Source organism: Somniosus microcephalus, chromosome 32 (genome assembly GCF_052327205.1).
Source record: "Somniosus microcephalus isolate GS21.2 chromosome 32, FLI_Smic_1.0, whole genome shotgun sequence".
Classification (NCBI taxonomy): Eukaryota; Metazoa; Chordata; class Chondrichthyes; order Squaliformes; family Somniosidae; genus Somniosus; species Somniosus microcephalus.
The window spans coordinates 36,004,721-36,137,220 of record NC_141018.1 but is presented as its reverse complement, the minus strand read 5'-3'; the positions used below and the strand labels follow the sequence as shown (position 1 = coordinate 36,137,220).

At 49.4% G+C, this 132,500-nt stretch overlaps 3 protein-coding genes across 7 annotated transcripts in view; all 3 read left to right on the top strand.

The window, feature by feature from the left end:
* fes (FES proto-oncogene, tyrosine kinase) overlaps nt 1-48,207 on the top strand; it is a 54,133-nt gene extending 5,926 nt beyond the window's left edge. Inside the window, exons 2-21 of one of the 4 annotated variants that reach the window (XR_015074383.1) lie at nt 6,896-7,076; nt 9,184-9,426; nt 10,389-10,562; nt 22,848-22,944; nt 24,934-25,117; nt 28,788-28,925; nt 29,485-29,604; nt 30,326-30,448; nt 32,046-32,232; nt 33,654-33,731; nt 34,662-34,871; nt 36,559-36,681; nt 37,447-37,500; nt 38,426-38,544; nt 40,422-40,516; nt 41,277-41,400; nt 43,220-43,377; nt 45,098-45,220; nt 45,830-46,039; nt 47,249-48,207. Coding sequence is in view for 2 of the 4 variants with exons in the window: in XM_085972424.1 (XP_085828550.1) it covers nt 9,202-9,426; nt 10,389-10,562; nt 22,848-22,944; nt 24,934-25,117; nt 28,788-28,925; nt 29,485-29,604; nt 30,326-30,448; nt 32,046-32,232; nt 33,654-33,731; nt 34,662-34,871; nt 36,559-36,681; nt 37,447-37,500; nt 38,426-38,544; nt 40,422-40,516; nt 41,277-41,400; nt 43,220-43,377; nt 45,098-45,220; nt 45,830-45,972 (2,475 nt within the window). In the remaining 2 variants the exon portion in view is untranslated. Of the gene's footprint in view, nt 1-6,895; nt 7,077-9,183; nt 9,427-10,388; nt 10,563-22,847; nt 22,945-24,933; nt 25,118-28,787; nt 28,926-29,484; nt 29,605-30,325; nt 30,449-32,045; nt 32,233-33,653; nt 33,732-34,661; nt 34,872-36,558; nt 36,682-37,446; nt 37,501-38,425; nt 38,545-40,421; nt 40,517-41,276; nt 41,401-43,219; nt 43,378-45,097; nt 45,221-45,829 lie in introns of all 4 variants that reach the window. The other 3 variants (XR_015074382.1, XM_085972424.1, XM_085972425.1) reach the window with 3 other exon arrangements.
* A 1,850-nt stretch (nt 48,208-50,057) lies between these two features.
* Nucleotides 50,058-110,630, top strand: man2a2 (mannosidase, alpha, class 2A, member 2). Of its 2 annotated transcripts, XM_085972421.1 has the most exons (23): nt 50,058-50,308; nt 60,658-60,912; nt 64,586-64,730; nt 65,755-65,926; nt 66,450-66,577; nt 68,067-68,240; nt 68,969-69,155; nt 72,488-72,665; nt 73,159-73,361; nt 74,151-74,333; nt 74,795-74,909; nt 83,827-83,894; nt 85,554-85,719; nt 86,681-86,917; nt 88,409-88,531; nt 91,502-91,616; nt 97,052-97,185; nt 98,884-99,025; nt 100,022-100,155; nt 102,655-102,735; nt 104,711-104,905; nt 105,827-105,937; nt 107,570-110,630. In XM_085972421.1, the coding sequence occupies exons 1-23, from the start codon at nt 50,180-50,182 to the stop codon at nt 107,717-107,719; spliced, it is 3,525 nt and encodes a 1,174-aa protein (XP_085828547.1). In that variant the 5' UTR covers nt 50,058-50,179; the 3' UTR covers nt 107,720-110,630. The 2 variants fall into 2 exon arrangements, with proteins under 2 accessions (XP_085828547.1, XP_085828549.1); XM_085972423.1 differs by lacking the exon at nt 102,655-102,735.
* A 3,999-nt stretch (nt 110,631-114,629) lies between these two features.
* LOC147097433 (protein shisa-like-1a) lies at nt 114,630-128,125 on the top strand. Its single transcript, XM_085972420.1, has 3 exons — nt 114,630-115,263; nt 123,321-123,528; nt 125,104-128,125. Exons 1-3 carry the CDS (start codon nt 115,158-115,160, stop codon nt 125,360-125,362), a joined length of 573 nt encoding a protein of 190 aa, XP_085828546.1. The 5' UTR covers nt 114,630-115,157; the 3' UTR covers nt 125,363-128,125.
* Nucleotides 128,126-132,500: the final 4,375 nt, after the last annotated feature.

The following is a 132,500-nucleotide window of genomic DNA, read 5'->3' as shown; positions in this document are numbered from 1 at the left end:
CTAAGCTCCATATAAGAACATAAGAAATAGGAGCAGGAATAGGCCACTTGGCCCCTCGAGCCTGCTCCGCCATTCAATAAGATCATGGCTGATCTTGGGCTCAAAGCCACTTCCCTGCCCGCTCCCCATAACCCTTCACTCCCTTATCTTGCAAAAATCTGTCTATCTCCACTTTAAATGTATTTAATGACCCAGCCTCCACAGCTCTCTGGGGCAGAGAATTCCACAGATTTACGACCCTCTAAGAGAAGAAGTTCCTCCTCATCTCAGTTCTAAAAGGACGACCCTTTATTCTGAAACTGTGCCCCCGAGTTCTAGATTTTCCCACGAGGGGAAACATCCTCTCTGCATCTACCTTGTCCAGCCCCCTCAGTATCTTATATGTTTCAATAAGATCACCTCTCATTCTTCTAAACTCCAATGAGTATAGGCCCAGCCTGCTCAACCTTTCCTCATAAGTCAACCCCCTCATCTCAGGAATCAACCTAGTGAATCGTCTCTGAACTGCCTCCAATGCAAATATATCCTTCCTTAAATAAGGAGACCAAAACTGTAGCAGGATTTCCCTGCTTTTATACTCCAACCCCTTTGAAATAAAGGCCAACATTTAATTTGCCTTTTTGATTATTTGCTGTATCTGCATGCTAACTTTTTGTGTTTCATGCAAAAGGACCCCCAGGTCCCCCTGAACTGTAGCATTTTGTAATCTCTCTCCATTTAAATAATAATTTGCTTTTTTATTTTTCCTGCCAAAGTGTATAACCTCACACTTTCCCACATTATACTCCATCTGCCAAATGTTTGCCCACTCACTTAGCCTGTCTATATCCCTTTGCAGGATATTTTGAGTCCTCTGCACAACTTGCTTTCCCACCCATCTTTGTATCATGTGCAAACTTGGCTACATTACACTCGGTCCCTTCATCCAAGTCATTAATGTAGATTGTAAATAGTTGAGGCCCCAGCACTGATCCCTGTGGCACCCCACTAGTTACCGTTTGGCAACCGGAAAATGATCCATTTATCCCAACTCTTTGCTTTCTGTTAGTTAGCCAATTCTCTACCCATGCTAATATATTACCCCAATTCTGTGAGCTCTTATCTTATGCAGTATGTGGCACCTTATCGAATACACCACATCCACTGGTTCACCATTGTCCACCTTGCTCATTACCTCCTCGAAGAACTCCAGCAAGTTTGTTAAACATGATTTCCCTTTCATAAAACCATGCTGACTCTGCTTGATTGCATTAGGATTTTCCAAATGCTCTGTTACTGCTTCCTTAATGAAGGACTCCAGCATTTTCCCAACAACAGATGTTAGGCTAATTGCTTTCTGTCTCCCTCCTTTCTTTAATAGGGGTGTTAGATTTGCGGTTTTCCAATCCGCTGGGACCTCTCCAGAGTCCAGGGAATTTTGGTATATTACAACCAATGCATCCACTATCTCTGCAGCCACTTCTTTTAAGACCCTGGGATGCAGGCCATCAGGTCCAGGGGACTTGTCATTCTTTTAGCCCCATTATTTTACCAAGTACTATTTCCTTAGTGATAGTGATTGTCTTTAGTTCCCCCCTCCCTGTGGCATCTTGATTATTCATTATTGGGGTGTTGTTAGTGTCTTCTACCGTGAAGACAGATACAAAATATTTGTTCAGAGTCTCTGCCATTTCCCTGTTCCCCATTATTAATTCCCCAGTCTCATCCTCTAAATGACCAACGTTTACTTTAACTACCCTCTTCCTTTTTATGTACCTGTAGAAGCTCTTACTATCTGTTTTAATGTTTCTTGCCAGTTTACTCTCATAATTCATTTTTTTTTAGTCATCCTTTGCTGGTTTTTTTTAATTTCCCAGTCCTCTGGTCTCCCACCAATCTTGGCAACATTGTATGCCTCCGTTTTCAATTTGATACCATCCTTTACTTCCTTCGTTAGCCACGGATGGTGCTCCCTTCTCTTAAAATCTTTCTTTCTCACTGGAATATATTTTTGTTGAGAGTTATGAAATATCTCCTTAAATGTCTGCCACTGCATTTCAACCGTCTTACCCTTTAGTTTATTTCTCCAGTCCACTTTAGCCAGTTCTGCCCTCATGCCACTGTAATTGCCTTTGTTTTAAGATCAGGACACTGGTTTGAGATACAAATTTCTCACCCTCCAACTAAATTTGAAATTCAACCATGCTATGATCACTCTTTCCTAGAGGATCCTTTACTATGAGATCATTTATTAATTCTGTCTCATTACATAGTACCAGATCCAAGATAGCCTGCTCCCTGGTTGGTTCCATTACATACTGTTCTAGGAAACCATCCCAGATGCACTCTATGAACTCCTCCTGAAGGCTACCACGGCCAATTTGATTTGTCCAATCAATATGGAGATTAAAATCACCCATGATTATTACCGTACCTTTTTTACAGGCCTCCATTATTTGTTCATTTATACTCTGTCCAATAGTATTGCTGCTGTTCAGGAGCCTGTAGACTACGCCCACCAGAGACTTTTTCCCTTTATTATTTTTTATCTCCACCCAAACCGATTCTACATCTTGACCTTCTGAGCCAATATCTCTTCTCACCACTGCACTGATCCCATCCTTTACCAACAAAGCCTCCCTTTCCTTTCTGTCTGTCCTTCCAAATTGTCAAATTGTCATATACCTCTTCCTACACACCCACTCTTCTCCCAACATCCTCACTGTTGAAATCAAGACTCATTCTTTCCCATTGTCTCAAAATTGTGTTCATTCCTCGCCTCCTCCAGGCACAGAGGTTTGTGGGTTCATGTTCCACACCCAGATGTAATGTAGGCTGGCACTTCAGTGCAGTATTGAGGGAGGTGCTATCCTGCAGATTGACAGTGAACCAGGTTTGAAGCTCGTGTCTTTAGTCTTGTGCCTCCCTCTGCTCTGGTGAGTCAGGTGGAGATTAAAAATCCTAGGGCACTATTTGGATAAGAACAGGAACTATTCCTCATTTCTTGCCTCCGCTGCCATTACCAGAAAACACCAGATTAACTGGTTACTCATCTCAAGGCTGTGACATTTGCTGAAATAGCGTGGCTGCCGACATAACAGTCGGTGCACATCACAGCTCATCTCTCTACTACCCTGTTCTCGCTTTGAAGCCCATCGCTCTAGAATCCTGTTATTTGTTGCATGGTTCAGCATTTTGGACTCTGCAGGGCATCTGCATTTTGCAATTTCTTAATCTTTAAAAGGAAGTGAAATTTGCTGAATTGTGCTGAAAACTTCTCTATTTGCCAGTTAGGAATGAATTATGTTACTTTAGATTTTAAAACTTCTCTCATTTGCAACAGAGATTCTATTACAAATAGGGGGTTCAAACTCCGTCCTCCTGACCTCCAGTTAGGGTTCCGGGCAGCAGCTGTGCCCATATTCCCCTCCCTCTCCCCTCTGCACCAATTTCCAGGAGGTTTGGGATGTTCCTTTGGAAACTATTTCAATATTACATTGAAAATTATGTATTTTAGTTAGATTGAGCACTTTTAAACTTTACAATTGATAGAATTTTAATCTAAGAATAAAGAAAAATAACTCGCATTCACTAGACTAACTAAACACCGTCACTTCCCCAAAAGCTACCTCAACCATCACTCCCTCTGCTCCAACTTCCCCCACCGTTCACACAGACACAAGAACTAGGAGCAGGAGTCGGCCATTCGGCCCCTCGAGCCTGCTCCGCCATTCAATAAGATCATAGCTGATCTTCTACCTCATCTCCACTTTCCTGCACTATCCCCATATCCCTTGATTCCCTTAATATTCAACAATCTATCGATCTCTGTCTAGAATATACTCAACGACTGAGCCTCCACAGCCCTCTGGGGTAGAGAATTCCAAAGATTCACCACCCGCTGAGTGAAGAAATTTCTCCTCATCTCAGTCCTAAATGGCCGACCCCTTATTCTGAGACTGTGACCCCTGGTTCTAGACACCCCAGCCAGGGGAAACATCCTCCCTGCATCGACCCTGTCAAGCCCTGTAAGAATTTTGTATGTTTCAATGAGATCACCTCTCATTCTTCTAAACTCTAGAGAGACACTTGACTCTCTCCAAACCCAGTTCACAGAGACACTATACATCCTGCCTCTCTCCCAGTACATGCTGGAATTGTGCCCCCCCGAAAGGACTGGGAGTGGGACACAATGCCGGATGGATTGAGTGGGACACAATGCCGGATGGATTGAGTGGGGCACAATGCCGGATGGATTGAGTGGGGCACAATGCCGGATGGATTGAGTGGGGCACAATGCCGGATGGATTGAGTGGGGCACAATGCCGGATGGATTGAGTGGGGCACAATGCCGGATGGATTGAGTGGGACACAATGCCGGATGGATTGAGAAGGGTACAATGCCAGCTACCCTGCTCCCAATATGTGGTTGGTTTTAAATATTTCCACTTTTTAAAACAACACGCTGAACGGTTGCATCGCACAAACCCTTTCCAAGTGCCTGCATCAATCGTTTAAGTGTGGCCAGTGATCTGGCTACTTCCACACTCAGGAAGTTGAATAAGAGGGATCCATCACAGTGCAACTGCTGTGCGATGTGATAACAGGGCTACTGTATGTATTTTAATCAGTACAAAAATAGAGGTGGGGGGAGGGGACTCATGCTTGCGTTTTGAGTCCGGAAGCTTATTTTGCTGGTCATTCATTGCAAACTTCAATAAGTATTAAACAAAAGAAAGACTTGCATTTCTATAGCGCCTTTCATGTCCTCGGGACGCCCCAACGCGCTTTACAGATAATGAAGTACTTTGTGAAGTGTAGTCACTGCTGTAATGTAGGAAACGCTGCAGCCAATTTGTGCACAGCAAGCTCCCACAAACAGCAATGAGATAAATGACCAGATAACTTTTTTTAAATGATGTCCCACTCATCGTTGGTAAGCACTGGATACAAATCAGAGATTGTTTTATACCAGTGCAGAGTTTAAGGATTTCTTGTGTCTCTTCTCCCTCTGCTCCCCCCCCCCCCCCCCCCCCCACCCACCCGCCGCTGCACCGAGCCATCTCTCCCTGGAGGAAGCTAGCGATGTCATTCTTAAAATTAACTTTTCTCATTTATACTTTGAGGTGTTGAAGCTACGCTGTGAGATTAAAAACCAACACATTGATGAGTAGTACCGAAGTACTCTGACTTGAGAGTTGTATTTATGCAGCACCTTGTCACCTTTTACGTGTGCGCATTTGCATGCTTGCATGCTCCTGTCTGTTTGCATGCTTCTATGTGCACGTGTGCATTTGTATGCTTGCATGTGCATAAGTTTGTGTGCTTGCAGTTGCGTGTGGATGTTTGCGTGTGCATGTATGTCGGCGTGTTTTTCCCTCCCCTCCTTTTGTTCTGTTTCTTTCTAAATACTGGTCTGTAATCTTGTCTAGTTCTGAAAGAAAGCCCACCCCAGCTTGTTTGTTCTCTCCACGGATGCTGCCTAGCCTGCTGCGAGTGTCCAGCATTTTCTGTTTTTGCTACTCATTTCATTTTCTGTTCCCTGGCGCTTGAACCCTTCACTCTAGTGAACAAATTACTTGTAATCAATTCACTTTACGATCCGTTCTAGCAACATGATCACTTGACTATACCCGAATGGAATTCCCTCTGTGTTTATCTTCCCAGAACATGAGCAGTTGGTTTCTTGCATAACTAATCGGCAGCATTTTTTACGCATGGGAGTATTAAGGTTGGCATTCCTGACTACAGGGGCTGCTTACGAGCTTGCATCTTCCAGCTAGCACTTGTCAAATGAGGAATATCACAATTAGAGATGGGAGGCAGCTGTTAAACAGGGACGGGCTGGGGAGGTTTGTGGTGAAGAGGACGAGGAGAGGTTTGACCAGGTGCAGACAGCTGAGTGCGTCATGCCTGGGCTGCGGTCTGTGTTTCTAGACACTAGGTGGTCGGTGGAGTCTCCAGGAACTGAAGATTAATCTCCAGGACACGGCTGCGAGCAACGCCTGGGAGAAAAATCAATAGGGGCCTTAAAACAAAATTGTATTTTTTTTTCTAATTCTTTTGAACACTTTCATTTATTAGTTGTAAAAATATTGGAAATGGGGCAAGAAAGGCTGTTTTGACTGACAAGTCAAGATTAATCCAATCAGGTGACAAAGAATCGCTTCCCTTTCCGATTGGCCATGGGAAGACGGTGCGCCTGGAGGATGGACCAATGGCGGGAGTGTGGAGGCGGGGTTGGCTCGAGGCGGGAGGTCATGTGATGAAGCCTCCAGGAATGGTCACTCCTGCCAGTTGGCCAAACTGTTAAATTTCCACTCAATGGCGATAGATGGATAGCCCATCGATCCGTCCTGATTTCACCCTTGGACCTAACTTTTCTGAGTAGCAGCTGATAAACCAGGGCTCCGCCTGCGTATCGGAGAGTCTTGAGCGCGATTGTCTGCCATTTTCCAATTTACACTGATGCTCCGTGAGGTTCCTCCCCACCAGCGGATACTCAGAACATTACCCTCTTGATGTTGACCTTGTGATAAATTATTGAATGGGTAAAGGGCCTTCAGCCCTTCGAGCAGATTCCCTCCCATATACCACGCACAGCCTCACTACCACGGGCCCCACCGAACCCCAGGAGTCACTGCATTGAGCTCGAGAGGGAGATCCCCTGTCCATCTTTCTCCAGCTCCAGCGACTGTGGGGCCAGTTACAGTTACCCCCCCCCCCCCCACAGTGCTGCACTCCTGGCTGAGAACAGCCCAAAGGGAGGGGCGGGAGAGAGCCACGACCACCAGGCAGCACCATGTCCCGCACCCCCCCCAGACGCTGCTCCAGCCCAGTGGTCTACCTTCGGTTCAGTAAAAGACAGATGCATTTACCCATCGAGTCATCATAGGAACTGTTTCTTTTTCTTAAGCTGATGTAAGATAAGGCAGTGAAGCTCGTACAGCAACAAAGCCGAGACGATATCTCACATCCTGTGGCCAACAGCCTCTTTGTGCCTGTGAGAGTTGCGACGTGCACTGAATCACACACGGAGACACTGGGACAACGTTTGGACAGAAAGCAAAAGCGGATCCGACTCACTACATCTTCAGGTGTGTCTTTATGTTAAAATCATGTGTTGACCCTCGCCAGGTGCCAGCTGCTCTTTGAGCTAACGGCCAGCGGCCACTCTTTGACTCTGAGCCCAGACGATGAGGCTGTTTCATCGACAAGGCTTCCCAGCCCAGCCTGATCCCATCCTCAGCTGACACCTGTGCACACAGCTAGGATCACTGGGTAATGGCAGTGAAAGAGATTAAGATTGAGAAATAAGTGTGATGAAATATTTCCATTCATCACTGCCTGTGACTGAGATCAGTTTCAGTGTCATTTCCCTTCCCCCAGACCTCATTGTATTGTGTACTGGAATGTGCTGTATTGTATACTGGAATGTGCTGTGTGTAGGGCTCCGCCCATATCTGGCCCCGTTTGTAAGCTAGCTTCAGTCTCGCCCCAATCTCCAGAAGGACGACATCTCTCTCGCTTACGTGTTTCGTTCTAAGTTAATAAAAGCCTTGTTTTGTTCTGCTACCTTCGAGTCTCGGAATTATTGAGGCACATCAATAAGAACATAAGAATTGGGAGCAGGAGTGGGCCACACGACCCCTCGAGCCTGCTCTGCCATTCAATAAGATCATGGCTGATCTTCGACCTCAACTCCGCTTTCCCGCCCGATCCCCATATCCCTCGATTCCCCCCAGTGCCCAAAAAGCTATCGGTTTGGAATCTTGTGGAACCTGTGCCCCAGCACTGCCTTCAGGACAGCTGAGTAGAAACTGGAAAGAAAACCCGCTGGCTGCAGGAAGTTTGTAATCAGATATGTAGTGCTGAAGGCCAGTTACAGCAGTTAAATTTGCAGAACCAACAAAAATAATGAATTTGAGGAACCTCAAGAGGAAATGGTGAGAATATAATTTTAATTATCGTACGCAAACCTACACCATAGAAAAAGAAAAGATCTGCATTTACACAACCGCAAGGCATCCCAAAGTACTTAACAAGCAATAAATACTTTTTAAAGTGCAGTCACTGTTGTAATGTAGGAAACGCAGCAGCCAGTTTTTCAAAGAGAGGGGGAGTTCCCCCCAATGTGATGATGACCAGATAATCTTTTTTAGTGATGTTGATTGAGGGATAAATATTGGTCCAGGACACCGGGGCGAACTCACCTGCTGCTTTTTGAAATAGTGGCATGAGATCTTTTACGTCCACCTGAGCGGGCAGAAGGGGCCTCGGTTTAACTTCTCATCCAAAAGTCAGCAGCTCCGACAGTGCGGCGCTCCCTCAGTACCGCCCCTCCGACAGTGCGGCGCTCCCTCAGTACCGCCCCTCCGACAGTGCGGCGCTCCCTCAGTACTGCCCCTCCGACAGTGCGGCGCTCCCTCAGTACCGCCCCTCCGACAGTGCGGCGCTCCCTCAGTACCGCCCCTCCGACAGTGCGGCGCTCCCTCAGTACCGCCCCTCCGACAGTGCGGCGCTCCCTCAGTACCGCCCCTCCGACAGTGCGGCGCTCCCTCAACACTGCCCCTCCGACAGTGCGGTGCTCCCTCAGCACGCCCCCTCCGACAGTGCGGCGCTCCCTCAGTACCGCCCCTCCGACAGTGCGGCGCTCCCTCAGTACTGCCCCTCCGACAGTGCGGTGCTCCCTCAGCACTGCCCCCTCCGACAGTGCGGCGCTCCCTCAGTACCGCCCCTCCGACAGTGCGGCGCTCCCTCAGCACTGCCCCTCCGACAGTGCGGCGCTCCCTCAGCACTGCCCCTCCGACAGTGCGGCGCTCCCTCAGTACTGCCCCCTCCGACAGTGCGGCGCTCCCTCAGCACTGCCCCTCCGACAGTGCGGCGCTCCCTCTGTACTGCCCCTCCGACAGTGCGGCGCTCCCTCAGCACTGCACTGGGAGTGTCAGTCTAGATTTTGTACTCCAGTCTCTGGAGTGGGGACTTGAACCCACGACCTTCTGACTCTGAGGCGAGGGTGCTGCCCACTGAGCCACAGCTGGCACATTGAAGGTATCAGCTGGATGTCGCAACTTGATTGGTAGATAGGTTCTGGACTCGTGGTCAGCTGAGCTCCTGAGGGTCTAGAGCTCATGCTGTGGTGCCTGACCCTCCTAGATCATTCCTGTCTTCCTAAGCTGTGTTTTGCTTCCTCCTCCGCGTCAGGTCCAGGTTCCTGGAGCGATGGGTTTCAGCACTGATCTCTGGTGTCCCCAGGGGCATTCCATGCTGCTGCGCTTGCAAGACTCGGAGCTCCGGCTGATGGAGATGATGAAGAAGTGGATGACCAATCGAGTCAGGAGCGACAAGGAATACTCAGGGTTACTTCACCAAATGTTCTCCCAGGCAGAGAGGCAGGAAAGCAGTCTGCAGGCTGGAGGAGTCGATTACATCAGTCAGATCAACAAGGTAGGGACGATCCAGTGCTTCATTGATTTCTCTCATTTACAGTCGTGACTGGATGCTGGCACTGTGGTAGAACTGAATCAAACCGCCCACAAACATTAGCCGTGGCTCAGTGGGCAGCACTCTCGCCTCCGAGTCAGAAGGTTGTGGGTTCAAGTCCCACTCCAGAGACTCGAGCACAAAAATCCAGGCTGACACTCCCAGTGCAGTACTGAAGGAGGTGCCGTCTTTCGGATGAGACGTTAAACCGAGGCCCCGTCTGCCCCCTCGGGTGGATGTAAAAGATCCCATGGGTACTATTTCGAAGAAGAGGTGGGAAGTTATCCCCAGTGTCCAGGCCAATATTTATCCCTCAACCAACATCACTAAAAAGCAGATAATCTGGTCATTTAAGATGGTGAAAATAGCAGGTTTCCTGCACGGTGGACCTCGGCCTTTCACAATAACCCAGTACAGGTGAGATACAGAGTAAAGCTCTCCCTACACTGTCCCATCAAACACTCCCAGGGCAGGTACAGCACGGGTTAGATACAGAGTAAAGCTCCCTCTACACTGTCCCATCAAACACTCCCAGGGCAGGTACAGCATGGGTTAGATACAGAGTAAAGCTCCCTCTACACTGTCCCATCAAACACTCCCAGGGCAGGTACAGCACGGGTTAGATACAGAGTAAAGCTCCCTCTACACTGTCCCATCAAACACTCCCAGGGCAGGTACAGCACGGGTTAGATACAGAGTAAAGCTCCCTCTGCACTGGCCCATCAAACTATCAATAAGCTCTTCTCTGCTTTGTGTTATTTCCTACTTGCGGTGTTTTTCCATGACGTGGTCTCTGCTGGACATTTTCGCCGCTCGTTGGGTTGCGGTTTTCAGAAGAGGCTTTTGAACACCTCTCATCTCACCGAGGTACAGGGAGAAGTGTGAAAGTCAATATTGTTGTAATAATGGCCTGTTCGCTCTTTCAGTCCTGGTCAACGATTGTGAATCAGACGGAAGTTTTGAGCCGGGTGATGCGGAAACATTCGGAAGATCTGAACTCGGGGCCCATTAACAAACTAACGCTGCTAATCCGTGACAAACAACTGCTGAAGAAGAGCTACAGCGATCAGTGGCAGCAGATAACCCAAGAGGTGATCAAGGTAAGGAGACAGGTGATTCGCCGCCGCCTCTATGGTTGAAAAATGCACCAAAAACCCTTTCTTTACTTTCATGTCTTTAAACATTGAGAAGGTTTTCCTTTTTTTTTTCTTTATCCTCAAATTTTCTCTTCAACATTCCTTTTCCCGAAGGCATTGACCCTTTGGTTGGGTTTGTCTAGTTATGGTTGTACCTCTGTCCACATTCCCCACACACTCCCACTGCACTGGCCTCTGTCCACATTCCCCACACACACTCCCGCTACACTGACCTCTGTCCACAGTCCCCACACACACTCCCGCTGCACTGACCTCTGTCCACATTCCCCATACACACTCCCGCTGCACTGACCTCTGTCCACATTCCCCATACACACTCCCGCTGCACTGACCTCTGTCCACAGTCCCCATACACACTCCCGCTACACTGACCTCTGTCCACAGTCCCCATACACACTCCCGCTGCACTGACCTCTGTCCACAGTCCCCATACACACTCCCGCTGCACTGACCTCTGTCCACAGTCCCCATACACACTCCCGCTGCACTGACCTCTGTCCACACTCCCCACACACAATACAATACAATACAAATCGCTTTATTGGCATGATAAGGTACATCTTATGTTGCCAAAGCATCAAAATACATTTATGGTTGAACACATAAACGCGGTTCCATTCATACAGTGTATAAACAGGTATATCCCTGAGTTTATAAATATACATTCGCCTTGTTTATATATACTCTTGTCTTAGTTTACTGGTTGTCCCTCTGTTCATGGCAAGCTGTAACATAGTGTGCCGCCAGTGTTACACAGCTTCTCTCCTCCCCCAGTAGGAATGGGAGTTTTTGGTTGTCAGTCAGATTTCTGAATTCAGGGCATATTTGTGAGAATTTTTGGTAGAAATTCTCTCTGATGCCATGATATTTTCCACAGGCTGTGAGGAAGTGCATCTCTGTCTCAACTACTCCCTGACTGCAGTGAGAGCATATCCTGTCTTCTCTTGGCAGCCTGTGTCTGCCTTTTTTGATTGCTAGGCTATGTTCGCTAAGTCTGTACCTTGTCAAGGTTCTTCTCAGTTTGTTATCCTTTACCATGGTCAGGTAATCAGCTATGTTGTATTGTCTGTTTAGGGCCAAGTAGCAATTGAGTTTGCTTTGGGTTTTTGTTGTTTCTGCCCAATATGACACATTTTTCCTTTTGCTTAGCGACGATTGTGTTGGGTCGAATTCTTTGTATTACCCTGTCACTGTCCTGGGACTGGTTATTGTTAGTATTGTTATTAGTTACTTTATTGAGTCCCAGGACTAGTTGACTGAGGGTATTCTTCTTTATGGTCAGCTCTTGGCATTTCAGGGCGTCGTAGTGATAGCATTGGGGGTTGCTCATTTGTAGGTGATTCCAAAATTTGGTGGCTCTTTTTTGGATCGTGATTATTAATGGGTATTGGCCTAGTTCCGCCCTGCATGCGTTGTTTACTGTTTTCCTTTGAGTCCGGAGGATACTTTTACAGAATTCCGCATGTAGGATCTCAATTGGGTGTTTGTCCCATTTTGCAAAATCTTGTTGTGTTAGTGGTCCCCAGACCTCACTGCCATAGAGTGCAATTGGTTCAATTACTGATTTGAAAATTTTGAGCCAAATGCTAATTGGGATTTCTATTTGGATTGATTTTTTGATGGCATAGAAAGCCCTTCTTGCTTTCTCTTTCAGTTCATTCACAGCCAGTTTGAAGTTTCCCGTAGAACTGATTTTTAAGCCCAAGTATGTGTAGTGAGTGGTTTGTTCAATTTTGGTTGTTCCTACTGTGAAATTTATTGTGGGTCCATGTTGTTTGGATCTTTGCTGGAACACAAGGACTTTGGTTTTTTGGGGATTTATTGTCAGGGCCCAAGTCTGGCAGTACGACTCCAGCAGGTCCAGGTTCTGCTGTAGACCCTCCTTAGTTGGTGACAGCAGAACCAGGTCGTCGGCATAGAGGAGGAATTTAACCTTGGATTCATATAGGGTGAGGCCGGGTGCTGTAGATTGTTCAAGTAGTTTTGCCAATCCATTAATGTAAATATTAAAGAGTGTCGGTGAGATTGGCGAGCCCTGCGTCACCCCCCGCCCCTGTGGGAAGTATTTTGTTTGTTTGTCTCCAATTTTAACTGCACATTTATTGTTTGTATACATTGATTTAATTACATCATATGTTTTCCCTCCTACCCCGCTTTCGATAAGTTTCAGGAATAAACCGTCATGCCAGATGGAGTCGAAAGCCTTCTGGAAATCTACAAAGCATGCGTAGATTTTGCTTTTGTTATGGTGAACGTGTTTGTCAATTAGGGTCTGTAGGGTGAAGATATGATCGGATGTTCTATAGTTTGGCAGGAATCCAATTTGGCTTTTACTCAAGACATTGTGCTCTTCAAGGAAGTTTATAAGTCTTTTGTTTATGATGCTACAGAATACCTTCCCCAGGTTACTGTTTACACAGATGCCTCGATAGTTGTTTGGGTCGATTTTGTCCCCACTTTTGTATATGGGTGTTATGAGTCCTTTGTTCCAGATGTCAGGGAAATAACCGACACTCAGAACCAAGTTGAAGAGTTTTAGGATAGCCAGTTTCAGTTTGTCGTCTGCGTGTTTAATCATCTCGTTTAGTATGCCGTCTGTCCCGCAAGCTTTTCCTGGTCGCAGGTCCTTGAGTTTTTCAAGAAGTTCTTTTTCTGTTATTATGGCGTCCAGCAGGTTTTGGTTATCTTTTATGGCCATTTCAAGCTTTTCTAGTTTTTTGCGTATTTGGTGTTGCTCTGGTCTTAGTGTGTTTTTCTGGTATAATTTTTCAAAGTGGTTTACCCATGTGTCCCCATTTTGAATGGACAAATCGTCGTGTTGTTTTTTGTGTAGTGTTTTCAAGTTGTCCCAGAAACAATTCGACTCAATGGATTCCTCCATGGAGCTGAGTGTATTCTTAATAAATTGCTCTTTTTTGGTCCTGAGTGTGTTTCTGTATTGTGTTAGCGTCTGACAATAAGTAAGGCGTAATTCCTCGTTTTCTGGATGTCTGTGTTTTTGGTTTGATAGTTTTCTAAGTTTTTTCCTCATGTTATGGCAATCATGGTCAAACCATTTTTCATAGTTTTTTGTTTTGGGTTTGTTCTTGCGAGCTTTCAAGTTTGCATTTGTTGCCTAATTATCAAAAATATTGTTTAGTTTACTAACTGCCCGGTTTACGCCTTCTTTATTGTGAGTGTATATGTTATCCAGAAAGGTGTCTAAGAGAGCTTGAGTTGATGCATTGCTAATTGTTTTCTGGTATTTTTCCGTGTCATTTTTGGCCCATCTGTACGATTTTTTGGTGTTGTACAGTTTACTGGGTTGTGTTTCTATGTTGTTTGTTTCTGTCTTTTTGAGAAACATAGTAATTTGGCTGTGATCTGACAGTGTTGTTTGTGGTTTGACTGTGAATGCTCTGAAAGAGGATGGGTCCAAGTCTGTAATCATATCGTCTACTGTGCTGCAGCCAAGAGGTGAGCAGTAGGTCGATCTTCCTAGGAGGTCTCCTATGAACCTACCATTGACAATGTACAGACCCAGGTTTCGACAGAGCTGTAGTAGCTGTTTACCGTTGGTATTTGACTGCTTGTCGCAGTTATGTCTGTATGGAAGGGAAGGGATGTCAGTGGTTATTCCCGAATACGTAATTGTTTCCCTGATTATTGGTGAAGTCTGGTTCTTCGCCCGTTCTTGAATTGAGGTCCCCACAGATCAACACGTTCCCCTGGGCCTGGTATTGGATAATTTCCCCCTCCATGTTGGAGAAGGTGTCCTCTTTGTAGTACGGGGAATCGATTGGAGGGATATAAAGACCTCTGTCCACAGTCCCCCATACACACTCCCGCTGCACTGACCTCTGTCCACACTCCCCACACACACTCCCACTACACTGACCCCTGTCCACAGTCCCCCAAACACACTCCCACTGCATTGACCTCTGTCCACAGTCCCCATACACACTCCCACTGCACTGACCTCTGTCCACAGTCCCCCACACACACTCCCACTACACTGACCTCTGTCCACAGTCCCCCATACACTCCCGCTACACTGACCTCTGTCCACAGTCCCCCATACACTCCCACTACACTGACCTCTGTCCACAGTCCCCCAAACACACTCCCGCTACACTGACCTCTGTCCACATTCCCCACACACTCCCGCTACACTGACCTCTGTCCACAATCCCCCATACACACTCCCGCTGCACTGACCTTTGTCCACATTCCCCACACACACTCCCGCTACACTGACCTCTGTCCACAGTCCCCCATACACACTCCCGCTACAATGACCTCTGTCCACAGTCCCCCATACACACTCCCGCTACACTGACCTCTGTCCACAGTCCCCCATACACACTCCCGCTACACTGACCTCTGTCCACAATCCCCCATACACACTCCCGCTACACTGACCTCTGTCCACAATCCCCCATACACACTCCCGTTACACTGACCTCTGTCCACATTCCCCATACACACTCCCGCTACACTGACCTCTGTCCACAATCCCCAGACACACTCCCGCTACACTGACCTCTGTCCACAGTCCCCCATACACACTCCCGCTACACTGACCTCTGTCCACAATCCCCAGACACACTCCCGCTACACTGACTCCCGCTATTCCAAGAGTTTTATCACATGACCTCCTACTGCCCCGCCCCCACACTCACGCTATTGGTCGTCCGACACGTTCATCCACGGCTAATCGGAAAGCTAACAGACTCTTCATTACCCGATTGGATGACTCTTAATTGTCAGTCAAACGGCCTTTTTCCCCCATCTCCGATAGTTTTATAACTAGTAAATGAAAGGGATCAAAGAAAAGTAAATTAAGAACAATTTTTTATTGTCCCGATGATTTTTCTCCCGCGTGTTGCTTGCAGCCATGTCCAGGAGATTAATCTTCAATTTCTGGAAGACTCCGGGGCAATCCTGGAGCGTTGGCAACCCCACTCGCCAGCCCTACTTTAAATCTGATTTCCAAACCCAGTGGCCTCTTTCCTGATGACTGTGCAGGATACGGTAGCACAGTGATTATGTTACTGGGCTAGTAATCCAGAGGCCTGGACTAATGATCCGTGTGACATGAGTTCAAATCCCACCACGGCAGCTGGGGAATTTAAATTCAGTTAATTAAATAAATCCGGAATTAAAAAGCTAGTATCAGTAATGGTGAGCATTGTCGTCAAAACCCATCTGGTTCACTAATGTCCTTTCTAGGGAAGGAAATCTGCCGTCCTTACCCGGTCTGGCCGATATGTGACTCCGGACCCCACAGCAGTGTGGTTGACTCGTAACTGGCGTTGCAAGCCACTCTGGCGTATCAAAGGGAAATTAGGGATGGGCAATAAATGCTGACATTGCCAGCGACGGCCCACATCCTTTGAATGACTTTAAAAAAAAAAAGGATCTCCGAGCAATTTTGCGGCTCACCTCCGCTTCCCCTGTGGATGTTGCTCGATGCCGGTGATTCTGACCGACTCGGATGCAGCACGCCCCCCCCCCCCCCCCCCCGTTCCCCCCTCTTTTCCTTTCCCAAGTCTGTCAGCTGCTACTTTTTACATTTTTGACGCTCTTCCAAGTGTTAAAGCTTTAGTAAATGTGTGCCGGGACACTTTGAATGTGGGCAGGTGATTTAAACAGACACGCCCTGCGCTACCTGCTGTAGCAAGTGGCAAAGTGCGGCTGCTATAGTTACGGTGTTCAACAAAAGCACTTTGTAAACTGGTTTATCGAGGGTGAAACCTTCTCAAGTGTTTACCAACAGATTGATTGTGATTCAAAAGCAAGATATTGCGGATGCTGGAAATCTGAAATTAAAAACAGAAAATGCTGGAAACACTCAGCCGGTCAGGCAGCATCTGTGGAGAGAGAAACAGAGTTAACGTTTCAGGTCGATGACCTTTTCAGAATTGTGATAATCTGATCAGTCCCTTTTATATATAGTGTGAGCTGAGGCTTGCGGCATTAGTGAGTGAATAGATTTGAACTCATCACATTGAATATAGACAAACAATATTTTAGAATCATCGAATGATACAGCACAGAAGGAGGCCATTCGGCCCATCGTGCCTGTGCCGGCTCTTTGAACGAGCTCTCCAATTAGTCCCACTCCTCTGCCCTTTCCCCAAAGCCCTGCAAATCTATCCCCTTCAAGTGTTTCTTCCCCATTCCCCAAATTATTCCCTTTTGCCATCCTCCCTCTCCCCCCCCCCCCCCCCCCAACCACCCCGCCTCCCAGAAGCCAGCTGGCTGAAGGTACACTTGCTGTCGGAGGTGCCGTTTGTTTTGTCGTTGGTGTTTGAGCTCTGTAATCAACGGCAAGCAGAGGATTTTATAACGAACAGTGCCGCCGAATTCTGGCCAGCATCCCTCGTAGCCAATAGCACCTTCAGGAGCCGTGTGTATTGCTCAGGCTGGATCATTTTCTTACCCATTTAATCTTCTCCCACAGCCCATGTACACTCTCCCCTATCATGGACTCTACCCACCCATTTAATCTTCTCCACAGCCCATGTACACTCTCCCCTATCATGAACTCTACCCACCCATTTAATCTCCTCTCACAGCCCGTGTACACTCTCCCCTTGTGATGAAATATGCCATTCATCAGGCACTCTGTATTCTCTGTGTTTGATTGTGCCTGTGACTGTGACAAGCAGGGGAGTTTAGTTTCAGTTTCATTTCCTTACCTGTATTGTGTGTAGGGCTCCGCCCATACCTGGCCCCTACTTAAGCAGGCCCCAGCGTGTCTCACAGGCAGTACAGCAGATCTCTGGATGAGAGACACTTCTCCACTGTGTATTACTTTCTGAGTTAATAAAAGCCTTGCTTTGCTCCGTTAACGTTGAGTCTCGGATTCATTGAGGCACATCAATTTTATTAACTCAATTTTCAACGCAATGGATCAACTCTTGAAACCCGAACGTTTGGATTTGGACCCGTATGTTTCGGACGCATCGGCACGATTCGGACACTGGTTTAAGTGTATGGAATTCTTCCTGGACAATTCCGCAGCCATCACAGACGCTACGGACGCTGAAAGTATGAAACTCGGAATCCTGCGGAATTGGGTAAGCCACCGGGTTTGCCCCCTTATCCAAGACGCCGACACGTACCCGACCGCCTGCGACATCCTAAAGGCGCATTACCAGCAGCCTGCGAATGAGGTGTACGCTAGGCATCTGCTCGCTACTCGCACACAGCGACCTGGGGAATCGCTGGATGAGTTCCTAGTCACCCTGAAAACGCTTGGCAAAGACTGCAAGTGCCAAGATGTAAAAGCCGCAGTGTACACTGACGAGCTTGTTCGTGATGCCTTTATCACAGGCCTCAGATCCACTTACATCCGGCAGAGACTACTGGAAAAAACGGGATTGGACCTGAAACAGGCTGTGGACACAGCGCGATCCCTGGATGTGGCCCAGAGAAACTCGGACGCCTACTCTTCAGCCCGCGCCGCCCACGCCGCCACGTGTGCACCAAGGGCGCCGCCATCTTGGAAGGCATCTTCCCCGCCTGGCAGCCCGACACCGTCGGGGCCCCGCTCTCCCCCCAGAAGCCCTACAACAGCCGCGACGCGTCGGGGCCCCAACTGCTACTTCTGCGGGCAGCCGAAGCACACCAGAAACCTGTGCCCGGCGAAAGGCACCACCTGCTTTAAGTGCGGTAAGAAGGGGCACTTCGGGAAGGTGTGCAGAGGGAACCCCGCTGGAAAACCCGCCACCGCCGCGTGTGCGCCGTGGGAGCGGCCATCTTGGACGCCATCTTGCCCGACCTCGTGGGGTCCGCCATCTTGTGAGCAGACAGCGTGGACGCCATCTTGTCTCGATCAGGGCCCTACAGTGGCATCGGTCACAGTGGACCAGACCAGACCGCACCCGCTATCCAAATCAATGGTGGACATCGAGGTAAACGGGTGCGGGGTTAAATGTTTAATTGACAGTGGAAGCACGGAGAGTTTTATCCACCCTGAACTAGCACAACAACTCTCTCTAACGGTGGTCCCTGCTCGGGGCACCATCTCTATGGCTGATAAAACCCAGACATCGACCATTATGGGTTACTGCGCGGTACAATTGTCCGTTAACGGAACTGTATACGATCATTTTAAATTACTAATCATGAAGAGTCTATGTGCGAGCGTGATCTTGGGCCTGGATTTCCAGTGCCACCACCAAAGCATCACGCTCAATTACGGTGGGTCCCAGCCGCCCCCCTCAGTGTGCGGTCTGGCTACCCTGAAGGTAAAGCCGCCTTCGCTATTCGCGAACCTTACTCCCAACTGCCGGCCAATAGCGACCAAAAGCAGGAGGTACAGCTGGGAGGACAGGCGGTTTATCGCGACCGAGGTGGACAGGCTGCTGAGGGAGCGCGTTATTGAACGCAGCAACAGCCCGTGGCGCGCCCAAGTGGTGGTGGTGAGGGGTAGCGAGAAGAAACGGATGGTGATCGACTATAGCCAAACGATCAACATGTACACCCAACTAGACGCCTACCCGCTACCCTGCATATCAGAAATGGTGAACCAAATTGCCCAATACCGGGTGTTCTCCACCATCGACCTCAAGTCAGCGTACCACCAGCTCCCTATCAGACCAGAGGACCGCCCGTACACCGCCTTCGAGGTGAACGGACGCCTCTACCAATTCCTCAGAGTCCCCTTTGGGGTGACGAATGGGGTCTCGGTCTTCCAGAGGGAGATGGACCGCATGGTCGATGACCACCACTTGCAGGCAACCTTCCCCTACCTCGACAACGTCACCATCTGCGGTCACAACCAGCAGGATCACGACTCGAACCTCGAGAGGTTCCTGAAAACCGCACAAAAACTCACCTCACTTACAACGAGGACAAGTGCATTTTCAACACCACGCGCCTCTGCATACTAGGCAGCGTGGTGGAGAATGGGGAAATCGGACCAGACCCCGACCGATTGCGCCCCCTATGGGAGCTGCCCCTGCCCAACACTCCCAAAGCCCTGAAAAGGTGCCTGGGGTTATTTTCTTATTATGCCCAATGGGTCCCCAACTACTCCGATAAAGCCCGCCCCCTCTTGAAAGCATCCTCTTTCCCGCTCTCTGCTGAGGCCCACGCCGCCTTCAAAAGCATTAAGCGGGATATTGAACGGGCCACGCTACAGGCAGTGGACGAGAACACTCCCTTTCAAGTGGAAAGTGATGCGTCTGACTTTGCCTTGGCGGCCACCCTCAACCAGGCGGGGCGGCCTGTAGCTTTCTTCTCGAGGACCCTCCAAGGGCCCGAGATCAGACACTCCTCCGTGGAAAAGGAGGCCCAAGCCATCGTGGAGGCAGTGCGCCACTGGCGCCACTACCTAGCCGGCAAACGCTTCACCCTACTTACCGACCAGCGGTCGGTAGCGTTTATGTTTAATAATAAACAGAAGGGGAAGATTAAAAATGATAAGATTCTCAGGTGGCGGATCGAGCTCGCCACCTTCGAGTATGACATCATTTACCGGCCAGGGGCCCTTAACGAATCCCCCGACGCCCTCTCACGAGGGATGTGTGCCAGCGCCACCGGGGATCGGCTACAGACCCTCCACAACGACCTCTGCCACCCAGGGGTCACACGGCTGTTCCACTTCATAAAGTCCCGCAACTTACCCTACTCGATTGAGGAAGTTCGGTCTCTGACCAGGAACTGCCGCACTTGCGCCGAGTGCAAGCCTCGGTTCTACCGCCCAGATAGAGCCCACTTAATCAAAGCTACACGGCCCTTTGAGCGGCTCAGCTTAGATTTCAAGGGCCCCCTCCCGTCAGTCGACCGTAATGTTTACTTCCTGAACATTGTGGACGAATACTCCCGTTTCCCATTCGCCTTCCCCTGCCCAGACATGACCAGCGCCACGGTCATTAAATGCCTCAACAGCCTGTTCTGCCTGTTCGGTATGCCGAGCTACATCCATACGGATAGGGGGGCGTCCTTCATGAGTGAAGAGCTACGCCAGTACATGCTGTCCAGGGGGATCGCCACGAGCCATACCACCAGCTACAACCCCCAGGGTAACGGCCAGGTGGAGCGAGAGAACAGGACAGTATGGAAAGCAGTCACTCTAGCTCTAAGGACCAAGGGCCTCCCTATCTCCCGCTGGCAGGAAGTCCTCCCAGATGTGCTCCATTCGATACGGTCGCTATTGTGTACTGCCACTAATGCCACGCCTCATGAACGAATGTTTGTCTTTCCCCGGAAATCTACCTCAGGCGTATCCATGCCGTCATGGCTCTCCACCCCAGGTCCGGTATTTGTACGAAGGCATGTGAGGGGCCACAAGACGGACCCTCTCGAGGAGTCAGTGCACCTACTCCACGCCAACCCCCAATACGCGTATGTCCGGCACGCCGACGGAAGGGAGGACACCGTGTCCATAAAAGACGTCGCCCCAGCCGGTAACGACAACAACCACGACAACAACAGCCACAACGATCACAGCAACTCTTACCCACCCACTATCCTTTCATCACCCCCGGAAGAACATCGACCAACGGTGCCCCCACCAACTACCCCTTCAACAACCCTGGCGGTGCCCCCGGCAGAGACCCAGGAGGCCACCGGGGACACCCAGCCGACACCCGCGGCACCACAACAGCTACGTCGGTCACAGAGGACTATCAAACCCCCGAACAGACTAAATCTGTAGAAGGGGTGAATGTGATGAAATATGCCATTCATCAGGCACTCTGTATTCGCTGTGTTTGATTGTGCCTGTGACTGTGACAAGCAGGGGAGTTTAGTTTCAGTTTCATTTCCTTACCTGTATTGTATTGTGTAGGGCTCTGCCCATACCTGGCCCCTACTTAAGCAGGCCCCAGCGTGTCTCACAGGCAGTACAGCAGATCTCTGGATGAGAGACACTTCTCCACTGTGTATTACTTTCTGAGTTAATAAAAGCCTTGCTTTGCTCCGTTAACGTTGAGTCTCGGATTCATTGAGGCACATCACCCCTATCACGGACTCTACCCACTCATTTAATCTCCTCCCACAGCCCGTGTACACTCTCCCCTATCACAGACTCTACCCGCCCATTTACTCTCCTCCCACAGCCCATGGACACTCTCCCCTATAGTGGACTCTACCCACCCATTTAATCTCCTCCCACAGCCTGTGTACACTCTCCCCTATCATGGACTCTACCCACCCATTTAATCTTCTCCACAGCCCATGCACACTCTCCCCTATCATGAACTCTACCCACCCATTTAATCTCCTCTCACAGCCCATGTACACTCTTCCCCTATCACGGACTCTACCCGCCCATTTAATCTCCTCCCACAGCCCATGGACACACTCCCCTATAGTGGACTCTACCCACCCATTTAATCTCCTCCCACAGCCCATGGACACTCTCCCCTATAGTGGACTCTACCCACCCATTTAATCTCCTCCCACAGCCCGTGTACACTCTCCCCTATCATGGACTCTACCCACCCATTTAATCTCCTCCCACAGCCACTGTACACTCTCCCCTATCATGGACTCTACCCACCCATTTAATCTCCTCCCACAGCCCATGTACACTCTCCCCTACAATGGACTCTACCCACCCATTTAATCTCCTCCCACAGCCCGTGTAGACTCTCCCCTATCATGGACTCTACCCACCCATTTAATGTCCTCCCACAGCCCATGTACACTCTCCCCTATCATGGACTCTACCCACCCATTTAATCTCCTCCCACAGCCCATGTACACTCTCCCCTATCACTGACTCTACCCACCCATTTAATCTCCTCCCACAGCCCGTGTACACTCTCCCCATCACAGACTCTACCCACCCATTTAATCTCCTCCCACAGCCCGTGGACACCCTACCCCTCCAATCCCAATCCCAAACAAGAATTTACCCTTCTCCCTTTGAGCGAATCAATGCAGCCTCAATTACTGCTCTCTTCTCCCCACATCCTCACTGTGTTGAAATCAAGGCATATTACTCTATCTCCTACTCGATCTTTTTCTTTCATGGGAACTCCTCAGCTCCCTCAGTCCTCCATCCCCCCTACAATCCACATCCTTATAAATCTCGCGCTGTAACCACTGCTTCGATGCAGCACGTCTTTCTGGTCTTTTCAGCCTTAGTGGTGTTCTCACTGGGGGCCTTAGATTTTCACCTGAGTCTCTCAGTAAAGATATTGCTTTAGTTTCTCTTGAATGGCTGATTTTGAGACTTGGCTTCCTGTTGTGTAATCCTGTGTTTGAATGTGCTGCTGTGATTTACAGAACACTCAGAGCGAAATTGAAAAAGTGAAGTCACATTATCGGCAGCAAGCCAAGGAAGTGAGCTCAGCAAAGCGAAAGTTTCAGGAGGCCAGTAAAGGTGAGTGCGACAGATAACAGGCAGGGATAGAGGAAAGAGCACAGTAAGCCAGACAGGTAAACACCTTGGGACATTGCACTGGGAACTCACAATTAAACACCTTGGGACATTGCACTGGGAACTCACAATTAAACACCTTGGGACATTGCACTGGGAACTCACAATTAAACACCTTGGGACATTGCACTGGGAACTTACACAATTAAACACCTTGGGACATTGCACAATTAAACACCTTGGGACATTGCACTGGGAACTTGCACAATTAAACACCTTGGGACATTGCACTGGGAACTTGCACAATTAAACACCTTGGGACATTGCACTGGGAACTCTCACAATTAAACACCTTGGGACATTGCACTGGGAACTCTCACAATTAAACACCTTGGGACATTGCACTGGGAACTCTCACAATTAAACACCTTGGGACATTGCACTGGGAACTCGCACAATTAAACACCTTGAGACATTGCACTGGGAACTCACAATTAAACACCTTGGGACACTGCACTGGGAACTCTCACAATTAAACACCTTGGGACACTGCACTGGGAACTCTCACAATTAAACACCTTGGGACATTGCACTGGGAACTTACACAATTAAACACCTTGGGACATTGCACTGGGAACTTACACAATTAAACACCTTGGGACATTGCACTGGGAACTTACACAATTAAACACCTTGGGACATTGCACTGGGAACTTGCACAATTAAACACCTTGGGACATTGCACTGGGAACTCGCAGGTAAATCATTCGCACCTTGGGACACTGCTCCTTAAAGCTTACCTCTTTAAGCAAGCTTTTGGTCACCTGGCCTAATATCTCCTTATGTGCTTCGGTGTCAAATATTATCTGATTTACGCTCCTGTGAAGCACCTTGCGACGTTTTACTTCAATAAAGGCACTATATAACTGCATGTTGTTATCCTTCAAGGGAGCTTTGTGAAAAATATTTATAAAAAATGGCACGCTGGTCCTGCTGAATGAGACACCTGGGTTCAAGATGCAGATCTCCTCCGTGAGGAGATTCAATGGATTGGTAGAGTCCATGATAGGGGAGAGTGTACACGGGCTGTGGGAGGAGATTAAATGGGTGGGTAGAGTCTGTGATAGGGGAGAGTGTACACGGGCTGTGGGAGGAGATTAAATGGGTGGGTAGAGTCCATGATAGGGGACAGTGTACATGGGCTGCGGGAGGAGATTAAATGGGTGGGTAGAGTCTGTGATAGGGGAGAGTGTACACGGGCTGTGGGAGGAGATTAAATGGGTGGGTAGAGTCTGTGATAGGGGAGAGTGTACACGGGCTGTGGGAGGAGATTAAATGGGTGGGTAGAGTCCATGATAGGGGAGAGTGTACACTGGCTGTGGGAGGAGATTAAATGGGTGGGTAGAGTCTGTGATAGGGGAGAGTGTACACGGGCTGTGGGAGGAGATTAAATGGGTGGGTAGAGTCTGTGATAGGGGAGAGTGTACACGGGCTGTGGGAGGAGATTAAATGGGTGGGTAGAGTCCATGATAGGGGAGAGTGTACACGGGCTGTGGGAGGAGATTAAATGGGTGGGTAGAGTCTGTGATAGGGGAGAGTGTACATGGGCTGTGGGAGGAGATTAAATGGGTGGGTAGAGTCTACACGGTCCAATGATTGCAAGGGTCCTTCGTGAAATGAGTTCGGGCAGTCTCAACCCCATTTAAAATTGCCTCTAAGTTGATGATGACGCATGGAGAGGCCACAGACGGGCTGGTGTGATAAATGGTAAATTGCCACGTTGGTGCAGTAGTGGGTGCTCCTTCTGGGCTGGGCTTGATGCTAATATTGAGGAGAAGGGATGAGATGGAGTGGATTTTACTTCCGCACTCACCAGCCTGTGACCTATCGCCGATGGGAAACATTGATTGAGCAGCACTACACCCGCACTAATGAGTTCAATAATTTAATTTAACAATCTCTCTGATTGCGTGAGTTTCTTTTCAAATTCAGATAGAGAACGGGACAGAATGCGGGACAAATACATCAAAGCCACTATGAAGATGCACCTGCTCCACAATCAGTACGTACTGGCCGTCCAATCTGCAGAGGTCCATCACCAGCACTATTATCAGCAGGGTTTGCCGGGACTGCTCGACAGTCTGCAGGAGCTGCACGAGGAGATGGTTTATATCCTGTAAGTACATTGCACCCCTCCTGCACACGAGTCATCCGTTCGAGTTCATCGGGAGAAGGGGGCCTCAGCTTCAGGTTCCAAACTAAAGAATCCAACACCTTACTGCTCATGTGGGAGAATATTTGTGTTCAGTCCCATCAAACACTCCCAGGGCAGGTACAGCATGGGTTAGATACAGAGTAAAGCTCCCTCTACACTGTCCCCATCAAACACTCCCAGGGCAGGTACAGCATGGGTTAGATACAGAGTAAAGCTCCCTCTACACTGTCCCATCAAACACTCCCAGGGCAGGTACAGCATGGGTTAGATACAGAGTAAAGCTCCCTCTACACTGTCCCCATCAAACACTCCCAGGGCAGGTACAGCACGGGTTAGATACAGAGCAAAGCTCCCTCTACACTGTCCCATCAAACACTCCCAGGGCAGGTACAGCACAGGTTAGATACAGAGTAAAGCTCCCTCTACACTGTCCCATCAAACACTCCCAGGGTAGGTACAGCACGGGTTAGATACAGAGTAAAGCTCCCTCTACACTGTCCCATCAAACACTCCCAGGGCAGGTACAGCACAGGTTAGATACAGAGTAAAGCTCCCTCTACACTGTCCCATCAAACACTCCCAGGACAGGCACAGCACGGGTTAGATACAGAGTAAAGCTCCCTCTACACTGTCCCATCAAACACTCCCAGGACAGGCACAGCACGGGTTAGATACAGAGTAAAGCTCCCTCTACACTGTCCCATCAAACATTCCCAGGACAGGTACAGCACGGGTTAGATTCAGAGTAAGGCTCGTTGGAAAAGAATGAGATAATGTAAGGGAGTGTGTGGTGAACCTTGCTGCCGGTGCGTGGAGGAGGACGGATGTGTAGGACGGTGGGTTTGGAACATTAGAGGAACTGGAGGGGAACATTCCGAGAAGCAGTGACCCGCATAGACTCTGTTTTCACCAAGCGCTCCGTGTTATTTCCTGTGTGTCTGGGGGTTTTAAGTTTGACCCTCTCCGTATTGTTTTCACTGTTCGTTTGATGGTGGCTTTTGTGAGATGAATTTGAAGTTGAGTAAAAGGATTTATTTGTGTTTGATTTTAACAGTCTGTCGCGTGTCGTCATTGTGGGTGTTTCTCTATCTCTCCATCCGCCCCGTTTCCTTTACAGCACAGAACTGTTGTTGCCATTTGCAAAGTTGTTAAGTTCCTATAATGGGACGTTGGGGTAGTCATTTCTAATAATGTCCTTTTGCAGTACAAAGTTGCAGCTCTGAGCTAAACTATCTGTCAGTGCCTCCTCTATTAGTCAAACACTGGGGGGAAAGGCTGAACACAAACTCATACTTTATCAAAAACCAATGAAGAAGAAATGTTAAAAGGATCACACCCGGTGTGATACTGAGGCGCACAGAGCAGGAAGGGTCCAGGTCCCATTCCCAGCCTGTGTTGGGCTAACTGATCTCCCCCAGTCTGGTTAAACTCCTACGATAGCAAAATACTGCGGATGCTGGAAATCCAAAATAACAACAGAAAATGCTGGAAAAACTCAGCAGGCCAGGCAACATCCGTGGAGAGAGAAATAGAGTCAACGTTTCAGGTTGAAACCCTTTGTCAAGACAGTCTTATCAGCAGCTGTGCAGAAGTTAAAAGATAAACTCCTGCTAGATGAGAGAGAGAGATTAACACTTTAATACAAGTCTCTGAAATACGTAGTTAATACAGGAGCACGGGGTCAATTTTCTAATTCCGTGTTCTTAGTACAGCGCCTCGCCAACGTGGAGTGCGTTTGTGGAAATTGTGCGTGCTCGATCCATATGCGCTTCTGACTTGCCGATGGGCATTCCCGACGGGTGGGGGGGCCTGTGCTGGGGGGGTGCAATCTGAAAACTTTCCGTTGAGTCTTTAAAAGGTGCGAGGTTTATGCAACTTACTGTGACTGTGTTGCTGTTTGCTCACTGCACCTTTAAACGTCTCTGAGCAAACTGCTAATTATAATGAACCCAACACAGCCCCAATCATAGAGCTCCCTCTGCTGCACCGCTGTGACATTTTTCCATTTCCCACACCAGCCATCCCATCATTAGGATCCATTTTGTGCCATTGGCCCACGCTCCCTAGGAATTGGATTGAGACTGATTCTCCTCAGCGTTCCTGGGCTAAGGAGAATGTGTTGCGTGTGCATGTGTTGGGTAGTGTGTGTATGTGTTTGAGTGTGTGTGTGTGTTGGAATGTGAGATTCTGTGTCTGCATTTGAGAGTGTGTGTGTATCTGTTGGGTTTGTGTGATGTGTGTACGTCTGTGTGTATGTGTTGGGTGTGAGTGTCTGGGAGTGGGAGATTCTGTGTGTGTGATGTGTGTGTGTGTGTGCATCTGTTGGGTGTGTGTATATCTCTGTGTATGTGTTGGGTGCGGGGGTGTGTGTTGGGTGCGGGGGTGTGTGTTGGGTGCGGGGGTGTGTGTTGGGTGCGGGGGGGTGTGTTGGGTGCGGGGGTGTGTGTTGGGTGCGGGGGTGTGTGTTGGGTGCGGGGGTGTGTGTTGGGCGCGCGGGGGGTGTGTTGGGCGCGCGGGGGTGTGTGTTGGGCGCGCGGGGGTGTGTGTTGGGCGCGCGGGGGTGTGTTGGGCGCGCGGGGGTGTGTGTTGGGCGCGCGGGGGTGTGTGTTGGGCGCGCGGGGGTGTGTGTTGGGCGCGCGGGGGTGTGTGTTGGGCGCGCGGGGGTGTGTGTTGGGCGCGCGGGGGTGTGTGTTGGGCGCGCGGGGGTGTGTGTTGGGCGCGCGGGGGTGTGTGTTGGGCGCGCGGGGGTGTGTGTTGGGCGCGCGGGGGTGTGTGTTGGGCGCGCGGGGGTGTGTGTTGGGCACGGGGGGGGTGTCGGTTGCGGGTGTTGGGGGCGTGTGTGTTAAGTGCGAGTATGTCTGAACCTGTGATTCCTCTCGTAATGAGCACGAATACTGTTGCAACAGCACATTGTCAGTAGGGTAAAACTAACCTGTCTCACGACAGTCTAAACCCAGCTCACGTTCCCTATTAGTGGGAGAACAATCCAATTCTTGGTCAACTCTGCTTCACAATGATGGGAAGAGCCGACGTCAAAGGATCAAAAAGCGACGTTGCTATGAACTCTTGGCCGCCACAAGCCAGTTATCCTGGTAGTAACTTTTCTGGCCCCTCCTGTTTAAAACCCAAGGATTGTGAGGCCACTTGATTGAGGTGTTAGAGATTAGACAGTACCCATAGAACTCACAGCCCACTGAGCAGCAGCACCTTAGATGGGGACGGGAGGGAGAGGAAAAAAATATGTTTGCGTGCTGATCATAGTCTGATCCAGTCGACTGGCGAAATACCACTCGAGCAAACACATGGGGGTAGAAATCCACGTTGTGTGGTAACGGGCAAATATCACATCAGCCGCCTGTTCTAAACCCCTTCGGTATTCAGTTCTGTTGAAGTCAGTGGAACGGAATATCGGGCGGGGAGTGTAACAGGCTGCACAAGATGAATTTCCACCCCACCATTTTGGCAAGGACCCCAACTTAAACAGCTCATTTGTCGGGATGTGCGGGGGGTGGGTAGAAAGGGGTAGCGGCAGGGGGAGTTACGGGTTTGAACCCTCGCGGAATATCTTTGAATGGGGAGCAGCGCACTTGCACCTGTTTTCGATGTTTTCTTTTCTTTTTGATTTCCACAGCAAAGAAATCTTGCAGGAATATCAGGAGATCACCAGCCTGGTACAGGAGGAAGTGGTGACGGTTCACCGGGAAATCAGCGACGCCATCGAGGCCATCGACCCGCGCAAAGAGTACGAGAGCTTCATTGAGCAAAACAGGTCCGAGCCTCTGGCACACACAGCTTTTCGTACTCCGATCTCTGTCCCGTACTTTACTCTGCTGATTTGATAGGGGTGCAGTATTTTCTTCCCAATGTTTACAACACTATGTGCTGTAAAACTAGTGCTTTTCAACAAGTAGTTTGCTCTCTCCTCTCCTGATGCTGAGCGCACTTCTCAGCTGCTCTCCAGTACTTCGCTCAGTGGCCATGCTTCTGGGGTGAGCCCAGACAGCAAGTGTCGGCAGGCTATTCGACCACAGAGCTCATCGCAGCTGAGCCCAGCATCCACCACGCATGTGGTTACTAGTCATCGTGAGCGGGAGCCCTGACTGATTTTCGCCCCCGCCACTCCCAATCCAGGGCTGCTGAGGCCGCTGCTAACTCGGCAACGAGCGGGGTTCGATCCCAGCACCTCCCTGGCCTGAGTGGCGCTCAGCACCGCACCTGGGGAGAGCTCTGAAAGTGCGTTCCACGTGAAACTCCCGAACCAGGCCTGCTTGTTTGCGGTGTTACCCTGCCCCACTGTGAATCTCTCTGTTCTTTACCCGAATGCACAGGTCAGTGGCCGAGGTCCCTCCACTTGTGACCTTTGACACTAGCCTCCTGGAAGACTTGGACGACCTGCAGGTGGGGGAGTTACAGCTCAACGACCTCACCATCGAGTCAGTGCAACACAGGTGAGCTGCACATCTCTTGCACTACTGTGCATTTGTTAGTGTAAGTGTGGGTGTATGTGGAGCATGTGTGCAAATATGTGTGTGCACATTTGCGTGTGCCTGTGAGCCTATAGAATCATAGAATAGTACAGCACAGAAGGAGGCCATTCGGCCCATCGAGTCTGCGCCGGCTCTTTCGAAGAGCAAACCAGTCAGTCCCACTCCCCCGCTCTTTCCCCATATCCCTGCAATTTTTTTCTCCTTCAAGTATTTATCCAATTCCCTTTTGAAGGCTACTATTGAATCTGTATCCATCAGCCTATCAGGCAGCGCATTCCAAATCCTAACCACTCGATGTGTTTCAAGTTTTTCCTCATGTCGCCTCTGGTTCTTTTGCCAATCACCTTAAATCTGTGCCCTCTGGTTATCGAGCCTTCAGCCATTGGAAACAGTTTCTCTTTATTTACTCTATCTAAACCCTTTATGATTTGAAACACCTCTATCAAATCTCCTCTTAGCCTTCTCTGCTCTAAGGAGAACAACCCCAGCTTCTCCAGTCTATCCACGTAACTGTAATCCCTCATCCATATGTATGCACGTTTGTGTGTAACATGCACACGTGCGCATTTGTGTGTGTGTGTGTGTGCGCATACTTGTGCATTTGCAGTAAAGTGTGGCGTCTAGACTATGACGTATATTCTGGGTAGGTTTTGTACAGATTGATGTTCCTTTCTTTCCCCAGCCTAACCTCCATCGAGGAAGAGTTACAATCTCTGACAGAGATTATTGACAACCGACAGGCAACCATCAGGCAGATCTCTACAGAAGTAACAGCAGAGGAGCAGTCGGGTGGTGGCAGATCACGGTGAGGAAATCCAACATATACTGGGCACAGCTCACCAGCTGGTATTGGAATCGGAGCATGGCCTGTCTGAGATGCAGAGTTTCTTTTTACTATTTTTTATGGGGTTTTTGTGAGTTTCATGATAACAGAACTTTGAGAAACAGGAAAAGGCTGACATGAATCAGTCATTCATGAAAGAAAGACTTATGAAATAATACTGAGCGGCCTACGGGTGGCGCTGTCCAGGGAGAGTATAAATACTCGGGCACGGGCCCAGTTTGCGCAGGACATTCTTAACGGGAACTAGTGAAGGACACAACTAGACCTCCGTGTTGTAAAACAGTTGATTAAAGCTTTGTTTAACGCTTAGACCCAGTGCCTAGTAGTTTTCTTACGTCAAAGGCCATTAGGTGCAACAAGCCTATCCTTTTTATAGATTAACACCACCTACCCACCTTCTTCCCATGTCCCCAACCCCACCTGTGGGGGGAGTGTAAAACTAGGGGCCATAAATACAAGATAGTCACTAATAAATGCCTGCCCACCCCAGCCCACAAACCACCATTGGACGGGTCACTGATTGAGATTGCCAGCTTTGTGCTATGGATCTGTGCTTATGATGAACTAGGCCGAGACTGGCCAGGCTCATTTCACATGGGGCCAGTATATAGTCACGCTGCCAGAGTCTCTCACTGCATCAGCCCGTCCTGCTTTCAGAACACTGGCATGAGAGGCGGAAAGTCAGTGCACTCACCTGCTGCGCTGCCAATTTCCGCCCCACATCTTGCTGTGTCTCTTGTGAGAGGGCTGTCCTATGAGGAGAGATTGAGTAGATTGGGGCTATATTCTCTGGAGGTTAGAAGAATGAAAGGTGATCTCATTGAAACTTATAAAAAATTTTAGAGGACTTGACAGGGTTTTCTCCTGGCTGGAGAGTCTCGAACTAAGGGGCCGGCCATTTAAGACTGAGATGAGGAGAAATTTCTTCTCGGAGGGTTGTGAATCTTTGGAATTCTCTTCCCCAGAGGGCTGTGGAGGCTCAGTCGTTGAGTATATTCCAGGCTGAGATCGATAGATTTTTGGACACTAAGGGAATCAAGAGATATGGAGATCGGGCGGGAAACTGTTGAGGTCAAAGATCAGCCGTCATCTCATTGAATGGCGGAGCAGGCTCGGGGGGCCGTATGGCCTACTCCTGCTCCTAATACAGGAAACTTTAGATTTACCGGCACCTAAATAACCGGAAATCTCGGTTAACCAGCAAAATTCAGGAGTAGGTTCAGGTAAGTTTTACTTCATATTCTACTTGCCTTCCTCCATCTGTTGCTGTGCAAGGGTGTGGCTGCAGCTGTTGCTAAGCTACAGAGATGCTTGAAACTTGTGGCCATTGTTCTGCACTTGTTGCTAAGCAACAGGGTTTGTTGCTTTATACGGAGCTGTCAGCTCTCCGTATCTTTTACTATAGCTTTCGGTTATCCGGAATTTTTGATGAACCGGCACCACGTCGGTCCCGTCTATGCCGGATAAAAAAAAAGTTTCCTGTAGGTTCTTATGTTCTTACGTGCTTGTTCTGGCTGCATCCCTTTCTACTAAATGCTTTCCATCCGTTCCATTGCAGTGTCTACATCTTCAGCAAGAAATGTGCTATGGAGGAGAGTCGGCAGCAGGTCCAGATACTTGTGTGCAATAAGGGGAGGCTGGAGGCACAGCGGCTGCTGCTTGTACAGAAAATGAAGGAGCTGGGAGACAAGGAGCCTCCGCCTGCCCTGGAGTTAGAGGAGGACAAATATTCCATCTCCTCAGTTGTGAGTCTCGACAGCGTCAACACAGAAAGAGCGAGCTTGCCTTTCCACGCGGCAACTTAGCGTGTCCTCGGAACGTCTCAAAGCGCTTCACAGCCAATCAGTTACTTTTGAAGTGCAAAGCTTGTTCTTTCTTAAGTTTGTTCAGCTAAAAAGAACAGCAAATGCTGGAAATCCGAGAGAGAAACAGAAAATGTTGGGCAGGTCCATCAGCATCTGAAAAGAGAAAAGTATTGAGTGTCGTAGAGAAAATGTTTCCACTTGTGGAGATTTTAAGACGCTCCTTAAAACCTACCTCTTTGACCAAGCTTTTGGCCACCTGTCCTAGTATCTCCTTATGTGGCTCGGTGTCAAATTTTGTTTGATAATCGCTCCTGTGAAACGCCTTGGGACGTTTTACTGCATTAAAGGCGCTATATAAATGCAGAACTGAGAGGTTATAACTATCGGGAAAGATTGAACAGGCTGGGGCTCTTTTCTCTAGAAAAGAGAAGGTTGAGGGGGGGACCTGCTAGAGGTCTTTAAGATTATGAAGGGGTTCGATAAGGTAGACGTAGAGAAGATGTTCCCACTTGTGGGGGAGACCAGAACTAGGGGCCATAAATATATAAATAAATCCAATAGGGAATTCAGGAGAAACTTCTTTACCCAGAGAGTGGTGAGAATGTGGAACTCGCTGCCACAGGGAGTGATTGAAGTGAATAGTATCGATGCATTTAAGGGGAAGCGAGATACGTACATGAGGGAAAAAGGAACAGAAAGATATACCAAAATAACAACAGAAAACGCTGCAGAAACTCGGCAGGCCAGGCAACATCCGTGGAGAGAGAAACAGAGTTAACGTTTCAGGTCGATGACCCTTCGTCTTCAACTTGAAACGTTGGCTCTGTTTCTCTCTCCATGGATGTTGCCGGGCCTGCCGAGTTTCTTCAGCGTTTTCTGTTGTTATTTCGGATTTCCAGCATCCACAGTATTTTGCTATCGTAGAAGGATATACCAATCGGGTTAGGCGAAGTAGGTGTGGGAGGAGGCTGGTGTGGAGCATAAACACCGGCATAGACCAGTTTGTTCGAATGGCCTGTTTCTGTGCTGTAAATTCTATGTAATCCAGGTGGACCCTTCTTCGGGACTGGTGAAGGGGTTAGACACCAAAGGGGTTATTTTGCGGGTCTGTGCTGGGGAGCCTCAGTATGGGCGCGAATCAGAAATTCATCTCCGTGCCCCGCCGCCGCCGATTATCTGACTGCCTAGCTCAAAGAATGCGTGCGGCACTGGCCAAATTTCCGACTTCCCCAACCCGTCCGAGGGCCTGGAACTGTTTAACCCACTGTTCCTCTTTTTACATGTGCTGACGGAACCTGCTGCGCATTTCCAGCATTTGGCAGCTTTGATTTTGTTCTAAACTGTTTGTCTTTCGTTGAAAGGGGAAGGATGGTGTCCGAGTCTTGTCCTTGGAAACGCTGAAGAACCACTTCTCCGGACTTTTCAAACCCAAGTTCAGTGTAAGTGGTGCCTGCTTCTGAATTCTGAGCATTAGATTTTTGTGAGGTAAACGTAGTAAGGGCGATGGAACCAAGGCGGGTAGATGGTGTTAAAATACAGATCAGCCGTGATCTAACTGAAGGGCGGAACAGGCTCGAGCAGCTGAATGGCCTCCTCTCTATAAGCCGAAATGGGTTAATCATTAACAGAATCCAGTAGCTCAGCTTCCCAAAATAACCCATCAAACAGTCTGTTGTGTTTGGAACTACTCAAACATGTTTAGTTAAGATATAATCAGGCCAAAAACATTCTCTATGAGCAGGACAAAGCCAGCCCGCTGGCCCCACATGTATCTCATAGCACTCCAGGGGAGCCCTAGCTGATTTTGTACCTTCTCCCCCACCCTTCCCCTCCAGCGCGGGAGAGCTGGGGCCAGTTGTAACACCTCGACCTGCTTCATAGTTCCACAAGTTGTCTAGGCTCTGGGGATGGGAGGGAGTTTATTCTAATCTGTAACTTTGCACGAGGCCTGTGAATGTTGTAAGCTGTAATCCTGCGCTGGATGCCTGACGTAAGAAAACTACTAGGCACTTGGTCTAAACAAAGTTTTAATCAACTGTTTTACAACATGGAGGTCTAGTTGTGTCCTTCACTAGTTCCTGTTAAGAATGTCCTGCGCAAGCTGGGCCCGTGCCCGAGTATTTATACTCTCCTTGGACAGCGCCACCCGTAGGCTGCTCAGTATTATTTCATAAGTCTTTCTTTCATGAATGACTGACTGATTCATGTCAATGCCTACTTCCAAACTCGCCTCGATCTTCCATTACTCTGAAGGCATCTTCTTGAGAAGTAAGTTTGTAAGAAACTCTTCAGGGTGGAAGCCAAGGTTGCGGCCGTTTCTCTCCAGCTGAGTTAAGTGATTCTGACGGGATGTACTCTCCTCATTCCAGCTGCCTCCTCTCTTGCCGATTGTGCCAGCCGTCCAGAAACCTCTATGCCAGCAGGCCTGGTACCACGGTGCCATTCCCCGGATGGAAACGCAGCAGCTCCTGGTCAACGAGGGGGACTTCCTGGTGCGCGAGAGCCAGAACAAGGGGGAATATGTTCTGTCCGTGATGTCTGCCGGACAGTGCCGCCACTTTATCATTCAACATGCAGACGTAAGTACGAGAGCAGTGTGGCACAGCAAGGGCAGTATTCTAGCAACCACTCCCTGGGGTTTTTATTCCCAGCAGCTGATGTCACGTGAAGCCTGTTTGATTCCCGCTCTGTGGTGAGTTAGCCTATCTCTGTGGTAGAGGAGTTATAATTGGCCTCTGTTTTCCCTCCAACCCAGGAACGCCATCAGTGGGGAGTAGGGGGGAGGTTCCTTCTCCAATGATCCCTCCCCTTGCCACTGTAATGTGCATCCACGTGTGGGTAGTCATCTGGGGAGGACAGTGTCAGGCTTGACTGTGATGCCTTTAAGGTGGAATAGCCTGTTGAGGTACACCACGTCGGATCACACACAAAGAATGACCACCTTGGCTTTTGGTGCCTGTGGAACTGTGACCCAGCAAGACTCGGAAGGGAAGACTGGGAAAAGAAAGGGTGATGTTTTGGATGGGGCACTGACACCTGTGGAACTGAACCCCAACCTTGTGTTGGGGTTCAGGAGTGGGGAGAAAGCAATGACGAAAGAGGAAGATCTGTTTCCACAGTTACATCGTCAGTAAGTGGGGTGATTACTCTGTATCTTTCCTGTTCAACATTGCCATGTGCAGTGCCCCACGTAAAAAGAAAGACTTGCATTTCTATAGCGCCTTTCACATCCTCAGGACATCCCAAAGCACTTTACAGCCAATGAAGTACTTTTTGAAGTGGAGTCACTGTTGCAATGTGGGAAACGCAGCAGCCAATTTGTGCACAGCAAGCTCCCACAAACAGCAATGTGATAATGACCAGATCATCTGTTTTTTAGTGATGTTGATTGAGGGATAAATATCGGCCAGGACACCGGGGAGAACTCCCCTGCTGCTCTTCGAAATAGTGCCATGGGATCTTTTACATCCACCTGAGAGAGCAGACGGGGTCTTGGTTTAACGTCTCATCTGAAAGACGGCACCTCAGACAGTGCAGCACTCCCTCAGTACGGCACTGGGAGTGTCAGCCTAGAATTTTGTGCTCAAGTCTCTGGAGTGGGGACTCGAACCCACAACCTTCTGACTCAGGCGAGAGAGTGCTGCCCACTGAGCCACGGCTGACACTTTGCCATGTGCATTGTGCCGTGCATACTACGCCATCTGCGCTGTACACTATGACTGTAACTTGTTAGTATCCAATTATAGAAATTACAACATTCAGACCAGTCTTTGTTGGTGTTTATTTTTCATACTGTAATGAAAAGACGATTACAATTTTTTTTAATATGAATTAAGACAAACTATGGAAAATTTGACAGTTTCAAGTAACTGTGTACAGGAAACTTTGTGTTATCCAGAGGCTAACTGTCCGGAATGCTCGAGCCACCGGCAAAAATCAGGAGCCGTTTTCGTTAGGTTTTTTTTCTTCTCGTTGCTTTTTTCCTCAACAGTCAAGCTCTGCAAGGCCTGCTGAAGCTGTTGCTAAGCTACAGAGATGCTTGGACTGTTTAGAAGCTGTTGCTAAGCAACAGTGTTTGTTGCCAGATATGGAGCTGAAAAGCTCCGTATGCTTCAACATCAGCGCTGGAGTGTCCGGCAGTTTTGAGGGAACAGCAACAGCTCGGTCCCGTCGGTGCCGGATAGCACAAAGTTTCCTGTATGTTGGAAAAAGTTGAGCTTCGAATGTGTGAATCCAATTTTGTTCTCCACTGCTGTTTCTCAACAGTCCCAGTTCCGATTTGACGGCGAGAGTTTTCCCACAATCCCCCTCCTCATCGACAACCTCTTGAAAACGCGACAACCCATCACCAAGAAAACTGGAGCTATCCTGATCAAACCAATTCTTAAGGTACACGGTAACACCTCATTCCAGTTATAACCCTCACCAGATCTCTCTCGCACACACTCTCACACACTCTGGACCTTTTTCTCTCTAGGATATCTCTCTCTCTCTGGATCTCGCTTTTTCTCACTTAACCTATTTCTCGCTCTGCATATGTCTCTCTATCTCTCTCTTTATTTCTCTCCCTGAATCTATTTCTCACTCTCTCTCTCTCCCTGAATCTATGTCTCTCTCTCTCTCTCTCTCCCTGAATCTGTCTCTCTCTCTGAATCTGTGTCTCTCTCTCTCTCTCTCTCTCTCTCTCCCTCTCCCTGAATCTATGTCTCGTTCTCTCTGTCTCTCTTCTTCACTCTCTCGCCTCAGAAAACGAAAGCACGCAGTAATGTACCATACCAATTATAACCCGATAGGGAATTTCCACATTGAACTGGGAGGTAAGGGAACTGTCTGGTGTGATAGTGAGCCAAACATACAAAAAGGTTTGCGTCACTCTGTGCTGAGTTAAGTGATCGCAGCTTGGACTAATGGCGGTGGGTGGAGGCTACGATTGGCTTCAGTGCTCCTGCCATTAGGAATCAGAAAAATGAGACAGCGGTCCTGCCACTAACCACTGCCTAGTGAGTCCTGCTGGAAATTGTGGATATCGGGCAAACTGTGATGGTCTCCACCGTTGAATAGTTTGCAGCCCCTCACTGTTTAAGCTCCGACACAACCACTTGGGTGAAGTGCTGGGGTCTTTAATCTCTACTGACGCTGTGCATTGCTTTGTAGGATAAGTGGGTACTGGACCATGAAGATGTTCTAATAGGAGATCGAATTGGCCGGGTAAGTGCCTGTATGACTGATAACGTTTACATAGAATATCACTCTCCTCCCTGCCCCCCCCCGTATAAAATTGATACTTGGGGCTCCCTCCCCCGAAAGCTCAGCTGTTTAAGCCAGTGAATGGCTCAGCTGTATAGACCAGGAAAGACCCTCTGCAGTCGAAATGCCTGCTGATGCTCACTGTCCAGGCTCATCTATGACTACTTGGGTGAGGAGAGCTGTTGGTGCCTGTGGAGCTGTACTCTGACCCCCACCCCCAGCAATCCCCCAGAGTCTGCACCTTCAGTAGATTGTTTGGAGACCCTCTGTAAACTTGAGCTCATCCGAAACTCTGCTGCCCGTGTCCTAACTCGCATCAAGTCCCGTTCACCCATCGCCATCTTTACTCGCTAATCTACATTGGCTCCCGGGCCGGGCAATGCCTAGATTTTAAAATTCTCATCCTTGTTTTCAAATCCCTCCGTGGCCCTCGCCCCTTCTTATCTCTGTAACCTCCTCCAGCCCCCGCAACCCTCTGGGATCTCTGTGTTCCTCCAATTCTGGCCTTTTGCGCATCCCTGATTTTAATCGCTCCACCATTGGCGGCCGTGCCTTCAGCTGCCTGGGCCCCAAGCTCTGGAATTCCCTCCCTAAACCTCTCCACCTCGCTACCTTGCTCCCCTCCATTAAGACCAACCTCTTTGACCAAGCATTTGGTCACCCATCCTAATATCTCCTTATGTGGCTCGGTGTCACATTGTGTTTGATAATCGCTCCTGTGAAGCGCCTTGGGACATTTTACTACTTTAAAGGTGCTATATAAATGCAAGTTGCTGTTGTTGGTGGAGTAGGTTCTGCTGTTTCTGGGTGTATCATTCAGGGGGTGGGGCGGGATCGGTGAGTGTCATTGGCTTTTACCCATCTTTCCTCTTCCTTCTGCCCACAGGGTAACTTTGGCGAGGTGTTCAGTGGGAGGATGAGGAATGACAACACTCTAGTGGCTGTGAAGATGTGCCGTGAAAACCTGCCAGCTGATCAGAAGAATAAGTTCCTCATGGAAGCCAGGTGAGTGCTGGTGGCATGTAGCACGGGATCCCAGCTTCATCAACTCAGTGATAGCTCTACAAACAGCAAAACACACACAGCAGAGGCTTGGCGAGCCAGCTCCTTGACTGACCCTTAGCATGGTGTAGTTGTCAAGGCCGATCCAGGAGTGTTCCATGCCCTACCAAAGGTGTTCTGGTGATCTCTAAGTAACATATCTAATATAAGTAACATTTTGGAACCAGAATTGCCATTGCTGTGTGTCTACCACCAACAGAAGAGTGGGCTCAACACTCCATAGGACAGCATTGCTGTCCGCCACTGGGAGTGACCGTTCATTGGTGTCCAGTGATGGAGTGACCGTCCAGTGATGGAGTGACCGTTCATTGGTGTCCAGTGATGGAGTGACCGTCCAGTGATGGAGTGACCGTTCATTGGTGCCCAGTGATGGAGTGACCGTTCATTGGTGTCCAGTGATGGAGTGACCCTTCATTGGTGTCCAGTGATGGAGTGACCATTCATTGGTGTCCAGTGATGGAGTGACCGTTCATTGGTGTCCAGTGATGGAGTGACCATTCATTGGTGTCCAGTGATGGAGTGACCGTTCATTGGTGCCCAGTGATGGAGTGACCCTTCATTGGTGCCCAGTGATGGAGTGACCGTTCATTGGTGTCCAGTGATGGAGTGACCATTCCTTGGTGTCCAGTGATGGAGTGACCGTTCATTGGTGTCCAGTGATGGAGTGACCATTCATTGGTGTCCAGTGATGGAGTGACCGTTCATTGGTGTCCAGTGATGGAGTGACCCTTCATTGGTGCCCAGTGATGGAGTGACCGTTCATTGGTGTCCAGTGATGGAGTGACCATTCATTGGTGTCCAGTGATGGAGTGACCATTCATTGGTGTCCAGTGATGGAGTGACCGTTCATTGGTGCCCAGTGATGGAGTGACCCTTCATTGGTGCCCAGTGATGGAGTGACCGTTCATTGGTGTCCAGTGATGGAGTGACCGTTCATTGGTGTCCAGTGATGGAGTGACCGTTCATTGGTGTCCAGTGATGGAGTGACCGTTCATTGGTGTCCAGTGATGGAGTGACCGTTCATTGGTGTCCAGTGATGGAGTGACCGTTCATTGGTGCCCAGTGATGGAGTGACCGTTCATTGGTGTCCAGTGATGGAGTGACCGTTCATTGGTGCCCAGTGATGGAGTGACCGTTCATTGGTGCCCAGTGATGGAGTGACCGTTCATTGGTGCCCAGTGATGGAGTGACCGTTCATTGGTGCCCAGTGATGGAGTGACCGTTCCTTGGTGTCCAGTGATGGAGTGACCATTCATTGGTGTCCAGTGATGGAGTGACCATTCATTGGTGCCCAGTGATGGAGTGACCGTTCATTGGTGCCCAGTGATGGAGTGACCATCCATAAATCACGTGTGCAATTGGGGCTGTTTTCATTAGAATAGAAGCGATTATGGAGTGATTTGATAGAGGTGTTTAAAATTATAATGGGATGGAACAGAGTCGATGGAAGCAGTCTGTTTTCAGTGATTGAGGGGGCTAGAACAAGGGGATATAGATACAAGACCAGAGATTTAGGACCGAAAGCAGGAGAAACTTTTTTACACCAGGGTTTGAGAGGCTGTGGAGTTGGTGATTGAAGCAGAGACCATGTCAATATTTAAGAATGGGTTAGATAGATGATTGAAGGAAAGGGGGATAAAGGGCTATAGGAACAGAGCAGGCAGATAGGATTAGGATCCTGCTCATGTGGAACATAAACACCAACAAGAGTGGTTGGGCAGGCCGGCTTTCTGTATTGTAATTCTGTGTGTGTGACAGATCGGTGACGCTTTTAAAGAAAAGGGCAATATCTTAACATTCTTTCTGGTTTTTCTTTTCAGAATCCTGAAACAATACGATCATCCGAACATTGTCAGGCTGATTGGGGTCTGCACTCAGAAACAGCCCATTTACATAGTCATGGAGCTGGTACAAGGTGAGGGGGGGTCAGGCACTAAGGTAGGATGACTAACAACAACAGGAAAAGTGGAACGGAAAGAAAACCGTTCAACCCTTCAAGCCCGCTCCTCCCACAGATCATCCACAACTCCTGAGTGGAGCATAAACGCCGGCATAGACCAGTTGGGCCGAATGGCCTGTTTCTGTGCTGCCAACTCGATGTGGTTCTGTGTAATCTCTTTAGGATTGTCAGTTTGGCTCAGTTGGTAGCACTCTCTCCTCTAGATCAGAAGGATGTGGGGTCAAACCCCACTCCAGGACTTGAGCCCCTTATTTTGCCAGAGAACTCCGTGCTGAGAGACTGCTGTGTTGTCTTTTGGGTGACATGTTAAAACCGATGCCCTGTCTACTTCTCCCAGTAAATGTTTGAGGCCTCATGGCACCATTCAGAGAAGATCAGGGAAATCTCCTGGTGGCCTGACTATTAAATCCCTGATAAACATTAACAAATTACTGCTACGCATCAAATCACTGATTAACATAATCAAATCACTAAAACAAAAGCAAAGTATTGCAGATGCTGGAAATCTGAACTAAAAACAGAAAATGCTGGAAACACTCAGCAGGTCAGGCAGCATCTGTGGAGAGAGAAACAGAGTCAATGTTTCAGATCGATGACCTTTCCTCAGAACTGGAAGATGTTCGAGAGGAACAGTTTCAAATCACTGATGTACACTATCAAATCATTCATGCACTTCAAGAAACAAGCTTTTTCACTTGTTACTTTCTCAATTCAGGAGGGGATTTCTTGACATTTTTACGCAATGAAGCAAATCAACTTACTACCAAAGACCTAATAAAGATGGCGGAGAATGCTGCTGCTGGGATGGCATATTTGGAGAGCAAGCACTGTATCCACAGGTTAGTGCAGGACAACTGATCTCATGGGCTCATGGAGCCGATTGATTGTTGATTCAATTGTCTTTATACCTGGTTTCCTGTTTTTTTTTTCTCTGCCAAATTCCTCCTCCTCCCACTCCTGAAGATGATGGGAGGGTGGATTCATGGCAGCTAGGCACCCTGTAGTACCTTCTCCATAATGGCATTAGCCATCTGGGAGCCTTGAAGGTTGAGTGTCAGCTAGCTGTCTGACTGCAGTGAACTTCACAGCTATCCCCAACCCTTCTGTCACCCAACTGCAGCCACCGGCTCGCAAACATAAGTGGAAACTTAGGCGGATTGTTTCCCCTCTTCCTTCGCCCAGGACAGTGAAGTCAATTGTAGGATGTCTGCAGCCACGCCAGCAGTGGCCAGCTAACTTTGGAGCACTGGGCGCAGTTCTGGTCTCTATTATAAAACGGATACAGAGGCACTGGAGAATGTGCAAAAAAGATTTACAGGGAATGATACCATTACTGAGAGGTTGTAAATATCAGAAAGATTGAACAGGCTGGGGCTCTCTTTTCTCTAGAAAAGAGGAGACTGAGGGGGGGGCCTGATAGAGGTCCTTAAGATAATGAAAGGGTTTGATAGGGTGATGGATGGGGAGATGTTTCCACTTGTGGGGAGTCCAAAACTCAAAGCTATAAATATAAGATAGTCACTAATAAATCCAATAGGGAATTCAGGAGAAACTTCTTTACCCAGAGTGGTGAGAATGTGGAACTCGCTCCCACAGGGAGTGGTTGAGGCGAATAGTATAGATGGATTTAAGGGGAAGCTGGATAAACACATGAGGGAGCAAGGAATAGAAGGATATGCTAGAAGGGTGCTTGTGTGGAGCATAAACACCGGCATGGACCTGTTGGGCCGAATGGCCTGTTTCTGTGGTGTACATTCTACGTAACTCAGCCCAGATTGGGAATCAAACCTACGATCGACCATGCGGCCCAGCCACTCGCTGCGGAAGCGCATTTTGCTCTAAATTCTCATCGAATCTGTGTCAACTGGGAATGGGGCCACTATATGCAAAAGGTGGTGGGAATCAGAAGGGACAGCCAAACCTAGACATTATCAAGGGACTGACTTCAGGTCAATGACCTGAGGTCTGCCTACAGGCTCTATTCTCACCTTAGCAGGGACATCAAGAGTAGAGGGAGGAACTGAGGATTATACGATGAAACAATAGTCAGAGGATTTTTAAAATTATATTTGGGTTCACATTTATTGTCATGCTCACTTAGCTGAGGGATGTTGGGGCTGTGCAATGGAACACTGTGCTGCTAAAGATTCCTTCACCCCGCTGGTTTATTTTTGGCCATTTCCAGGTTGTGAGCCAACAGCACAAAACTGCCCCCAATTCGGCTCTTAACCCTCAGTCTCAGGGAGGCAGCAGGATGGCTGGGGTGGGAAATGGAAGAATATCACACTGGCGGAATAGAGGGATTTTTAATCTGCATTACCTCAGACTGTGGAATTCCTTGGATTTTCCTTCCTCCCCCTCCAGAGACTTGAGCACAGAATCCAGGCCTACACTCCCAGTGCAGTACTGAGGGAGTGCTGCACCGTCGGAAGTGCCGTCTTTCGGATGAGACGTTAAACCGAGGCCCCGTCTGCACTCTCAGGTGGACGTAAATGATCCCACGGCACTATTCTGAAGAAGAGCAGGGGAGTTCTCCCCGGTGTCCTGGCCCATATTTATCCCTCAATCAAGCTCACTAAAAACAGATGTGGTCATTTATTTAAGTGGGAGCTTGCTGTGCTCAAATTGGAAAGAAAGTTGATTGGAATTATCTTGCAGAGACCTGGCAGCCCGGAACTGCCTTGTTTCTGAGAAAAATATGCTGAAGATCAGTGATTTTGGAATGTCTCGGGAGGAAGAGGATGGGGTGTACTCCTCGACTGGAGGAATGAAGCAAATTCCTATCAAATGGACGGCGCCCGAGGCACTCAATTACGGTACGTCTTGCATTTCACAGCTCAGCAAAACTAGGATTAATTTATTTTTACACATATTTAATAAGTGTCAGCATTAGTGTGTCAACCTGCCACTGCAGTGAGTGTTCGCAAGTTAGAGTCATAGAGCCATAAGTTAATCGACCACAGCGTGTTAGAATCGAGCTCAATCTAGTCCACTCTCACGCACTGTTCAGCAGTGGGCTCTGGGTATTGATCAGGAGCTCTGGCTGATTTTTTTACCTCCACCCCCTCTCTCCGTAGGGGTGCTGAGGATAATTGGCTAATTCAGCAACAGACCAGGGATCATACCTGGGACCTTCCTGTGTGCGTGACTCAGTGCCACACCATCGGAGGGACCGTTACCCTCCGGCCGTGATATTTATTCAGATCCTTGTGCTGCTTGAATTGGAAAATCAGGGGAGGCCATCAGCATTTTTGTTTCCTGTTACTTATTTATATTTTGGAATAAGGAACGTTTACACTCTGGGGGGGTATAGGTCTTGACTTTGTGCGATAGTTTAAAACGGGGGCAACAAATCGGCAGCCCATTTTACATCTCTTCCCCATTTTTATTGCCATTAAAGTCAACAGGGCGGTGGGGGGGGCGGGGGAGAGATGTAAGACGGACTGCCGACTCGCGATCGCCTGATTTACACCATCGACAAGGCCAAGATCTACGTGTGTTTTCTTCCATTTGTCAAATTCCCCGATGAAAGTCTGTGTTTGTTAAACAAAACCAAAAACTACTGGGAACACGAGGCCGGTGAAGGAGTTGATGGGGTGGATAGAGAGAAACTATTTCCTCTGGTGTGGGGGGGGTGGGCCGGGGGGGGGGGGGTGGTGAGGGGTGGTATGTCCAGAACAAGGGGGCATAACCTTAAAATTACAGCTAGGCTGTTCAGGGGTGATGTCAGGAAGCACTTCCTTATTGAAACATATAAGATTCTGAAGGGGCTCGACAGGGTAGATGCAGAGAGGATGTTTCCCCTCGTGGGGGAATCTAGAACCAGGGGGCATAATTTCAGAATAAGGGGAAACCCTTTTAAATCGGAAATGAGGAGGAATTTCTTCTCAGAGGGTCGTGAATCTTTGGAATTCTCTTCCCCAGAGAGCTGTGGAGGCTGGGTAATTGAATATACTTAAGTTGGCAATAGACAGATTTTTGAACGATTAGGGAGTCGAGGGTTATGGGGAGCGGGCAGGGAAGTGGAGTTGAGGCCAAGATCAGATCAGCCATGATCTCATTGAATGGCGGAGCAGGCTCGAGGGGCCGAATGGCCGACTGCTGCTCCTACGTCTTATGTTCTTATGTAACTCACACAAAAGGTAGCGGAAATCTGAAACTCTCTTTCCCCCCCCCCCCCCCCCCAAAAAGCTGTTGAGGCAAGGGGTCAAGAGAAAATTTCAAAACTGAGATTGCTAGATTTTTGAAGGATAAGGGTATTAAGGGTTACAGATCCAAGGCAGGTAGATGGAGTTAAGATACAGATCGGCCATGATCTAATTGAATGGCGGAACAGGCTCAAGGCCTACCCCTGTTTCTACGTTCCTAGGTCTGTCAGCAACTGAAAGAGAAAAGGTCGGTTCATGGTTCTGTTGTAAAACTTTGACCAGAGCTGATGAAAGATCTTGGCCCAAAAACACGACTGTTGTGCCGATGCTGACTGACCCTCTTTTTAATCTCTGTCTCTGTTCATTTACTGAGCTGATTATTTCATAGGGCGGTTCACAACTGAGAGTGACATCTGGAGTTACGGTGTGCTGCTGTGGGAGACCTTCACTCTGGGTTCAACACCATACCCAACCATGACAAATCAGCAAACTCGAGAGGAGGTTGAGCAAGGTGAGAGTTCACACAAAGGAATCTTAAAGCAATAAGAATGGGAAAAAAACCACTGGGCACATCAGACACGTCCCTTTTTCACAGTCAGCCCCAGCTATCCATCTTCTCACCCTGTCCTTTCTGGTGTTTGATGGGTCAGTGTAGAGGGAGCTTTACTCTGTATCTAACCCGTGCTGTATCTGCCCTGGGAGTGTTTGATGGGACAGTGTAGAGGGAGCTTTACTCTGTATCTAACCCGTGCTGTACCTGCCCTGGGAGTGTTTGATGGTGACACAGGGAAGCCCGAAATGGAAAGTGTTCCATTTTCCTTCATTATCAATGAGCAATGTTCCCACTCCGATACTCTAACCAGTGACCAGTGCTGGAAAGTGCATATGTGGATATCAGGTGTGGACAGGATTGGGCTCCGTTTTGGTGTCCCACTACATCCAATAGCCTGCCGACACTTAGTATTGGGCTCACACATGAAGGATGTCCATGTGGGCAAGGTACTGCCGAGCCTGCGGAACCGAACCCCAGGAACAGCACCTTTAGGAGAGGAGGAAAAATGTTGTCAGGAGGAGAGGGAATCCACAACTGATTTGCTAATTGATTTGTTCTTTGTCCTAGGCTATCGTCTGAGTGCCCCTGCTTCGTGCCCGGAGGAGATTTACAGTATAATGTGCCGCTGTTGGCAGTACGACCCGAAGAAACGGCCAAGTTTCAGCATCGTTCACCAGGAGCTTATGAATGTCAGGAAAAGATGGAGATGAAACTGGAATTGATTACATTTGTGAACAGACTCCCTATTCCCCTTGGCGTGAATATTCTGCTGCAGAGGTTACAGAACTGCGCGGTAACACAAAATGTTTAACTTAGCACATTAGGGATGGGCAATAAATGTCGGCCTTGCTGGTGATGCCCACCCATATCCCAAGAATGAATAAATAATTCTGAAGATTCTTTTTTTTTAATGTAGGTCATCAAGGTGAGGAACACTTTCTATTTCAGACAGCCAGTGCCGGCATCGAGCACGGGTTAGATACAGAGTAAAGCTCCCTTTACGCTGCCCCAGCAGTCTGCTTCTGCCCCTACCTCAGAAGAGAGCCCCTCCTGCACCAGCATTACTTTTTCCACACCCAGGAGGAACTGGAGTGAGGCCGCACGCACTTATATCACAAAGGGACCCTTACAGACGGGAGAATTACCCAGTGTGCGCCCAGTTGACCTTGGAGGGGGGGGGAGACCAATGTTCCCTTTAATTTTTTGGGGGGGGCGTGACCGCTTTAACGGGCTGCGCGGCCCATTCAAATTTCCGCCCGTGCGTGTTTTTTTTTCCCCATTGTAAAGCCATTGAGCGGCCTGCGCGGGACCTGCAAACCGCGGTGCGGCCGCACAACTTAACGGGATCATTGGGTGAGACCACACAGTGCCCATTGGTTCACTCGAGGCTTTCCCTGACCGATGGACACTGCACAACATTGTCTGTCTCGTAAACCATGGGACTGAAATTACCAATGCCACCAAGACAAATATCTCCACCAGGGCTCCGCACCCCCCCCTCCCCCTTACAGGAAGGCACCACTAAAACAATCAACTCAAAATAAACGCAAGAGTATTGTATGATAATTTCTGAGCACTATATGGTATTTTTGTGTTATATGGTAATTTTGAGTACCCCATGATAAATTTTGAGTACTATATGGTAATCTATGCGCATATATGGTAATTTTGAGTACCGATCGTAATTTTTGAGTACTATATGGTAATGTATGCATATTGTATGGTAATTTTGAGTACTATATGGTAATGTATGCATGTTGTATGGTAATTTATGCATGTTGTATGGTAATTTTGAGTACTATATGGTAATGTATGCGTATTGTATGGTAATTTTTGAGTCCTATATGGTAATTTTGTTCCCATTGTGTATGAGGAAAAATTAGGTCATTCCATTGGCCCAAGCAAAATAGAAAAGACTGTATTACCATCATGTGGTCTTTTTTCTCTTGCTCCTTTGTCCAACCAGTTTTCTCCCCTCCTTGCTAGGAAGATACAGGCAACGAATCCCCATCTGTTCGCTCACCCAAGTGGCCACAGGCCGACACAGTGAAAGACTATTCAACTATGGAGGCTATCACTGCTGCACCCAACCCTGTCCTCGCCCAAGAACATTCACTTCCAGGAGGAATCACTGGATGGTGATCAAGCAGCTGAGCCCTGGACAATTTTTTTTTAACCTTTTCTTAACCTGGAGGTGCTGACGACCATGCCGCACCCCAATTGCTGCATTAACTGCTAACACAACACAGACTGCGATCGAAGCTGGGATCTTCCTGTTTTGTACGGCTCATCTGCTCACCGTCTTCGCCAGCTGAACCATTGACGGAGCCCTCAGAGAAGCCTACATTATTAATATGGGAACTATTTGCCACTCCCTAACCCAGCTGCACAATCCTCCTGTACATGCTAACTGATGTTGAATTACTATCTTGGAATTAATTGCCCTCTGTTTTAGAACTGTGTACTTCAGGGATGTCCAAACAATAGCCTTTGACACTGGAACCCGAGCAATCCAGCCCAGGCAACTTTTTTGTATTTGCGCTTATATTTCTTTCTTGTTCTGTTCTATTGGAATTTTATGGGCCTGGAGGTTTGAAAAGATCTGTTTTTGGTGCTGTTTCTCATTGGCGATAAATCTTAAAAGCAGAACACCAAGATCTGTTAGTATCAGCAACAGATTAATGGGAACATCGATTGAAACTTTACTTGTGGCCTCCTGATGCCCCATGGTGTTCACCTGAATGGGCCATGGTGACAAAAACCTCAAACACTCCTGGCATACTGTCTTCTCCTGTGAAAATGTACCACAGAAATGTTAATCTATGAAGTACAACAGTCTGCTATGTAATAAAGCTTAAACTGGAGTGCTATAAGTTATTAGCTTATATGTTGAAATGGTTTACTGTAGTTTACAGTGAAATAAATAACTATAGTGACAGAATTAATTACCTGTGCTCATGGTGTACTGTGCAGTTGCGAATTGAGTTGTAGACATATAGATTATTAGCCTCTGCTTTGGACCAGTTATGCTGATAATATGGACTGGGCTGGGAGTCTCCACTTCACAAGATAGGCACAGCTGGAGGAGGCCATTCAGCCGTTCCATTAGAAAGATGTTACAGTTCCTCCATCATGCCATCCAACTGTTCAGGTGGATGTTAAAGAAGATCTAGGACATCTCCCACTGTCCTGACTAACAGTCCCCCCCCCCCCCTCTCAACCAATACCACCAAAAACAAATCATCTCGTTGCTGTTCGTGAGAACATGCTGGGTGCAAAAATGGCTGCTTTGTTTGCCTACAGTGAGGGCACTTCAAAAAGTAATTGACTGTAGGTGAAGTGTTTTCACACGACAAGCTAGTGTGGCAACAAAGCGGTTTTGCTTTTACACTAATGCTAAACTTCTGGAGTGTAACTTGAGTCGCCAAGCCCGAATTAACTCTAAAGTAAAGCCGAGCAAGACTGCTTCCCACAGGGACTCTCACTCCACTTGCCAGATTGGCCGTGACGCCAGATTCAGGCTACTTTTACACTACAAGTGCAGGATCGATGGGAAGCAAAACACTGAGTGCATCTTGAGGGGTTCTATCCGTCAATAATATATTAAAAATCTTATGTCTACAACCTCCTGTTGTCATTTTTCATTATAAATTCTTATGTTTATATTGTTAATGGAAGTCACGTAATCATCTCACACTGTAACTTTACTCTTCCACCAGTGGAGGGCATTGCAGCATCACCACCCGTGGGAGAATGTAATCTTAGCGTGACAAATTACAGCACCAGTCTCCATTATAAATGTGGTCATAAGATTTTGTAATCAAAATATAAAAATAAGGGCTTAATGTATGACTTGAAAATGGTGATTGAATTAGGTGGGCTCATCTTGGTCCAATTATCCTTAACTGAAAGACAACACTTGGTCCTGACTCCCTGTGTGCAGCGACTAGTATACGTGTATTCACCCAATCCCACCCAGTGGGTGCTAGCCCTGGCTCAGTGGCTAGCACTCAAACCCACGACCTTCCAACTTAGAAGTTAAAGTCCCATTCCAGAGACTGGAGCACAAAAATCCAGGCTGACATTCCCAGTGCAGTGCTGAGGGAGTGCCGCACTGTCGGAGGTGCCATCTTTCGGATGAGACGTTAAACCGAGACCCCATCTGCTCTCTTGGGTGAATGTAAAAGATCCCATGGAACTATTTCAAAGAAGAGCAGGGGATTTCTCCCCGGTGTCCCGGCCAATATTAAATCCTCAACCAAAATCATTAAAAAAAATATATTATTTGGTCATGGCTGTTGTGGGATCTTGCTCTACGCACAAATTGGCTGCTGCGTTTCCTACAGTGAGTACACTTCAACAACAAAAACTTGTATTTATATAGCACCTTTAACATAGCAAAATGTCCCAAAGCGTTTCACAAGAATGTTTTAGGACAAAAATGTTGACACCGAGCTGCATAAGCAGAAATTAGAACAAGTGACCAATAGCTTGGTCAAAGAGGTAGGTTTTAATGAACGTCTTAAAGGAGAGAGAGGCGGAGAGGAAAGTGCTTCATTGGCTGTAAAGCGCGCTTTGGAACGGCCTGAGGTGGTGAAAGGCGCTATAGAAATGCAACGCCTGGATGCTGGGTGGGAGGGCTCTGTGGGCTCTGTTCCTCCTGGCCGGTGGGGGCGCTGTGGGCCCTGCTCCTCCCGGCCGGTGGGGCCGGTGGGGGCTCTGCGCCTCCCGGCCGGTGGGGGCGCTGTGGGCTCTGCTCCTCCCGGCCGGTGGGGGCGCTGTGGGCTCTGCTCTTCCCGGCCGGTGGGGGCGCTGTGAGCAAGGACGCGGCGATGGCGCCGGGAGGCCGGGGAGCTGCCAGTCGCCGCCGCTGCTGAGGCCGCCCCTCAGGAGCTGGAGCCCCGGGGCGCTCCCAGGATGAAGCTGAAGAAACAGGTGACGGTTTGTGGCGGCGCCATTTTCTGCGTGGCCGTCTTCTCGCTTTACCTGATGTTGGACCGCGTGCAGCGGGAGCCGGGCCGCCGGCCGGGAGTCAGCTTCCCGCGGGTAAGAGCAGCGCGGGCCCGGGACAGGGACAGGGCACAGGACAGACACAGCGCCCGGGATAGACAGGACCCGGGACAGGGCACCGCACCCGGGACAGACACAGGACAGACACAGCACCCAGGACAGGGAACAGTGCCTGGGACAGACACAGGACAGACACAGCACCCGGGACAGGGAACAGTGCCTGGGACAGACACAACACGTGGGACAGACACAGCACCCCGGGACAGGGAACAGTGCCCGGGACAGACACAACACCTGGGACAGGCACAGGACAGACACAGCACCTGGGACAGGGAACAGTGCCCGGGACAGACACAACACCTGGGACAGACACAGGACAGACACAGCACCCAGGACAGGGAACAGTGCCTGGGACAGACACAGGACAGACACAGCACCCGGGACAGGGAACAGTGCCCGGGACAGACACAACACCTGGGACAGACACAGCACCCCGGGACAGGGAACAGTGTCCGGGACAGACACAACACCTGGGACAGGCACAGCACCCCGGGACAGGGAACAGTGCCCGGGACAGACACAACACCTGGGACAGACACAGCACCCCGGGACAGGGAACAGTGTCCGGGACAGACACAACACCTGGGACAGGCACAGGACAGACACAGCACCTGGCACAGGACAGACACAGCACCTGGGATAGGGAACAGTGCCCGGGACAGGCACAGGACAGGGCACAGCACCCGGGACATGGCTCAGTGCCCGGGACAGACACAACACCTGGGACAGGCACAGGACAGGGCACAGCACCCGGCACAGACACAACACCTGGGACAGGCACAGGACAGGGCACAGCGCCCGGGACAGGGCACAGCAGCCAGGACATGCACAGCATCACAGTGTGCAGGCACTTTCTTTCAGTGCAGCTAAACTCTGATTGGCAGCATGCATTGACTTAAACATATAATAAAAATACCTTTTTAATGCAATATTAAACAGCTGCTAAAATGTTGTTAACAGCCTTTTTACACAGTGAGTTGTTGTGATCTGGAATACACTGCCTGAAGTGCGGTGGAAGCAGATTCTAAAGTAAGCTTCAGAAGGGAATCGGATAAATACTTATCGGGGGGTAATTTGCAGGGCTCTGGGGAAAGGGTAGGGTGGGGGTGGGACTAATTGAATCGCTCTTTCAAAGAGCCAGCACAGGCACGATAGGCCGAATGGCCTCCTGTGCTTTCTCATTCTATGATGCAATATATGTGTGTGTAAGTTCATAAATGCAAAATATTTGACTTAATGCAATATTCGACAGCTAAAGTTTGTTAATATTCTGTATGCGTCACCTGCTTACTGCATGAATGATGAGGGTCAGTCGTAGCAATTTCTTATTATCTAATGACCCAAAATTGCAAATTCTACAACATCCAGAGATAAAAACAATCCTATTATCGCTGAGTTTTAATTAGATTACACTACGGCAGCACTAATAATGCAGCATTCCTTGGTAAAAGGAAAGGATTTTTCCTCCCAGTTTATTTTTCTCTTGTCCCTTTTTTCCCCTGAAGGCACCGATGTGTAATGGGGTACACACCTTCCTGTACCTCTCCCAAGTGGTGGTTCTTCTGTGAGACTAGTCGGTGAGCTGGAGGTGGGCCCTATTTGAGCATGGCGGGTATCATGTCTGATTCCCCGTCCTGCCTCTGAGGCATATTTCCAGCAGAGATGCTGAATGCAAGCAGGAACATTGGCTCCCCTCAACCTAGGGGTGCTGTAAGCAATTATATTTATCTCATTGAAACTTATAAAATTCTAACAGGACTAAACAGACTAGATGCAGGAAGGATGTTCCCGATGGCGGGGGAATCCAGAACCAGGGGTCACAGTCTAAGGATAAGGGGTAAGCCATTTAGGACAGAGATGAGGAGGAATTTCTTCACCCAGAGAGTGGTGAACCTGTGGAATTCTCTACCACGCAAGGCAGTGGAGGCCAATTCATTAAATATATTCAAGAAGGAGTTGGATATATTTCTTAAGGCTAAAGGGATATGGGGAGAAGGCAGGGAAAGGTACTGAGTTTGGATGATCAGCCATGACCTCGTTAAATGGCGGAGCAGGCTCGAGGGGCTGAATGGCCGACTCCTGCGCCTGTCTTCTATGTTTCTATATATCTCTGCCTGTGATACCTAACAGCACAGCCCAAGGCTTGAACCTGTCTGTGTGACTCAGTACCACATTATGTGAGGCATTTATCCTTGAACCCCTACTCTAAATTTGTAAAGAAATTGCAGTAATACAAAAGCAAAGATGCACTGTATTGACAAAACGGTTTGTGATTGCTGGTGCAGTGACACAATCATTAGCAGCTGAATAAATCTTCTGCTACAGAATATCTTTAAGTAAATGCAAGATGTAATTCTTTGACAGTTCAGAAAAGCATTCTTGTCAAATATACTGTCTATGTGCCTCCTGAAATGTGACTAATACTGATCTGTACTCCCGCTGCAATTGATTGCATTGTAATGGTGGATAATGAGTCTCGGCTCTCGATCTATCACCTTTTATTGGGCCGTTTTCACCCCTTTTCCTCCCCTGAAGACCCTGAATCTTGCTGAGGTGCGATTTCAGGACCACTGGCAGTCCCCCTGTACCTCGTCTAAATGACCGCTCAACTTGTGAGCCAACAGTAAGAGTCGGCAGATTATTTGACTGGGGGAATATTACAACTCGCAGGAGTTGCTGGATAACCCAGGCTAGTTTGTTCGTCACCCCCCACACGCCTCGGGTGCTGAGGCTAGTTGTAGTGCCCCAGTTGATCGATTTGAGCCTAGAGGCTGTATGGCTAAGTACTGCAACAGGCAGTCAGGTGTTTACGCTGATACCCAGGATTTGAGTACAGGAGCAAGGATGTCTTACTACAGTTATACAGGGCCTTGGTCAGACCACACCTGGAGTACTGTGTGCAGTTTAGGTCTCCTTACCTAAGAAAGGATATACTTGCCATAGAGGGAGTGCAGCGAAGGTTCACCAGACTGGTTCCTGGGATGGCAGGATTGTCGTATGTGGAGAGATTGGGTTGACTCGGCTTGTATTCACTGGAGTTTAGAAGAATGAGAGGAGATCTCATTGAAACGAATAAAATTCTGACAGGGCTAGACAGACTGGATGCAGGGAGGATGTTTCCCCTGGCTGGGGGGTGTGTCTAGAACGAGGGGTCACAGTCTCAGGATACGGGGTAGGACATTTAGGACTGAGATGAGAAGAAATGTCTTCACTCAGAGGGCGGTGAACCTGTGAAATTCTCTACCACAGAAGGCTGCGGAGGCCAAGTCACTGAATATATTTAAGAAGGAGATAGATAGATTTCTAGACACAAAAGGCATCAAGGGGTATGGGGAGAGAGCGGGAATATGGTACAGGAAACTTTGCGATATCCGGCACCGACGGGACCGAGCTGCTGCCGATCTATCAAAACTTCCGGATAGACCAGCGCTAATGTTGAAGGATACGGAGGTTTTCATCTCCGTATCTGACAACAAACACTGTTGCTTAGCAACAGCTTGTAAACACTCGGCCCGTACCTTGGAAGCGTCTCTGAAGCTGTTGCTAAGCTACAGAGACGCTTTCCAGAGCCTGACTGTTATTAAAAAAAAAAAAAAAAAAAAAATGCTAGGAGAAGAAAAAAAAACCTAACCAAAACGGCTGCTGATTTCTGCCATCAGATCGAGGTTTCCGGACAGACAACCTCCGGATAAACCAAAGTTTCCTGTATTGAGATAGAGGATCAGCCATGATCGTGTTGAATGGCGGAGCAGGCTCGAAGGGCCGAATGGCCGACTCCTGCTCCTATTTCTTTTTCTATATTCCAGGCTCAGCATTTGATTGTTCTGGTGCTTGACTTTAACGAGTTTCACCTCTTGTGCATGTGTAACATTCCTCCTCCACCATCAGTCCCTTTTCATACTTGCTTTCTATAATTAAAAAATCCATGTGGGAGTTTGATGTAATCATACATAAGTGCAGATATTTTTTAAATAGCGAGTTGGTGGGGGAAATAATGGGCCAGGTGGTGAATGTTGCTGCCCTCACACTGCCTGATATAGACACCGGAACCGGCTGTGGAGTGAAACTAGTCAGTCAGCTGATATACAGTGTGTTACTCTATTTAAAGCACTCACAGGACACTGCGACCTATATTGACCTCCCTCCTGTCACAACACCTATTTGGGTTTGCCTCCCCAGGGAAGCTTGTCTGACCTTTGTTATTTTTGTTAGCTAACTGAGTCAGTGTCCTCCAAAGTGCTGCTCTCTTATTGAACTGTAGAATGATACAGCACAGAAGGAGGCCATTCGGCCCATCGTGCCTGCGCCGGCTCTTTGAAAGAGCTCTCCAATTAGCGGAGCAACTGAGCTGAAGGGCCAAAGTCCATCGTGCAAGATACCATCAAAAATGAATGTAGGAAGTCACACAACACCAGGTTATAGTCCAACAGCTTTATTTGAAATCACAAGCTTTCGGAGCGCTGCTCCTTCGTCAGGTGAAGTGAAGAGAAGCAGACAGGCACAGCATATATAGTCAGAGAAAACTGCCAGATGATTACAGGTAATCTTTCTAACTGCCCTTTATCACACCTCGGCAGAGAGATAATCACAGCAGTCAAAGGTGTGAATGGTGTCCAAACAGGTCAGTCAGGAAAACATTACATCAAAGAACAATGAGGTGGGGTCACAAGGGGCCAAATGTTGCAGATGCTGGGATCTTGGGTTCATGTCACGCTACATGTAACCCCACCTGACGTAGAGTCATCCAGACTCGAGTCGTCGTTGGCTTGTTCTCTCTGCGCAGATGCGGCCGGACCTGCTGTGATTTCCAGCAGTTTTTTGGTTTTTTTCTGTTTTTCATACAGACCCCAGCATCTGCAACATTTGACCCCTTGTAACCCCACCTCATTGTTCTTTGATGTAATGTTTTCCTGACTGACCTGTTTGGACACCATTCACACCTTTGATTGCTGTGATTATCTCTCTGCCGAGGTGTGATAAAGGGCAGTTAGAAAGATTACCTGTAATCATCTGGCAGTTTTCTCTGACTATATATGCTGTGCCTATATGCTTCTCTTCACTTCACCTGACGAAGGAGCAGCGCTCCGAAAGCTTGTGATTTCAAATAAAGCTGTTGGGCTATAACCTGGTGTTGTGACACTTCCTAAATTTGTCCACCCCAGTCCAACACCGGCAGCTCCACATCATCAAAAATGAAAGTTCAGAGTGGGTGGGGAGACGAAGGGAGGGTTTGAACCACTGGGAAAGAGTGAGCCAAGACATGCATGCAGGGGCATTTGGAGCACAGAGGGTCGGAGGGAAGAGATACTGATCATGGTATGGATTGCCGCGTGCTAGGGTCATTGCCGGTTAGTTGCCATCCCACTGATCCGAGCTGTTGAGTTTTTCTCTTACCACTAGTGCAGAAACCTGTGTATAATACAGGGCTGGTGGTGGGGCCCTCTGATGAAAGCCATACCTTTCATTTTACAGGAAACTCTTTTTTATCCGGGACCAGCGTGGTGCCGGTTGATCAAGAAGTCCGGATTACAGAGAGGTATACTTACGAGAGCCCCATACAAGGCCACAGGTGCAGGAGCCCTGGTTACCCGGCACTTGTGCAGGAGTCCCGGTTACACGACCACAGATCCAGGAACCCCGGTTACACGACCACAGATCCAGGAACCCCGGTTACACGGCCACAGACCCAGGAACCCCGGTTACACGGCCACAGATCCAGGAACCCCGGTTACACGGCCAGAGACCCAGGAGCCCCGGTTACACGGCCACAGACCCAGGAGCCCCGGTTACACGGCCACAGACCCAGGAGCCCCGGTTACACGGCCACAGACCCAGGAGCCCCGGTTACACGGCCACAGACCCAGGAGCCCCGGTTACACGGCCACAGACCCAGGAGCCCCGGTTACACGGCCACAGACCCAGCAGCCCCGGTTACACGGCCACAGACCCAGCAGCCCCGGTTACACGGCCACAGACCCGGCAGCCCCGGTTACACGGCCACAGACCCGGCAGCCCCGGTTACACGGCCACAGACCCGGCAGCCCCGGTTACACGGCCACAGACCCGGCAGCGCCGGTTACACGGCCACAGACCCGCAGCCCCGGTTACACGGCCACAGACCCGGCAGCCCCGGTTACACGGCCACAGACCCGGCAGCCCCGGTTACACGGCCACAGACCCGGCAGCCCCGGTTACACGGCCACAGACCCGGCAGCCCCGGTTACACGGCCACAGACCCGGCAGCCCCGGTTACACGGCCACAGATCCGGCAGCCCCGGTTACACGGCCACAGACCCGGCAGCCCCGGTTACACGGCCACAGACCCGGCAGCCCCGGTTACACGGCCACAGACCCGGCAGCCCCGGTTACACGGCCACAGACCCGGCAGCCCCGGTTACACGGCCACAGACCCGGCAGCCCCGGTTACACGGCCACAGACCCGGCAGCCCCGGTTACACGGCCACAGACCCGGCAGCCCCGGTTACACGGCCACAGACCCGGCAGCCCCGGTTACACGGCCACAGACCCGGCAGCCCCGGTTACACGGCCACAGACCCAGGAACCCCGGTTACACGGCCACAGACCCAGGAACCCCGGTTACACGGCCACAGACCCAGGAACCCCGGTTACACGGCCACAGACCCAGGAACCCCGGTTACACGGCCACAGACCCAGGAACCCCGGTTACACGGCCACAGACCCAGGAACCCCGGTTACACGGCCACAGACCCAGGAACCCCGGTTACACGGCCACAGACCCAGGAACCCCGGTTACACGGCCACAGACCCAGGAACCCCGGTTACACGGCCACAGACCCAGGAACCCCGGTTACACGGCCACAGTCCCAGGAACCCCGGTTACACGGCCACAGACCCAGGAGCCCCGGTTACACGGCCACAGACCCAGGAATCCGGTTACACGGCCACAGACCCAGGAGCCCCGGTTACACGGCCACAGACCCAGCAGCCCCGGTTACACGGCCACAGACCCAGCAGCCCCGGTTACACGGCCACAGACCCAGGAACCCCGGTTACACGGCCACAGACCCAGGAACCCCGGTTACACGGCCACAGACCCAGGAACCCCGGTTACACGGCCACAGACCCAGGAACCCCGGTTACACGGCCACAGACCCAGGAACCCCCGGTTACACGGCCACAGACCCAGGAACCCCCGGTTACACGGCCACAGACCCAGGAACCCCGGTTACACGGCCACAGACCCAGGAACCCCGGTTACACGGCCACAGACCCAGGAACCCCGGTTACACGGCCACAGACCCAGGAACCCCGGTTACACGGCCACAGACCCGGGAGCCCCGGTTACACGGCCACAGACCCGGGAGCCCCGGTTACACGGCCACAGACCCAGGAGCCCCGGTTACACGGCCACAGACCCGGCAGCCCCGGTTACACGGCCACAGACCCGGCAGCCCCGGTTACACGGCCACAGACCCAGGAGCCCCGGTTACACGGCCACAGACCCAGGAGCCCCGGTTACACGGCCACAGACCCAGGAGCCCCGGTTACACGGCCACAGACCCAGGAGCCCCGGTTACACGGCCACAGACCCAGGAGCCCCGGTTACACGGCCACAGACCCAGGAGCCCCGGTTACACGGCCACAGACCCGGCAGCCCCGGTTACACGGCCACAGACCCGGCAGCCCCGGTTACACGGCCACAGACCCGGCAGCCCCGGTTACACGGCCACAGACCCAGGAGCCACGGTTACACGGCCACAGACCCGGCAGCCCCGGTTACACGGCCACAGACACGGCAGCCCCGGTTACACGGCCACAGACCCGGCAGCCCCGGTTACACGGCCACAGACCCGGCAGCCCCGGTTACACGGCCACAGACCCGGCAGCCCCGGTTACACGGCCACAGACCCGGCAGCCCCGGTTACACGGCCGCAGCCCCGGTTACACGGCCACAGACCCGGCAGCCCCGGTTACACGGCCACAGACCCGGCAGCCCCGGTTACACGGCCACAGACCCGGCAGCCCCGGTTACACGGCCACAGACCCGGCAGCCCCGGTTACACGGCCACAGACCCGGCAGCCCCGGTTACACGGCCACAGACCCGGCAGCCCCGGTTACACGGCCACAGACCCGGCAGCCCCGGTTACACGGCCACAGACCCGGCAGCCCCGGTTACACGGCCACAGACCCGGCAGCCCCGGTTACACGGCCACAGACCCGGCAGCCCCGGTTACACGGCCACAGACCCGGCAGCCCCGGTTACACGGCCACAGACCCGGCAGCCCCGGTTACACGGCCACAGACCCGGCAGCCCCGGTTACACGGCCACAGACCCGGCAGCCCCGGTTACACGGCCACAGACCCGGCAGCCCCGGTTACACGGCCACAGACCCGGCAGCGCCGGTTACACGGCCACAGACCCAGGAACCCCGGTTACACGGCCACAGACCCAGGAACCCCGGTTACACGGCCACAGACCCAGGAACCCCGGTTACACGGCCACAGACCCAGGAACCCCGGTTACACGGCCACAGACCCAGGAACCCCGGTTACACGGCCACAGACACAGGAACCCCGGTTACACGGCCACAGACCCAGCAGCCCCGGTTACACGGCCACAGACCCAGCAGCCCCGGTTACACGGCCACAGACCCAGCAGCCCCGGTTACACGGCCACAGACCCAGCAGCCCCGGTTACACGGCCACAGACCCAGCAGCCCCGGTTACACGGCCACAGACCCAGCAGCCCCGGTTACACGGCCACAGACCCAGCAGCCCCGGTTACACGGCCACAGACCCAGCAGCCCCGGTTACACGGCCACAGACCCAGCAGCCCCGGTTACACGGCCACAGACCCAGCAGCCCCGGTTACACGGCCACAGACCCAGGAACCCCGGTTACACGGCCACAGACCCAGGAACCCCGGTTACACGGCCACAGACCCAGGAACCCCGGTTACACGGCCGCTAATATTTAGTAAAACTTACCTGAACCTACTCCTGTGTTTTGCCGGTTAAGAGAGAGTTTCCTGTACTTTGTTTTGCGAGCTGCAGTTCCTTGTTCTGAAAGCAGCTGCTGACGTTTTTCTGCAGCGATTGTGATCTGTTGCCAAGAGTCTGCCAAAGACACTGTTTATTTTTTAAGACCTTGGAATAAATAGTTGACCAATGTCCGGACCCTGTAATGGTTTACACTGACACGATTGATTAAACTGCGTTGAGCTGTCAGGCTGACTCTCGCTAAGACTTGTTAATAGCAAATCATTTAAGTGTCAGATCTTTCTAAATAAATTGCGTGCAGTCACATTGGGAAAATTTTCGTTATTGCAAAATCTGCCCCGGCCGTAGACTTTTCTGCGAGCCAAAAAAAAGTGTGTGTTTCTTCAGGAGAATTTTCTAGCATTAGTGTGACAATAGCTTCCCGAGAGGAAAATGGGTTTGCAGCTGGGAGAGAGGAGAAGAGGAGAACCTGTGTGGGGAAAATAAATCAATCCGGACCGGGGAGCCTTGGTGAGTTTGTGAAGTCCGAGGATGATGCGACAGAAGAAACAAACAACCCCAACAAAACAGATTCAAACCGTTGACTCTGTTTCTCTCTCCACTGATGCTGTCCTGGCCTGCTGAGTTTTTCCAGCGTTTTCTGTTGTTAAAACAGAGTCTGTGTCGGAACAGTTTTTGTTGCGCCGTGTGGGGGGTCGGATGATCCAGAGGACGGCAGTGTTGTACAATGTAATGCACGGTCTATTCTGCTGAGGTGGACCTGCGTCCTTTTAAGGCCACAAAGTCTAATTGGCGTTAAGTAAGCAGAGCCTCGGGTCAGTCGGAGCTTAATTGTTGCGTCCGTGAGGTAAACTGCAGATTGGGAAATGCTTGTAAATTTCAGGTGCCGGGTCAGAAGCACCCAGCATTAAGTGACTGGCTCCTTTATATAAAAAAAAAGATTATGCAGCTGTAACAAAGTGCAATGGTGTGTGAGGGTAAATGGCCGACTGTCTTGTCTGCTTTTTAAATTAAGTCATTAGATCTGTGCTTGTGCGTTGAGGCTTGCATAGAGCTCTGTATTCCTGGCCAGCGAATGGTGTGCAGCTAGCAGTATATCTTGGGTCTGTGGGGCTCACGTTGCTTAGACCAGATACCGCTATCAAACTAGTACCTGAGCCCTTGAAGAATTTCTAAATGACCATTGAAGGCTGTTGGAGTCATTTTGGGCAATTGTGCACTAGATTTTCTTTTTCAGCCATTCTGAATTAGGAGGGTAAAGCTGATGTGAAACCACCTGAACTCTGGATCCACAATGTAACACCCCCCCCCCTCAAACCTTCTCTCTTGTTTTCCCAACGCAGAGTCAAATCTCGGTGCTGCAGAATCGCATTGAGCAGTTGGAGCAGCTTTTGGAAGAAAATCACCAGATAATCAGCCACATCAAGGACTCGGTGCTGGAGCTCACGGAGAATGCAGACGGTCTCCCGGGCCTGCTTGTTTACCAGACAAACGGCTCTTGGGTTTTACCCACAGACAATCACCCGACCTTCCTGTCTGTGTCTCCGCAGGATTGCCAGTTTGCCCTTGGCAGTAAAGGGCAAAAAACAGACCTACAGGTAGGAAAACCTGATCAGACGCTGACCCAACATATTTCCGCTGGGTTGTGCCTGCTTCTAATCTGCATGGATCAGTGACACCATCCTTTATGTAAAGCCTTTTTGACATGATTATAAGATTCTGATTGCAAGGGCGGGGGGGGGAGGGAAGAGAATCGCCTTAATTTCAAACCGGCAGCCTGCAACGTGACTGCAATTTCCATCATCTTTTCTGATTCCTTCCACTCCCCCGCCCCGCCTCCCCCCACAAACCTCCGGACCCCTCCTGAAGGGGCTGACTAACGCTGCGGGGTACAGTTGTGTGCTCGTCAGTTGGCCTTGGCAACCAGCCATTCTTCCAGTGTGAGGCAGATGAAATGGAGAATGTGAATTTTGGAATTATGGCAAAGAAGCAAATTGCTGGACTTATTTTGGGTGGGACCCTTAAATGCCAGCTTGGTAGCACTGTAATGCAGGTCATGGGTTCAATCCCTGCTACAGGTTTTGGACACATAATCTAGGCTGACACTCCCAGTGCGGTGCTCGAGGGAGCGCCGCACTGTCGGAGGTGCCGTCTTTCAGATGAGACGTTAAACCGAGGCCCCGTCTACCTTTTCAAGCACGTAAAAGATCCCGCGGCACTATTCGAAGAGTAGGGGTGTGTTCGGGCCAACGTTTATCCCCCGACCAACATCACCAAAACAGATTATTAGTGCTGTTTATAGGTCCTTGCTGTGTGCAATTCCAGGTCTCTCTCTCTCTCTCTCTCTCACACACACACACACACACACACACACACACACACACACACACACACACACACCATCCTGACTTGGAAATATATCGGCCGTTCCTTCATTGTCGCTGGGTCAAAATCCTGGAACTCCCTCCCTAACAGCACCACACGGACTGCAGCGGTTCAAGAAGGCAGCTCACCACCACCTTCTCGAGGGCAACTAGGGATGGGCAATAAATGCCGGCCTTGCCAGCGACGCCCACATCCCAGGAACGAATAAATGAAGTAAAAAAATATGGCTGCCATGTTTGCCTACATAAGTGACTAATTCGAAAGTAGTCCATTGTTTGCAAAGCGCTTTGAGGATGTGAATGCTGATGTATAAGTGCATGTTCTTTCTTATCAGGAAGGCTGTGAAAGTGCTCCCATTGCCTTCCAAAACTGGTACGGATAAAAATCGCCCACGCCAAACCCGATTTTCTGCCTTCCAACTGTGATAGGTTGGGCTGTTCTTCCGGTGCCTGCTGCCCCAAGTAAAATGTTCTCGGAGCGCAGCACCGTGCTGTGGTTGTCCAGAAATACAGAGTCCACGTTCAGTAGCAGGCCTGGTTCTGGTCTCCAAGATGATGGTGATGTTCCAGCGTTGGAAGCGGTGCAGCGGGGAGCCAGACTGATTCCTAATATCAAAGGACTGGGGGCGGGGGGGTGGTGGAGGGGGAGAAACGTGGGACTTTCTGCCTTGGAAAGAAAGACAGGCTTGCATTTATATAGCGCCTTTCCCGACCACTGGACGTCTCAAAGCGCTTTACAGCCAATGAAGTATTTTTGAAGTGTAGTCATGTGAGAAACGCGGCAGCCAATTTGCACACAGCAAGCTCCCACAAACAGCAACGTGATATTAGCCAGGATAGCTCCCCTGCTCCTCTTCGAAATAGTGCCATGGGATCTTTTACGTCCACATGAGAGAGCAGACGGGGCGTCTCATCCGAAAGACGGCACCTCCCAACAGTGCGGCACTCCCTCAGCACTGCACTGGGAGTGCCAGCCTAGATTTTTGTGCTCAAGTCGCTGGAGTGGGACTTGAACATAACCTTCTAACTCAGAGGCGAGTGTGCTACCCTCTGAGCCACAGCAGACACTTGGGAAGGAGACAAATGAGAGGTGACCATACAGCAAACGGTATAGAAAAGGTAAATTCTAAATGCAAGTTCAAATTAAGCACGCACAGGTTCAAATCAGCAAAAGACAAATTTAAGACTGATGTTCCCCTCACAAAAGTGATCAATACGTAGAGTGGCCCTGCAGCTAGGGTAATGGAGACAAAAACCGTGGGATCAATAAAGCAGCTCTCTCCCCTGTGACTTCTGTCACTGAGAAGGACAAGAGCAGCAATGTCATGGGAACACAGTCGCCTCCAAGCTCCCCTCCGAGTCACGCACCGTGCTGACTTGTACGTCACTGTTCATTCGTGGTCGCTGCATCAGTATCCTGAAATTCACTCCTTAACACCTCTGTGGCAGCGCCATGACCACAAGGACTGCAGAAGTTCAAGGAGCAGGCCCCCCACCACCACCACCTCAGATCCACAATAAATACGGCCATGGCAGCATCCCAAGAACAAATTTTTTTTTTTCGAAACGCAATAGCTGGATGTTTGCAGGAGGGACTGTTATTCTCTCTGGGTGGATGAGCTAAGTTTTCCTGGTCCCATATCTGTTCTGTAATGGTGGGAACACATTGTACCTGAATCAGCAGTTACAGCAAGACTCATACAAACTACTTGCTAAAGTACTTGGGTGAATAGGCACTAATGTAGAGGGAGGGGAGGGAGAGGAGGGGAGAGGAGGGAGAGGAGGGAGAGAGGGGAGGGGAGGGAGAGGAGGGGAGGGGAGGGAGGGATAGGACAGGGAGAGGACATGACAGGGAGAGGGGGGACACAGAGGGGCAGGGAGACCAAGTGCCCCAAAATTGCCCTCGCAATGCGGGGCTCCCCAGCTAGTGTAGAATAAAGTGACCTTGATAGCCCGGCGCCCGGAAGGGATACACAATACTTTGTTGCTTGTTCGGAACTGGGCCATCTGATCCAAGTGATGCGACTCTTATACCATTGGATCTTGGGATATATTCTGCGTTTCCTCTGGACACTGGTTGCGTAAAGGCTGAGCTTCTGTGTTTGAAACTCCATCATGCAGCACATCTATATTTACTTAACGACGTTACTTGCATCATGTTTGTGGCAATCATGTAGAGATTTTTTTTTAAATACAGAAAAACCATGAACACACAACATCTGAAATAAAAACAGACAATGCTGCAAATTCACAATGTCCATCAACCCTGGTGAGGTTCTGCACATTTTAACCTGTCTCTTCTGATTCTGATGCTGACTGATCAGCGGTTTCAATTTCCAGCATTTTCTCGAGGCGTTGAGAATGTGTGAATTATACATTAAGGGCAAACTCGAGATAAAACTGATACCTAGAATACCGTGGATGTGTCCTTTGGGAAGCAGAACCTTCAAAAACTACTCAACGTTTTCATTTTAAATTGTAATCAGAGCTGCCTTCCGGGTGCTGTTTTTGTTCTGAATCAAATTATCTCGCAGCGAAACCTTAAAATGTTCATTCAAAATAAACAGAAGTAATCAAAGGAAACCTTGCTGTGTTCAGAGGATGTATAATCAGTGCTGGTATTTGGGATTAATGTATTCACTCAGTAACCAGATCCTGGAATGTGTGGCTTGAGGCTAGAATGAATGAAGGGATGCTGAATTCTACTGGGCTGTGTGCGAGACGTGGGGGGGGGGGGGGGCAGCCCACCCATGTTTCTCTGAACTTCTGGCAAGCACCTTGGGTCACCGACTAATCGTTTATAATAATTTAATAATTTCGGGCTACAGTGTGGAAATGTGGCTAAAGACGGCAGTCTTGGTAAATTCCTGCTATTTTGCTCTGACAGATGCTGGATGTCTATTCGCTCTTGAAGTTTGATAACTTGGATGGTGGTGCTTGGAAGCAGGGCTTTGAGGTCACGTACGATGAGCACGAGTGGGACAAGGAACCGTTGCAGGTGTACGTGGTGCCCCACTCCCACAATGATCCGGGTGAGAGGAGCACTGGGAGCTGATGTTATTTGGGAGCTTATACTATCGGGGGGGAAAATTAGTTTGAGGAGTCGTCTGGAGTTAATTTTATGAAGAACTAACTGTGGCTTTGCTTTTTTTTTTACATTTCTGTACATTAGCAATGTATCTGGTGGCTTTATAAAAACATAGACTGCAGCTCTGGCCAGAGTAAGCAGTTAATTCTTTTTATTTAGAGTCATGATCCCTGAAAGTTTGGCTTGTGACTAAGTCTAATGAGGGGATTGTAAATTCAGCCGTCAGCTAGCCTGTGTACCTGTAGCTGCTTCTATATTGGTTTTAGTTCTGTTGGTATGTCAGGCTCGTTGAGCTGCTAGCAGCACCAGCCTAGACTGGTCGGGGAAATCTCTTTCTTTTTAACTGCCTCTTGAGTCCAAAGTCGCGGGTTCGAGCCCCACTCCAGGACTTGAGCACAACCTTGGCTGACACATAGAAACATAGGAGCAGGAGTCGGCCATTCAGCCCTTCGAGCCTGCTCCGCTATTCAGTATGATCATGGCTGATCCTCTAACTCAATACCACGTTCCCACTCTTTCCCCATACCCCTTGATGCCTTTTGTGTCTAGAAATCTATCTCTCTCCTTAAATATATTCAGTGGCTTGGCCTCCACAGCCTTCTGTGGTAGAGAATTCCACAGGTTCACCTCTGAGTGCAGAAATTTCTCCTCATCTCAGTCCTAAATGTCCTACCCCGTATCTTGAGACTGTGACCCTCGTTCTAGACCCCCCAGCCAGGGGAAACATCCTCCCTTCATCCAGTCTGTCTAGCCCTGTCAGAATTTTATATCATGATCACATTGAATGGCGGAGCAGGCTCGAGGGGCCGTATGGCTTACTTCTGCTCCTAATTCTTATGTTCTTAAAATTGGCTGAATTTCTGGGTAACTCCTTGTATGTAAAGTAGTTAGGCTTGTTTCTGTGAGATGTGAAAAGGTGCTACATATTGAGACCCTGACGGTTATAACTCTCCGTTTCTGTCGTACAGGCTGGATAAAGACCTTTGACAAATATTACCAGGACCAGACGCAGCATATCCTGAATAACATGGTGCTGAAGCTGCAGGAGGATACGAAGCGTCGCTTTATCTGGGCAGAGATCTCCTTCTTCTCCAAATGGTGGGACAACATTGACACTCAGAAAAGGGCAGCCGTCCGCAGGTACGCTGGGACAGGAGGCTGCTCTTAAAATGAATTCTGCTCCCGTTAAAGTCACTGACTTGTGCTCGGAAGGTTTCCACAGGTCCCAGTCACCCTCCCACACTGTACCCAAGTAGCCGATCATCAGGCCAAGACGGTGAGTGTTGGCAGGCTATGGAGGCATCACAGACCATCTTGATTCTGTTTTCTCCTGGTCCGTGTGTCCGTCTCAGCACAGGTTACTGGAGACTGATCAGATTTGTTTTTCAATTTCCCCCCCTACCCCCTTCCCTTTCCAAAGGACACTGGGACCAATTGTAGCCAGAATTGATTCAGCAGAAGCATTTATCATCTTGTCGCCTTGCTAAAGCTAAATGGGGTGCTGATGCTGTTTAATCTCGGCGACTAGCTTTGCTGTAGGCTGGCATTAATTCACTTTTCTTGTATTGTGCAGCTCTTCTTCAGTTATAGCTTGAGTTTAATGGGTGCACTGCCTGATTTGTTGGCATTTACCTGAATGTGTGTTGTTTGGTTTGATCACCAGGCTGGCAGCTAATGGTCAGTTGGAGTTTGTGACAGGCGGCTGGGTAATGACAGATGAAGCCAACTCCCACTATTTTGCAATGATTGACCAGCTAATTGAAGGACATCAATGGTTGGAGAAAAATATTGGTAAGTGTCTACACTGACGAGGCATGGAGTTGACCTTGAGATGCTTATGGATTTGAGGGATTTTTTTTTTTGTGTGAATTTTGCACTCGTGAAGGTCCAGGGTATTAACCATTGTCAACATCAAACTTTATATGGTAAGGTATTGCCCATTCAGACAGAGTTAAGCTCCCTCTACACTCCCATCAAACACTCCCAGGGCAGGTACAGAACGGGTTAGATACAGAGTAAAGCTCCCTCTACACTGTCCCATCAAACACTCCCAGGGCAGGTACAGCACGGGTTAGATACAGAGTAAAGCTCCCTCTACACTGTCCCATCAAACACTCCCAGGGCAGGTACAGCACGGGTTAGATACAGAGTAAAGCTCCCTCTACACTGTCCCATCAAACACTCCCAGGGCAGGTACAGCACGGGTTAGATACAGAGTAAAGCTCCCTCTACACTGTCCCATCAAACACTCCCAGGGCAGGTACAGCACAGGTTAGATACAGAGTAAAGCTCCCTCTACACTGTCCCATCAAACACTCCCAGGCCAGGTACAGCTCGGGTTAGATACAGAGTAAAGCTCCCTCTACACTGTCCCATCAAACACTCCCAGGGCAGGTACAGCACGGGTTAGATACAGAGTAAAGCTCCCTCTACACTGTCCCATCAAACACTCCCAGGCCAGGTACAGCACGGGTTAGATACAGAGTAAAGCTCCCTCTACACTGTCCCATCAAACACTCCCAGGCCAGGTACAGCTCGGGTTAGATACAGAGTAAAGCTCCCTCTACACTGTCCCATCAAACACTCCCAGGACAGGTACAGCACGGTTTAGATACAGAGTAAAGCTCTTCATTGCCACAACATTTGATCGCCATGTGTAATATTTGCCATTTCTTATACCAGTTGCCTTTTGGCATTTTATGAGGTTGCCAGTTCAGGAGTACTTTGTGCAATGAGCCTGTGGTTACAGCCCTTTCACGTGGGAGCTTTGCAGATCGGGCTGGATTGGAACCCGGGTCCCAGAGATTAAAGACCCGACTGACCCAGTGGATCACTTGTTCCCCTTGAATTGAGGAGCTACTAAAAGTGCACAGTCAAGTTGCCTACCAGCAATAAAGGCACACGTGGAGATTGGCAGGATACTGGATGGCAACTGGCAACTGTGCAACCACATTCAGCAGCTAGAGCAGAGGAGGAGATCATGTTTGGTGCGGGGGGGGGGCGGGGGGGGGGGGGAGAAGGAAATGACTAATTTTAAAATACATTTTGAAATCCCAAACTTCCATTCCCGTAGACTGAAGTCAAACTCTTATTTTAAAATCTGAATGTATTTAGGAGCATTAAAGATTTTTTAGCTCTTGTATCCTTGTCCACTCCTGGGCTATGCAATGCAGTGCCCTTGTTGCTTACTGCGTAGTTTCCAGTTCTGTCGGTGTGATTTTTTCCCAGTTGAAGATTTGGTGTGTACCCTATCGTGACTTCCTACTTCTTGTATTTGCAGGAGTGATCCCAAAGTCGGGCTGGGCAATCGACCCTTTCGGACACAGCTCCACCATGTCCTATCTGCTCAAACGCTCCAACCTGACCAATATGCTGATCCAGCGAGTGCACTACTCCATCAAAAAATACTTTGCAGCCACCAAAAATCTGGAATTCATGTGGAGGCAGACCTGGGGTAGGTGAGAGCAGCCCTGCAAGGCAGTCCTGTGAATGTTGAAAAGCTGAATTAAACACTGAAAATGCTGGAAACGCATAGTGGCTCCATCAGCTTCTGAAAGAGCAGCTGTTTCTCTTCCAGGTGCTGACTTGACCTATGTGTTTCCAGCATTCTCCTCTCTTGGTTTTGTCTCTAAACTTGCAGTTTGTGGGAGTGGGAAGAATCCAGTTAATTGTTAATGGGATTCCTTAACAAATTGAGTAGATTGGGCCTGTGCTCTCTGGAGTTTAGAAGAATGAGAGGTGATCTCATTGAAACATACAAGATTCTGAGGGGGTTGACAGGGTAGATGCTGAGAGGCTGTTTACCCCCGGCTGGAGAGTCTAGAACCAGGGGTCACAGTCTCAGGATAAGGGGTCGGCCATTTAGGACTGAGATGAGGAGGAATTTCTTCACTCAGAGGGTTGTGAATCTTTGGAATTCTCTACCCCAGAGGGCTGTGGATGCTGAATCATTGAGTATATTCCAGGCTGAGGTCGATAGATTTTTGGACTCTAGGGGAATCGAGGGATATGGAGATCGGGCGGGAAAGTGGAGTTGAGGTCGAAGATCAGCCATGATCTTATTGAATGGCGGAGCAGGCTCGAGGGGCCGAATGGCCGACTCCTGCTCCTAACTCTTATGTTCCATATTGATTTCTGACTAAAATGAGCATTTTGTTTTGCCCTCCCCGCACCTTGTTTCAGATACCGACGCGAGCACAGATATCTTCTGTCAGCTAATGCCGTTCTACAGTTACGACGTCCCTCACACCTGCGGGCCTGACCCCAAAATCTGCTGCCAGTTTGACTTCCGGCGCCTCCCCGGGGGCCGCATCAGCTGTCCGTGGAAAGTCCCGCCGAAAGCCATAACGGATGTCAACATCGCAGAGAGGTAGGAGCTGACCACGTCTGCCCCCTGTGGCTTGCGTTGTCCTCTACTGATTTCTCTCTCGCTGCTCATAGGGCAAAGCTTTAGTTTTGTTTTGTCTGTGTGACGGTTACGCTTGACTCTGTTCCTCACTAGTCAGCCTTTTCTAGTATTTGTGTTTCTCGCCATCACTCAAGCTGGACCTGCTCTCCATTCATGCCTGAGCGCACAAGTCTGTCGACTCTAACTTGGGTTGCGGTTGATTCTTGGTCGATGAGCTTCGATGGGTGGAATAGTCTCATTTGTTGTATCTGTCTTGTGCAATCTTCATCATGGGAGGGCTGGGCTCCTTTTGAATTTGATTGTGTTTGAAACTGTCCGTGTGTTCTCTGGCTGAGTCTCGAAGATGTTGGTTGATACCCCACTGTGTTAGGGAGCTCTTCATGTGATCAACTTGTGGAACAGACCTCTTGGGGGCAGCAAGGGTGGTATTGGAGCTAAAAGTCCCTGCAATGATTCCAGAGCCGCTTGGATGCTGTGATAAGAATGAAAGAAAGACTTGCATTTATATAGCGCCTTTCACAACTCAGGACGTCCCAAAAATGGCTTTACAGCCAGTGAAGTACTTTTTGAAGTGTAGTCACTGTTGTAATGTAGGAAACACGGCAGCCAATTTGTGCACAGCAAGCTCCCACAAACAGCAATGTGATAATGACCAGATAATCTGTTTTAGTGATGTTAATTGAGGGATAAATATTGGCCCCAGGACACCGGGGAGAATTCCCACTGCTCCTCTTCAGAATAGTGCCATGGGATCTTTTACGTCTACCTGAGAGAGCAGACAGGGGCCTTGGTTTAACGTCTCATCCGAAATACGGCGCCACTGACAGTGCAGCGGGCTCCCTCAGTACTGACCCTCCGACAGTGCAGCACTCCCTCAGTACTGACCCTCCGACAGTGCAGCACTCCCTCAGCACTGCCCCTCCGACAGTGCAGCGGGCTCCCTCAGTACTGACCCTCCGACAGTGCAGCACTCCCTCAAGCACTGCCCCTCCGACAGTGCAGTACTCCCTCAGTACTGCCCCTCCGACAGTGCAGCACTCCCTCAGTACTGCCCCTCCGACAGTGCAGCACTCCTTCAGTACTACCCTCCTACAGTGCAGCACTCCTTCAGTACTACCCTCCTACAGTGCAGCGCTGCCTCAGTACTGCCCCTCCGACACTGCGGCACTCCTTCAGTACTACCCTCCGACAGTGCGGCGCTCCCTCAGTACTGCCCCACCGACAGTGCGGCGCTCCCCCAGTACTGCCCCACCGACAGTGCGGCGCTCCCCCAGTACTGCCCCACCGACAGTGCGGCGCTCCCTCAGTACTGCCCCACCGACAGTGCGGCGCTCCCTCAGTACTGCCCCACCGACAGTGCGGCGCTCCCTCAGTACTGCCCCACCGACAGTGCGGCGCTCCCTCAGTACTGCCCCACCGACAGTGCGGCGCTCCCTCAGTACTGCCCCACCGACAGTGCGGCGCTCCCTCAGTACTGCCCCACCGACAGTGCGGCGCTCCCTCAGTACTGCCCCACCGACAGTGCGGCGCTCCCTCAGTACTGCCCCTCCGACAGTGCGGCGCTCCCTCAGTACTGCCCCTCCGACAGTGCGGCGCTCCCTCAGTACTGCCCCTCCGACAGTGCGGCGCTCCTTCAGTACTGCCTCTCCGACAGTGCGGCGCTCCCTCAGTACTGCCCCTCCGACAGTGCGGCGCTCCCTCAGTACTGCACAGGCATGTTAACCTAGACTTTTGCACTCAAGTCTGTGGAGTGGGACTTGAACCTACAACCTTCTGACTCGGGCGAGAGTGCTGTTCACTGAGCCACAGCTAATGGGAGTAGGTTCTTGGTGGATGAGCCTAGGTGGGTGGAATAGTCTTCCTTGTTGTATCTGTCTTGCCCAGCTTTCACTCTAGCCATACAGGGATCCTTGGATAACAACCTGAAGTGGAAACCATGCTTGATTTTTATTCCCTTTAACTCCACTCAGTCATTGAGGCCAATTGTAGAATTCTGCTATCCCAGTTGAGATTGGCTAACTCCACACAGATCAGTCGTCTCAGCTGCCTTTTGTCTCCACGGGCCCATTACCATCTCATCTGGCTTCTAATATCTTTTGTTGTCTCCTTTTCTTCTTTTGTTCGATCGCAGCTTTGCCTTCGATCTTTTTATTTTCTTTCCAGTTTTGAAGAAGGGTTTCAACCCGAAACGTCAACTCAAATTTCTCTCCACGGATGTTGCCTGACCTGCTGAGTTTTTCCAGCATTCTCTGTTGTGAATCTGGGACCTTCCTGTCCTAAGCTCCATTAACTCATCGGGAGGTGGTTCTTTTTGTGTTCCGAGTTTTGTTTTGCTGGTAATGATCTAGGCGTACAAGTCGAGTTCCCATGACTGCACACGGGGAGTCAAGAACGTATGTGCAGTATTGGGCTCCACAATATAGGAAGTTGAGCCTTTAGACAGGGTATAGCTCGGATTCACTAGGATGCTGCCTGGTTATGAGAAAATACAAATATGAAAGTTTTGAAAAAGTTGTGGCTCGAGAACAATGCAGATCATGGGACGATATGATAGAAGTGTTTCAACATTTGAAAAAGAGTGGGACAGGGTAGATAGAAGCAGACTGTTTCTAGTAGTTGAGGGGTTCAGGACAAGGGGACATAGATGCAAGATTAGATGCGAGACGTGAGCAAGAGAAACTTCCTTAGAGAGAGTTGTGAAGCTGTGGAATTCAGGTAGAATTAGTGATTGAGGCAGAAACCGTGTCAACGTTAAAGATTATATTGGTTAGGTGGATGAAGCAAAAGAGGTTGATAATTGGACCAGGCCATGCAGAATTAATTCAGTCCTCATTTTACTGTCTTGCGTTCTGTCCATAATTTTATATATGTTTCCATTATAAATTTCAGTGTTCACATTCACAATGGCCGCTGCTTATCTAAATTTGTCCAGCTGTAATTAGCTGCTCCTGACACTGGTGGCACTGCAGCGTCTCCACTGGTGGGTGGGTGTAATTACAGCGTGACATGTTTACATAGGAAGTTTCCATTATTCATGTTGACAGGAAGCCTGTGCAGATATATATTCTGTCTCGATTTATTTAGCAAGATTCCACATTCATTGTTTTGAGATCCCAACTTCTATTAGCATGTTGCTGTTATCCTGATGGCGTTTCCTTTTTCTATAAGGAAAACTCAGTCGATTGATATAGTCCAATTTGTTTGTTGCTGATGACATGCTAGGCTTGCTCTTGCCTTCCTTCCACATCTGTTTGGTTCTCTCTCACTACAGATTCTTCTCTCTCTTCGCTCAGGGCAAATTTACTCTTGGATCAATATCGGAAAAAGTCTAAGCTGTACCGCAGCAAAGTGGTTCTGATCCCTCTTGGAGATGATTTTCGTTACGACAAAGCTCTGGAGTGGGACCAGCAGTTCCAGAATTATGAGCGACTTTTCAACTACATGAATTCTCACCCAGAGCTTCACGTGCAAGTAAGTGCTCTGTGTCGAGGATGAAAACTGGCTGTCCAGATTCCAGTGGTTCAGTCGTAAAGTCTCCATCTCTGCTTTGATGCACAGTCGGTGCTGAGCTCACTGGCCAGGGCAGCGGTTGAGGAAACACTTAACATAACATAAGAAATAGGAGCAGGAGTCGGCCCCTCGAGCCTGCTCTGCCATTCAATAAGATCATGGCTGATCATCTTACGGAGAAACTTGGAAGTGGGTGGGCACTGGGTGAGATCAAATTGAGCTCCGCTGTGAGGCCCGCCACAGTTGGATAGCCTGCCAAGACTCACGCATGAATAACCGTCGCTGGGGAAGGTGCTGGAGGGCACCCATAGAAATATACACGAGTAGGAAGTCAGTGTCTTGGGAGATGGGAGAAAAATGTTGAGGAAAATTTAAAGAGAGAAGGAAGCTGTACATTCAGTCTCTGGGTGTCCTCTCCTAGCACTGCTCTGAATGTCCATTTGTTTGTTTTCAGGTGCAGTTTGGAACACTATCTGAGTACTTTGATGCTGTTTATAAGAAGAACAGCGTCAGCCCTGGTAGCAAGCCTCCGTCCTACCCAGTCCTCAGTGGGGACTTCTTCACCTATGCTGACCGTGAGGACCATTATTGGAGTGGATATTTTACGTCCCGGCCTTTCTATAAGAATCTGGACAGAGTGCTGGAATCGCACCTCAGGTAAGGAACCTCCAGCTCGTCTTGAAAAGGGGCCGTGTTTGTGCTTGGAGTCTTCACATTCTATCTCACTGGAGAGGGATAAGTCTTGGGAAAAACATCACAATGAAAGTATATGCGAGCCTGGGAGCGGGGGGCGGAGAGAGAGCAACAAAGAGGCAGAATAGAAAACAAGAGGACAGGGATGGACTTAAAATAAGAGAGAAAGTTACAGGAAGAGGGAGAATCAAACTTGGTTTTTGTTAAATGAAAAACAGCACAGGAGTTTGGGCACCCTCGTTTAGGAGCGTTGTCAAGGCCGTCGAAAGGGTGCAGGAGAGATGTGCCAGGGTGATAGCGGGGAAAAGGGATTTTATTTATGAGGAGAGACCAGAGAAACTGGGCTCCCTTCAGTAGGGCAGAGAAGGTTAAGCTAGGATCTGGTAGAGATTCACCGTTGTGAGGAGTTCCAATTAAATAAATCGGGAAAAACCATTTCCACTGTTTGGTTAGTCAGTAATTGGGGGACATAAATTTCACCAAAGAAGGAAAGGAGAGGTTAGCAGAGTTCTTTAGGCAGAGGATTGTTACAATGGTGGAAGCAGAGTAACTTTTATACAGGGAGTGGGTAAATGTCGGAGGGTAATACAGGGACAGGACATTGGATTGGGATTCAGCTCTCAGAGCTGGTACAAGTAGAATGAGCTGAATGACTTGCTCTGTAAAATTCTATGAGATCAACTAGCGTGTGTTGGTATTTTTTTTTAAATGACCCTTGTTGGCCTCCTGTAAAAACCTGTCATTTTATTGCAGAGCAGCTGAGATCCTCTACAGCTTGGCCCTGAATCACGCTCGGCGCTCTGGTGCAGACAGTAAATACCCGGTTTCTGATTATAGCTCGCTAACAGAAGCTCGGCGGAACATAGGACTGTTCCAGCACCACGACGCCATCACTGGCACCTCAAAAGAAGTAGTGGTCGTTGACTACGGGATCAGGTACACGTCGCGTCGTATGGAAGCCCGTCACTGTGCTTCAAACCTAACTAGCGAGAAATCCACACAACCATTTGCCTGTCTTGAAGTGCACACGGGGGCATGTTGGCAAGGGCTGAGGCTTGGGGGCCCCTAAGTATAAAATGAATGAAGGGCACAGTTTGAGATTAATGCTCCCAGCTCACGTTTATTTTCATAGGATCCTATTCCCATTCCCCAGCTGAGGAACAACCTCTGCTGCTTTACTTCGGTGTTTGTTTTCATATAAATGTTGCTGCTGCCGAACTGTGCAATAGTTGTCCTGGCTTATGAAGATCACTGAAGTCTTATTTCAGCAGTTTAAAACCTGCCAAGTAAACCCCAGAAGGGTTTTATATAAAGTTCCTGCTTCTAATGCTAAATGCGAGGCTTTTGAGGGATGTGATAGGACACTGTATAAACATGAGGCTGTTTTTCCTTTTCAGGCTCTTTCACTCCCTTATGAATTTGAAACGAGTGATCATTAATGCAGCTCACTTCCTGATACTCCAGGACAAGAACACCTACAGATATGACCAGTCTTCACTTTTCCTGCAGCTGGTAAATTAACATGATATTTAAAATATATATAAAATCAAAGTGAAGATGATTTCTAAGGCCAGAACTGAGGTGGGAGGAGTGGGTGGGGGTCGAGAGAAAATCTATCCTTGGACCAATTTCTTATCAACTCCCAGGCTGAGTGTGGTGCCCCAGAAATCAGTGTTGGATTCAGGAATTTAATGCAAATTGGTCCAAATAAGTTCAACACTCAATTGCAGATGATGCCAAAGTAGAAGGAAGGTGTAATCGGAGGAATCAGCTTCGGAACTAAAAACAAGAGCTGGACAAAGTGTACAAGTGGACAGAACAATATCAAATTAAATGTAACAAGTGTGAAGTAATACACATGGGAAGTAAAAAAAAAAAGTGAATGATAGTTACTCCAGGAATCATGGCAAAATAGCAAAGGATGAAGTTGAAAGTGATCAAGGGGTTTTAGTGGATTCAATACTCGACATGTCCAGCCCATGCGGGTTAGCGATCATTAAACCAAATAGAATCCTAAACTAGATAGCTCAAGCAGTAGAATACAAATCGGAGGAAGTTGTACTCAAACTGTATAAAGCTCTGGCAGAAATAAAAACAGCAAATGCTGGAAATACTCAGCAAGTCAGGCAGCATCTGTGGATACATAGAAGATAGGAGCCAGGAGTAGGCCATTTGGCCCCTCGAGCCTGCTCCGCCATTCAATGAGATCATGGCTGATCATCCAAATTCAGTACCCTGTCCCTGCTTTCTCCTCATATCCCTTGATCCCTTTAGCCTTAAGAAATATATCCAACTCCTTCTTGAATATATTTAATGAATTGGCCTCTGTAGTGTATGTATTTAATGAATTGGCCTCTGTAGTGTATGTACCTTTAAGAGCCCCTGTGTACTGTAATACCGGTAGTGACCACTCGGGTATATAAGCCTGTATAGCGTCTTGTATCTTTTAGTTCAGCCCTGACCTTCGACTAGTAAAGACCTGTTAAAGTTATTCTTGTGGTCTGTGTGCAGTGATTCATATTAACCATAACTGGAACACACAGACTTAACAGTGGCGACGAGTACGATCTTACCCTGCGGCAGAAATACATCCAAGGCAGTTTAACGGGCGTCGAGAAGAGGCATCCGCCCTCATCATCCTGCTGAGAAAAGACTCGGGTCTGAAGAGCAAGGAAGAATCCTGACACGAAGCCTTCCATCAGCAACAGGCAGTGATCATCCCTTCTATCACGGTGGTGGGTAAGCCGATCAGCGACGAGCAGCAAGTCGGCCACGTTGGCTGTGAAGTAGGGGAGGGAAAAACGGAGGATATAAGGGCGGAGAACTCGACCACGGCCGGGGAAAAGAGCCGGACAGAAGTCGGGGCCAGAGGCGCTGAGACTGGGGCAGCGTAAGGCACGGGAGCCGCGGTGAATGCAAACGCAGCCGGTGTAAAAGACCGGGCTGCAAGCGGGCTGGGAGACGCAACAGCGTCGAGAGAGAGCTCGACCGCGACCGGTGAAAAAGGCCGGGCAGCTACCGAGGCCGCGAGGCGCAGCGACCGGGACAGCGTAAGGCGCGGGAGAAAATAAAAAAAAATTTAAAAAACCGCGGAGAACTCAGCCGCAGCCGGGGGAAAGGACCGGACTGCAAGAGGGGCTGGGAGGCACGATTTGAGAACCGCTGGGGAGGACGAACGCAGCAATACGGCAATCGCCATTACAGCCAGCGGGGGAGAAAGACAAACGCGGGAAGCCGCCATTTTCGTAGGCGGGGGAAGAAGACAAGCGCGGGAAACCGCCATTTAAAAAAAAAAAAAAAAATTAAAGAAAAATTTCTTTTTGTTTCTCAAGAAGATTGCGAGGATGCCTAAGCGTGGTAACATCAACGATTTCGATCCCGATGTTGAAGATTGGGCCACATATGTAGAACGCATAGAGATTTATTGTAAGGCAAATAAAATATCCGATGAAGATAAAGCACTAACCTTACTAAACTCAATGGGTGCGAAGACATACAGGCTATTGAAGCATCTTCTATCACCAGCTAAACCGGCGGATCAGGCTTTCGCTAATATTGTTGCTGTCCTGAGAAATCATTTGAACCCCACACCGCTGATGTTAGCGGAACGATTTAAATTTTATGCGAGAACGTAACTGAAAGAGGAAAGCAACGCGGAGTATTTAATTGAACTGCGTAAGCTAGCGAAATACTGTCAGTTTGGGGAAAGACTGACAGAGGCACTGAGAGACAAATTCGTGTGTGGATTGTCGAAAGAAGGAACACAAAAGCGGCTGCTTGAAGAGAATGATGTTACACTTGATAAGGCTGTCACTATTGCAGCATCGCACGAAGCCGCAGCGAGAGGCACTGCGGAAATGCAGCGGTACTCAGCGTAGATCAAATGGCTTTGGGTACAGCGAAATGTTATCGTTGTGGAAAGACAACACACGATCAGAACCAATGCTGGTTTAAAAACCAGGAATGTAGAAAATGTGGCAAGCTTGGTCACCTAGCTAAAGTATGCCGGTCAGGAAAGAAGACCAGCAACAAAAAGTCACCGCAGGAAAAGTGCAGAAAGGTACATAAGGTGGCTGAGAAGAGTTCGGATGAACAGAATTCGGATTCAGACGCCAACAGCAAGGAACTGGGTAGTCTGAGAATTCACAATGTGAGTAAGGAAGCTGACCTACAAACTATCTGGGTCACACTGCAGATAGCAGGAGTCCAAGTGAAGATGGAATTGGACACCGGATCGGTGTTGACGGTCATGAATAAGCAAGATTACAAAAGGTTATTCACACATATTCCCCTACGGGATACGGAGATAGTATTGCAGACATACACGGGGCAAAGAGTATACCCCATCGGAAAGATAAAAGTCAAGGTGATACACAAGGGCAAAGAACACCAAGGAATGGACTTATATGTACTACCTGAGGGAGGTCCACCACTTCTGGGACGGGAGTGGATCAGGAAAATAAATATGGACTGGCACTCCCTAAAAGCAATAACGGTAGATTCCGGAAAAAAAGATGTCAAACCTGAACGATTGTCCAGAATATTGGATGAGGCTAAAGAGGTGTTCCAACAGGGACTGGGAACACTGAGAGGAATTAAGGCAAAAATCAAGATTGCAGAACATGCAAACCCAAAATATTTCAAAGCCAGACCGGTACCTTATGCGATACGACCTGCTGTGGAAGCTGAGCTGGAAGGGCTAGAACGTTCAGGAGTACTGTCTAAGGTGGACTGGAGTGAGTGGGCCACGCCCATTGTTCCCGTCATGAAGCGTTCATCGAGTAACAAGCCAGGGGAACCGGGGAAGGTCCGCATCTGTGGAGACTTCAAGATCACAGTTAATCCGGTGCTTCACACGGTGCAATATCCGCTTCCGCAGATTGAGGATATCTTTGCTTCATTGTCTGGCGGGAAACACTTCACCAAGATAGACCTGGCGCAAGCGTACTTACAGATGGAAGTTGAGGAAGAGTCGCGCCAGTATCTCACAATCAACACGCACAGAGGCTTGTATCGATATAATAGACTGGTTTTTGGAGTGGCTTCGGCTCCAGCAATTTGGCAGAGGGCCATGGAGCAGGTATTACAGGGAATTCCAAGCACTCAATGTTACTTGGACGATATCCTGATTACAGGAGATGACGATGAGGAACACCTTGCAAATTTGAAACTGGTGCTCACCAGATTGAAGGAATATGGACTTCGAGTTAATCGCCAGAAATGTGAGTTCTTTCAGAATCGGATCTCGTACTGTGGTCATGTCATTGACCAGGAGGGGCTGCACAAGTCACCTGACAAGATCGAAGCTGTTGTGAAGGCTCCCGCTCCGGAAAATGTATCCCAGTTGAGGTCGTTCCTAGGGTTGATTAACTATTACCATAAGTTTCTGCCAAATCTATCCACGGTGCTGCACCCGCTGAACGCTCTTTTGCAGAAGTACCATGGAACTGGAGCGAGGACTGTAAGAAGGCCTTTCGCAAAAGCAAGGCGTTGATCACCTCAGAGGAAGTGTTGGCTCACTTCAACCCAACGCTACCTATTCGTTTAGCTTGTGATGCTTCTCCTTATGGTATTGGAGCAGTACTCTCACACAAGTTGCCAAATGGCTTGGAAAGGCCAGTCGCATTTGCATCCAGATCATTGACCTCCGCTGAGCGCAACTATGCTCAGATAGATAGGGAGGCTCTCGGCCTTGTGTGGGGAGTAAAGAAGTTTAATCATTACCTGCAGGGCCAGAAGTTTACACTGCTGACAGACCACCAGCCGTTGGTATCCATATTCGACCCTAAAAAGGGCGTTCCCATTATGACAGCGCAAAGGCTACAGAGGTGGTCCCTTTTCCTAGGGGCACACCAATATGACATAGAATACAAAGGATCAAAACAGCATGGGAATGCTGACGGTTTATCGCGCCTACCGTTGCCAACGGTGGAAGAGGCGCCTACAGTGGACCCAGTGGAGATGTTCCACTCAACCACAGTGGAATGTCTACCAGTAACAAATTCGACCATTGAAAAGGAAACGAGAAATGACCCGACTCTCTCTCTCTCTCTCTCTCTCTCTCTCGAGTCTACGATTTAACGGTGAAGGGATGGCCAGCACATGGTGAACCACTGTTGCCAGCATTCTCGCAAAGAAGAGAACAGCTGTCAGTGTGCCGAGGAACCTTGATGTGTGGATCCAGAGTGGTGATTCCACCCAAACTCAAGGATAGAGTGCTAAAGGAGCTTCACGAGGGGCATCTGGGTGGAGTGAAAATGAAGAACTTAGCTAGAGCGTTTGTGTGGTGGCCAGGTATCGATGGAGACATCGAAGAAATGACCAAGAGCTGTCTAGGATGCCAGAAGGTCCAAAACGCCCCACCACAAGCCCCTCTACATCCATGGGAGTGGCCCTCATCTCCATGGCAAAGGGTACATATCGACTTTGCTGGTCCATTTATGGACTCAATGTTCTTAATCGCGGTGGATGCACACTCCAAGTGGCCGGAGGTAATAAAGATGTCCTCCACCACCACGGAAAAAACCATCACAGTATTAAGGACCATATTTGCCAGGAATGGGCTGCCAGAACAGATCTGTTCTGATAATGGACCGCAATTTGTGTCCGAAGAATTCAGGAAGTTCTTAAAAAAACAATGGGGTTAAGCACTACACGTCCGCCCCATACCATCCCGCCACCAATGGATTAGCTGAAAGGTTTGTCCAGACCTTCAAGAAGGCCATAAAGGCCATGGGTAATGAAGACATAAATCTACAACATAAGGTAGATAACTTCTTGTTTGCGTACAGGAATGCAACACGTGGTTACAAACCAAACTCCCTCCATGATGTTTTTCAATAGAAGACTAAGATGCCGGCTGGATTTGATCAAGCCAAACATCAGAAGGGACGTAGAGAACCGGCAATTTCAAGGCATGAATGAAAGGCCAACTAGAACCTTCCAGATAGGTCAACAAGTTTTGGCCCGGGACTACCGTACCGAGAAATGGCAGCCTGGAACTATTTGCACACGACTAGGACCGCTGATGTATACCGTGGACATTGGAGAAAGCATAATAAGGCGCCATGCTGACCAGATCATAGAATCATCCGAAAAGGGACAACCTACACCACAACTCTATACGCCTAATGATGAAGCAGAGATACCCATAGTATCTACCTCCGATCCGGTGATACTGGAACCAGATGAACCCGACACTGGCATTCAAGCCGAATCGACCTTGCCAAAAGAACCTACTACACCACCGAAAACTACTACACCACCGAGGCGTTATCCGGACCGAGTCAGGAAGCCTCCAGAGAGACTGACTTATAATTGATTAACTGCAGCAAATGTGTAGATTATTGTTCTTGTAAACATGTTAATTAATGATTACTTAAAATGTTATGTACTAATTATCTAAAAGGGGAGGAATTGTAGTGTATGTACCTTTAAGAGCCCCTGTGTACTGTAATACCAGTAGTGACCACTCGGGTATATAAGCCTGTATAGCGTCTTGTATCTTTTAGTTCAGCCCTGACCTTCGACTAGTAAAGACCTGTTAAAGTTATTCTTGTGGTCTGTGTGCAGTGATTCATATTAACCATAACTGGAACACACAGACTTAACAGCCTCAACTGTCTTCTGTGGTAGAGAATTCCACAGGTCTGGAGAGAGAAACAGAGTTAATGTTTCGGGTTGATGACCTTTCATCAGAACTGGAAAAGGTTAGAGATGTGACGGGTTTTAAGCAAGAGCAGGGGCAGGGAAAGTGGGGGGGAGGGGAGGAAATAACAAAAGGGTGATAGGCTAGAAGGCAGGAGTGATTAAATGACAAAAGGGATGATAGTGCGAGGCAAAAGGAGATGGTATTGGGACAAGTAAAGGAACAAAAGATGGGTTTAGAAGACGTGTAAATGGGAATGGCAGAATCATTAACTGTCGTCCAATGAAATGGGGGCAGAGGCTATGATCTGAAATTGTTAACTCAATGTTGAGTCCGGAAGGCTCTAAAATGCCTAAACGAAAGATGATAAGGCTCTGGCAGACTGTATCTCGAGTACTGTCATTTTCTGATCACTGGGACATGCAACAAGACCTTCGGTTCAGAGAAGCGCCACACAGCTGATCCCCAGTCTCGGAGGATTGAGTTACAAGGACAGACTGGTGAAACTGGGGCTTAGAGATATAAGATGGTAAACCGCGTGGAAGAAGCAGGTTTGGACAATTACTTCAGATTAAAGCCTGGGGGGACAGATTCAGACTAGTAAAAAGTAAATTTAGGATCGATGTTGGGTGTTTTTTCCCCACAAACAGTGATCAACACTTGCACGGACTTTGAGATTGGGTAGTATAGGTGAAAACCACAGAAATAATTGGATACTGCAGTGGTGGGAGGGGGGAAATAATTGGATACTGCAGTGGGGGGGGGGGGGAATAATTGGATACTGCAGTTGGAGGGGGGGGGGATTGTGGGGCCTTTCCGGAATGACGGATGTAATGATTTTCTCATAATGCTCTTGTGCCGGAAATTACACCTGGGGTTTTAAGGTGATTGTAGCCGCAGAGGAATGTGCTGCAGAATGACTGGTTTTGGCTTTTATATTGCTTCTGCTGCCTCCTAACACCATCCAGTCTACCCTGCTTAGAAAGGGTGTCTCCTCTCCACATACCACTGCTGCACGTTTTCTCTCAGTGTGATCTGTCTCTTGCACTGGAGCCTGTTGTAAGGACAGTTTCTGTACAGTTTTCAGAGAGTTTAACCCTTAAGTCTCTAGTTGGAAAAGTGTACACTCCTCTCTCTCTCTCTCTGGCTCAATTGGTAAATGCATTGGAACTGAGCCAGGCAGACCAGGGAGATTCCAGATTCAGTCTCTGGCCTGCACTGATCTCCTCTGGGGGTGCCACTGCAGTTGGCTTGGGAGGGGGAAATAAAGTCAGCACAGATTCGCCATGCTTTGACTCCTGCTGGAAAGCACATGTGTGCAGACATGAGGTGAGACACTGAAGGGCTCTACTGGCAGTGGACTATACCCCAAAAGTTACAGCCTTCGGGAAGAGGTTGGAGGGGGTGGTGGGGGGGGGGGAGGGGAAATGGACTGTAACAACTGCTTGTACCAAATACAGGAAACTCTCGATTTACCGGCATCTAAATAACCGGAAATCTCTGTTAACCGTCAAAATTCAGGAGTAGGTTCAGGTAAGTTTTACTTCATATTAGTGGCCGTTCCTGGATCTGTGGCCGTGTAACCGGGGTTCCTGCACCTGTTGCTAAGCAACAGGGACGCTTGGTCTGTGGCCGGGGTTCCTGCACTTGTTGCTAAGCAACAGGGAAGCCTGGATTTGTTGCTGTGTACGGAGCTCTCGTACCTTTTAACTATAACTCTCTGTAATCCGGACTTTTTGATAAACCAGCACCATGCCGGTCCTGTCGGTGCCGGATATAAAAGAGTTTCCTGTATTATAAAAGTACTTCTGTTGGTGCTAACGCAACCCAGAAATGATTATAAATCTTGTCACTTTTTACATTCTTTCCCCTTAACTTCATCCTCCTTGGCACAGGCACGTTTTCTGCTTCTCGTGTCCTTTAGGAGGCAAGTGAATTGGTTGCAGTTCTGTTATCCCCAGGCCCTCCTTTACCCTGGAGGGTCGGCAGATTAACCTTTGCCCCTGAAGTTTAGACTGGTCTTGGCGATCTGCCCGCATTTGCTGCCTCGTTTCAAGGCCGGTATCTCGGCTGTATATTCAGAAGGAAAGATTGCAAAATGGTCCGTGGCACTACAGTAGTCAAACTCACCTCGTGGCAGCAGGGACACGACGTGCCGTCCGTTCCTGCCGCTCCTAAGCCTGGCCAGTCAATGTGCCAGGTGGAACTCGGTGAGTCATAGAGTCATAACGGCACAGAAGGAGGCCATTTGGCCCATCGAGTCCGTGCTGGCTCTCTGTAGAGCAATCCAGTCAGTCCCATTCCCCCGCTCTATCCCCACAGCCCTGCAAGTTTATTTCCCTCAAGTGCCTATCCAGTCTCACATTGAGTGTCTCCGCCTCCACCACTTCGTCGGTAGCGAGTTCCAGGTCCTCACCACTCACTGCGTAAAAAAGTATTTCCACACATCCCCCCCCGCCCCCCCCCCCCCCCCCCCCCCCGTATCTCTTGCCCAAAACATTAAATCTGAGTCTGAGCACTGACGTCAATGCTTTACATCTGCTCACTCTTCAAAATGGCGCAGCCCACTCCTGCACGCGCCATTAAACAGGTTTCCATTCTGAGGCCTGGGTCCGCAGTAGTGTGCAGACAGGAGGGAGTGGCACATGCACGTCACTCTTCTGAAATCAGACCTGGAGCCTCTCGCAGTGTACGAGTGCCAAAGTGCTACTCTTTTTGTGAGTAGAGGTTATGTTAGTTTTGCCTTATTTGTGAATTATAATGTCTCGATTTTAATTTCAGGATGACAGACGCCAAAATCATGATACATTACCAGAGAAAGTGGTGATAAAGTTGGAGTCTCTTCCCAGGTATAACTCTTGCAGTAATTAAGCCAATGTGAGCTTGTTCTTTTTGTATACAAGACTTGCATTTATATAGCACCTTTCACCACCTCAGGACGTCCCAAAGCACTTTACAGCCAATGAAGTACTTTGGGAGTGTAGTTGCTGTTGTAATGTAGGAAATGCAGCAGCCGATTTGAGCGCACAGCAAGATCCCACAAGCAGCTGTGTGATAACTGACCAGATAATCTGTTTTAGCAATGTTGGTTGAGGGATAAATATTGGCCAGGACACTGGGGAGAAACAATACGCTACCATTTGTCAATTCAAAAATAAAAAAAGGCTTTCTTCGTTTTTTTCCCCCACTCTCCCCGACTGAGGTGCTTCAGGCAGTGCTGGTGCCCAATGTTCCCTCTAACGCGCGGCCCCTTTAACGGGCTACGCAGCCCTTTCAAAATTCCACACGTGCGCGGTTTTTCCATTTAAAAGCCGGTGAGCCGGCTATGCGGGGGCTCCAGAGCGCTGCCCTGGTCACACAGCTTAAAGGGAACATTGCTGGTACCCGATTACCCTGGGGTCAGGTGGCCCCGGATGGTTTCTTGGGCTCGTCCAAAGTCATGTCCCCCATTCAAATGAATGAAATCGCGGGGCTCCTCATTGATGCCATTGAAGTAACCTGGGGGCACTGAGACAGCAAGGATTTTCCTTTGCATCCGTCATGAGGGGAGATGCTTTGAACAAGCAGTCGTCCCACCTCTGCTTTTCTTTCTCTTTAATCTAGTTTCCCTGAGTTAGATTTCTATATGCAGGAAACTCTCGTTTAAACGGCACCTAAATATCCGGAATTCTCTATTAACTGGCAAAATTCTCGCTCCGAAAACAACACCTCACTAACCGGCAATGTTGCCGAGTCCGAGTCTCCCGCGGTGGCCGAGTTAGTCAGTGGGGGTAGTTCTCCAAACTGCCACTACTCGGCTTCTTGGCGCTGTCGGAACTTCTCAATAACAGGAGCCTGACTCTCCCGCGCTGCCGGTAGTCTCTTCTGATCCGCCATTTTACAGGGGTGCTGTGTGTCTCCCACGCTGCTGATAGTCACTGCATTGCATTACCCTCAACTGGCAGTACTGTACTTAATCAAGCATCTCCCACCATCCATTTAACACAACATTCTGTAGGTGAGTACCCAATTACTGTATACTGCACATTTCTTGATTTTTTTATTTTTCTTTGTTAAAAATAGCCTCGGTAGATAACCCTCTCCATCATCCGGAAATTTTGATAAACCGGCAACACGTCGGTGCCGGATAAAAGAGTTTCCTGTAATTAGTGTCTGCTGGGTGTATTTAGACAATGAATTCACAGAGCAGGTTGGAGTCTCTCTACTGTTGTACAAGTGGCACTGCCCATGCTGACCAGTGTGGTAAAACTGATATTAATATTGTAGGTGACTGTAGTCAGACTGCCTGTAAGGGATGATGGAGCTGCTGTCTGTGCTGAGGATGAGCTACGGTCTTGAGCTACACATTACAACAGTGACTACGCTTCAAAAGTACTTCATTGGCTGTAAAGCGCTTTGGGACGTCCTGAGGTCGTGAAAGGCGCTGTAGAAATGCAAGTTCTTTCTTGCATGGGTGTTTATTTGTTCCAGTAGGTCTTTAACCTGTTCCTTGTATGTTGTTTTCCCAGGTATGTGGTCATATTTAACCCTGTTGAGCAAGAGCGTCTCTGTGTGATTTCTGTTCTCGCTACCTCGCCCCGGGTCAGGGTTACATTAATCGATGGAAGCAATCTGCCCATGCAGATCAGTGCGGTATGGAAATCGCCGACGGATATGGTAACCGACAAATACCAGGTACTGAAGAGAGCGTCGGGCTGCGTGAATCTAAATCCAATTCTGTGTTGACGCAAGAATTTCAGTAAAGTATAATAGTCGGCAACGTTCCCGGGACCAGGCACAGCCCGGGACCGTCTTATGCAATGTTAACGTTGGGCCGCAAAAGAACATTGCGGGAAACATTGATGGTCAGTGTGTGAAATGTTCATACTGTGTCCACTTGGACTGTTTAAAAACAGAGGTACAGCTGTTGATTCTTCCCTTCCAAACTTGGGTTCAAGAGAGTATTTTGTGTTGTGTGACACTAGGGCAAAGGACTATTGGTTACAGTGTCACCTTGGCCACTCTGAGTCAAAGTTGTGAGTTCCAACCTCTCTCCAGATTGGAGCGTATAATTTAGGCTGGCGCTGGAGGACTGCAACATTATATTATCAAGGAGACGTTCAACTGAGGCCCACTCTGCCTGTTCAGATGAATGTTAACGATCCTGTGGCGTATTTGCAGAAGAGCAGGGAGTTCTCCGGGAGGCCTGGCCAATATTCATCCTTCAACCAACGGCACTATAAACCGATTAACTGGGCATTTAGCTCTGGTGTTTGTGGAACCTTGCAGTGTGTAAATTGCCAACATAATTATGCATCAGAAGCAGTTACTTGGCTGTGGAATGCTTTGGGATGTACTGAGGACATGATGCATAATACAAATGCAAGCTCTTTCTCGCTAAGCCTGTTAGCGGTGGTGATAGTTCCGAAGCTAACGTTAGTCTATGTCTTAAGTATGTTCCTTCACTTCTCTTCACACTCCCCGCACATAACCTATTGGTACCAATGCACTAAATAATCTAGTGACACCACTGGTTATTTACACTGGAGTGGAAGGATAATTCAGACAATGATGGTGAATGAACCCCTTTATTCAGTAAAACACAATTTTTTTAATACAATCTCTACTATAACATCCTTTCTCTCTTTCACCACAGATCTCCTTTGTCGCTCGACTCTCTGCCCTAGGACTTGCTGTGTTCCAGCTATCCGAACTGTTTAACTACCGTGCGCCAGTGAAATCCAACGTGGCCATCTATCTGCGCAACAGAGACGTGACCGTGAGCAAGAAGGAGCCATTCAGTGTGAAGATCCTGGAGTCTTCGACTGACGATTTCTTCATCGAAAATCAGCACATGCAAGTGTGGTTTAATGGAGTGACAGGACTGATGGAGGTAGAAATGAAGAACATCACTGTGGCAGAAGTTACTGAGGATTAGTCCACCCAGTTATGCGCAAGTCAGTGGTGTTCCCCAGGGGTCGGTTCTAGGACCACTGCTTTTCTTCATATATATTAATGACTTGGATGAGGGTGTACAGAGCACAATTTCAAAATCTGCAGATGACACAAAACTTGGAAGTATAATGAACAGTGAGGAGGAGAGTGATAGAGTTCAAGAGGACATAGACAGGCTGGTGGAATGGGTGGACACCTGGCAGATGAAATTTAACGCAGAAAAATGCAAAATGATGCATTTTGTTAGCAAGAATGAGGAGAGGAAATATAAACTAAAGAGTACAATCCTAAAGGGGGTGTATGAGCAGAGAAACCTAGAGATATATGTGCACAAAGTAGCAGGGCAGGTTGAGAAAGCAGTTAAAAAGGCTTACGGGATCCTGGGTTTCATAAATAGAGGTATAGAGTACAAAAGCGTGGAAATTATGATGAGCCTTTATAAAACACTGGTTCGGCCTCAACTGGAGTATTGTGTCCAATTCTGGGCACCGCACTTTAGGAAGGATGTGAAGGCCTTAGAGAGGGTGCAGAAAAGATTTACGAGAATGATTCCAGGGATGAGGAACTTCAGTTACATGGATAGACTGGAGAAGCTGAGGTTGTTCTCCATGGAGCAGAGAAGATTGAGAGGAGATTTGATGGAGGTGTTCTAAATCATGAGGGGTCTAGACAGAGTAGATAGAAAGAAACTGCTCCCATTGGCAATGGGGTTGAGAACCAGAGGACATAGATTTAAGATGATTGGCAAAAGAACCAAAGGCGACGTAAGAAAAAACCTTTTTATGCAGCGAGTGGTTAGGATCTGGAATGCACTGCCTGAAAGGACGGTGGAGGCAGACTCAATCGTGGCTTTCAAAAGGGAATTGGATAAGTATCTGAAAGGAAAAAATTTGCAGGGCTACAGGGAAAGGGCGGGGGAGTGGGACTGGCTGAAGTGCTCTTGCAGAGAGCCGGCACGGGCTCGACAGGCCAAATGGCCTCCTTCCGTGCTGTAACCATTCTATGATTCTAAGTCCCCCTTGTATACAGACATATTTGTAGAGAGTAACTGAACTGTCCTTAAGTTTGAGCCATTTTACCTGGGTTAAGAAACTCTAGTAACCTGTGCTGCATGCTTTATTGTTTCCTGCATCCCAAAGTTATGGGGGTTGTGCACAGAACAGCTTGTGTAACAAAGTATGGCGCACAAAATAGAAAATAACAGGTTTACACAGTTGCAAGTTGCAGACAGGTCTGGGGTTGGGAGTTGGATTGTGCCTTTGTATAATTTGTAATTTGTTTAAAACTCTGTGCATGTTTTCAGTAACGATGAATCCTGGTATATTTTATTCCCTCTGTTTCTGATGTAGGTCGGGTGGAAAGTAATCACATTGGTTGTGCCGGTTTGTTTGCCTGCTTATTTTGCTCAGTTGTGCTGTTTACTTTTCAGAACGTCAAGCGGAAAGATGACCAGCAGGAGCAAAAGGTGCGGATGGAGTTCGTGTGGTACGGGACACGCCCGTTTAAGGATAAGAGTGGGGCGTACCTCTTCCTACCCGACGGTGAAGCCAAAGTAAGGAGCTATAAAACAGCAGCTTTCAAACCCTCCTGGGAGGTGGGGGCGCTGGCACACTCCTGGGGATCCCTTGGACATGTTGGCACACTCCTGGGGATCCCTTGCACATGTTGGCACACTCCTGGGGATCCCTTGCACATGTTGACACACTCCTGGGGATCCCTTGCACATGTTGGCACACTCCTGGGGATCCCTTGGACATGTTGGCACACTCCTGGGGCTCCCTTGCACATGTTGGCACACTCCTGGGGATCCCTTGGACATGTTGACACACTCCTGGGGATCCCTTGGACATGTTGACACACTCCTGGGGATCCCCTGGACATGTTGGCACACTCCTGGGGATCCCTTGGACATGTTGGCACACTCCTGGGGATCCCTTGGACATGTTGGCACACTCCTGGGGATCCCTTGCACATGTTGACACACTCCTGGGAATCCCTTGGACATGTTGACACACTCCTGGGAATCCCTTGGACATGTTGACACACTCCTGGGGATCCCTTGCACATGTTGGCACACTCCTGGGGATCCCTTGGACATGTTGACACACTCCTGGGGATCCCTTGGACATGTTGACACACTCCTGGGGATCCCTTGCACATGTTGGCACACTCCTGGGGATCCCTTGGACATGTTGACACACTCCTGGGGATCCCTTGCACATGTTGACACACTCCTGGGGATCCCATGCACATGTTGGCACACTCCTGGGGATCCCTTGGACATGTTGGCACACTCCTGGGGATCCCTTGGACATGTTGGCACACTCCTGGGGATCCCATGCACATGCTGGCACACTCCTGGGGATCCCTTGGACATGTTGGCACACTCCTGGGGATCCCTTGGACATGCTGGCACACTCCTGGGGATCCCATGCACATGTTGACACACTCCTGGGGATCCCTTGCACATGTTGACACACTCCTGGGGATCCCTTGGACATGTTGGCACACTCCTGGGGATCCCTTGCACATGTTGACACACTCCTGGGGATCCCATGCACATGTTGACACACTCCTGGGGATCCCTTGCACATGTTGACACACTCCTGGGGATCCCTTGCACATGCTGGCACACTCCTGGGGATCCCTTGCACATGTTGACACACTCCTGGGGATCCCTTGCACATGTTGACACACTCCTGGGGATCCCTTGCACATGTTGGCACACTCCTGGGGATCCCTTGCACATGTTGACACACTCCTGGGGATCCCTTGCACATGTTGACACACTCCTGGGGATCCCTTGCACATGTTGGCACACTCCTGGGGATCCCTTGCACATGTTGACACACTCCTGGGGATCCCTTGCGCATGCTGGCACACTCCTGGGGATCCCTTGCGCATGTTGGCACACTCCTGGGGATCCCTTGCACATGCTGGCACACTCCTGGGGATCCCTTGGACATGTTGACACACTCCTGGGGATCCCTTGGACATGTTGACACACTCCTGGGGATCCCTTGGACATGCTGGCACACTCCTGGGGATCCCTTGGACATGTTGGCACACTCCTGGGGATCCCTTGGACATGTTGACACACTCCTGGGGATCCCTTGGACATGTTGACACACTCCTGGGGATCCCTTGGACATGTTGACACACTCCTGGGGATCCCTTGGACATGTTGACACACTCCTGGGGATCCCCTATCCTAACGCCTAAGAAACACTGTCCATACCCCAACCAGAATGCTGCCCTCATTGCAGGGAAAAAAATTTTTTATTTAGTATAAAAGTGCTAGTAAGTGAACGGTTACAGAAATGTTATGCCCAGTGGACAGAAAGCCGGTGCCTTAATTGGACCCCCTGGGCTCGCCTTGTGAATCCCTAGGAGCCTAGTCCTATTCTGACTGACTGGCCCTGAATATGAGAGCTCTTGGCAAAATAAACTGCATCCATCTAGGCCTTTGCTTCCTTTTTGTGGAATCTCCTCTCGAGGATGTTCCTCGGGATTCCATTTTGCAAACAATTCCATGTGCACGAAGGCAGCGAATTGAGAGAGAGAACACTTGCTGTCTCGGGTAAAAACACGGGACTGGTAGCTCTCTGAGTTGGATTTGTGTTTTTACCCAGTTCACAGGTTACTTTTATATCGATTGTTGCAGTTGGGAACGTGAGGTTCTAGAGTTGTGGAAAATTTAAAATCCTGTTGCTTTCTTAATATCTTTTCAAAACTTAGAAAACTGAAGTATAAAGTGTGTGTGTGTGTGTTAATGCATCACTGGTGGTTTAGTAATTAATAAGCAGTAAGTTTATTGGTCTCTGAAGATCTCTGAGGCCCCCCCCCCCACCTCCTAGAAGAGTTTTAAAGCTCCTTACCTTGGCTTCACCGTCGGGTAGGAAGAGTATAAACCACAAAGGTTCTCCCCCGCCCCACCGCGTGTGCTCTTTCTCCCCCGCCCCACCGCGTGTGCTCTTTCTCCCCCGCCCCACCGCGTGTGCTCTTTCTCCCCCGCCCCACCGCGTGTGCTCTTTCTCCCCCGCCCCACCGCGTGTGCTCTTTCTCCCCCGCCCCACCGCGTGTGCTCTTTCTCCCCCGCCCCACCGCGTGTGCTCTTTCTCCCCCGCCCCACCGCGTGTGCTCTGAGCTCGCTGACCTCAGCAGCGGCCTGGGTTAGGCTGCCCAATGGAAAGTGCGCACATATGAGCTCAGCTGTCTTGCCCCTCACAGTTGAATAGTCTCTGACACTTGCTGTCAAGACTCGTGCGAGATCAATGGGTAAGCTACTGGAACTGTGCCCCAACAAGACTACCCTTTTGTGGCGAGAAGGAATTCGGGGAGGGGACGGATGTTTCTCCTTTGTGTGTTGGGGGTGGGGCTCATCTCTACTCGACAATACATTATAGAGAAGGAGATTAAGACCAGGGGTAATGCAAAATGTTACGCTCTATATTGTAGCGTGGTTCATGTCTGGTCTAACCTGTTCCACTAAGTGGCTGCACCTGTTTGTGTCTGGTTTCAGGCCTATGTCTCCAAACAAGCTGCGATCACTCGCATTACCGAAGGCCCGTTGTTCTCTGAGGTTGTTAGCTTCTATCAGCACTTCCACCAGATAGTTCGCCTCTACAATCTGCCAGGTAACAGCTGCTTTCCTTGCCTTTAGCACCTTTCCCTGGGGTGACCTTGCAGGAGGAGCAGTAAGCGCTGAGCAGGAGATGACTGACTGCACCATCCGTGAGACTTGTGAAGGAGGAGAGGGGCGCGGAACTGAGGCAAGGAGCTTTTTAGGAAGGGAATTTCCAAGTGCAGGGCTGCCGTGGCTGGATTGTGCACTGAGAGAGCGGTGGGGGGGGCGGGGGAGAGACGCGCAGTAAGCTGGAGACGGAGCAGCGGTGGCTGCGTGCAGAGATCTATTGCGGACAGTGGAAAGATTTGAGGATTTAAAGCCGACGCGTTCGAGGACAGCAGAGGTTAGCGAGGGTGGGCTACGAACATAACCGAGCGCCGTACAGCTGGAGCTGTGCAGCATTCGTCAGACAATCGGTAGCAGGCTCACGCCACCTTTCTCCATTCGGTGTGTGGCTATGTTCCGAGTGTCTTACTGAGTTCTGCACTTTTGATAATTAAAGCACTATTAGAGTTGCAGTTTGGAAACCTACGAAACAACATTGGCTACACTTCAAAAGTAATTCAAGGGGTGTGAAGCGCTTGGGGACGCACGTGGTGCTGAAGGAATGCAAATTGTTCTTTCTCGCCAGCATGGCTTTTAGTCTAGTTTGGATCAAAAGGCAGAACTCCAGCTGGAACAGCACGGATCAGTGCTGCACCATGCACCGGATTCCCCAGTGAACGGTAATGAGGTGGTGGCGCAAGCTGGAATGTGGAGAGTGAGACTGTTGCACCGAGCATAGTCAGTCTGGTTATTGTGCACCGGCTCGAGGTTTCATACTTGTAAATTTAAGTGTCGGCCGTGGCTCAGTGGGCAGCACTCTCTCTCTCCTCTGAGTCAGAAGGCCGTGGGTTTAAGCCCCACTCCAGAGACTTGAACACAAAATCCAAGCTGACACTCCCAGTGCAGTACTGAGGGAGCGCTGCACTGTCGGAGGTGCCGTCTTTCGGATGAGACATTAAACCGAAGGCCCCGTCCGCCCCCTCGGGTGGACGTAAAAGATCCCACGGGCACTATTTTGAAGATGAGCAGGGGAGTTCTCCCCGGTGTCCTGGGGCCAATATTTATCCCTCAACCAACATCACTAAATCAGATTATCTGATCATTATCACATTGCTGTTTGTGGGAGCTTGCTGTGTGCAATTTGGCTGCCGTGTTTCCTACATTACAAGAGTGATCTATAGCCAAAAGTACTTCAAAAAGTACTTAATTGGCCGTGAAGCGCTTTGGGACGTCCTGAGGATGTGCGAGGCACTATAGAAATGCAAGTCTTTTTTTCTATTTTGAAGGGATAAATCGAAAAATACTTAAACATTTGAAAAGAAGGATGATCACAGGCCCTGGGTGCAGGCCCTGGGTGCTGGCCCTACTCATTGGACTGCACTGCCCTTGCCAGTCGCCAGCATTACTAACTCCTGGGGTCGATGAAAGGGCCGCTGGGCAGTTTCAGGAAACACTCTGGGGAAATTCCTCCGAGACCCTAAGACCCATGCGAGCTCCAGGACTATCAATGACGCATCACTGATGTACTTGGCTAAACAATTTTCCTCCTCCAATCCCCCCCACCTAATGTCTCGGTATCCTTAAGAGTGTAGAACCGTGCAACAGTGGACAAGTCCATTTCCATCCACTGGGTAAGTTTCAAAGGTTGCAGACTTAATGCTTCACTCGTGGTTAGTGCCAATGTCTCCCCTAAGCTGCACGGCCTCCTTGTGGCCTGCCTTACCCAGTGCGCAGCCCATACAAATTTTTGCACATGCTCGGTATCGACAATGTAAAAGCCGGTGAGCGGCCTTCACGGAACCTCTCGGACCACTGCTTGGGCTCACCTTAACAGGAACTCTGGTTAGTGCATCATGCAACATCCAACCACCAAGTTAAGAGTCACATAATAACAGAAAACGCTGGAAAATCTCAGCAGGCCAGGCAACATCCGTGGAGAGAGAAACAGAGTCAATGTTTCGGGTCGAAACCCTTCTACAGAACTGAGAAAAAAAGGCAGGAAACAGATTAAAAGGCAGTTTGGGGGCCGGGAAATGGGGGAGGGGATGAAAGAAGAGACATTAAGAGATATTCAAGGCGAGACGAGATGGTAATAGGACAGGTAAAGAGACAAAGGATGGCTCTAGATGAAGTGTGAAATGCGCTGGCAGAGTGAGAGACAGCTGCCATGTGGGAGAGAGAAAAAGGAAAAGGCACAAACCAAAAGTGTGGATAAAAAATATATAGAAATATAATAGGGGCCGAGATTATGATCTGAAATTGTTGAACTTGATATTGAGTCCGGAAGGTTGTAGAGTGCCTAATCGGAAGATGAGGTGCTGTTCCTCGAGTTTACGCTGAGCTTCTGTGGAACAATGCAAGAGGCCAAGGACGGTGAGGTCGGAGTGGGAATGGAGCGGTGAATTGAAATGACAGGCGACCGGAAGCTCGGGGTTACTCTTAAGGACTGAACGGAGATGTTCCGCAAAGCGGTCACCCAATCTGCGTTTGGTCTCCCCAATGTAGAGGAGACCGCATCGTGAGCAGCGAATACAGTATACTAGATTGCAAGAAGTACAAGTAAATCGCTGTTTCACCTGGAAGGGGTGTTTGGGGCCCTGGACAGTGGGAAGTGGGGAGGTAAAAGGGCAGGTGTTGCATCTCCTGCGCTTGCACAGGAAGGTGCCGGGGGAAGGGGTGCTGGGGGCGATAGAGGAGTGGACTAGGGTGTCGCGGAGGGAGTGGTCCCTACGGAATGCTGAAAGGGGAGGTGAGGGGAAGATGCATTTGGTGGGATCACGTTGGAGGTGGCGGAAATGGCAGAGGATGATCCGTTGAATATGGAGGCTGGTGGGGTGAAAGGTGAAGACAAGGGGAACCCTATCGTGGTTCCGGGAGGGAGGGGCAGGGGTGAGGACAGAAGTGCGGGAGATAGAACGGACACGGTCGAGGGCCGTGTCAACCACGGTAGAGGGGAATCCTCGGTTGAGGAAAAAAGAAGACATGTCGGAAGCACTGGTGTGGAAGGTGGCATCGTCGGAGCAGATGCGGCAGAGACGGAGAAACTGGGAGAATGGAATAGAGTCCTTACAGGAGGCGGGTGGGAGGAAGTGTAGTCCAGGTAGCTGTGGAAGTCAGTGGGCTTGTAGTGAATGTTAGTCAATAACCTATCCCCAGAAATGGAGACGGAGAAGTCGAGGAAAGGAAGGGAAGAGTCAGAGATGGACCATGTGAAGGTGAGGGAAGGGTGGAAATTGGGGGCAAAGTGAATGAAATTGTCTAGTTAAGAGTCACGTGTTGGACTCAACATAGAGTTCAACGAGTTCAGACCATAACTTCTGCCCCTATTCTTTTTCCGTTCATTTTTTTTTTACACTTCATCTAGAGCCATCTTTTGTTTCTTAACTTGTCCCATTACCATCTCTTTTTGCCTCGCACCATGATCCCTTTTGTCTCTTAATCTCTCCTTCCTTCCATCCTATCACAGACCTTCCCTTTTGTTCTTTCCTCCCCTCCCCCCTCTCCCTGCCCCTACACTTGCTTAAAAACCTGTTCCATCTCCAGCTTTTTCCAGTTCTGACGAAGGGTCATCGACCTGAACCGTTGACTCTGTTTCTCTCTCCACAGATGCTGCCCTGACCTGCTGAGTATTTCCAGCATTTCCTGTTTTTATTTAAGTTAGAGTCACTGTTAGTTTGTAGGGAAGCACCACGGCCAATTTGCACACAGCCAGGTTCTAAGTAAAATAAATGGCCAGTTCATCTGTTTTGGCGGTGTTGGATGAGGGAGGAATGTTGGCCCGAACACCAGGAGAACTCCTTGCTCTTTCAATCGTGCTGTGGGATCTTCTACATCCAACAGATAGACTGGGCCTCGGTTTAACGTCTCACCCGAAAGGCGGCACCTCCTGCTGTGTAGCACTGAAGTGTCCGCCTAGATTATGTGCTTGCATCCTGGACTGGGCTGTGAATGTGGTCTGACTGTGCTGAGAGGGCTGTCATTGAGCCGCACTGCCACTTCTAATATAGATGAATATACGAAGATAAATCAAGAAGCCGTGGTTAGGCAATGTCAAGTTTGGTGTTCAAAGCCTGTAAGGTTGTCAGAGGAAGGGCAGACTGGGGAGGTGAGTAGTCCCACAGTTTTGGGAAAGAATGGGTTAGACTAGCAGGTGGAGCATCATCAGCATTGAGAGGATGCAGGAAGAGTGTGTAGGGCAGGGGATTTGGGAGGAAGAGGAGAGGCTAATCCAGCAGCTGAAGCATTTCTGTCCCAAAGCCTTGACAATGAACAGACGATAAACCCGCTTACATTGTAATCAGTATCCTGTCATTCTTATTGGCCAATATTACAGCATTTGTTTGATGAGATAATACCATGACAGGGCTGCTTGATCTTCCGTTAAATTGGTGCATATTTAAATCTGGCCCTTGCATGCTTCATAATAACTTAATGTATTTACCCTTTTCTTCCCCCCCCCCCTTAACGATTTTAACCCCTCATCTCCTGAAGGTGTGTGTCTGTATAATGTACCACCTTTGGGTGGGAGTGGCAATGCAGCATTTATTGCCCATCCTTAGTTACCCTGACAACTGAGTGGGTTGCTCGGTTACGTCAGAGAGCAATGTGCAGGGGTGACAAATCCGCTTCCCTGAAGAACGTTAATGAGCCAGTCGGGTTTTAAATGCAATCTGGCATCTTTCGTGGCCATTTCTCTGATGCCTGCCCACAAATGACCAGATTCCTTGGATTTTGTTTCACAACCCGGGTTTATTAGTCCAGTGCCATAACCCCTTGACACTAGCATACCCGTCACTGCTTAGCTTGATCTACCCTCGCTTTGACATCTATAAGCGCACCCCTCCTGTAAGGGGCACTGACTAGTGACGAGGTTTTAGTGCCAACGGTCCCACCGGGAGGTGAGAATTGCTAAGAGGTGAACATCACAGAGCACAGATGAGGACTGATGTATAAAACTAGCATATTACTTGGGTGCTGTCATGGCAGGCAGTATATTTTAATGAGGATCCACTTTCAGTGCGGTGCATGTGTGACAGGTGCACACTTTCAATCTACCCTAAAACAGGGCCAGTTTGATTTGTTGCTTTGTGTGTAATGTGGTTTTAATTCTTGCTGGCCACAGAATGAACTTAAGTGGAGAGCTGATTCAAGCGGTCTGTCTTAGACCAAGAAAATGGCATTGCTTGTTTGAAAGTGATCTCACTAGCTCTCCTTCCCCCTCCCTTGGAGGGTATATCATGTGTCCGCTCTGGTGCCGAGTCATCCAGACCAGCAGGTCCCTTGCTGAGTTAGCTGATGTTGGTGGGCATTCCAATAGAGCCGAAGAGAATGATTCCAGTGACTGGCTTCTAACGTGTTCTGACTCGGTGATAACCTGCCCGTGCGCTCTTGTACTGACAGGAGTTGAGGGGCTTTCGTTGGACGTTTCCATTGTTGTTGACATTCACGACCAGGTCAACAAGGAGCTGGCGATGCGTCTGACCACTGATATCGAAAGCGGAGACACGTTCTTCACCGATCTGAACGGGTTTCAGGTAACTCCGTCTACAGTTTTAAAAAAATTCGTTTTTATGGGATGTGGGCGTCGCTGGCAAGGCCAGCATTTATTGCCCATCCCTAATTGCCCTAGAGAAGGTGGTGGTGAGCCGCCGCCTTGAACCGCTGCAGTCCGTGTGGTGAAGGTGCTCCCACAGTGCTGTTAGGGAGAGAGTTCCAGGATTTTGACCCAGCGATGATGAAGGAACGGCCGATACATTTCTAAGTCAGGATGGTGTGTGACTGGGAGGGGAACTTGGAGGTGGTGGTGTTCCCATGCGTCTGCTGCCCTTGTCCTTCTAGGTGGTGGAGGTCGCAGGTTTGGGAGGTGCTGCCGAAGAAGCCTTGGCGAGTTGCTGCAGTGCATCTTGTAGATGGTACACACTGCAGCCACGGTGCGCCGGTGGTGGAGGGAGTGAATGTTTAAGGTGGTGGATGGGGTGCCAGTCAAGTGGGCTGCTTTGTCCTGGATGGTGTCGAGCTTCTTGAGTGTTGTTGGAGCTGCACTCATCCAGGCAAGTGGAGAGAATTCCATCACACTCCTGACTTGTGCCAAAGGATTGTAGGTTCCCTCCCCTGCCCTGAAAAGCTCAGTGTGGTGGGTGGGAGGGGACAAAAAGATAGTGTTTAAAAAATAAAAAAAATCTCCAGGCTTGAACTCGACTCTCGGCTAATACCCCAGTACCTTCAGAGGATGTGTTAAACTGAGGACCCGTCTGCCTGTTGTCATTCAGGTGGATGTTAGCAATCCTGTCAGACTATTTGAAGAAGAGCAGGGTGTTCCCGTGCTGCCCTGGCCAACATTCACCGATGATACCAAAAACAGATTAACCAGTCGCTCATCTTGTTGTTTGGGGCCATTGATGGTGCAGCGTGATTTCTGTGTTTACAAAACACTCGCTGCACTTGAATCGCAATTCATTGTGTGAATCAATAATAGTGCAGCACAGAAATAGTGAAGCACTTTAAGACATTTCTATGTGGTAAGGCACTATATAAATGCAAGTATATTCATTATTTTCTAATAGATCTCTGGTTGGGTGAAGACCAAGTATAGGATTTGGGTGAAGTGGTGTTGGAATGATTGGACCAGGGTCGGCAGATGTAATCAGCCCCTATTTTAAATTCATACATTTTTATTTTTCCTATATCCTCTGCCCACAATTATAATGGAAAGTGGTGATTGTGGACTTGTTGCCCTGTAATTACACCCTCCTGGCAGTGGTGGCACTGCAGTGCGTCCACTAGAGGGAGCGAGCAATTGCAGCGTGACGTTTACATAGGCAGTTCCCCATTATAAATGTGGAGGGAGTTATTTATAATGGAAAGGGCACACAGACGCAAGATTTTTAATATATGATAGATTATCTATACACGTTTAATATAACCATTGATTTCAGTCCTGCAGACACCCGCCTCCCCTCACACCAGGGAACCACTCTGATGATCGTAGCGACTGGGTCACTTTGGGAGGCACCTGAGCTTGTAAAAAAATCAAGTACAAAATAATGAAGTCGGTTTGTACGAGGCTAAGAATCTGTAAATAAATTAGTTGTGTTTCTCCCAGGTACAAAGCTTTTTCACTGTAATGCTGTATTTCAGGGTAACTGGGAAAAGTGCTGTATTTTTTTAATGAAAGTCTTTGCGCAGCAGCACGGATCAATCTTCATGTTTCTGTACCTTTTTGTTTTTCATAGATCCAACCTCGGAAATTTTTTCAGAAGCTGCCACTTCAGGCCAACTTCTACCCCATGCCAGCCATGGCCTACATTCAGGACGATCATACCCGCCTGACGCTGCACACTGCGCAATCTCTGGGCGTGTCGAGCTTACACAGTGGTAAGCAACCTGCCTGCATCCTCAGTGGGTTTTCCGGTGATGGTTTGCCGTCGGTGCCTCCTGCAGTAATTGTGCTCCCGAAACCATGGCAATTACCGAGAAGAATGCGCGCTCCGCCGCTACCCTCGGAGGGGGACCAGCGGCAACCTGAGGAGGGTCGCAGGACTCTGTCATTCTCCTCATTCCCTCTAATCGCGCTCTGTAATGGTCAGTGTTGGGGGAGATCGGTGATTACACAGTGAGATCCTACAGTACAGACAACCAGCGTTCCTGTTAAAGCCGCGCAGCGGGATGGAGGTCCCGCGCAGGCCCCTCACCGGCTTCTACATGGGAGAAACCACGCATCTACGAAGATTTGAAGGGGCTGTGCACTTGAAAAAATTAATTAATTACAGGGAACATAGCAGACAACTACACTTTTTTGGTTGCAGTATGTTTTGGACAAGGGGGGAGAGGCTAAACAAACTGGTACGTTTTGGGACGAGATGACCAGATATAGATCCCTCTGACTCAGCGCATTTAACCAGCGTGTACCTGCTCCGTACAGACCAGGGAGGCCGCAGATTCCATCCACGTTCTACGTTGAGTTGGCTGATCTCGGCCTGTAGTGGTGCCACTGGGTAAAGGACTGTTGTAAAATGTTCTGCCCCCTGGTTTTGCTATCCAGTGACCCTCTCCTGGGAGTGCATGTGCGAGTGGACATTGAGTGAGGACCGGATTGGTCTCGACACGGCTTCCCTCCATGCCTGCTGAGACCCACTGGCGAGGCTCGTGCATCAATAATAGCCACCGCGGGCGGAGAGTTAGTGCAGAGTGACCAGCACCGTTTGTGCTTAAAGCCCAGCGTCCTCCGGAGAGGAGTGCCAACGAGCCCCCCTGCCCTGAGGAAACAACATTTAACAGGAAGTAAAACACACAAACTTCACTATACACTGAGCTGTTTCATTCACCTCTGTTGCTAAACACCGAGCGGATTTCTTCCCTTTTCATTCCCAGGTCAATTGGAGGTTATTCTGGATCGCCGTCTCATGCAGGATGACAACCGTGGCTTGGGACAGGGGCTGAAGGACAATAAACTGACCTGCAACAGATTCCGCATCTTATTGGAGAGGAGGGCAACATCAAACAAAGTATTTAATCATTTTTTTAACCTACTTTATTCCGGCTTGTCTTTGTACATGATCTGTTGTCTCAGTGTTTGATGTCCTAGAAGAGGGGGTAGGCTTGTAAGTAAAATCGAAAGAAAGAGTAGCTTCTCTCTGGCAGTGCGGCTAATGGCACCATCCGATATGATGCTTGACCCTTGCAACCCAGAGATCTCGGGTTCGACCCCTGGTCTGTGCTGATCTCAGCCGGGGCCCTCAATGTCCCAGGGCTACGGAGAAGTGGGTGGGGGGTGGGGGAATCAGCCAGAGTCGTCCTCCTGTTGCTCAGTGACTCCCACTGGAAAGTGTGTATGACTGGTGAGGGCAGGACTGGGCTCGGCTGTGATGCTTGCTGTGGTCAAATAGCCTGCCAGCACTCACTGAGCGGAAGCACCAGAGGGCTGATGTAGCCTGCGGAACTGTACCCCAGCAAAATACGACACTTCCAGCAGAGGAGGTTGGTGAGAGGGAAGGAAAGAACTGGGCCGATTGTCTGGAATTCTCTCTATCTCGCTCTCTCTTCCCCACCCCCTCCCTCCTCTTTTCCTACAACTAACCTCTAATTTAGAGAATAAGTGGCAAGTGTCTGCGTGTGTGAGGCAAAGGCTGAACATGACTTCCCTTGCACATCATGCTACACAAAGAAAGACTCTCATTTCTATCGCGCCTTTCATCACCTCGGCATGTCCCAAAGTGCAGGACAGCCAATGAAGTGCTCTTGAAGCACAGTCACTGTTATAATGCAGGAAAGTGCACGTGTACTTCAGTCGGGGGTGTGTGTGTGTGTAAGTGTGTCTGTGTCTGAGTGTGTGTGTCTGAGTGTGTGTGTGTCTGAGTGTGTGTGTGTCTGAGTGTGTGTGTGTCTGAGTGTGTGTGTGTGTGTCTGAGTGTGTGTGTGTGTGTCTGAGTGTGTGTGTGTGTGTGTCTCTGAGTGTGTGTGTGTGTGTCTGAGTGTGTGTGTGTGTGTCTGAGTGTGTGTGTGTGTGTCTGAGTGTGTGTGTGTGTGTGTGTGTGTGTGTGTCTGAGTGAGTGTGTGTGTGTGTGTCTGAGTGTGTGTGTGTGTGTCTGAGTGTGTGTGTGTGTGTGTCTGAGTGTGTGTGTGTGTGTCTGAGTGTGTGTGTGTGTGTGTCTGTCTGAGTGTGTGTGTCTGAGTGTGTGTGTCTGAGTGTGTGTGTCTGAGTGTGTGTGTCTGAGTGTGTCTGTGTGTGTGTGTGTGTGTCTGAGTGTGTGTGTGTCAGATGGAACCGTCTATAAGATGAAGCGTAGCTTTTGTCCATTGCTTTCTCGTGACCAGTCACACTGTTGGGGAGTGGACGTGCGTCTTTTGCCCCGTTAGTGAGACCGAGATGAAGGGCCCTCGCACGTAGTGCAGGGTAGTCAATGTTGAATGGAGAAGTTGAGTGAAATACAGAGGGATGGTTCGGTGATGCCAAGACTAAGGGAGGTGAGGAGTTCCACAGTTTTGGGGATACTGGAACGAAGAGTTGGAGACTACAAATAGGACGATTGTGGAGGGAGTCGTGTTTTGTGGGAACTGCCTGTGCTCCAAACCTTCCCAGGTGGCAGGTCTGGGATTGGGAACCTGGGGATCACAGGCACAAATTCCAACCACTCCACAGTGTGAAACATCTGGGTTTCTGTGGGCCAATGTAGCGAAGGATCAGAGTGTGTGTGTGTGTGGGTCAGAGTGTGTGTGTGTGGGTCAGAGTGTGTGTGTGTGGGTCAGAGTGTGTGTGTGTGGGTCAGAGTGTGTGTGTGTGTGGGTCAGAGTGTGTGTGTGTGGGTCAGAGTGTGTGTGTGTGGCTCAGAGTGTGTGTGTGTGGCTCAGAGTGTGTGTGTGTGGGTCAGAGTGTGTGTGTGTGGGTCAGAGTGTGTGTGTGTGGGTCAGAGTGTGTGTGTGTGGGTCAGAGTGTGTGTGTGTGGGGGTCAGAGTGTGTGTGTGGGTCAGAGTGTGTGTGTGTCTGGGTCAGAGTGTGTGTGTGTGGGTCAGAGTGTGTGTGTGTGTGTGTCAGAGTGTGTGTGTGTGTGTGTCAGAGTGTGTGTGTGTGGGTCAGAGTGTGTGTGTGTGTGTGGGTCAGTGTGTGTGTGTCAGTGAGTGAGTGTGTGGGTTAGTGAGTGTGTGTGTGGGTTAGTGAGTGTGTGTGTGTGGGTCAGTGTGTGGGTCAGTGTGTGGGTTAGTGAGTGTGTGGGTGTGTGTCTGTGTGTGTGTGTGTGTGTGTCTGTGTGTGTGTGTCTGTGTGTGTGTGTCTGTGTGTGTGTGTCTGTGTGTGTGTCTGTGTCAGTGAGTGTGTGTGTGTGTGTCAGTGAGTGTGTGTGTGTGGGTCAGTGAGTGTGGGTCAGTGGGTGAGTGTGAGTGTGTGTGTGTGCGCGCGCACATTGTGCGATGAATTGTGTCTCTATGGGGTGTTGAAAGGCTGTACTTGCCCAATTGCTGTTCTGCATTCCTTCATGTTCACCATTTTCTTCATTCCCATTGCTCTTCAGCACATTGGCTTTCTGTCAAGGCTGCACTCCATGTTACAGGCACTCGCAGCCTCCATCTTTTCCCGGACCAGCACCCACGAGGTAACCTTTTAGAGAGGGGGCAGGGTCAAAGTGTAGTCTGTAAATTAACTTTGACCTCCTCCTGTGCTGTGAGTCATAGCTGCAGTACGCGACGTAGCCAGTAGCTGTCTCTGTCTGTCTGTCTGTCTGTGCAAGTGTTGTAATCTGTCTTATTTCAGTCGGCAACTAGCAGTCCACCTTTCTGTCCCTGGGCTAGGGAGGGAGGTTTGCAGTCCCTGATTGCTGTCCAGTAACTCCTGCTGCAAAGTGGGTGTTTGATAAATCTGGTAAGGACAGGAGTGGGCTGGCTGTGATCTGGATGAGATAATCAATTGACACTGTCGCTGTGGGTTCACACCTTCTGAATGTCCAGGTACCAGAGGGCTGCTGCTGCCCCGGAACGATACCCCGAGTAGCAGCCAGCCAGGAGGGAGAAAAGTGGCAAAAAAATAAACCCGTCCCGGTGCAATCTTTGTAACTCCCAAGCTGTGTGCCAGTGTTGCCCCAGTACAGCTGCTTACTGGCCCTCTGCAGAACTGCTGCCCCGTGTGTCTCTGAGCCTCAAGTTGTGGCCCACCAGCTCCGAGCTGGGATCCGGGCAGGCAAACTACGAAAAGACGAAGAGTTTGCTCAAAGAGTTGTTTTCAGGTAGGTCTGTGATGGTGCAAAGCCAATGCTCGGGTTGTGGCCCTGAGCAGCGTTAGTGAGTATATATATCTGCGCTCTGTGTAAAGAAATGCAGGAGTCAGTCTCGGTCTCCGACCAGTCCTGTACCGTGGCAAAGTGCCCAAATCAGCTCCTATTAGATGCTGAGCAGTTTTCTAAAAGTATACAATAATGATCATCGGTCAGAACCCACGCCACATTATTGCACTTCTGTCTTGCACGTGTCCTGCCTACAGGAGAGTTCCAGACAAGTAAAGCCTCCATTCTCCGTGGTTCAAACTCGCTGGTTCTCTCCTCTTGTTTCTTGTTTGTTCAAAAGCTGATACAGTAGCTCCCCCCGATGGTTCAGTGGGTAACTGCAGCGACCAGCGCAGCACTGAGACACGCAGACCACAATGGTCCCGAGTTCGACCCTCTGCTGCATTAGCCGATATCAGTCAGTGTGGTGCTTGGGCCACTGAAGTCTGTCCTCCTGAGCTATTGAAGGGAAACTCCGCCAAGGCTCCTGCTCCTGAGCCCTGTCCAGTGAGTACTATGTGTGGCTGTTGAATGAAGGCAGGATCAGGCTTGGCTATGATGGCCATATCTAATAGCCTGTCGGCACTCGCTGTGAAGACTTGGAGTCCAAACTACGCCCCGTGAGCCATGTGTGGCCCATCAGTCCTGGCAATCCAGCGATTCCGTCCTATCTCTTATTTCTCACTCGCTGGTTTTGCCCTGTTTGAATGTTGTTTTAGGGTAGGTCTGTGATGGTGCAAAGCCAATGCTCGGGTTGTGGCCTTGAGCAACATCAGTGAGTAAAATACATCTGCGCTCTGTGTAAAGAAATGCAGAAGTCCGTCTCCGTCTCCGACCAGTGCTGTGCCATGGCGCAGTGCCCACGGATGACAAATCTGTCATCGGGAGGTTTGGAAATGGCTGTTCTTGGTGCCGTTCCCTCATTGATAAACCCGAAGCCAGAGCCCTCTCTTGGTATCAGCAGCTTGTATATCTGGGAAATGATGGGGACAGGGATTTAAACTTCATACGCGGTCTCCCGGAGCGCTATGCTTTGTACACGGGTGTCCCTGGGAAACGAAAGCTTGGAGGTTCCAGGCTTGGACTCGTGCTTGATAGCCATGTAGATTAGTGAACCCATGGGACCGTTAACCCAACACATTGGGGTTCCCGGGAGACGAGGGTGGATTTTGGGGAGCAGTGGGTTCGGAAGCGTTAAACTGCTCGGGTTCACCACCTCTTCAGCAGCCCCCTTTGCCTAACTGGATTAACTGTGTGATTCCCCCGGCAGACTGACTGCCTCACCCCAGCTTTTTAACTTCCGTTCCTGCAGGTCCAGGACAGCAGGCCAGTGAGCTTTCCCTCTCTGCTCAGTCACATCACATCGATGCACGTGAACCACGAGGTCCTGGCGATGCCGGTTACGCCACGGCTGCAGAATGCTACGCCCATCCGATCCTGGCGGCCGCTTTCGACTCTCATACCGTGCGACTTCCACATCCTGAATATGAGAACTCTGCAGTCTGAGGTGAGAGGATACGGTGGGAAATCGGTGCCAATCCGTGCTGCCGGTGGGCTAACTTCACTTTTACACCACGGCACAAAGTACTGGCACGCTGCTTGTCCCGCCCAAGCCACCCTGCCCATTAGGGCATCAGTTTGCAGAGTTATCTAGAGCCGGGTGGGAAGAATCCCAGCCAATGTTCCCTCTAATTTTTTTTAGGCCCGCGCTGCCCCTTTATCGGGCTGCGCAGTGCATTCATTATTACGCGCATGTGTAATTTTTCTATTTAAAAGCCGGGTCACCGGCTGCGTGGGGCCTGCCGAGCGCTTAAAGGGAACGTTAATCCCAGCCCCCGCTGACAGGTCCAGCCCTCCAGGTCCCAGGCTGGCCACAGTGCCCCGCAGTCCCGTGTGACACAGGTGGTGCGTTACAGAGTCTGCCACGGAGGGACCACTTGGCTCTTGAAGCCTCCTTTGCCCTCTTGAAGCCGCCTCAAACCCAAAGCAGCTCAGCAAACCTTCCTCACTCCTGCGGAAGTGTTGATTGTCGGGTGAGTTTGAGCCTGATTCCAAAGACGAAGGGGTACCAGGAGCTCCTCAGGTGTGTGAGCAACACTGCTCACTGCAAAATGTGCACATTGCCACCATCCTCCACCCACCACGTGCAGACACGCCCTGACCCATCAGCTGGTTCTGCGAGTTGGAGGTGTGGAGCTTTAGCGGCATCTCTTTGCCCTTCTACAGTCCGGTCATGTTAAGCACCAAACCCTGGAGATACTGGGTGTGCGTCCTCATGCCTGGCTCCAGGTAACTCCTTTCAGCAGTGCTAGTTTCCTGCAGCAACGGAGCTAAAACAATGTCATTGTCGGTGAACAGATCTCGAGCTGCTCTGTATTGAACTACAACTCAGTTGCTGAATGATTCACTCTCTCACCTTATGCTGCAGGTGGTTTCAGCCCCCGGGTTAGAGACGGTGCTAATTCTTCATCGGAAAGGGTTTGACTGTGGGCTGGAGGCCAAGAACCTGGGCTTCAACTGCACTACCACCCAGGGCAAGGTATGAAACACAGGAGGATCCGACACTGCAACCACAGTCAGTCTGACACTGGGCTTAAAATAATTAAAACACATCTTTAGCTGGTGTTTGTTGTTATATTGCATGGGTTTGTCGAGGTGAATAAGGCTGTTGTCCAAATAGGAGAATTGACGTGTGGGATCTATTTAACCCTTAAGGTGCCCAGAGCCTGGGATACTATGGGCCAGAACTTCGGGTCCCCACGGGTGAGTACGCGCTGGGTACTCACCCGTAGGCCCAACGAAAGTGCCGGTTTTGTGCATACACTGCGCATGCGCGGGAAACCGGAACTTCCGTTCCCTTAAAGGAAGGGGTTCACAGGTCGAACGCGTGCGCCGGAGAGGCAGCGCGTACGCCTGGAACTTCCGTTTTTTTTGCAGGTTTCTCCGGGAGGGTAAGTCTCCAGGAGCTACGCTTGTAAAAAGCAGTCGCAAGGCCTGCTTTTAACAAGGTAAGTGGTGAATTAAGTTAAATTAAAACATTTTTTCCACAGGTTGTTTATTTTTAAATATTTTAAAGAAAGGTAAGTTTATTTTTAGCCCCGTTAGAAACTGTAATTAATTTTTTCAAAAATTTTAATTATTGTTTAAAATAGTTATTTTATGTAATTTATAGTTATTTTAAACATGTGATTTAAAAAAAATGTATTTGAAGTTTTAGTTATGTTTTGGGGTTGAATTGTAGCTCTTCCTGTCAAACTTATGAATGAAGCATTCCCTGCTACGATTGGCTCTCCATGGCCCACGTGATCCCAGGGGACGCTTCGCACTAACTGCGCCCCTGGGATACGCAAGCACTGCGCGCCGGCAGCTGGAGGAGGCCCAGGATCGGAATCCCATGCGGGCCCACAGCTCAACTGCCGGCGTGCTAGGTAAGTGCAGGTCGGGGGCTTACACCCGCGGGAAGCCCCCGACCCGAATTTCTGGACCATGTTTACTGTGAACGCAGAAATCTTAAAGAAACAGTGTTCCACGATGGCCTGTTTGTGCAAGGACGATCGACTCCATTTGAAGAACGAACGTTGTGTGACCTTTTTGTACTTGGTTCACATTATGAAAGACGAGGGTTCTCCCAGCGACTCGCTTAGAAACTGCACGGCCTCTGGTGGATCTGCCTTGTCCAGGCCAGGAGATTCCCAGGTTTGATCCCCCCCCCCCCCCCGCCCCAAGTCTGGTAAGGGTGCTGCAGTTGGCCTCCAGCACTGATTGGGGGGGGGAAACGAGAAAGAGAGATCAGCCAGGGGTTCCTGCTCCTGAGTGTTGGTCCGTGACCCCTGCCTGAAAATGCACGTGTGTGGATTTCTGCTAGTCTATGACATCCCACATGGCCAAATAGTGTCCAGACACTCGTGTCTAGACTTGTACATGAAGTCTGGCCACTTAGCTGAAGGGTGAGTGACGGCCTGTAGAAATGTACAAGAACTGGTACCATCAGGAGAGAGAGGGAGAATTTTAAAAATATAAATATCCTGCAATGCAACGTACCAAAACTCACCAACATGTTTGTTAGGTTCATGTAACTCGGGGAATATTCTGTCTGGATGCTTGAATTGAAGGTAAAGCAAGAAGGAAAAGTTGATTGCAACCTAACTTGGGACTTCTCTTTCTGTTCCAGTTGTCAATGAGGGGCCTGTTTCAGGGTCTGGATGTCGGGAGTGTGCAGCCTATGTCTCTGTCCCTCCTCTATTCCACCGAGCCCTTCAACAGCAGCCTCGTCTCCCTGAGACCAATGGAGATTTCCACGTTCCGCATCCGGCTGGTTTGATTGAGTTCCCGACGCCGCTTCCTCGCTTGGAGCTAGAAGTTGTGAGATTGCAGCCGATTAACAATAGGAACTGTGGCTCATCGACCCAATAACCCCGGGGGGGGTGGGGGAGGGGGTGGTGGGGCAGACACGGTCAGTGCTGAGAAACGTGGAACTGAAGGACAAATCTAGAGTCCGAGTTTGTAATTCGTGGATTTCAAATTGCAAAAGCACAGCAATCCCACCCCAGCCAACGCACTTTTTTTTAAAAAAAAAACCTCTAGGTACAGTTTGTGCATATACCACTACAATGTATGTGAATTTATCACTTTTATAAGCAGCCCTGATTTCGTTGTCCGTAAAAGCAAGGAACAGACTCCTCGTGATCTGAAGGGCGGTGAGTTTGCACGTGACGCGGAGGCGCAAAAACCGAGCGTCCCGAGAACGGAGGAGACGAGTGTGAGTGTAACACGAGTGTGCACAGGCATTGAAGCCGCCTGCGCATTCACAATCGCTCAGTGCCCAAGTCTGCAAACCAAGACGAGAGCGGGCAAAAGAAAACAGTGTTCTGATCTGACTGATGTGTAGTAGTGCACTCCTGAAAATAGCAGAGGGACCGGTAGCTGATTTCTCAATGAGGAATCCTAACACTGGAAGGTGGGGCGGGTAGTCTTTGGAAAGTACTCTTTCTGTTGCAGATGGATTAACCAGCGGCGGAACCTAAACTCCATGTAAACCAGGGCCCGTTACTTTCTGGTGCGTTTATTATGTAAATAACTGGGAGCCGACGCAGTGGGCAGATGGCCTTTAGTTACCAGATTGTTTCAGGACTTGGTTCCCCAAAACAGTGACCGAACCTGTAACAATACTAGAACACCCTGGCTTCATTCACACACACACACCTCTTGGGGTATTTGTCCCTAGCTTCATTCACACACATACACCTCTTGGGGTATTTGTCCCTGGCTTCATTCACACACATACACCTCTTGGGGTATTTGTCCCTGGCTTCATTCACACACACACACCTCTTGGGGTATTTGTCCCTAGCTTCATTCACACACACACACCTCTTGGGGTATTTGTCCCTGGCTTCATTCACACACACACACCTCTTGGGGTATTTGTCCCTAGCTTCATTCACACACACACACCTCTTGGGGTATTTGTCCCTAGCTTCATTCACACACATACACCTCTTGGGGTATTTGTCCCTGGCTTCATTCACACACACACACCTCTTGGGGTATTTGTCCCTAGCTTCATTCACACACACACACCTCTTGGGGTATTTGTCCCTGGCTTCATTCACACACACACACCTCTTGGGGTATTTGTCCCTGGCTTCATTCACACACACACACCTCTTGGGGTATTTGTCCCTAGCTTCATTCACACACACACACCTCTTGGGGTATTTGTCCCTGGCTTCATTCACACACACACACCTCTTGGGGTATTTGTCCCTAGCTTCATTCACACACACACACCTCTTGGGGTATTTGTCCCTAGCTTCATTCACACACACACACACCTCTTGGGGTATTTGTGCAATAATCTGTAGTTTTGCTGCAAATTCAGAACAACGTGCTGGGAGGAGTCGGGTTTCCCCCGACTCGTCGTGAACCCTAGTTCGAAATGGGGATGTCACAATATTTACACCGCAGCGCAAGACCCGTAGTGTTCCCTCCCGATAGGGGATAAAAACAAGAAAATGCTGTAAATACAGAGCAGGTCTGAACGGGAAAGTACAGATCAGTGTTCTGGGAGGTTTATGGCACCTCTGGCAAAGCTCTCCATCTGAAACATTCTTGTCCTTTCGGATGCTGAAGGACCCGCTGTATATTTTCAGCATGTTTATGTGCGATTTTCAACATTCACATCTCCTTTGATGTGATCAGATTCACCTGCCGTGTGCTGTACACTAACTTTGAAATTGACTGGGACAAATTTCTGGCATTTCTGAAAGTTTACTTTTTTTTAAATGAACTTGCTGCTTTTGCCGATAATCACTTGGTTATTTTAAAAAGGAAGTTTAACAGTGGAGTCTTTGGTTGGCCAGTTATTGTAACATTAGGAATTCCTGGTATAAAACGAGGAAAATCCCATGTGAGTTTTGGAAAAATCCTGGAATAATTATTCCTGAAATTGCAGTTGCTGTTAACCGCGTAATTTAAACAACACTTTTAAAATTCATGATGTTCTGAGTAAAATATCAAAAAGCATCAAAGCGAAGCTAATTATTGAAATGAATTTAATCCACAGTGCGGCATCTTTCGTGAATCGAGAGCCTTTCAATGTACTGATGATCGCAGCCAGCCTTACCGCTGAGATTTCAGTGAAGTGTAACAGTGGGTGCGTGACATCTTCATGTGCCCACTTGAACTGTGGAAACACACCCTGCGTGACAGTTAGAGACTCTGTCCTTCCAAACAGGGCGGTGTTTGGCGAAAGCATTTTGAGCTGTATTACACTGGGGGGGAGGGGAGGAGAACAGGGCTGTGGCGGGTGCAGCGTGAGGGCATCAATTGAGAGTAGCGTGCAAGTGTGTTGACTTGTGTGTTACCATCATGGTACATACCATATTTACAAGCAATCGCAGTCGATTTGCTACAATTGTCAGCCGTTCCTGTTGTGACATCCTGAGTTATGGGGGTTATTTTATAGAAATCTAGGACTGTATTTAACTATCTTCCTTGGTACAGGTTCCCTCCATATGCCTCCTCATATCCATCAGGTTCAACTGTTCTCTGTGTCTGTGAAAGGCCCTCCGATCCTGATGGGATCAGACTGGTGTGTCTCCTGCTACCTACAGTTGTTGCCTGAATTTGGAGAATGATCAATTTTCAGATATCAGAAGGTCAATTCTGGCGAGAGAGCTGCTGTAAAGTTTAAACGCAGCGAGTCATCAATAAAACATTACAGAAACTCACCCCTCGTGAATTGTATGCTTCCTTTCTGTGTGCACATAGCCTGGAGACACTGCAAGCAGGAGCTGGAGTTTTAAAAAAAAGCCAAATACTGCGGATGCTGGAAATCTGAAATAAAAACAGAAAATGCTGGAAATACTCAGCAGGTCAGGCAGCATCTGTGGAGAGAGAAACCGAGTCAGGTTCTGACAAAAGATCAGCGACCTGAATCGCTAACTCTTTCTCTCTTCACAGATGCTGCCTGACCTGTTGAGTATTTTCAGCATTTTTTGTTCTAGCTAGCGTAACCTGCAGTTCATTCACAGAGGGGTTCCTACTCACTATCCAGGGACCACCACCTGGTGGAATGTGCATCCAGCTGTATGTTGGATGAGGACAGGATTGAGTTTAACTGTAATATATTCCTCCAACATTCAAATAACCCCAACGTTAACAGTCTGAGATCATCGGTGAATGGGCACACAGGCGGGGGGAGATTTGGAAAGAGTGTGAACCTTGTTTAGTAACATTGCATTTATCGGTGAGTATTCAGCTGACATAAACTGATTCTTCCTGCAGACTGATTTATCCATTTTAGTCGTTGCTCAGATAATAGCAATCATCCACTTTTAACATGTTCTCAGTAACCAATACGCAGTGTGAGGCTAGATTAATATTTATGGATCCTGTCTGAAAATATTCCCCAGCATTGAGCTGATTGCCAGCTTCTTGCTCTTAATAACACCTTGCAGTGAATTATTGGGCAATTTGGGGCAGTAATTTAATCAACTGAGTACCAGAACACTGATTCCCTCAACACAAAATTAAAAACTAAACTCTGGAGCATTGCGCTGATTTGTACTTCACCTGACTGACGTATTGGCCATCAGTAACTTCCACCTCGCAACCAGCTCAGTTCCACGTTCACTGCATAGCGATGAGCAGCAGCAACCCTGGCCGATGATTGTCAATCCTGATCAGTGGTCCCGTCCCGATGGAGCGCTTAACTCAGTAAACCGGGGGCACTGCTTGTTCTGTGTGGTACTGTTCACCATTGCACGGGGCCTTTTGCCATGTGAGGCCATCCAGCTGACTCTGTCTTGCAACAACTGACCAAATGCTAATCGATTTTCACCAGAATGGAATTTAACCCTTTGTAATCTAGTTCGGAAAGAATCTCTCAAAGGGATCTACACCCAAAAATGTTAACTCCTCTCCATGGACGATGTTGACCTGCTGAGTGTTTACAGCATTTTCTGTTTTATTTCTCTTACGTGTCTCCCTGCATCTCCCTCCTCCCACACTTCATAATGCCTGCCTAAAACCACCTTAGCTATCCTTGGGGTGATGTTTGTGATCCCAGCAGCATCTTCCACCCACCATTTTCCATCTGTAGTTACACTTTGTAACATTCGCTCCTAGGTGTTCATCCAGCTGAGATACTCCTACATTACTGCCACTATATTCTGCTGCTCATCGCAAGAGCTTTCAACCCAGAGCCCCTCTGTGCTGTTCATTATCACAGAATGGACTGCTTCAGTTGTAGGTCTACTCCACGCTTTTTTTTTTGAATAGGAAGCAGGAACTCTGGCTGATAGTTTTCCCCCCTCACCTGGAAGAACTTTTTTTTAAATTCATTCACAGGATGTGGGCGTCGCTGGCAAGGCCAGCATTTATTGCCCATCCCTAGTTGCCCTCGAGAAGGTGGTGGTGAGCCGCCGCTGCAGTCCGTGTGGTGAAGGTGCTCCCACACTGCTGTTAGGGAGGGAGTTCCAGGATTTTGACCCAGCGACGATGAAGGATCGGCCGATATATTTCCAAGTCAGGATGGTGTGTGACTTGGAGGGGAACTTGGAGGTGGTGGTGTTCCCATGCGCCTGCTGCCCTTGTCGTTCTAGGTGGAAGAGGTCGCGTGTTTGGGAGGTGCTGCCGAAGAAGCCTTGGCGAGTTGCTGTAGTGCATCTTGTAGATGGTCCACACTGCAGCCATGGTGCGCCGGTGGTGGAGGGAGTGAATGTTTAAGGTGGTGGATGGGGTGCCAATCAAGCGGGCTGCTATGTCCTGGCTGGTGTTGAGCTTCTTGAGTGTTGTCGGAGCTGCACTCATCCAGGCAAGTGGAGAGCATTCCATCAAACTCCTGACTTGTGCCTTGTAGATGGTGGAAAGGCTTTGGGGAGTCAGGAGGTGAGACACTCGCTGCAGAATACCCAGCCTCTGACCTCTTGTAGCCACAGTATTTATGTGGCTGGTCCAGTTAAGTTTCTGGCCTGCTCCATTGAACCCCCTCGCAATTTTAAAGGCCTCTATCAGCACTCTCCAGTGCCATTACACGTTGAAACAATTCAAAATGTTTTACATAATTCCTTTCTGAAGTGCAATGACTTCTGTAACGCAAAATCGGCAGCTATTCTGTACTGGCGATATCTCACCAACAGCAATGCCATGAATGAGCAGTCAATCTGTTGGTATTGGTTGCGGGAGGAGAGTCAGCCCAGGACACTAGGAGAGCTCCCTGCTTTACATCCGACAGTGCCATGGGATTTTTAACATGTACCTCAGGCAGACGGGGCCTCAGTTTCATGTCTCATCCACCCGAGAAGGGAACCCCTGACAATGCAGCACCTAACAATCCAGCTTCCACTCAGCACTGCACTGGCAAGTAGCCCAAGATTGGTGTTCAAGCCCTGGTGTGAGCTTTGAACCCCCACGTGACCCAAAGGTGACTACGCGCTGAGCTAAGGCGATGCTGGAAATGTCCTTATTTTGTAAGCGGTGTCTAGAAGAATGGCTAGGAAGGGAAATATCGCCCAGGGTCCGCGCTCCTGATCGCTGTCCAGTGTCCCCCCCAACCTTTGCCGGAAAGTGTGGGTTATCTGCAAGTCATGTGAGGACTTCCATGGCTGAATGACCTGCTGCTACAGGATGACAAATGAAGAAAGGGGTCACTGGGGGGGGGGGGGGGGGTGACTGATGCCTGTGAAACTGTACCCCAAACATGAGTTGGCCCCTTCCCAAGAGGGGAGAGAAATTGATGGGGAGGGCGGAATAAATAATCAAGAAAGACTTTGCATTTATATAGCACCTCTCGGACGTCTTGAAGCGTTTTACAGCCAATAAAGTATTTTTGAAGTGCAGTCACTGTTGTGATGTGGGAAACGTAGCAGCCAATTTGCACACAGCAAGCTCCCACGAACAGCAATGTGATAATGACCAGGTAATCTTTTTTAGTGATGTTGATGGAGGGATAAATATTGGCCCAGGACACCGGGGAGAACTCCCCTGCTCCTCTTCAAAATACTGCCATGGGATCTTTTATGTCCACCTGAGAGAGCAGACGGTGTCCTGGTTTAATGTCTCATCCAAAAGATGGCACCTCCGACAGTGCGGCACTCTCTCGGTACTGACCCTCCGACAGTGCAGCACTCTCTCGGCACTACCCTCTGACAGTGCGGCACTCCCTCAGTACTGCCCCTCCGACAGTGCAGCACTCCCTCAGTACTGCCCCTCCGACAGTGCAGCGCTCCCTCAGTAATGCCCCTCCGACAGTGCGGCGCTCCCTCCGTACTGCCCCTCCGACAGTGCGGCTCTCCCTCAGTACTGCCCCTCCGACAGTGCGGCGCTCCCTCAGTACTGCCCCTCCGACAGTGCAGCACTCCCTCAGTACTGCCCCTCCGACAGTGCAGCACTCCCTCAGTAATGCCCCTCCGACAGTGCGGCGCTCCCTCCGTACTGCCCCTCCGACAGTGCGGCTCTCCCTCAGTACTGCCCCTCTGACAGTGCGGCGCTCCCTCAGTACTGCCCTTCCGACAGTGCAGCAATCCCTCCGTACTGCCCCTCCGACAGTGCAGCTCTCCCTCAGTACTGCCCGTCCGACAGTGCGGCGGTCACTCCGTACTGCCCCTCCGACAGTGCGGCGTTCCCTCAGTACTGCCCCTTCCGACAGTGCAGCGCTCCCTCAGTACTGACCCTCCGACAGTGCAGCGCTCCCTCAGTATTGCCCCTCCGACAGTGCAGCACTCTCTCGGTACTACACTGGGAGTGTCAGCCTAGAGATGGTCGTTCAGCAATCTTTTAGATGAATTCTCACGTTGGATCTGAAGGCAGTTTTAAAAATTATGTGGGGCTTAACTAGACGCTGGCTCAATATTTCCATTGCATAACAGCGGTGTGTCCCGTTGATGCTCCATTAGAACAATTCCTGGAACAGGGCAAGCCGCAAGGGACGCCAAGTTTGTGCTGCAGTCTTAAAAGGGATGGTGAAATAAATCCATGGAATGGTCACAATTAACCCGGATAAGTGAGATGGGGGCGGGGGAGAAAAAAAGCTAATGAAATAGCGCCGGCAGGAGAATAAAAATACATGTTTTAAAATTGCATCAGGTTGACTGGGAACTCCAGCGGGCCGTTGCTGGGAGAACGGCGTCTCTGAGTGATAGTTGCCAAGGGAGTGAGACATTTCCAAGCAATGTTGTGTCGAACACGCCCTTTGGGGACCCTGGTCAGATTGCGAATGAAAACTCGCCCAGTCTCCGTGCAGGAAGCACTTCACAATGCACATCAGAGAGAAATGCAAAGATCTGGAGCGAAACAGTAAACTTCACAGAAACTCAGCCGACAGCATCAGGACCGAGCTGCAGAATTCGCGATTGCAAACTGGTGAGCGATGAATGAGTGTGTGTGACATTGTTGTTATAAGCGGCAGAACGGGAATACTTTGTTATTTCCAGCAGCACAAACAGACCATTTGAACAAAAGCAGCCGAGTGCATTTTATCAGAGTTACAAACGGGGATACTTTTCCTGAACAGAGTTCCAAGGTTACACAGGACCCCGAGAAAGGACCAAGGCTGTCGTTGGAATTTTACTTGATTTATTTCTTCTGGGAATTTCTCGTCTTGACATGAATTTGGTTTATTATTAATCCAATGAATATCGAATATTGACACGGGAGGAACCTGTGTTTTTTTTAAATATTTGGATTCAATAGAAAATGATAAACCCTTAAGTGAAATGAAATGTTTTAGTTCCATTGTAATTACAATCTATTTCAAATATTGGAGACTGCGAGCTTTGTCAGGATTCGATCCCAGAGCTGGCCAGGAAACATGTCCAGGGTCTTAGCTCCTGATCACTAAAAGGACTTGCATTTATATAGCGCCTTTCACGACCACCAGACCCCCCAAAGCACTTTACTGCCAATGAAGTACTGTTTGAAGTGTTGTAATGTAGAAAATGCGGCAGCCAGTTTGTGCACAGCAAGCTCCCACAAACAGCAATGTGATAATCTGTTTTAGTGATGTTGGTTGAGGGATAAATATTGGCCCAGGACACCGGGGAGAACTCCCCCTGCTTTTCTTCGAAATAGTGCCCTGGGATCTTTTACGTCCATCTGAGGGAGCAGACGGGGCCTCGGTTTAATGTCTCATCGGAAAGACGGCACCGCTGACAGTGCAGCACTCCCTCAGCACTGCTCTTGAGATTTTTGGCCTGGATTTTTGTGATCAAGTCTCTGGAGTGGGACTTGAACACACAACTATTCAGTGACTCTGCTGGAATAAGCAGGCATGGATGTCAGAGGACGATGGGGCTGGGCTGTGATGCGCCTACAGTCGAATAGCATCTACCACTCACAGGCTCTCTTGCGATGAATGGTGAGACTGGCCTCCCTGTAATATTTAAATCCCATCGCATTTTTATTCTTCTGCGAGTTAAAACTTTTTTCTTTCATTCACAGATCATTTCGATCCAAGCACACAATTGCTTTTTTTCTCTCCATTATTCTGATTAATTTACATTTCTGAAAAGGAATTCATTAACTTTACACTTCTGCTGGCTTTGCAAGAATTTCCCTCTTGCTGCTGGCTGGCACCAGGGATTTCTCCAACAGCTGATTCTGAGATTATCTCTGTTACACTGGGACTGGTGCTCAGTCGGAATAATTTTATTAATATCTTCCAGCAATTTAATTTTTCTTTAAATCGTAAGGTGTGACTTTTAGTCATTGTTTTCAAACTTAAACAAAGGACGATTAAGCCTGCATGGAAATTGTGGGTTCTGTTCGAGAATCATAGAATAGGACAGCACAGAAGGAGGCCATTCGGCCCATCGAGTCTGCGCCGGCTCTTTCGAAGAGCAATCCAGTTAGTCCCACTCCCCCGCTCTTTCCCCATATCCCTGAAATTTTTTCTCGTTCAAGTATTTATCCAATTCCCTTTTGAAAGCTACTATTGAACCTGTATTCACCGCCCTATCAGGCAGCGCGTTCCAAATCTATATATATGTGTAAAATATAGTAAAAATCTTACAATTGTGCACATTTAGTGTCAACATTTTCCATTATAAATTCCTGTCCACATTTATAATGGGAACTATTTATGTAAATTTGTTACACTGTAGGAACACCCTCCCACCAGCGGAGGTGCTACAGTGCCACCACTGGTGGGGGGGGGGGGGGGGTTGTAATTACAGTGTGACAAGTTTACATAGGTCGTTTCCATGATAACATTGACTGGACTGGAAATAAATGGTGGATTTTGTTTTAGGTGCCGGCACCATTCCTTAGGATGACAATAGGAGGTCCAGATAGTGGATGCTACAATGTCACTCTTCAACCAACTCCACACTGTACTGCTGCTCTGTGAGTTACTGGCAACAGGTATGTAAAGAAAGAAAATTGCATTTATATAGCACCTTGCGTGACCTCAGGATGTCCCAAAGCGCTTTACAGCCAATGAAGTACTTTTTGAAGTGTAGTCACTGTTGTAATGTGGGAAACACAGCAGCCAATTTGCACACAGCAAGCTCCCACAAACAGCAATGTGATAATGACCAGATAATCTGTTTTAGTGATGTTGATTGACAGATAAATATTGGCCAGGACACGAGGGAGATCTTGCCCTGCTCTTCTTCAAAATAGTGCAGTGGAATCTGTTAGATCCGTGTGTTAATGGAGACACGGAATGCAGGAGTTGATTTAACAAGTGTTTACTGAACAAAGTCTGGAGGTGAACTAACTACACAAGACACTACACAGGCTTATATACCCGAGTGGTCACTACTGGTACTACAGTATACAGGGGCTTCAAAAACATAGTTCCTCTTAAAGGTACATACACTACAATTCCTCCCCTTTTAGATAAATAGTACATAACATTTTAAGTAATCATTAAATAACATTTTTACAAGAACAATAATATACACATTTGCTGAAGTTAATCAATTACAAATTCAGTCTCTCTGGAGGCTTCCTGACTCGGTCCGGACAACGCCTCGGTGGTGTAGTAGGTTCTTTTGGCAAGGTCGATTCGGCTTCAATGCCAGTGTCGGGTTCATCTGGTTCCAGTATCACTGGATCGGAGGTAGATACTATGGGTATCTCTGTTTCATCACTAGGCGTATAGAGTTGTGGTGTAGGTTGTCCTTTTTCGGATGACTCTATGATCTGGTCAGCATGGCGCCTTATTATGCTTTCTCCAATGTCCACGGTATACATCAGCGGTCCTAGTCGTGTGCAAATAGTTCCAGGCTGCCATTTCTCGGTACGGTAGTCCCGGGCCAAAACTGGTTGACCTATCTGGAAGGTTCTAGTTGGCCTTTCATTCATGCTTTGAAATTGCCGGTTCTCTACGTCCCTTCTGACGTTTGGCTTGACCAAATCCAGCCGGCATCTTAGGCTTCTATTGAAAAACATCATGGCGGGGGTTTGGTTTGTAACCACATGTGTTGCATTCCTGTACGCAAACAAGAAGTTATCTACCTTATGTTGTAGATTTATGTCTTCATTACCCATGGCCTTTATGGCCTTCTTGAAGGTCTGAACAAACCTTTCAGCCAATCCATTGGTGGCGGGATGGTATGGGGCGGACGTGTAGTGCTTAACCCCATTGTTTTTTAAGAACTTCCTGAATTCTTTGGATACAAATTGCGGTCCATTATCAGAACAGATCTGTTCAGGCAGCCCATTCCTGGTGAATATGGTCCTTAATACTGTGATGGTTTTTTCCGTGGTGGTGGAGGACATCTTTATTACCTCCGGCCACTTGGAGTGTGCATCCACCGCGATTAAGAACATTGAGTCCATAAATGGACCAGCAAAGTCGATATGTACCCTTTGCCATGGAGATGAGGGCCACTCCCATGGATGTAGAGGGGCTTGTGGTGGGGTGTTTTGGACCTTCTGGCATCCTAGACAGCTCTTGGTCATTTCTTCGATGTCTCCATCGATACCTCGCCACCACACAAACGCTCTGGCTAAGTTCTTCATTTTCACTCCACCCAGATGCCCCTCGTGAAGCTCCTTTAGCACTCTATCCTTGAGTTTGGGTGGAATCACCACTCTGGATCCACACATCAAGGTTCCTCGGCACACTGACAGCTGTTCTCTTCTTTGCGAGAGTGCTGGCAACAGTGGTTCGCCATGTGCTGGCCATCCCTTCACCGTTAAATCGTAGACTCGTGAGAGAGTCGGGTCATTTCGCGTTTCCTTTTCAATGGTAGAATTTGTCACCGGTAGACATTCCACTATGGTCGAGTGGAACATCTCCACTGGGTCCACTGTAGGCGCCTCTTCCACCGTTGGCAACGGTAGGCGCGATAACCCGTCAGCATTCCCATGCTGTTTTGTTCCTTTGTATTCTATGTCATATTGGTGTGCCCCTAGGAAAAGGGACCACCTCTGTAGCCTTTGCGCTGTCATAATGGGAACGCCCTTTTTAGGGTTGAATATGGAGACGAGGGGTTGATGGTCAGTCAACAAGGTAAATTTTTGTCCGTGTAGGTAATGGTTGAATTTCTTCACCCCCCACACCAGGCTGAGTGCCTCCCTGTCGATCTGGGCATAGTTACGCTCAGCTGAGTTCAATGAGCGTGACACAAAAGCTATCGGCCGCTCCGAGCCATCAGGGAATCTATGCGATAATACCGCTCCCACGCCATAAGGGGATGCATCGCACGCCAGTCTGATTGGCAGTGATGGGTTGTAATGAGCCAACACTTCCCTGGACGTGATCAAGCCTTTGCATTTATGGAAGGCACGTTTACAGTCTTCGCTCCATTTCCAAACTACTCCTGTTTGTAGCAGTGCGTTAAGAGGGTGCAGAACCGTCGACAAGTTTGGTAAAAATTTATGATAGTAATTTACTAATCCCAGGAACGACCTTAATTGTGAGACATTTTCAGGCGCTGGGGCCTTTACGACAGCTTCAATTTTTTCAGGTGACTTATGCAACCCTTCTTCGTTAATGACATGGCCACAATATGATATTTGTTTCTGGAAAAATTCGCACTTGGGGCGATTTGCTCGTAGGCCCTGTTCTCTCAGCCTCGTGAACACCTACTCCAAGTTGGCAAGGTGCTCGTTGTCGTTTTCTCCTGATACAAGGATGTCGTCTAGGTAGCATTGAGTCCCCGGAATCCCTTGCAGGATTTGCTCCATAGCTCTTTGCCAGATAGCCGGAGCTGATGCCACTCCGAAAACCAGTCGATTGTACTGGTACAGGCCTTTGTGTGTGTTTATCGTGAGATACTTTTTGGAGGCCTCCTCAACCTCCACCTGTAGATATGCCTGTGCTAAGTCAATTTTGGTGAAACGTTTCCCTCCGGATAGTGAGGCGAAAATATCTTCTATCCTCGGAAGAGGATACTGTACCGTGTGAAGAACCGGGTTTACAGCCACCTTGAAATCCCCACAGATGCGAACTTTTCTCTGTTCTTCAGATTTATCATTATTCAACGTTTTCTTCATGACCGGGACGATGGGTGTTGCCCACTCGCTCCAATCTACCTTGGATAACACGCCTGCTTTTTCCAAATTCTCCAGCTCTGCCTCGACGGCTGGACGAATTGCGTATGGCACCGGCCTTGCCTTAAAAAAAACTTGGGAATTGCCGCATCTCCCACTTTTATTGAGGCGGTGGCGCCTTTCAGGGTTCCTAGTTCCTGTTGAAACACTTCTTTGGCGTTAGCCAAGATTTCTTTTAATCGTCCAGGTATGACATCATCATCATTTTTTTTCTTACTGGTCACCGTCAGTGCCCGTATCTTTCTGATCCATTCACGTCCCAACAACGGTGGACCACCATCTTGCAGAAGGTATAAATACAACTTCTGTATTTCCTTGCCGTTGTATACAACAGGCACCCTTATTTTCCCTCTGGGGTATACTTTCTGCCCCGTATATGTCTTCAAGATAATGGATGTGTCTTTCAAAGGTATATGCGGAAATAGCCGCTCGTAATCCCGTCGACTTATGACGGTCAGAGCTGATCCTGTATCTAGCTCCATTTTGACTGGGGACCCCGCTATCATGAGGGTAACCCAAATGGTCTGGTAATCTTCTTTGGCAATTACATTATGTAATTTGAGACAGCTTAGTCTCTTGTTTCCGGAGTCGCTACCGCTCTTCTGGTCTTCGGAGCTACTGTCCGTCATCATTTGTACCTTTCTGTACTTTTCCTTATTGACCTTTTTACTGTCAGCGGATTTCTTTCCAGATCTGCATACACGTGCAATGTGTCCCATCTTTCCGCATTGCCTGCATGCTTTGTCCTTGAACCAGCAGTCCTTCTGGTCATGGGTGGATCTGCCGCAGCGATAACATCTCTCGAAACCCCGTGTCATTTCATGGGTGCCGAAGTCCTGTGGCTTTTGCTGTATCTCTGCAGCTCCTCTTGCTGCTGCTTCGTATGATACAGCCACACTGAAAGCCTTGTCCAATGTCAAATCTTTCTCAGAAAGTAGTCTTTTCTGTGTTCCTTCACTTAGGAGACCGCAGACGAATTTGTCTCGTAGAGAATCTGCCAGTCCTGCCCCGAATTGGCAGTGCTTTGACAGCTTTCTTAATTCGGTGAGATAATCAGCGTTACTTTCATTCTTGTGCTGATTCCTCCTGAAGAATTTGAATCGTTCCGCTATCAGCAGCGGTGTTGGGTTTAAGTGCTCCTGTAAGGTATCAACAATCTCCTTAAAATTCTTGTCCATCGGTTTGGCTGGAGTGATCAAGTTTCGTAACAGCCCGTATGTCCTTGCACCCATCAGATTTAGAAGTACTGATGCCTTTTTATCATCCGCTACTTCATTCACCTTGCAATATACCTCCACTCTTTCCACATATGTGGTCCAATCCTCTATATCACTATCGAAAGCAGTAATATTGCCAGTCTTCGGCATCTTGAAAATCTAAAATGGCGCTTCCCGCGCTTTTCCTCCGTTCCCCGATGGATCAAAATGGCGCCTCCCGCGCTTTTCTTTCTTCCCCGCCGAGTTAAGATGGCGCCTCCCGCGCTTTCCCGCCGCTGCCGCTGCTGCCAACGCTGTTCTCCGCGGTTCCCGTTGCGACCTGCAGCTTTTCGCGGTATTTCTATTTTTTTTTTTATATATCGCTTCAATAGTTTCTCCGTTACTTGGAGAACCATTCCCGTCGTGGAGCGGACCCTCTGGGACTTTCCCCTCCCTCTGCTCGGTCCGAATGCCGACCTGCTTTGCAGCACCGGCCGCGCCCTGAGTGCTCCACCCTCTCTCTCTCTTTGCTTCTGCTTCCCGACTTGCTGCCCGGCCCCGTTGCAGAGCCACCCGATCGAGCTCTAGCCCGCCACAGCCCAGGAAGGATCAGTGCACTACCTGCCACCAGCCCGTTTAGCTGGTGAAACCACAGGTTTTTTTTTCTTCTTGCTTCTGGCTTCGACCTTCGTCTGAGGAATCGATCCCCTTGAGGTGCTGCCGAATTGCAGGTAAGTTCGTTTCTAACTCGTCGCCACTGTTAGATTTGTGTGTTAATGGAGACACGGAATGCAGGAGTTGATTTAACAAGTGTTTACTGAACAAAGTCTGGAGGTGAACTAACTACACAAGACGCTACACAGGTTTATATACCCGAGTGGTCACTACTGGTACTACAGTATACAGGGGCTTCAAAAACATAGTTCCTCTTAAAGGTACATACAGTACAGAATCTTTTACGTCCACCTGAGAGGGCAGCTGGGGTCTTGGTTTAATGTCCTAGCCAAAAGACGGCACCTCCGACAGTGCAGCGTTCCCTCAGTACTGCCCCTCTGACAGGGAGGAGCTCCCTCAGTACTGCCCCTCCGACAGTGCAGCACTCCTTTGGTACTGCCCCTTGACAGTGCAGCGCTCCCTCAGTACTGACCCTCCAACAGTGCAGCACTCTCTCAGTTCTGCACTGGGAGCATCAGCCTAGATTTTTGTGCTCAAGTCTCTGGAGTGGGACTTGAACCCACAACCTTCTGACTCAGAAGCGAGAGTGCTACCCACTGAGCCACTACCTCTATTCCTCATCACTGTCCAGCCACTGCTGCTGGGAAGTTGGTATGAACACTGGGTGAGGACAGGATAGGGGCCATGCATGGTACCCTCCACGGGTCAAAAAGCATTGACACTTGCTATCTAGGCTAATGCATAAAAAATAGTCACCTGGTTAAAATACTGGAGCTGGCTCTGGTGTCTTTGCCCCAGCAGGAGCCTGTGCCTGCAGATGAGGAAGGGAGGATATAGAAGAGGCAGAAAACCAAAATGATGCTTCACGACTAATTATTTGTGGGTTGTCTACATCGAACTGCATCTGCCACCTGCTGGCCCAGTTTCCTAAAATATTTAAATTGTTCTGAATGTGGCTGCGTTGCTGCCCTGAATTAAAGTTGTAAGTCTGTTAATATGAAGCCACAACACACGTTGAGCTGACAATAACCTCTCGCTGTCCAGTTTCTGTTTCCTTGTACAGGACCTGCGAGCCGTACCTGGATGCCGTGGAACTGTATCACTCCGGATTCCACTGTCCACGACTCAGTGATGAACGGAAACGTACTTACTGCTGCCGTCAAAGTAACCAAGCGCTGAAATATTGTTGCAACGAGTCTGAATTTCAGAGCACGATGAAAATCAACCAGACTGCGCCCACGAGGAGCACTGTGTATGTATGAGCATGAAACACCTCAAGGTGCAAGTGCTGGCTGCTGTAGAGGTGAGGGGTAACAGTGCAGGTTAGCAGGGCAGCTATCCTACTTGTGATGTAATAAAACTCACTACGCACTTGGTTTGAGTATAAAGCAAAGCTTTAATCAACTTGTTTCAGAACATGGAGGTCTAGTTGTACTTCACTAGTTCCTTGTCTTACAAAATGTCCCTGGAAAGCTGGGCCCATGCCCGAGTATTTATACTCCTTGGACGGCACCACCAGCTGGCCGTCCAGTGTTATTTCATAAGTAGTTTCTTGATGATGAGATTTATAACATCCTGCTTGTGACGGCTTTGAAGGGGGTGGTGTTCGGTGCAGGGACAACTGCAAAGGACTAGGGCTCCCCCAGTGGCTCAGTTAAAAGGAAAATGGGTTGCATGGAATTGAATCTTAAGGACTAGGAAGGTGAAAAATAGTAGAGGGACGGTGATCCTGATTGTGGAAGCTTTGAAGCTTTTCAGTCACCAGTCCGCGTTGAGTTAGCAGATCTCGAGGTGAAACAACTGGACTCAGTAGCACTGAGACAGGGAGGGGCGAAATTCAGCCAATGTTCCCGCTTCTGTTCGCTACCCAGTGACCCCCCCCACCACCCCTTGGAAACACACATGTTCATGGCCATGGGGGTGAGGGTCCGTCCATAACCCAGGGGTACTGACACCAAATGTCTTGCCTTTTATTGCCATGTCTGAGGTCAGCTAACTAAGCTCAGACCGGGCATCGAGCCTCGAGGATTGAGTCGGGGCAGCCAAGCTCCACAGTGACCAGTGCACCCAATAACTGAGCCATACTGGGGAAGGTTGCTTTACTGCTGTTTGTCTCTGTGATTGAGATTGAGTTGATGAGATTTTCTTCCTCCCTGTGCTGTAATTGCTGTAACTAAGACCGCCTATTTGCCCCTCTGTACCATCGCCCGTCTCCGCCCCTGCCTCAGCTCATCTGCTGCTGAAACCCTCATCCATGCCTTTGTTACCTCTAGACTTGACTATTCCAACGTACTCCTGGCCGGCCTCCCACATTCTACCCTCCGTAAACTTGAGGTCATCTAAAACTCGGCTGCCCGTGTCCTAACTTGCACCGAGTCCCGTTCACCCATCACCCCTGTGCTCGCTGACCTACATTGGCTCCTGGCCTCGCCCCTCCCTAGCTCTGCAACCTCCTCCAGCCCCCACAACCCCCTGTGATATCTGCGCTCCTCCAATTCTGCCCCCTTGAGCATCCCTGATTATAATCGCTCCACCATTGGCGGCCGTGCCTTCAGCTGCCTGGGCCCTAAGCCCTGGAATTCCCTTCCGTAACCTCTCCGCCTCTCTCTCCTCCTTTAAGATGCTCCTGGAAACCTACCTCTTTGACCAAGCTTTTGGTCACCTGCCCTAATTTATCCTTATGTGGCTCGGTGTCAAATTTTGTTTGATAATCGCTCCTGTGAAGCGCTTTGGGACGTTTTACTAGGCGCTGTATAAATGCACATTGTTGTTGTAATTACTCCCTTTGTTGGTCACTAATCAGTGTCTGTTGCTTTCTCACCCCCAGTAATTACGGATCGATGTTTGCTGTCCTTGTTTACGGTCTGTGTGTTGTCGCCCTGTTGTTGATGGACCTGTTTCATTACTGCACGCTAAGCAGATACAATCTCGGGCGGTGCCAGACTCCCTGCGGCCTATGCGGATGCTGCAATGGCGGCCACGGAAACCAAGCCAGGCACGACGCTGAGGCGGGCGGCATAAAGCTGGGTGAAAGGTCATCGCTGGGTCAGTGGTCATCAGGCGGCTTGGCGGCTCCTGCCAGTTAAAGACTCTTTCATTGCTGGACGTGCCTGGACAGAGGTTGTGTGCTGCCTCTTGCATCAGGCGTCCAGCTCCAATCTCCCCATCAGATGGACCGACAGCAAGTTTCACCATTGCAATGTCAAGGACAAGGTCGTAGATTTTGGGCACCTCTGATGGACTGGTAGGGTCATTGTGCTCATGGTGTAATATTAAATCGTACAGATCATAGACTGGTACAGCACAGAAGGAGGCCATTCGCCCCATCGTGCCTGTGCCGGCTCTTTGAATGAGCTCTCCAATTAGTCCCACTCCCCTGCTCTTTCCCCAGAGCCCTGCAAAATTCTCCTTTTCAATTATTTATCCAATTCCCTTTTGAAAGTTACTATTGAATCTGCTTCCGCCGCCCTTTCAGGCAGCGCGTTCCAGATCACAACAACTCACTGCGTAAAATAAATGTCTCCTCATCTCCCCTCTGGTTCTTTTGCCAATGATCTTCAATCTGTGTCCTCTGGTTACTGACCCTCCTGCCACTGGAAACAGTTTCTCCTTATTTACTCCATCAAAACCAGGAGACTGTGCTGAGTTTGCTGAGCCCGCTTGAGGTGCTGCAGTTGGGCCTCAGTGCCATGGGGTAGGGCCCCTGTATTAGGATAGGAAGGAGTCCAACAATAGCGCCTGCCTTTATACAGTGCAGCATCGCAGCAGAACATCTCACCGTTATTTCCATGTAATGTTCAATGGTGTTCTTCTCCTAAAGGGGAGCTGTGTCCCTTAAAGGCCACATTGTTAAGTAAACAGAAGCTAAGGTCACACAGAGTTTTTTTTAATATATAGAAAGTCATGTGCCTAGTACACATCGCTCAGGCTCCTGGTGTCAAAACAATCGGAACAGGAAGCCCAGGAATTGAAGAGGACTAACTTGCGGGGCTATGGGGAAAGGGCAGCGGGGGAGTGGGACTAACTGGGCAGCTTGTTCACCGAGCCGGCACAGGCACAACGGGCCGAAGGGCCTCCTCCTGTGCTGTGTCATTCTATGAATTTCATGCTGGGTTCTTCTGATCCAGAGCCCGAAATTAACAAGCCATGTACTAGCCCCTAAGTGACCTCGGCAATTTCAAAGCAGTTACTTTTACCTGGGTTCCCCACAGGGAACTTGGGCAGTGCCCTGAATGAGACATGGCCCCCCCCCCCGCCCTCTCAGATGATTTACAAAGATCCCACGGCGCTATTTAGAAGAAGGACCGGTGTCCTGGCCAATATTTACCCCTCAACCAACAGATTATCTGGTCATTATCACATTGCTGTTTGTGGGAGCTTGCTGTGCTCAAATTGGCTGCCGCGTTTCCAACATTACAACAGTGACTACACTTCAAAAAGTACTTCATCGGCTGTGAAGCGCTTTGGGATGTCCTGAGGTTGTGAAAGGCGCTATAGAAATGCAAGTTCTTTCTTTCTTTTCATGTCTCAGACTCCAGCCTACCTTGTGAGCAATGCCACAGGAGAGCAGCTATTTTAAATACGATGAAATCGCACTGAGTGCACTTGTACCCAGGGTGACTTTGGTACGGCTCAGTTCAGGCAATGCAAATTAATGAGATTTCTTTCAGAAAATAACATTTTGGGATGCAGTATCTGAGTAATTTGAGACGTGACGTGTGGTGAGTGCAGCGTGCTCGGGAGGAACCTCTGGTTCCCAAAGCTCTCCCCCACTGGGGGTTTTCCTCGCCTCGTGTCTGTGTCTGTTGTAGACACACTGATAGAGATTGATCGCTGTGATTGGTCAACAACTCCATTATCGCTGTATCGTGGGACTACCAGGATGGGAGAAGGTGAACCAGATGGACTGTGATCTTCTTTCTTCCAGTGATTCCTGTGTTCCTGTGTTCCCTGTTTACCCTGGGTCAGACTTTGACCCACGCAATCCAGCTGCACTGGATGGGTTCGAATTCTGTGACTCCGTGATGGCAAACTGATCTCCCAGGTTACCTGCGGAGGAGTAGCTGTTCGGTACAGACAGCGGCTGGGCAGGAACCTTGAGCGGGGGAGTTATTCCTGCCTCCCTCCCCCCACCCCCGGTGATGCGTATCGGAATTTGACCCCTCCTGATGTCTTTGTGATTAGTGATGAGACCAACTATTTTATCTTGCTCCCTCCAATTTTCTTCCCCTCTAACCCTGAAGGTTCCGTGCCATGATCACCCACTGGTGGGGGCAGCCCACCGTACCTGGTCCCGGTATCCACTCTTCACTGTGGGTCTCAGCGCTCCCAATCCTCTCCTCTCCTCCGGCATGCACTTTCCAGTAGGAGTCACTGGACAGCGATCAGGAGCGAGGGATCCCGGCAGACTCTTTCTGCCCTTCAACAGCCCAGGGACCCTGCAGCAGCTTTTACTGCCCCCGCCCCGCCCCCCCACCCCCACCACTCTACTAACTGAGATCGCGTATTGAACCCGGAGCGTCTGGTCCATACTGTTGACGGTCTGATGTGGTCACCTCAGCGCATGTGTCTTTAATTCAGTTAGTCGCTCAGTCTTTGTTTTTTATGGTCTGTGTGAACATGGTGACAGACTCAGAACATTCCTCCGGTATTTTTCAAATTGTAAAGAGACACACTTTATAACGTAGATACGGAGTCAGCCGTGGCTCAGTGGGCAGCACCCTCGCCTCTGAGTCAGAAGGTCGTGGGTTCAAGTCCCACTCCAGAGATGCGAGCATAAAAATCTAGGCTGATGTTCCCAGTGCAGTGCTGAGGGAGTGCTGCACTGTCGGAGGGGCAGTACTGAGGGAGCGCCGCACTGTCGGGGGGGGGGGGGGGCAGTACTGAGGGAGCGCCGCACTGTCGGAGGGGCAGTACTGAGGGAGCGCCGCACTGTCGGAGGGGCAGTACTGAGGGAGCGCCGCACTGTCGGAGGGGCAGTACTGAGGGAGCGCCGCACTGTCGGAGGGGCAGTACTGAGGGAGCGCCGCACTGTCGGAGGGGCAGTACTGAGGGAGCGCTGCACTGTCGGAGGAGCAGTGCTGAGGGAGCACCGCACTGTCGGAGGGGCAGTACTGAGGGAGTGCCGCACTGTCGGAGGGGCAGTACTGAGGGAGCGCCGCACTGTCGGAGGGGCAGTACTGAGGGAGCGCCGCACTGTCGGAGGAGCAGTACTGAGGGAGCGCTGCACTGTCGAAGGAGCAGTACTGAGGGAGCGCTGCACTGTCGGAGGAGCAGTACTGAGGGAGTGCCGCACTGTTGGAGGTGCCGTTTTTCAGATGAGACGTTAAACCGAGGCCCCGTCTGCTCTCTCTTGGGTGGATGTAAAAGATTCCATGGCCACTATTTCGAAGAAGAGCAGGGGAGTTCTCCCCGGTGTCCTGGGCCAATATTTATCCCTCAACTAACATCAATAAAACCGATGATCTGGTCATCATCACATTGCTGTTTGTGGGAGCTTGCTGTGCGCGAATTGGCTGCTGTGTTTCCTAGTGCTGCAGAAATACAAATATTTTCTCTACGACTCAAAACTTTTTTTGCTCGTGATTCCACAGCATGGGGACGAACCACTTTCTGTTTCTTCCTCACTCTGAATTAAGTATTTTTTATAGATATATGTGCTGTAAAATAACCTAATTCCTACAGCACAGTATCATGTCAAAAGCTCTCAGAGCCTCGCGCATGAATTCTTTCTGAAGTGCAAAATACAACAAGCAGAGTCCGACTGACCAGCATTTAGTGTCTTTTTTGTGGTGTGGGCCGGAGGGGGTTGGTGGTGGGAATTCACAGTGGCCAGGACACCGGGAGAACTCCCTGCTCTTCTTTGAATAGTCCTGTGGGATCTTTAACCTCTCCTCGAACCCCAGAACAGGCAGTCGGCACTCCAAGTTTAACATCACGACTGAAGCACGGCATCTCTGACTGAGCAGCACTCCCTCAGTGCTGCACTGGAGTGTCGGCCTGGATTATGTCTTCAGAGTGGAGCTCGAACTCAAATTCACAAACTGATCACCGAGGAGTGAGAGTGCCACAAACTGAGCCAAACCGACACCAACACTTCAAAAACACATTTCAGTACATTTGGTGATGATTCTGGAGGTAGAGTTACAGGATGATATTGTACAAACCACTTGCCTGTAAAAATAATAGAATAAAATATGATTTATCACACGCTTTTGTGTCACTTCAGGTTCTGTGCGACTCATAAAGCTAGGCTGACACTCCAGTGTAGTACTGAGGGAGTGCTGCACTGTCGGAGGAGCAGTACTGAGGGAGCGCTGCAGTGTCGGAGGTGCCGTTTTTCGGATGAGACATTAAACCGAGGCCATGTCTGCTCTCTCTCAGGTGGACGTAAAAGATCCCACGGCCACTGTTTCGAAGAAGTGCAGGGGAGTTCTCCCTGGTGTCCTGAGCCAATATTTATCCCTCAACCAACATAACAAAAACAGATTATCCGGTCATTATCACATTGCGGTTTGTGGGAGCTTGCTGTGCGCAAATTGGTTGCCGCGTTTCCTACATTACAACAGTGACCACACTTCAAAAAGTACTTCATTGGCTGTAAAGCGCTTTGGGACGTCCGGTGGTCGTGAAAGGCGCTATAGAAATGCAAGTCTTTTTCATATTTAACAACTGCAGCAGATATTTATTTATCTGATTTTATTAACTGAGCCTATAGATAATGCACCTCTGGTCATTTAATCACTTACGGGATAAATATTGCCCTGGGACAGAGGTACAGAGACAAGCAGTGAAGATTATTCCATCAGTCAAGAGAAGCTAGATATGTACATGAGGGATAAAGGAATAGAAGGATAAGCTGATTGGTTCAGAAGTTAGTAAATAGAGTTGGAGGAGGTTCATGTGGAACATAAACTCTGGCATAGGACCATATGGCCTGTTGCTGTGCGGTAAATGCTGTGTAATTCTGTGTAAATTATTTTATGAGGAATGGCTCATGATGTTGAGCTTGTTTACTTTGTGGAAAAAAGAGAGTTTAAGGAAAGTTCACTGACGCTTTCCAAAATTGAAGCAGGTAAACAATTCTCACTGTGCTGAATGGTTCAATTGTCAAGGGAAATAAGTTAAAAAAATAAGCAAGTTAGGAGTAAGATGGGAGGGTCGGGGGGGGGGGGGGAACTTTTATGCACAAGGGGTTTAAGACTTATCACGGAATAAGGTACTGGGGAAGGCCAGTGAAGCAGACAGAATGGTCGGCTGAGACTTTTTCTCAAGGTGCTGCACCCGAGGAGTCCAGAATCCATGGAACTGAATCTCAGCAAGGAGTCATTGTCCTAAAGGGCGGGGAGAAACCTGGCCAAAAAAAGACAGTTTAGCAGGCGTCAGCTTCCTTACTCCAGCAGAGGTTGGTGCCACAGAGCAGCCCCATTGATTGCAGCGCAGTACTGAGAAGATTCAACCTGATCTCAATCAATTAGATAGAAATAATGAATGGGCAATTTCAACAGAAACTTCCTACGGGTTTTGTCTCCAACTAAATGCAATTGTATTGCTGTGTGCAATTTGGCTGCAGCGTTTCCTACATTACAACACTTCAAAAAGTACTTCGTTGGCTGCAAAGCGCTTTGGGACGTCCTGTAGTTGTGAAAGAAAAAGAAAGACTTGCATTTCTATAGCACCTTTCACGTCCATCGGATGACCCAAAGCGCTTTACAGTCAATGATTTACTTTTTGAAGTAGCCAATTTGCGCGCAGCAAGCTCCCACAAACAGCAATGCGATAATAACTAGCTCATCTGTTTTAGTGATGTTGGTTGAGGGATAAATATTGGCCCCAGGACACTGGGGAGAACTCCCCTGCTCTTCTTCGAAATAGTGCCCGTGGGATCTTTTACGTCCGGCTGAGAGAGCAGACGGGGCCTCGGTTTAACGTCTCATCTGAAAGACGGCACCTCCGACAGTGCGACACTCCCTCAGCACTGCACTGGGAGTGTCAGCCTGGATTTTTGTGCTCAAGTCCCTGGAGTGGGATTTGAACCCACAACCTTCTGACTCAGAGGCCAGAGTGCGACCCACAGCTTGCACATTTGGTCGTGAAAGGCGCTATACAAATGCAAGTCTTTTTCTTTATCATAAAAGTCACAATGGTGGATATAGATTGTGCAAGCTATGTTTAATCATTGGGCAAGTCCTGATTCATTCAAATGCAGCCCATCCTGTCCCATGTACAGAAGTGCCAGTGCTCAGCTCCTTTGATTGACAGCGCCTCTCTCCGTATATGGGCATTCCACTGACGTCATCATCCCGCGACAAGCTCGGGCCCGTCGGTGGTCACCGGGGCAACGGGAGAGAAGATGGCGGCGAGGGTGAGAGAGGCTTGGGGCAGAGCGGGGATAGAGGGCAGACCGGGGGGAGGAGGAGGGCAGAGCGGGGACCGGGGGTGGGTGAGGGGGCAGAGCGGGGACAGGGGGGGGCAGAGCGGGGACCGGTGAGGGGGGCAGAGCGGGGACCGGGGGGGAAAAGAAGGGGGGCAGAGCGGGGGCGGGGGGGAAAAGAAGGGGGGCAGAGCGGGGGCGGGGGGAAAAGAAGGGGGGCAGAGCGGGGGCGGGGGGGAAAAGAAGGGGGGCAGAGCGGGGGCGGGGGGGGAAAAGAAGGGGGGCAGAGCGGGGGCGGGGGGGAAAAGAAGGGGGGCAGAGCGGGGGCGGGGGCGGAAAGAAGGGGGGCAGGGTGGGGGGGGGCAGAGCGGGGGCGGGGGCGGAAAGAGGGGGGCAGGGCGGGGGGGGGAAGAAGGGGGGCAGAGCGGGGGCGGGGGTGGAAAGAAGGGGGGGCAGAGCGGGGGCGGGGGGGAAAAGAAGGGGGGCAGAGCGGGGGCGGGGGGGAAAAGCAAGGGGGGCAGAGCGGGGGCGGGGGGGGAAAAAGCAGGGGGGCAGAGCGGGGGCGGGGGGGAAAAGCAGGGGGGGGCAGAGCGGGGGCGGGGGGAAAAGCAGGGGGGCAGAGCGGGGGCGGGGGGGGAAAAAAGGGGGGGAGAGCGGGGGGGGGGAAAGAAGGGGGGAGAGCGGGGGGGGGGGAAAGAAGGGGGGCAGAGCGGGACCGGGGGGGGGGAAAGAAGGGGGGGGGGAAAGAAGGGGGGGGGGGGGGAAAGAAGGGGGCAGAGTGGGGACCGGGGCGGGGGGAAAGAAGGGGGCAGAGTGGGGACCAGGGGGGGGAAAGAAGGGGGGGCGGGCGG

Excerpts from the sequence above, each read along its gene's own strand:
- man2a2 (XM_085972421.1), top strand. The coding sequence starts at position 50,180 with ATGAAGCTGAAGAAACAGGTGACGGTTTGTGGCGGCGCCATTTTCTGC. Across the intron at positions 65,927-66,449 it reads AAAAGGGCAGCCGTCCGCAG|GCTGGCAGCTAATGGTCAGT; the intron begins GTACGCTGGGAC and ends TTTGATCACCAG. Across the intron at positions 74,334-74,794 it reads GTCGTTGACTACGGGATCAG|GCTCTTTCACTCCCTTATGA; the intron begins GTACACGTCGCG and ends TTTCCTTTTCAG.
- LOC147097433 (XM_085972420.1), top strand. The coding sequence starts at position 115,158 with ATGCACATCAGAGAGAAATGCAAAGATCTGGAGCGAAACAGTAAACTT. Across the intron at positions 115,264-123,320 it reads GAATTCGCGATTGCAAACTG|TTTCTGTTTCCTTGTACAGG; the intron begins GTGAGCGATGAA and ends CTCGCTGTCCAG. Across the intron at positions 123,529-125,103 it reads GCGCCCACGAGGAGCACTGT|TAATTACGGATCGATGTTTG; the intron begins GTATGTATGAGC and ends TCTCACCCCCAG.